The sequence below is a fragment of the Pipistrellus kuhlii genome, unplaced genomic scaffold (assembly GCF_014108245.1).
Source record: "Pipistrellus kuhlii isolate mPipKuh1 unplaced genomic scaffold, mPipKuh1.p scaffold_m20_p_6, whole genome shotgun sequence".
In the NCBI taxonomy this organism is placed as follows: domain Eukaryota; kingdom Metazoa; phylum Chordata; class Mammalia; order Chiroptera; family Vespertilionidae; genus Pipistrellus; species Pipistrellus kuhlii.
In genome coordinates this window covers 3,335,505-3,457,400 of record NW_023425562.1, presented here as the reverse complement: position 1 = coordinate 3,457,400, position 121,896 = coordinate 3,335,505, and the positions used below count along the sequence as shown (strand labels likewise).

General features: G+C 44.0%; 2 protein-coding genes across 4 annotated transcripts; both read right to left on the bottom strand.

Moving 5' to 3' along the window:
• Positions 1-7,405: 7,405 nt before the first annotated feature.
• Positions 7,406-38,980, bottom strand: DSG4 (desmoglein 4). Its single transcript, XM_036417566.2, has 16 exons — positions 38,720-38,980; positions 30,228-30,263; positions 28,244-28,375; positions 25,403-25,558; positions 24,949-25,093; positions 24,085-24,251; positions 23,677-23,811; positions 22,682-22,867; positions 19,241-19,512; positions 17,841-17,980; positions 15,309-15,536; positions 11,899-12,204; positions 10,690-10,829; positions 10,489-10,552; positions 9,432-9,631; positions 7,406-8,397 (listed from the first exon to the last, which is right to left on the bottom strand). Exons 1-16 carry the CDS (start codon positions 38,765-38,767, stop codon positions 7,627-7,629), a joined length of 3,126 nt encoding a protein of 1,041 aa, XP_036273459.1. The 5' UTR covers positions 38,768-38,980; the 3' UTR covers positions 7,406-7,626.
• Positions 38,981-48,008: 9,028 nt separating this feature from the next.
• On the bottom strand, positions 48,009-79,528 carry DSG1 (desmoglein 1). Of its 3 annotated transcripts, none has more exons than XM_045574271.1 (16): positions 79,395-79,528; positions 70,131-70,166; positions 69,718-69,849; positions 68,375-68,530; positions 66,538-66,682; positions 65,655-65,821; positions 63,840-63,974; positions 63,359-63,544; positions 60,861-61,120; positions 59,262-59,401; positions 56,553-56,873; positions 55,284-55,417; positions 54,953-55,016; positions 52,887-53,092; positions 51,287-51,964; positions 48,009-51,202 (listed from the first exon to the last, which is right to left on the bottom strand). In XM_045574271.1, the coding sequence occupies exons 1-16, from the start codon at positions 79,437-79,439 to the stop codon at positions 50,822-50,824; spliced, it is 3,186 nt and encodes a 1,061-aa protein (XP_045430227.1). In that variant the 5' UTR covers positions 79,440-79,528; the 3' UTR covers positions 48,009-50,821. The 3 variants fall into 3 exon arrangements, with proteins under 3 accessions (XP_045430227.1, XP_036273458.1, XP_045430226.1); XM_036417565.2 differs by having other exon boundaries at positions 48,009-51,273; positions 51,358-51,964; XM_045574270.1 differs by having other exon boundaries at positions 48,009-51,964; positions 79,395-79,527.
• Between the last annotated feature and the right edge of the window lie 42,368 nt (positions 79,529-121,896).

The window sequence follows — 121,896 nt, the reverse complement described above, 5'->3', positions numbered from 1 at the left end:
ACCTGAGGGAGATTACAGCAGGGAGGTGGCCTCTCCGCCCTTGTTAGCTCAGCGCGCCCTGAGTCAGTGCGGGCCCATTTCTGACGGGGAGACCCGCCAGTTTTACGGATCTGCGGCCTGCTGAGTGATTTGTGCAGCATGGTGACTTAATGCGGATCTTCAGCTCCTGTGAAGCGGGGACTGGCAGGTTCTCAGGACACCCTCTTACTGCTTAGACTCGGAGCTGATGCAACTTGTGTCATTTGGGCTGGCCAGCCTGTGTTTATAGGAAGCGCTTATGAAATTGATCTCCAGTTACTCCAAATTTCTCCACATTGAGGGCTTTCCATTCTGGGGAGCTACGTTTTTGATAATTTATCTTTTCAGAGGAAATTGTTTCTATCTTCCAGTGTTGTTGTTGTTGTTGTTGTTTTTTAAATATATTTTATTGATGTTTTACAGAGGAAGGGAGAGGGATAGAGAGTTAGAAACACCAATGAGAGAGAAACATTGATCAGCTGCCTCCTGTACACCCCCTACCTGGGATGTGACCGTAATCAAGGCACATGCCCTTGACCAGAATCGAACGCGGGACCTTTCAGTCTGCAGGCCGACACTATTTACTGAGCCAAACCGGTTTCAGCTCTCCTTGTATTTCTAACTCTTGTGCTTTCCTTATGACAGCTTAAGGTTTTCCAGGTTCAAGTCAAGCATCTCTGTCCACGAAGCAGCCTAAGCACTTCATTTTGCATCTCACCAGAAAACAGTTATATCTGGTTAAATCGCCTCTGGTTGGTCTGTCTGTTTGAACACTGCTGATTAACATTCAGATTATGCAGACGTCAAGGAAGATTCTGGTGATGGTCTTTTTAGCCTGTGAGACAAGTTCCAAAATATTTAAACTATTCATGCCGACAGTTGCAGAAATACATTACATATTAAACAGGCAATCTCCTTCATTGATAACATCCTTCGTCAAAAACAAAGCACCTAACTTTGTTTTCCTCCTGATAGATTATTTAATATCTCTTTATGTTGTCTCCTTTAGAAAGATAGGTTCTCCCATAACCTATAGATGGTAGAGGAGATAATTTTGATACCAATGATAAGAAGTGATTGAGAAGGATAATTCAGTCAGCCACTATTTGTTCCCAGGCATTTATTAAGTGTCTGAGGTGTTCCAAGCACACTTTGGGCCTAGAGATACAAAGATGAGTGAGATACGGTGGAATCTTGGATCAGGGTGTGCCCATAAGCATGGAACTGATTTAATTTACATAACTAAGTGGGCACGTGAAATTGGCAAATATTTAATGAATGCCTAAAATGGTGACCAGTTTTGGAAATTCAACTTAGTCTAAGAAGATGAGTATCAAAGGGGCGATAGGTGGATGATTCTAAGACGGAAAGGGGTGGTGGTCATACCCATCAGTGATTCTGAATCCGTCCTAGCAGCCAGGAGGCATGCTAACTGCTAGTTATGCACACAGCCCCATGAGTCTCCAGTGGCTCCAAGTTGCAGAAGTGATTATGCAGCAGTTCTTATTTTGGCCAGATTTTCCAGCTGTCAACGTGAAGGACGCTTTCTCCTTTAAGCCTTCACTGCGAGTCAGCCTGTCGTGGGGCTTAGTGGTTTCAGCCTCAGCCTTTTTCCTGTTCAGCTGCATGCTTTCCCGCCTTCGCTGAGGGCGCCGGGCAAGCCCTTTGCCAGAACACGCAATGACGGGAACACACCCCGTCTTCAGAGGAAGGACCCTCTTTCCGCTCCCTGGAAACCCTGTGCGAAGCCAGGGGGGAGGAGACGGCAGCGGGGAGGAGACGGCGGGAGGAGGCTGCAGCCCCTGACCTGAGGGTTTTCCTTTCGGAGGGAGCCTGTGCTGACCTGGAGAGAGGCAGCGGGGAGGGAGCGAGCTGGAGGCCATGGAGGGCAGGTGTCCTGCTCCCTTCGTGGCCAGAGAGCTGCTCCCTCTTTCAGGTCCTACACTTGCTTCCTCTCTGCAGAAAACAAGGCGCCCAGCTGAGAGTCTGCAGGTAGAGGCAGGAAGTAGGCTACTTAGACTGGCTGACTACCAGGATATGCCAAAGGACATCCCCCTCATTTCTTTAGGTGACCAGTTATTTCCCACGGATGCAACGTATGCAGCTGGGGAGGGTGAAAGGTGTTAAGGCTCCAGTTAGCATTCTGTAGCGTTGCTGGGTGATCTGGGCTGCAGGTTCCAGTAGCTGGGCAGCATCTGGGCCCTCTGTGCTCAGCAGCTCTGTGCTGCGTGAACAGATACCACCCAGCAGGAGGAGTAACTTGTTAGCGTGTGACACTGTTTGGGGAGTTTGCACCCCACCTTATAATTGTTGTGAAAGTGATTACTGTATAAGCCAAACGTTCCCTCCACTGTCTAGCTCCGCCATCTTCTTCGTTCAAGGGTTCAAACAAGTCATTTGTCACAGTCACTTCTCTCCTGCCCTGTGTCAGTGCGGGTGAGAGAGGACATACACTCCCTAAGTGGAGGGAGGCTGGTGGGGTGGAAACATGGGTTTGAAACTATGGAGATGGAGAGTAACAGGGAACAGGCGGGTACTTGACGTCCACAGATGGTGCAGGATTAGTCATAGTTTAATGTATTCTGGACGGTGTAAAAATATCACATTTTTTTGAAATCAAGAACAAAGATAAGTACTAAGTGCCATCTCAGGATGGGATCTGCCTTATCAAGTCAGATCATGTCGCTTTGGCTGGGAATATTTCCTCCCCCAAAATAAAGCACATATTTAAATCTAAGCATATTTCTTGGTGGGTGTTTGACCCAGTTCTGTTGACCAGCCTACAGTGGTGCCTGGGAAAAGCAGTGTGGTCTGGTAGTTAGATCTTCTCAGGCCTTTTTGGGGAAGAGACTTTTTGAACATTGAATGTTCAGATTGTTGAATGATAATTTGGTTCTTTCTTAGAAAATTATAGCCATAATTTTGGCTCTAGGATTATACTACTAGTATACATAGATCAAGGCTGAATACATTATAGACAGCAGAGCCTGTGTTGTCTTCAGAATAAAAAACAAGTTTGTTTTATGTCCATGAAAAAATAACCGGGGACAAATTAAATCTTGATAGCTGGGAGTATCTATCTAAATATTTCTCTACCATTCTGGCATCATTACAAACAAATGCAAGCTTCATAATGATGTCATAAATCTGTTGGATTCATGGGTTCAATCTCAGAGCTGGGAGGGAAACTGGAACTCCAGAAATGTAAAAAACCATTTTACATTCATGAGAATTGCACTTGGGAGGGTGAGGTGTTTTCCCTGATGGTGGGACCGTCTTGTTACTAAAGTGTCGTCATAGACAGATGCTTAAGCGCGTGCCAAGCCTGGGCGCCGCGGTTCCAGCTCCGATGGAAGGGATGTGAGGCCGCGTGGAGGTCCTCATCATAGACACCATCTCGGGGCGGGAGAGACCGTGCCCACTCCTGGGGTTATGCCAGGGAATACCTCCGCACAGGGTGCTAAATGGGAAAAGCAGGCACACACTTTTATACTCACTGGTCTCCGCTTGAAGGGGTGTGTGACGATAAGGCCTAGAGAGAGGTGTGGTGCCAGCGTGAATCTGGGTGTCTGAGCGCCGTGTGCCAGCTGCAGGTTAGCGGTGGCAGCGTCGGTGAAAGGAAAACCAGCATGATGTGGGCCGCAGTCCTCTCTGGTGAAGGGGCATGACTTCCGCTTCCTTTTCATGTTTCTAACATTTCCCACAAGTACATTACTGTGTTTCTTAAAAATTCTCACCCGAGGCTATTTTTCCATTGATTTTTAGAGTGGAAGAGAGGGGAAGAAGAGAGAAACATCGAAAATTCTTTCTGTTTCTTTGGATTCGCTGTGTTTCAAATAAGCTGAAACAGAATGTAAAGAAGTTGTTCTAGCAAATCACTTTTTATCATCTGTATTTGATATGTAGTACATGTTTATTATAACAATCATTCATACAGTAACATTCAAGAAAAAAGTAAAAAAATTATACCATATTTAGTGGCAGTAAGGGTTGGCTTTCTGGGATTTTTTCTTTCTTTCATGTAACATGTAAGTGTAATATTTAAGGTTTATTTATTTGATATTTATGGTTGTTTTGAGAAATATGTTATGGTGAAGAGTCAAGATCTTTTGTCTTACCATTGGAAACTCTAGTTTGCCCCCTGCTGTATGATATATTTATTACAGATCTTAAGCAAGAAATCAAAGAAATGGTTTTGAAAAGGAAAAAAAAAACAAAACCAAAACACCCTTCAACCAATGGCTGTTAGACAGAATTCTACTGGCCTAGCTCAGATCTTACCTTGTTCGAAAGCCTTCCTCAGTTCCCTGACTGTACTGACTATTCTTTCATTATGGTGACAGAAATTGGTGCCTCTGATACAGAACAGTATTAAACCCATTCTATAATTTACATTCTAAAATTTACATTCACTTCATTTGTTAGTTTATAGTGAGCATTTACTAATAACATAACAATTATATTATGTTCAAGTAAATGAATTATTCTGAATTTAAATCTATGAATGAACCCATTTTCCTCTATTATATATGTGATGCTAACGAAGATATTCACCTAGAACACAGCGGGGAAGTTTTTTTTTCCGAATGTGTGGTTGTGCATAGAATGCTACATGCACCAAAGAGAAAACAAAACATTTTTTTCTTATCACGTTTTATTGAGGAAACATATAAAACATCACTACATTAGTAATACATTGCATGCAGAAGCATCTAATCCAAAAAGGAGTTTTTGGAAATATTTTTTATGAAACAAGTTTATAAATACTCTGCTTCCTATAGTCTTCCTTTCCCTTTATCTGATAAAACTTTTCTAAGACAACCCATTTATCCATTTAATAATGCTATCCTTTCAAGTAAACATGCAGGGCGGGAGATATGACCCAAACTACCTTCTGTCATACTTATTTATTTGTTACATCTACTTTTCTGGCTTCTGGATTTGTTTTTAAGCTCTAACACATGTGCTTGTCACCTTTACCTCTTAGATACATCAGTCTCGTAACTGAAGCAGTGAAGGGGCAGTCTTGCTTGTTTGGGATGATGTTTTTAAAACACGCCGATTTCCGAGGCAGGAGTCACACGAGGGAAGCTGATGGTCTGTCTGGGAGTGATGGAGGTTCCTCCCCACAGAGAGGAGAGAAGATGAAATGGCTCTGGGTTTGCTCCCGAGGATTATATGGAGGGAGCATCCACCTTACATCGCTGCATATTGATAGATGGAGAGAAGAGAAAGCTCACAGAAAAATTTTCTCGCCCTTCTCACAGTGGTTTTTACCTAATTTGAAAACTTTAATCTGTCAGTAGTATTTTATTCATAATTTTTCACATCTAATACTATTTTCAGTTTTAATTCCATTATCACCTTCCATTTAATGATTTACTAACATGAATTGGTGCACGGGTGGGGTCTGACCTGATCAGGCCGGCTGTGGGGAGGGGCCGCAGGTGGTTGGCCGGTTGACCAGTTGGCCCTGCGCCTTGGTCTAACTCCTGTTCGAACTGCCGGTTGAGGGGACAATTTGCATATTAGCCTTTATAACAGAGGATTGTTTCACAATTTTTAGAATGACTGGCCTATTAGAATAAAAATTAAAAAAAATAGGCCAGATACGGCCACGGGGCTGAATGTGCACAGGTACTACATGGCAGGCTTTTGGTTGTGAGAATGGCCACGACACCATGCTCTCTGGCTATGCTGTGGACTTCATCTAACTGTAGAGTCATGAAATGCAGCAGAATCTTGGCTATGAATGACCGAAGGAAGGAATGGCTGTGATGACTGGCAATACGTGTAATTTGGAAGCGATTAGAAAACATGTAAATAACCTGGCTGTCTTAGCCATTCTACACTTTAACCTCCCAAAGCCATTTTATCTTCTTGAGAGAGACTTTTCCTCCAAGTAGAAAATAGCAAAGACCATGCAACAGGCCAAATGAGATCCTCCCGTGTCTGATGAAGTTCTAGAACTAAGGTTACAGTATTACAGAGCACACCGGCCGAGCACCCGAGCGGTGGGTTCAAGTTTGTACCATAACTGGCTGGTGGTGACACGCACTGTCTCCAGTTCTAGATTCCTTTTCTGTGAAATGAGAGCATTGGGCAAGAGTGTTTGTGAGATGCCCCAGATTTTACAATAGTTTTACTTAAAAAGGAAGAAGCACCAAAATTATTTCCTTCCAAAGGAAAGTCCCCAGAAATAAATTTATTTCATTTACATGATCTAACGAGTCATATTATAGTCACTACTACAGTTTACATATTTTACAGAACTAAATAAAACCACCTCACTGGAGTTTCTTTCTCTCAGGCCAGCTCTGAGCGCATTAACAATATGCAATCTCTACATGCGTTTCACTGCATTCCCCAGAAGAAGTAGCAGTGTGAAAGGAAAAACAGAACTGGGTAATGGTCAAATACTTAACTAATTACCTTTGGTGGGAACTCAAACATGTATCCCCAGAGTCTTATTCTAAGTCTTGATGTGAATTAGAAGCGCCGTGAGACAGAAATCATGCCTGTCTTCTCCCCCAGGTATGCACAGAGCCAAGCCCAGCTCTCAGCACAGAGAGCTTTTCAGTTGTTGACTGTACACATGTACAGAGGCGCCTGTGGACATGATCTAGTCACCAAATAAAAATTCTGTGGCTCTGGCCAATGGTACTGACTAAACCGTATTCCATATGTTCTTCTGACATCAGTAAGTGAGAGCAGGGAAAACATTCTCTGTAATGGGGAAAACTACGACTTCCCCTAAGGACTGTTTATACTGTGGTATTTTCAGTTTTGATTTTGCTATTCTAATTGCTATTTACAATTAATGATACAAATCAATAAAAGTGCAACAAAAATTAATCCATATTGATTATGTATACATGTACAAATATATAGGTGCATATCTATACATATATATTGATAGCCCATTTTCAGTGATGCATTTAGCTGGCAAACTCTTTCCCCTGTTTCCATGTTATATTAAACATGCCCTAAATATTTCATATCTTGAGAAACCATTTGGAGAGACAAATGATTTTATTTTTTTCTATTGCTAAATGCTCCATCTTCCTTTTCAGTTTCCTTTCAGAAATGTACACTTTATTCACTTTCTCAATTCAGATATTTAATAGAGATAATTCTCTAGAAACACAAATGTCTGGTGAATGCAGACAAGACTTCCAAGGACGAGGGCATCTGGGCCAGGTTGACAGGCCAGAGACCTCTGAGGTTCGCCTTTGGAGTGTGTGCTCTGTATTAGGCAGGATCAAAGGACACAGCGCATTTCTTCAAGTGTTTTTGGCGTATTATTGAAAGTCAGAAATAATTTCAAAAGGCTCATCTAACGTTCCCAGCCATATCTATCCCCCCAAAAAAGATGTGATCAAAAAATTAGAATATTTGTCAACTATTAAAATGTTAAATATAGTACATTACCCATTTTTGGTGGGCATGTTGGTGATTGCAGAGGGTAAGGAATACTGGCTCTAAAGCGCTCACTGCTGGGAGTAATGTATGTTGCTGTACCGTGTTACTCTGTGAACACTGACAGCGCTCACTGCTGGGAGTAATGTATGTTGCTGTAGTGTGTTACTCTGTGAACACTGAGGGCGCTCACTGCTGGGAGTAATGTATGTTGCTGTAGCGTGTTACTCTGTGTCGGGATGCCATTGGGGACGTGGAGCCAATGGTTCGGCTGATGTGGATATCCGGGGGACTCACCATCTGTGTCACCTGGATTTCCGGCCCTACCAAGATGCCGCCACTCACCACCGGCCCCACGCAGCCGTCAGCCATGCTGCCGCCCCTGGCGTCAGGCCCGCCGGGGCCGGCCACCACGCGCTCCGTGTAGATGAGGCTCTGGGCGCCGGCCAGCTCGGCGGGCACGCAGAGGCTCCCCTGGACGTCGTAGACGGGCGCCATCACCGTCTCCGTCACCACCACGTTGGGCGCCAGCTGCGGGTCGAACACGATGGTGGTGGGCTGCACGCACGGCTCCGTCGTCGTGTAGGTCTCGGTCACCACGATGTCCCCGTGCATGGCGGGCTCCGCCATCGCCAGCTCCGCCTGGAACTCCGCCTCCGAGAGCGCCATGCCCGAGGACTCGCTCACGAAGTAGTTGGGCCCGAGCAGAGGGAGGTCCGTGCTGATGGGGATGCAGGCCTGCTGGGAGGGAAACGGCTCGATCTCTGTGTCCAGGCAGATCTCGGCCAGCGTCCTGAACTTGGGATCCAACGCCTCCATGCAGTCTTCCTCCAGGTCGTCCACAATCCAGCTGCAGCAGCCGATGGAGCCCACGGGCGAGCCCACGCCCTCGTGGTCATAGATGAGCAGGCAGTCGTTGGCCGGCCGCCCTTCGTCTTCGTCTGCGTAGGCATGCGCTTTCTGGAAGGAGGAAACAACGGAGTCAGGAGGCATCTGGTTTAAGATTTTATGGAATGAGCCTCGGGAAGCCCTGATTCTTGGCTGTCTCGCTAAGTGACTGGCATTGTTGGGGGGGCTCACTGCGCATTAACGCTGCATGGAATTAGAATAAATGTGTATTTTCCTGTTTGAATGCTGACAAGCAATCATTTCTACATTTTACTCCGAGTATGGGTCAAAGACAAGGTGTTAACCGTTTGGGTTTGTGGTCTTTGTTTCTGAGATGGTCAAGAAATAATAAAACGCATCAAGTCACATTCAGAGTATTCTTTAAGGAGGTATTTGATCAACTTAGAATGAAAGCAAGTGTGAAGATGTGAATCTCTCTAAGTCCCAGAGACTCGTACAGAATGCCATTGGGGTGTTATGTGGTCAGAGTGAGAAGAGGTGGGGTCTCTCTGGAGTTAGGCTAACAGGCGGAGGGCACTAGGAGGTAACCTAGTGTGATCGTTAAATTATTTTGATGACAGGCCCTTTCATGGTAGGAGCCATGAAAGTGGAAGGGGTGGGTGGGAGCAGAGGCCTGCCATTCTCTCCCCCTTCCTCTCACCTCTCACCTGCCAGGGCCTTGGGTGGGCCCCGTGGAATGCTATAGGGCCTGCCCAGCGCCATCTGAATCACCTGGTATAAACTGACCCCTTCCTTGTTTTATTTACTAAAATGTTTTTTATTGGTTTTTAGATAGAGAGGAAGGGAGAGGGAAAGAGAGAAGAAACATCAATGATGAGAGAGAATAACTGGGTGCCTCCTGCACACCTCTCACAGGGATGGAGCCTGCAACCCAGGCGTGTGCCCTCCAACCCAGACATGTGCCCTGACCTGGAATGGAACCAGTGATCTCTTCTTTCCAACTACTGAGCACACCGGCCAGGCCCCCCTCTTTATTTTATAAGTAAGGATGCTGAAAGGCCCAGAGAGGGGCAATGGCATGCCCCAGGCTTCCCGGGTGCCAGGGAGGGGAGGGGGCGGGTGGGGGTGGAGATGGGAGTGGTTACCTCGGAGAAGTAGCTGTCCAGGAACGCCAGGTTCAGGCCCGTGTCCGCCTGCTCCCTCGGGGGGCCCAGTGTGGAGCTCCTCCTCCGCAGGGTGCCCCCCACCCCAGCTGCCAGGCCGGTGCCCAGCCCGGTGCCCAGCTCCACGCCCGACACACCCCCCTCCACCGTGCCGCCGGCCGCGTACGTGTTCGTGTAGATCTCTGTGGGGAGAAGGGGTTTCAGTGCTGGATTGTCGCTTTGTGTGTCCAAGGAAACCACTGCTGGGCTGTCTGCGGCCCCCCCTCTCCCCACCCCTCCCAACCAGGCAAGACGCCCTGGCATCAGCCACTGCTCCGGCTGATGACCACTGGTGCTCAGAGCAGCTGCCTGATGGCCTCACACTGCCTGCACCAGCCAGTGCCCACACCAGCCAGTGCCTGCACCAGCCAGGGCCCGCACCAGCCAGGGCTGCACCAGCCAGTGCCCACACCAGCCAGTGCCCGCACCAGCCAGTGCCCACACCAGCCAGTGTCCGCACCAGCCAGTGCCTGCACCAGCCAGGGCCCGCACCAGCCAGGGCCGCACTGGCCAGGGCCCGCAGTGCCCCTTTGGCAAGCTCCCAGCCTCCAGGGTTTGCACCCTCGCCAGGACCTCCCACAGCAAGGCAGCCGTGTGTTTGCCTGAGGAGCTCAAGGCCTGGCTCACCGGGTGCTGGGGACAGCTGGCCTCCAGGGGCGCTCATTCTCCCCAGCCTGCCTCCGACACAGGAGCCATGTCTGGGAGAGCCGGGGCTGGGGGAGAGCTGGGGCTGGGAGAGATCTGGGGGCTGGTGGGGGGAATCTGGGGCTGGGAGAGATCTGGGGGCTGGTGGGGGGAATCTGGGGCTGGGGGAGAAGGGGGGCTGGGAGAGAAAGGGGGCGGGGAGAGAAGGGGGGCTGGGAGAGATCTGGGGGCTGGGAGAGAAGGGGGAGGGGAGAGAAGGGGGGCGGGGAGAGAAGGGGGGCGGGGAGACATCTGGGGGCATGAAGTTTACTGGCTGAATAATTTTGCAAATTTTAAAATTTTGGTGTCCACTCACCGGAGGAATCCATTCGATCCTGCGTATTGGAAGCTGTTATTGGAACACATATGTTTGACACATCCTGAAAAGAAAAAAAAATATATTAAAAAAATGAATGCTTTTGTTAAATATTTAAAATGGACATCTTTCTATTTCCGTGGGCGGTGTAACTGCCCGGACCTTCTCGGTTTCCACGGAGACGCCGTGTGGAGTACTCACCCTGTCCTCAGGATGGGCCCCTTCTATCCTCCAGGACTGAATCACGCCTTCCCCGCCCTCGGGCACCGGCGCGAACCGGGTGCCCAGGCCCTGGGGCTGCCTCCGCCTGCAGCAGCAGAAGAGCAGCAGGAGCGGCGACACTGCGGGCGGAAGGAGGAGTCAGGGGAGCTGCGCCCAGGGAGTCCTGAGTGTCCATTGTGTTTAGAACAAATGTCAGAGCACCATTTCCCCCAAAGACCCAGTGTGCATGTCCACCTTTATAAATGCAAACCCACCAAATCACACAGAGCGGTGGTCGGCAAACTCATTAGCCAACAGGGCCAAATATCAACAGCACAACGACTGAAATGTCTTTGCAGAGCCGAAAACCGACTCCTGCGCATGGGCCACAGAGATTTAATCACACTGTACGTGCAGTCCCGCACGTGGTGTTTTGTGGAAGAGCCGCCCGCAAGGAGCCAAAGAACTGAATGTGGCTCTTGAGCTGAGTTTTGCCGACCACTGACCTAGACTGCAGAGCTGGAACGAAGCGGATTTAGACCATGTGTCCTGGGCCCTTCCTGGCAGATTCGGAAAGCACATCTTGGCTCTCCTCCGAGGTTCCTGAACTGGGTGGTAGCAGGTTTAGGATTTAAATCAGATGTTAGGATCCCTAGTTCCCCTAAATGCATGCACATTTACATATGTGTATTTATCCACAAATAACCATCTGTGCCTGTGTATGTATGGGTAAGCCTATCTATATGTAACTGGGTATTAACATTTGCGTAAATATGTACTAACCTCCATGGTCATGTGTGCATGTGCAGGTCCCTGGATTCGTGTATGTGCACACACACCATCCTCTGTCCAAGAAAATCCTCGACTTTTTAGGAAGTGGTTCCAAGTCACCTCCACCAGGAAGACTTGCCCACCTTCCCCTGGGACTTAGCTGCCGGTGCCTCGCCCTCCTGAAGCTCTCTCTGCACTTCCCACCCAAGGCTTACTTTATAGGGTTTGCACGTGTTCCCATCTTCATGCCCCTCACTGACTCTAGACCTTTAGTTACCCTGATTGAACACGCACTGGCCCTCACCAGTTCCTTTGTGTAGCTCCAGGTTTTCACAAAAGTTGCCACAGATACTGAAAAGAAGTGGCCAAGGGAATGCAAGCCCGGTTCCACTCTTATTGAAAGAACTGTTGTGAAGAGGGATTGAACCCAGGACTTACAGAGCAGTAGGAGGAGGCCCAGAGCTATCATGCCAATCCCCGCTGGTCCCAGGCCAACATTGGAACCCTCAATGCGGTCGCCAGGGACAAGCCCATCTATGTCGCCGGTAACGGAGCTGCCATCCCCAGTGGAGACGCCCGGAGTGGCAGAGTGCAAGCACGTCTGGCTGACGTCACAGTCGCAGGCCTCGATCCTAACTGTCTGGGGCAGCTCACACTCCCGGTTGAGGCTGTCCTTCACCAGGATCGGGATTTGGTAAGCTCCCGCTGACAGTGGCTGCCCAGCCGTCAGGAGGGCTGAGGTAGCTGAAAGGGAGAAGAGGAAAGAGGAAAGAAATTAACTCACTTGCTGGTGATCCTTCCTAATACTCAGGCCGGACTTAGGACCTGATCCCTTAGTTATCAGCTCCCTCTGCTTATTAAGAAGCAAAACAAAGAAACACAATGAATTTTTAAGACTTTTTCCTGCTGGATTGTTATTTCTACAAAGACCACCAGGCTGCTGCTGCCCACCCAGAGCAGCAGTAGATATTTGTCCAGTGAAGGAAGAGTATTGAGCTGAAAGGGAATACTGGAAGTCCTCTATTTAGGATTACACTTTACAGATATCCTCCCTAAGACAGTTGTTTATCTCTTATTCAGAATCGTCGCCCTTTCATTTAAAATTATTCCAATAACTATTATTTTTCTAATTCTTTGTGCTAGTATTGCCTATTGGTTTTCTATAGAAATTATTGATTAAATATTGGTTGGAATTTATTTACCAACCCAAGGCATTTTAAAGATGATTAAATTTATACCTAATGCATGAATAGTAATTAATCCATGACTCAATAATAATAATTACTATTGCTTATTACTTTCAGTTGGCTATATGATACTCCATCTAGCTGTACCAAAATGTTGCCCAGGCACAAAGTAAGACGTGAATAAAGCAGTGGCATAGTGGCATGTTAGGTGAAATCTTATTCTGCTCTTCTACACCAACATTGAAACAGGACTCTGGGAATATTATATCTAGTGTCATTATATATACACTAGAGAACTGGTGCATGGAATTCATACACTTGCGGGGGAGGGGTTCCTCAGCTGGCCTCCGCCCTCTCGCAGTCCAAGAGCCCTTGGGGGATGTTCCACTGATGGCTTAGGCCTGCTCCTCGGGGGGAGCAGGCTTAGGGGGGAGCAGGCCTAAGCTATCAGTACGACATCCTTAGCACTGCCGTGGAGGTGAAGAGGCACCCACCACCGCAGTTGCTTTTGCCAGCCATGAGCCCATGAGAGTGTACTGACCATCAGATGGCAGCTCCTGTGTTGAGCATCTGCCCCCTGGTGGTCAGTGCATGTCGTAGTGACCAATTGTCCTGCTGTTTGATCGATTTGCATATTAGCCTTTTATTGTATAGGATAAATATACATATTACTGGCAAATCTATGATATCATTACCAATTTCCATGTTGAACGTTCTTCTTGTATTTTTTACTCATAGTGTTTAAGATCCGAATGCGGAAAACGTGGCTAGAAATTACTGTTTAAGAATGGACTATTGGACTTGATAGGGAAAGGGGAATTCAGAGTTGTCTTGATTTTAATAGAATTGCTTTAATATGCTTAGCTCTCTTAAAGATTATAGTAGTTTTGTGGAGACAAGGGAAAAGTTTTTATGGGGAAAACATTTCTTTCTTTGGCTAAGTCCCTAGTGGGGGCATTTCCCCAGCAGTAGTTTACGGTTTCTCCTTTCTGTGGATGGAGAAGCCTGGTGGCCTCAGAAAGGGGGCGTGTTTCCTTTCACAGATGACCTCCATCCCCCTGCCCCCGCTGACCCCCACAGCCCTGTCTCCAAAGTCTTTCCTCTTTTTCCAGGTGAGTGTGAGATTAGAGAGCCAGCTTAGCCCAAACGAGGCCTTCTGAGCATTTCACTTTCTAATTGACATTTAACATTTCAGAAAAAAGAACCTAAAATATATTAAATACTATGTTGCCTGAAATTTACTCTTCATTTTAATCATTGCTTTCATTTTTATATAGCAACAACACAAACACACACACATTCTGGGATATTTATACTTTTCACACTTTGGTTGATGCATTCTTTTGTATCTAAATGCTTCACATAATTATAATTTTAATGCTGCATAGTACTACATTTTAATAAAATGTACCTCAGTTTGCCTAATTATTCATCTAATATTGCACAACTGGGTTTAAATTTTTATCCTTACAAATAAGTCTGAGCTCATAGCTCCTTATAAAAACAACTCGAGGCCTGGTACATGATTTCACACACCAGTGGGGCCCCTCGGCCTGGCCTGTGGGATCAGGCTGAAACCAGCTCTCTAACATTCCCAGAGAGGTTCTGGATTGTGTGAGGATGCAGGCTAGGGCGAGGGACTCCACTGGTGCACAATCGGGGCCAGGGAGGGGGACACAGGAGGGCTCTAGGGCATGACCAGCCCATCTCTCAGTCATGATCGGCCGGACCTCGGCAGCAAGCTAACCTACTGGTCGGAACATCTGCTGATGGTGGTCAGTGCACATCATAGCAACTGGTTGACTGTCTCCTGATGGTTAGTGCATGTCAGCGAGTGGTTGAGCAGCCTTAGCATATCATTAGCATGTTATGCTTTGATTGGTTGAATGGCCAACCAGATGACCAGGCACTTAGCATATTAAGCTTTTATTATGTAGGATTTCTTTGACCTCATACGCTTCTAAGTGAGCAGAAAATGTGTAGATGTGAATCTGTGGCATATTGAGTTTCAGAGACATTTAAGTGGCTTGCTGGAAATAATTTAGGCTTGGGAATTGTGACATCCGGCGAGTTTGTCATGGATTTGGTTTATTTCAAACTATTCAAATACTTGTGTAGTACCCCATCTATCTAAAATAATGGCTGATTTTTACATACTACTATTTGTAAATATCGATACAGTATTGACAAGACATTTTTACTTTTATTTCAGTTCAACATTTTTCCAAATAGCTTAAGTGTGCATATGAATTTGTTTCATTTAATATGAATATGGTGAGAATTATGGAAACAGAGATAGAAAATATGACATGGCCCTGGCTGGTTTGGCTCAGTAGATAGAGTGTCGGCTGCAGACCAAAGGGTCCTGGCTTTGATTCCAGTCAAGGGCACATCCCTGCGGTTTTGGAGGTATGGCATGCAGGAGGTGGCATGCAGGAGGCAGCCTATCGGTAATTCTCTCTCTCATTTTGATGTTTCTATCTTTCTCTCCCTTCCTCTCTAAAATCAATAGGAATATATTAAAAAGAAGTATGTTGTGGCTTGACTAGTTACTGGTAATTGTTTTTGCTTTTGGTCTTATAAGTACCGCGCGCTAACCGATTGCCCCACTGGAGCCCCTGCTTTTGGTCTTTAAAGTGAGCAAGTTGGCCTTCCACTTACCATTCACTGTTTTGATATCCCATAAGTTAGCTGTCCCGGGAGGCTGATCAACAACACAGAAGGAAAAGGGAGCCCCGTAGGAATGGTGGTTCACGTCTCTCGCGGATACAAGGATGGATGGAGAGGCAATGCAGATGGCGTTACGATCAGCAACAATGACTGGGCAGTAGTCATTGACATCCGGGACTTCAATGCAAATGGTTCCCGTAGCCGTTTTCCCAGAGCCATCTGGAAGGGAAGCATCGTGGGTGTTGGGGTGAATGGTGTCAGGGAGAAACCCCTCCTCACACCCCCTGGGGATCCACAGCACAGAGGAGCTGTGCGAGGGCCTCCAGAGATGGAGCATGAGGGCTCCTGCCTGCATCATCACCCGAAGCCACCTGCCTCTGTCACAACCTCCCAGCCTTGCTGTCTTCTTAGCTCTTTGGACAAGCTTCCTTCTAACTCAAGACTCCCTCTCGTCCTAGCCACTCTTCCTAAATGCTTCCACCTCCATCTTACTCTGCCAACTCCTCTGCATCTAAGATGCAAAAGGAAATGTCCTTCCTGGAGAAGGTTTGCTGCTATCGATTCCACCCTGCCCGCATGACTGAGACCCCCAGACAGCTCCGAGCCTCCATTTTAGGATGCTTACTGACTCCTGGGTTGTTGAAATAACCACAACTGAAATGAAATAACAATTTGTCAATATATTTTCTTTCCATTTTGACTGTTTAATTCCACCCATTAGATGCTATTTCTCTCGGAGAAGATGCTTCAGAAAACAAATATAAAAATACTTCATTCTCCCTCCCCACTACCATCTTTGGAATAAATTCTAGGTTAGTATATAATAGTTTATCAGAAAGGGCAAGGTGCCAGGAAATAGTAGCTGGGTTTTAGTCCATTTTTCTACTTTATGTTCTGTTACGACGAATAAAGAACATGTTGTTTTTAACATGTGAAGGGTCTTAGCTTTATCATGTGTAAACTAGAACATTATCCTCTCTTGGGTATTTTACTGGGTCATTTTTGGAGAAGTTAATAAACTTCTGTTAAAGACGGTTTCTGTGTGCCTCCGTGGAGAGCCATCCAGTTAATCAGAGGAAAACACACCGGACTGCTGTGGACACCCTACGTGGGGTTTGTGCAGTAGTTTCTTAATTCCTGCTTCGGTGTGGCCCTTCCGGCTTAGTTCTCACTGAGAGCCGTCAGATCATCCCACAGGTGGCTGTCTGTCCTGCCTGGTCCTCCGGGGCTTTCTCAGGGCCGTCGGCGGTGGGAGCCCACAGCTCAGGTACTGCTGGCAGGGCCTGCCCATGTCGTTTGCTATGTAAAGAGCTGTGCCCATCATCACTGAACAGGCTTATCTGAACCCCTTGGCGGGTGCTGTGCCAGGGCACTCACTCTGCTCATGAATAGCCTTGTGTGTCGTCTTTCGTCCATACATTTTTGATAGTGTTTTTCTCTTTATTCACTTGAAATGACTAATTCTTATCCTGGTTTTTGAAGACTTTCTCAGGCGATCAATGGACGAACATAGGGTCTGATCAGCACGCTGAGTCCATGCCGGAACGGCCTTTTAGAATACTGGTCATACATAAGGCTGTGTTGCCCCTGTAACTGTCCCAGATGTGAAAAGCGATGCAGACCGGTGTGTATGAGTTGTAACTGCTTCGGTGTTACCATGGTTTCTTTTATAATCTTCACTGCCCATTTCTCTCTCTCGTTGGTCACTATTGTAAAGCTCAGGAATAAACGTAGGGAAACCTGCAGTGTCTGTCTGTGTTCTGTTAGGAACATATCCAGGATTCTATTTCCCTCCCTTGCCGTTACTGACCTTTGTGTTGTTTTGTTATGCAGTAGCTGGTTGCCTAGGCAGTGCTCCTGAGAATCATTAACGATTGATAAACAAATGTCTGTTGCTACCCACCAAGAGGAAGTCCAATAGATGGCCCCATGTGCAAAGCAGCTCAGGGACAAGCTCATTCAGTGCTTCTGTGCTGAGGACTTCTGTTCTAGTTTGGGTCTTCTGTTTGCAATTACCTGTGCTTCTTGGTTCTTAACGTCTTACTCTGGGCAATGTGACTGACAAGCGGCACTCACCCAGGCCTCTCCCGTGGCTCAGCATCAGGGCCTGCGAGGCCCTGCCTGTGGGCACTGCCTCTCCTGCAGCTCTCCCCAGTGAACTTGGGCACATCTTGCTGCCCTTCAAGTAAACATTCCTAACACACCCTGCAGCTCCCAAACCGCCTCAAATGATAAGGCCCTAAACAGAACATGAATTTCTTTGTATGCTTTAATTTTTATGCTTTCCACTAGGCCTGATACAACTCTTTTTTAGAAGTAGGTAAAATAAATTATGACAAATGTAAATTATGGTTATAGTGTACTGAATTCAATCTTGGTCTAAGGCATTTAAACTCTATAAGTCTGGCAGACACCCCTGAATGATATATTTTATTTGAGTCAACCTACTATCAACATTAAAATAATATTCAAACTTAATGCAAACTAATAATTTTATTAAAACATTGACTATAAATTTCTTACCATCTATAGCCAGGATCTCTGCTGTGTATTTCCCATTGGTAATATATTTTGACTTCTTATCAAATTCCCTGGAAAATTGTATCTCGCCAGTCCTTGAGTCAACTTTTAACCAGCTGCCAGCATCATATCCTATGATATATCTGTTTTTAAGGAAATAAGTTCATCATTTGCTTATATGAAAGTTATTAAGTTTAATCACATCCAATGCATTAAACTTACATATGGTGTTTGCTGCTTTACAGTAATAATTGATTTGGATTATAAAATGTATCTATGTTAATGTTAATAAAATTCTAATATTGAACATATTAATGCACAGAGTTTTAAAATTTCATAATTCTTACTCCTCTACTTCTTTATATAATTGTTCATAAAATGTTAAATCTATTTCAGGTTTATTTATTAAATCATAGCAAAATCAAAGAAATATCCTTCAGTCATTTCACATGGATGTATCAGTTGTTCCTCAGTTTTAAGGTATATTGGTTTCCGAGCACTTTATTGTTGGCCTTTCAGAGGTTGTGGTATCATTTATTCCATCTGTGTGTATGGGTTTTTTGACTTGTAATTGATTCAAAGTGCTTGAACAAAGATCTTTTGTCTGAACCAGGCACAATTTTAAGTTACCATGGCCCTTATTTGACATAACTTTTCCCTCTATCCCATACTGCCAGACTTCATAATTGTTGTTGTCTGTTAATTTGTTAGCTGATTAAATAATCAAAATTGTTCCAATCAATTTATAAGTCAACAGACTGTGCACTCAAAAAATATTGGGTGTAAGAAGGGAGACAAGGAAAGGATATAAAGAATATTTGTATATTTCACTATAATTATTTCCAGACTACCTTATATAGGTCTAATTAATGTATAATATATATACCTCATGCCCCCAATTCCTACTTCTGTTTTTTCATTCTGACTCTCTACATTATTTTAGCTTCCCCTATACTACCCTTCTTTATAAGATCAAGTAGAAGGTTGAAATTAGCCCCAATGTTATAGATAACACAGGTAAAAAACACACACAAAACAAGCAGTGATTCATCTTTTATGATGTCTTATTGTTTACGATATGGCTTCGTCAGCCGGGTCTAGGGTGGGACCTCTGCCATAAAAGATCAGAGAGACTCTCAGAGTAACTGAAGGTGATTCTTTGATCTTACAACTGCTCCATGGACACAATTACTCTTACACCCAGTCGGCGCCCTCACAGCCTATAAAACACTGTTAACCTTCTAAGAACATGTCAGTGCCACATGGTGTCCTATAACAGGTGAGCAGACAAAACAAGACTCCCAAAATGTTTCAAGCCCCACACACTCAAGCACATGCCCCATGAGTCAGCAGTGGACGGAACCACGCGCTGCCTCTCGAACACTGCAAAGGGCCTGTGGTACCTGACATTCGTGGCAGGATTCCCTGTGTCCAAATCCACAGCCGTGTATGTGCCAAGGACATAATTCATTAAGGAGTCCCCTCTTACTCCTTCCTGCACACTGAAAGTCATGGAGTTTGGATTAAACGTGGGTCCTTCTCTCACGTTAATGACCTGGATTCTCACAGGGGTTGAATGCATTCGGAACCGAGAGGCAACTGAGTGGTGAAATTCAGCTTGGTTTTTGACTCCGATGCCAAGATGAATATTAGGCATTTGTTCATAATCCAGCATCTGAAATGACAGAAATGAAAAACTCTGAAGCAGCAAAGGATTATTTTGACAGAAGAAACCATGTGAGGACACAACACACCAGCACAAAGTCCAGGCGTTATGCAATTCTGATTGTGAATTGATAAAATTTTATTTATTAGGACATGAGGTGTATTTCAGACATGTTATTCTCTTTATCTTTTAGATAATGAGGTGTATAGGTCATTTAGGCCTGTGAGTTTAAATTAGACTCATCTCTGGAATTTTGAACTTCTTATATAAAAACCCTAGAATGAAAAATAATCTTTCTTTCCAAATGAGGTATTTATGACACATAAAAAAAAATTATTGTAAAATGAACGAAAGAATGTCCATAATTGATAACTATGGGTTTTTTGACTTGTAATTGAATATATAGGCCCGGTTTCCTATGTAGAATTCATATCTGAGCATTTCTGAAAGTATAATCAACAGATTAAAGGAGCAATATTAATATTATTTTGTTAAAATTCTAATTGAGTAGCAATTCCTCTGAAAGTTGAAGTGAATGTATATACACACACATATATATATTTGTATTGTGTGTTAGTATTTCAATACACATTTATCAATAAATAGCAAAAGGAAAGTAGTTATTGATAAATTTTTAATTTTTTTGTCTTCTAAAACTATAAGCTCCTTGAGAATGGAGATAGTCTCATTCACTTTTATATCCGTAGCACATAGTAATTCTCAATAAATTGGAGTTGAGCTAAAGCATTTATAATGCCCTCACACTAAGGAAAAGGTTATAGAAAGCTTAGTCAAGAGCCTGTGACTGAGAATGGCTTGAGCAAAGGTCTTTAGTAACGCCATTCCAAATGCCAAATCCCAGGGGAATTGCACATATATTATCTGAACACACAGTTCTTCTGGCTCTGAGCTAACACACATATTAAGGGGTTTCCTTCCATCTTAATTAGCCTTGTCATATTATTTTAATATTTTCAAACATATTTTCTGCTCGCTTTTAGAGACTTGGGAAGTTATGCAGGGGGAAAAAAATAGATATTTTGTCTACACAGCATCTAATACTACCTTAATCAATTTTCATGAAATTGAATCAAATAGTTTTCTTTTGCAATAAACTAAGTATGTCTTTATTTTTATTTTTTAAAATTATATTTCTTTTTGAGAGAGATAGAAGCAACAATGATGAGAGAGAATCACTGATTGGCTGCCTCCTGCATGCCCCCCACTGGGGATTGAGCCTGCAACCCAGGCCTGTGCCCTTGGCCAGAATGCAATCAGACCCTTCAGTTCACAGGCTGACTATCCACTGAGCCAATCCAATTAGGGCCTAAGTGTGTCTTTAAAATACTTTGGCTCTCATAGAAGACAATTATGTAAATCATAGATGGTCATTGAACAAATGGTTCTTTTTTGTGTTCATTAGAATGATAAGCGTAAAACGTAAAGATTTTTTCCATAATTTTGATGACCACCTTGTAAGTTTGTACACCACATGCTAATGTTTGTGTTTTGTGGTAAAGTAGTAATGTTTTAATTGTTCCAGATAATTTAAAAAAGAATAAAGACTCAATATGTAAATGATATGTCTGCATTTTAAGAGTCTAAATGGCTTTTGAATAGACTGATAAAAGTTTCACAGGAATAGAGAAAAGAGGTGACAACATTGAATGATCACCAGGCTCATACTAAGTGTGTCATGCGTCTGTCTGTATGTATGCTCATAGCTGCAAGTTCTGTCTATGTTGTTAGTAGTAATTGTATTTTGAGAAACTAATCTCTTTTATTACATCGATGTTAGTTTGAATCTTATTAGTTTGTAGTTTTGTTTCTAATTTGTACCTTTAGATTATATTGCAGCCCATTAAGTAAAAATGGAGAGTAGTTTGAGAAACGCTAATTTATAGGAAAAAGCCAAGCCCTGTAGGTTGGTATTAAGTTTCTCTGCATCTCCATTCCTGAATCTTGTTGCTTCTCTAGGTGGATGCTCTGCATGGCTCCACTGAGGTGCTCACATGCCTTGCATGTGTATTATATGTTCCCACCTGTATGCATGCTCACTTCTTTTCCCACCTGAGCAGACTGTTAGAAGGTCCTGCTTAACTTACTCCCTGTATGAAATACTTTCAGACAGATCTAGCATAAAAGCATGCCACCTCTGATCTCAGTCATTCTCTCATATTTCACCCATTTAGCAAATTGATTGTGTTTAATACGATATCTGTACTACTATTTATTATGTTTTTTTTTATAATGTACTAGAGACCCAGTGCACGAAATTTGTGCATGGGTAGGATCCCTAGGAGCTGCTGGCTGTGGGCCAGGGACTCCCTTCCCTTGGCCACCTACGCTGTTGCCAGCTGGGGTGGGGCTGGCCGGGGAGAGGGGCCATGGGCAGTTGGCCAGCTGGCCCTGCCCCTAGTTGAACTCCCAGTCAAAGGGACAATTTGCATATTAGGCTTTTATTATATAGGATTTTTATTGATTTCAAAGAATAAGTGAGAGGGAGAGAGAGATAGAAACATCAATGATAAGAGAGATTCATTGATAGGCTGGCTTCTATACACCCCCTACTAGGGATTGAACCCACAATCTGGGCATCTGCCCTGATTGAGGATTGAACCATGACCTCCTAGTTCAGTGGTTGGCAAATTCATTAGTCAACAGAGCCAAATATCAACAGTATAATGATTGAAATTTCTTTAGAGAGCCAAATTTTTTAAACTTAAGCTATATAGATAAGTACATTGTTATTAACTTAATTAGGGTACTCTTAAGCTGGCCTTTGCTAAAAACTCAAGGGGCCAAAGAGCCACATGTGGCTGGCGAGCTACAGTTTGCTGACCACTGTCCTAGTTCATAGGTTGGCACTGAGCAAGCTATGCCGGCTGGGCTATTTATTATGTTTTTATCTCCCATATTATTTTCTAATGTGAGGGTCCTTATCTTGACTTCTCAGCTAGACATTGGACACTGTGAGAACAAAACAGCCTTCTTGTTTTTCTTGGTAATAAACGATGTGTGGCTTGGCTGGCGGTCTCTGCCTGACACAGAAAGTTCACTTAGGGTTGGTCACAGAAACAGTATTCAAGGCTGTGGGTTGCTTTTTGTAGACGGATCCTGGCTCTGAAAGTGTTTTAAAACATCTTTAAAAGAAAAAGTTGTAGATCTCATACTGTACCTTGACAACTCTCAAAATGCCTTCATTGGTTCGTGGGTCTGTTTGAATCTCGAACCAATTCCCATCATTCCCGGAGAGAATTACATATTTCGCCAGCCAGTTATCTGTGCCTTCCTCATCAAGATCAATTGCTTTTAACCGCATCAGTTCCGGATTCAAACAGTTCTCCTCAATGCTTGCTGAGTACTGAGTGACATAGACCAATTTCATAATCAGTGAATTTTCAAAAGAAAAAAGTTAGTTTCAAATTGTGAATTATCATTTAAATTACTAACAACAAACTGCCAGATATTTTTACGTCATTATTAAGTGACTTATATTCCATAAGAAATCTAAAAATAAAACGATTATAAAATAATAGATGTGATTTTCATGTGCTGTATGTAAGACCAGGGGCACACTCTATTGTTTCATTCTTATTGCTTTTAGTTTTCCAAACCTACCTCCTTTTCTATAAAAGGCCAGATAATAAATATATTGGACGTTGTAGGCCTGCAATTAGTGCTGTAGCTACTCATTTTTGCTGCTGTAGCATCAGAGTAGCAACAGACAACATGTAAAGAAATAAGTACCGCTGTGATCAAATAGAAAAAACATTTTTTACCAAAAGAAGCGGCAAGCCAGATCTGGCTTTGCTGATTTTGATTTTATGCTTCTTTATGCTTAAGGACGAAATTGAGAATGTTTGGGACGGTACTAGAATTGATTCAGTAAACCATCGGGCATATAAAATCCATCAACATTGTTAAAGGATTCCCAGAATGATGTTAATAAATTTCTACACTTCTTCGAATGGAATATATGGAGGAGATTGGTCTACGGCTTTCACAGAGGAGATCATTACGGAATAGTGACTCAAAGGCAAATACCCTAAAGATGTCGAGGTTTATGTAGCAAAGTTGAGTACATCCATCCATGTGAAAGAACCAACGCTAGTGGGAACGTAAATTGATGATTGGCTTTTATGTAAAAAGATCATAAGAGGAACAGCTTACGGAGGTTTTCTCCAAGGTGGGGAAATTATCGTTGACATCTAAGACCTGGATCCTACAGGCGCACTCAGAGGACAGTCCATCTGCAGCTCCGTCTCGGTCCGAGCCCCGCACGACGAGGCTGTACATACTGTGCTCCTTGATTAAGGTGAAAAAGAATTCTAAGACTTAGGTTTTGAGTTGAATAAAACCCAACACATTCTGATGTCTTTGTTCCCCCATTCTTTTATTACTTTATATAATACTTTATATACTTTTTCTTCTATATAATTTTCATTTAAAATAATAGTTGGATTCTTTTTTCCTTCCCTCCTTTACACTGGGTAGAGGGCATGGACGTGTTATTTCATCTCCGTATTCTCAAAACTGTGTGTCCTTTATTTCTTCGCATTCATTTGCGGAAGGCTTTACCTCTCTGTCCAGGAAGCTGGACATGGTGCGGACCTCGCCGGTGTACCTGTTCAGGATGAACATTGGCGCACCTGCTGGCTCCTGAGAGATGATCTTGTAGGCGATTTTAGAGTTCAGGTGATTGTCTTCATCTGCATCGGTGGCGCTTAACTTCACCACCAGCGTGTCTGGGAAGGAAGAGGGAGCGGGAGAGTACTGGGGACTCCGTTAAAATCAGTTTGGTAAGTCAGCAGGCAAAGGAAGAAAGAACGGTCGGCCTTCCCCTGCAGGCTCTCTCTTCTAGTATCCATGACATGGACAGGGTGGGGCAAAAGTGGGTTTACATTGTTTGTATGGACAATCATACAATCTCTCTATATAAAAGCCTAAGTGACTGGTCAACTGCTTGACACATCTTCCGCTTGACTGATCAACAGGTCGCTATGACTCTCAGTGACCACCATGCTCAACGCAGGAGCTTCCCCCTGATGTTCAGTGCACTCCCACAGGGGGAGCCACTCAGCTGACTGGGACGAGTGGGTCCGGGATGAGGGGGGACAGCTCCTCCACAGATCCCCACAGGTTACACCGAGGGACCCCACTGGTGCACGAATCCATGCACTGGGCCTCTAGTAACTATTAACTAATAATATAAGAATAAACTGTGTTCCACGTACTCACACCTATGAACCTACTTTTGCCCTACCTTGTCTTACTATAACTTTACTAACAAAAATCACAGTGGTTTGCTTCTATAAAACCCTTTACAGTTTATGAAGTCCTCGCACTCCTTAAATGCTTTAAGCTACTTGTACTTCGATCTCCTGAAGCTTTTGTCCAAGAGGAAGGGAAGTCATGGTGCAGAGAGGAGGCTGGCCTACTCACTGGCATCGCTGTTCTCCTCGATGCTGCCCGTGTACATGTTCTGTGTGAAGACCGGAGGGTTGTCATTGATGTCCATCACTTTGACTCTGAGCTCCAGGGGCCTCTCTAAGTCTTCACCCCGCGCATTCAGAGCCCGGCAGTAGATCTGTGAAAAGTTGGAAAAAGACTGTCTTTCTCCACCGAAGGAGATTAAGTTACGTGCTTAAAAATATCTAAATAATTTTCTCAGTCAACTGAGCTTGTTTTTACAGTCTAGTAATTTCAATACAGTCAAAACATCTGATCACATGCTTGTGCGGCACTTGAGGGAATTTTGAGCCATAATCTATTTTCATCCTCTTCCTAGCTCCTCAAGCCCTGTGTTCAGAGGTAGGTGTTAGTCCGGGGGAAAGTATTTTTTGAAGGTATTATATTGTATAATATGTCTCAATGAGAGCACACTGCCGCGACTTACCAGGAAGAGGGGCGTGATCTCTCTGTCCACCACGGAGGTGATGTTGATCTCCCCCGTGTGCGGGTTGATGGCGAACACCCCGTACGGCGGCCGGTCAATGCCCACCCCGGAGATGCGGTACGTGATCTTCTGGCTCACTTCGCAGTCCGAGCGGATCTGTGAGAAAGTGGCGGGGACTCAGGGCGGGCTGTGAGGTTCACCGGGTGGTGGGAAGGGAAGGGAAAGGCTCTGGAGCCAGATGGGGCTCATATTGAAACCCGGCACCATGACATAGGCCCGGTGACCGTGGCAAATGCACCAATTTTGTCAAGTCCTGGCTCCTAATGGGCGAATACAACTCACAGCCTGGGCTTGTTGTGGGGATTGTATGAGGAAACATATGTACACCCACGCCGATGACTGACATAGGGCACACCCATACCTGACGTAGATCTGTTATTCACGTTATGTTGTTCACGTCTCTGTTTTGCACATAAAGTTTAGCAGAAGAACTCAGAATCTTTACTTTTTTGTAAGAAGACTGTGTTGTGTTAATATGTACCCTGCTTAGACTTGGATTTGAGATTCAATAAAAATGGTAGGTCATTTGAAAATCAGGAGAGAAGTACAGTGTTTAGAGATAATGGCAATAATTTTATAAATCAAAACCTACCATATCACTCACCTGCCAAACAGTTTATGGTACATATTCTGCTATCTAGATTGTGTTTTCATAGGTTTACATCTATGGCTCATAAATTTAAATAAATGTAGTTTAAAGTTTGAAATCTAACCTATGTACTAAAGATGAGAGCACTCAGTAAAATACTAAGACTTGTTATCCAGATACCCACAATTAAATAAAGACAGGTAGAAATGCAACTTGGATGAGCTCCACTCTAGTCCGAAGATCTTATTTATATAAACAAAAACACAGGAAATCCCTCAATTGCAAATATAAAGGAAAGAATATATAATACCAGGGGAGGGGGGTAATATAAAGCTGTAAATGTGAGTTGAACGGGAATAATAATAATTTAAAAGCTTTCCAAAACGTTGAAAAGATCCGCGAGAGAATACATCTCTTTTCTTGAGCTGAGACTATGTCTGTACTATCACTGCCGGCGCTTCCTGTGTTCGGTGGAGAGCTTTAAGGACGGAGTTCTGATAAACTACGGCCCGGGACTGCAACAGAGGCCCGAGGCCAAGAGCCCAGAAGGAGCTGGCGAAGCTGTTCATGTGGATCCCGCCCTTCCCGGCCAGCTCTGCCTCGGCGCTCCTTCCTTACTGAGAGCCGCTCTTTGAAATGCCGCTCAGGCTCTCCAGACTCCTGCATCTGGGGAGTCTGTGGGGCTGCTCAGGAGAATGCCGGGGTGTGCAGACATGTCCCAGAACAGGCAGGCGCGGAGAAGCAGACATGTGTGTGCAGACATGGCCCAGAACGGGCAGGTGAGGAGAAGCAGACATGTGTGTGCAGACATGGCCCTGTGTGCAGACATGGCCCAGAACGGGCAGGTGAGGAGAAGCAGACATGTGTGTGCAGACATGTCCCAGAACAGGCAGGCGCGGAGAAGCAGACATGTGTGTGCAGACATGGCCCAGAACGGGCAGGTGAGGAGAAGCAGACATGTGTGTTCAGACATGGCCCAGAACGGGCAGGTGAGGAGAAGCAGACATGTGTGTGCAGACATGTCCCAGAACAGGCAGGCGCGGAGAAGCAGACATGTGTGTGCAGACATGGCCCAGAACGGGCAGGTGAGGAGAAGCAGACATGTGTGTTCAGACATGGCCCAGAACGGGCAGGTGAGGAGAAGCAGACATGTGTGTGCAGACATGGCCCAGAACGGGCAGGTGAGGAGAAGCAGACATGTGTGTGCAGACATGGCCCAGAACGGGCAGGTGAGGAGAAGCAGACATGTGTGTGCAGACATGTCCCAGAAGGGGCAGGCAAGGAGAAGCAGACATATGTGTGCAGACATGTCCTAACATGGGCAGGCGTGGAGAAGCAGACATGTGTGTTCAGACATGGCCCAGAACGGGCAGGTGAGGAGAAGCAGACATGTAGTGTGCAGACATGTCCTAACATGGGCAGGTGAGGAGAAGCAGACATGTGTGTGCAGACATGTCCCTGTGTGCAGACATGGCCCAGAACGGGCAGGTGAGGAGAAGCAGACATGTGTGTGCAGACATGGCCCAGAACGGGCAGGCGCGGAGAAGCAGACATGTGTGTGCAGACATGTCCCAGAACGGGCAGGTGAGGAGAAGCAGACATGTGTGTTCAGACATGGCCCAGAACGGGCAGGTGAGGAGAAGCAGACATGTGTGTGCAGACATGGCCCAGAACGGGCAGGTGAGGAGAAGCAGACATGTGTGTGCAGACATGGCCCAGAACGGGCAGGTGAGGAGAAGCAGACATGTGTGTGCAGACATGTCCCAGAAGGGGCAGGCAAGGAGAAGCAGACATATGTGTGCAGACATGTCCTAACATGGGCAGGTGAGGAGAAGCAGACCTGTGTGTGCAGACATGTCCCTGTGTGCAGACATGTCCCAGAGCGGGCAGGTGAGGAGAAGCAGACATGTGTGTTCAGACATGGCCCAGAACGGGCAGGTGAGGAGAAGCAGACATGTGTGTGCAGACATGTCCCTGTGTGCAGACATGTCCCAGAACGGGCAGGCGAGGAGAAGCAGCAGGTGGACGGACAGAGCCGGGGGAGCTGGAGGCCAAGGTCTCTCCCAGACGTGACAGTCCGGGGGCCTCCGCGCCCCGCACCTGCTCCCTCGGTGCGGGCGGAGCAGTGAAGCTGCGGCCCTGCCCTCCATGGCCTTGGGTGGCGGGTGGCCTGTGATGGCGGCGCCACTCACCCTGGCGATGGGGTTCCGCTTGGAGTTGTCCTCTCCTTCTCGGCACGCCGCGGCGAACTTGATCCACTCGCGCTTCTGCCTCCTGACAGTCTGCCACTTGGTCGTGCCCTTTTCCACGTCCAGCTCCTTCACCTGGAGCGGAGAGCACATTGCCCAGTGTCAGGGCGGCTTTACTGAGGAAGCACATCTGGCTGGCATGGCGAGGCACGCCCCGAAGAGGCCCGGGTACTGAGTTTGAGGAACAAAGTGCTGTTACCACCTGCCCCCTCCGGGTAGAGAGAGCTTGGGCACCCTCAGCGCTACTTCTTTGTGGAATCGCCCCTCGGCTAGCATATGGGGCTGTGAAACACTTTGTGAGCTGAGTGTGGAGCTCGAAACGTTATAGCGGGTAATATGGTGTGTGTACGTAATCTTTCTTCTTTCCTCTGCCCACTGGTTAGCAGACATTGGCCCAAAGCATCCACGGACACACTTGGCTCATGCCGAAAGCCCCTTGGTATCTGGCCCCTTTCCAGAAGCATCCATGGGGGTGTCTGAGCAGATCCATCCGCCTTCCCCCACAGGCCCGTGCCGGCGAGGCTCCCCAGGCCAGAAGGTTATTATTGGCGGGGCACCCAGGACACAGCGACTGGACTAAAATACATGGCGGTATTTTATGTAAAACGCCTGGAGGCCAACAGCGTACATAAGAGTTAGGGGCTGATTGAACCCAGGATGTTTTCCAAGCTTGGACAGAGCCACATATCGAGGTCCAGCTGGCACGGACCACATCTGCCCAGTGATGTTGAGGGTCGGGCCACATTGTAAGGAGCTCTCGGTGTGGGCAGATGTGTCTGTGGCTCTGGGGGGCAGGAGCCAATGTTTCAGAAGGTAGGCACCACGGAGCCCTCGCCAGGCTTCCTGTCTCCAGAGGTTAACAGCTTGCGGCTGTGCCAGGGGAAAGCATTCCTGGGAGGCTGGGCTGGTGAGGGCACTGACTCAAAGAGAGGAAGGATGCTTCTCTTCTGCTGGCGAGGACACCACTCGGGCTGTGTACCCAAATAGACTATTGCAGGTAAGAGGAATGTCTTAACTGAAATGATGGTGACCACCATAATCCCACGGGCACCTATCTGGATTCTCAATACTGGCTGTGTCTTCATCGTCTCTGCTTGCTGTGTGTTTTTATAGTCTTAATTGCTGTCGTCGGAGGGTTTTTAAGAGTTTACTAGTGTACTATTAAAGACTTCAGAAATGTTACTACATGCGTGAACATTTTTGTGTACATGTGTACACATGCACACACACATATTTGTAACTCTTTATATACTTGTTGAGACACAGATAATTGTATGTTTTCACTAAGCTTCATTTAATTACCACTTTGTGGGGAGGAGCTGCTCCATGCGATGGAGCTTATACTTTCAGGAACCAAAGCATTTACATTTTCCTCTATTTTGATGCGACTTCCTGAAAGTGTACCACCTATTGTCCATTTTGTCAACAGAGATACAGTAATTATATCTTCTTCTATTATTTGGTATTATCAGAATGAAAATGTAACTGCTATAATAAAATATGTCCTCCCAGAGAAGACTGCTTTACTTTCCGAGCCCCCTCTATGGCCCTGAGCTCTGTTGTTTTATTTAGTTGTGATTACAGATCTTTTTGCTTTTGTATTTCGCCTCATTGATTGACCATACATTTATGCTGGTGTAATTGTCTAAAACTCCTCTTCCCATTCTAATGTGTTGCTTTGCTTCTTTTGCTTTGCCTTAAGTTGGGAAAAGGAAATAAGCTATAATATTAGTAAAGTTTGAGGAGCAGGAGGTACTATGATGCTGACCTGTCACAAACCTTGCCTGAAAGCAGGGACATTTAAAATTATGGGCTGCAAATATTGCTGTTTTCAAATATTCTGATTTTTTGATATATTATGCATTACATGATTCAGTTTTTCTTTCCATTCTAAATTGAGACGGTAGTTTTAATAATTGCACCTTACCTCAACAATAAATTCACTGTTTACTTCCAGCACCACCTGTTATAGAAGACACAACATTAGCATAAATTTGCATAGTTTAAAGGAAGTCGAGTCCTGAAATTATTGACAATATTTTCTGATTGATTAATTCATTTCTTAAATACACATTTTGCTAGTGATATGGAATAACCATGGGTAATACAAAATTAATAATACAGGTTTTTCTCCACAGAGGCTTTTAAACTTTTAAGGAAGCAAACACATAACTAAGGAAAGTTAGGATATGGGCTTCCACAGAGGCGCCAAACTCACTGGATAGTTCGAGTGGAAGGAAAAGCAGAAACTCAGGTTACCCCGTGGATTTCAGGAAGGCCTCAGGGGAGAGGGGTCTGCAGGAGGAAGCTACTTTGGTAAGAGAAATTGATGGGGGGAACTTTTTCAGCCGGAATAAAACATGAACACAGGTGTAAGGGAGCTAAGCTTCTGAGAATGTCCCAGGAATGGGAAGTAATATTATTGGCTGGAAAGAAGAGGAAATAGTGAGGAGACATGGGAGACAGGCTAGGAATGTCAGTTTGAAGGCAGATCATGAAGTGCTTTATGTACCAAACCAGGGAATAAAATACGGGGATTGACAATAGCACCGTTTTAAAAACACATTGTTGATATGAAGGGAGGGTGACGAGGGAAAAGTACTTGAAGTCAAGACACTTAAGGATGAGCAGTCGCTGGGTGAGACACAGTTAGGACATGAACATGGGAAAGGAGAGAAGATGGAGACTTTTCCAAGGAACCAATAGGACCTGTAGATTGTGGGTATAAGGGGAGGACGTAACTTAAGTTGGCTTATTGGGATAATGGGGGCACTTTTAATAATAACAGGGAGTTCAACAGGAGAGGGTCACTGCAGGGAGATGTTGCCGAGGTTTCCATTAATTAATTAATTAGTTGATTTTATTGCTTCTAAAATTTGGGATAGACATAAAAGATGAAGAAGTGAAAATTTATCTAAACAAGAGTGCTATTTAAAGTTGCAGGAGGTGAGGATATTCCATTAAAAAGTTTAAGAAGATCAATAAAGTAGGCAGAGAATAGACTCTTATATAGGAAATGCTTATAATTGATCAGGGGACAGAAGAAATAAGTCTAAGCAGAGAATAGAGAGGGGGAGGGACCAGGTTTGTGGGAGCAGAGCAGACTTTGTCCACATGAAAAGCTCAAAAGTGGCAGTGGCGGTGGCCGTGGTGGCTGTGGTGGTGGCTGTGGTGGAGGGTTGTAAGCAAGCTGAATTCCGAAGGAAGAGATGCAGATGGAGAAGAGGTGGCCGGGAAGAGGCGGGGTGAGTGGCATGCAGGGATAAGAAGTTGGCTGGAGAGGAACCATTTCATGGTTCATGTCTCAGAGCAAGGTCAAGGAGACTGGGAACTGAGACGTCCTGGGAGTTTACGCAGGCAATCAGTGCCAAGTTTTGCAAGTGGCATCAGTCAGTTTGCAGGAGACAAGGAACACGTTGTTGAGAAAGTGGAAATAGCAACCACACATAACATTTTCAAGTTAGGAGTTAAAGGACGTGAGAGATCTGATGCAATTTGAGGAGTTAATTAAATCAAGACCTTTTTTTTTTTAGGTTGGGGAACCATGAGGAAATACACAGTCCCCAGGGGGAGGAAAGGGGTTCACGGAGGAAGAATGGTAGGTGGAGATGAGAGAAAGGGAGGGGCAGCAGAGGCAGAAATGAAGAAGTTACAAGTGCAATCTAAGAGAGACGAGGAGTGGTTAATCACAAGTGCATGGAAGCGGTGTGACCACACGAGCAGGCAGTGCATTGTGGGGCTGTGCGCCTGAGCCCTGTGTGGTTTTGTTAACCAGCGTCATCCCAACAAACGCAATACGAAGGAGACAATAAAGTGCAAGGAGCCGAAACCAGTGTGGCTCAGCGGTAGAGCATCGGTCTGTGGACTGAAAGGTCCCGGGTTCGATTCCGGTCAGGGGCATGTACGTTGGTTGCGGGCACATCCCCGGTGGGGGGTGTGCAGGAGGTGGCTGGTTTGTGTTTATCTCTCATCCATGTTTCTGGCTCTCTATCTCTCTCCCTTCCTTTCTGTAAAAAATCAATAAAATATATTTTATATATAAAAAAAATAAAGTGCAAAGAAGAGCCCTGATATGAAGAAGACAATCTCTGCCTCTGAAAGAGAAGGCCGGAAGGACACCACGAAGAGGAAGCGGTTGTGAGGTGGAAGAGCAGGATAATTCGTTACACAGCTTTGCAGAATTGGAGTGAGCAGGGCCTCTGTTTGGCAGATGTGATCTGTACCTATCCCCTCCCCTCTCTCTGAATCAGGTTCTGATCTCAGGAGGGGTGAAATGTGGAAGTACTAGGTCCATAAAGAGGAAGGAAGCGACAGAAGAGTTTCCCCTGTGCATCAGAGCATGCGCACAGCACATCCTGACATGGCAGGTACTAGCCAGTCACTGTGAAAGCTTGGTACCGGCCTCAGCACTCTGGGGGGGGAAGGGGGGGGGGAGAAGAGAGAGCGAATGGAGGGGGTGGGAATGGAGGGATGGATGGAAAGGTGCAGGGGAATATAGTCCACAATAGTGTGATAACTGCCCGGTGACAGACGGTTACTAGACTCGGTGTGGTGAGCACATCACCAGTGATATAAATGCTAAATCACTGAGTTGCACAATGAAATGAATCTAATATTGTATGCCAGCTACACTTCAACATAAGTAATAATTAAATGTTCCCGCCTTGAAGGAAAAAAAGAAGAAGAAAGGAATTAACCACATCAAGCAGATTAGTGCTCAGCTGGAGAGAATGAAGGAAGTGCGCTGAGTTCCTCCGACCTTCTCCTGTCTCCCCCCAGAACCCGTGGGAACGGCGGGTAGCAGCATCCACCGCCCCGGTTCCCGCCGTCCTGCCCGGTGCCGCCGTGTCTTCTCAGGCGGGGTGTGTGTGTGTGTGTGTGTGTGTGCAGTGCCAGGGTGTGCCCACGGACAGCTGAGGTGCCTGAGGGAGCCAGTGTGGTCCATCCTGGCATTTCCCTGCCGACGGGGGTGCCAGCAGCCCGGCCCTCCACACCGGCCCCCTCCTGCAGGCCTCACTGAGAAACCCTGCCAGGAGGCTCCGCTTCCCAGGAAACGTCTGGGGATGGGTGTTGTGGGTGAAACTTGGGGACACCGCCTTCTGAAGCTGCCCCCGTAGCTGCGCGAACACCGTCAAACTGCAGGACGCGACGGGTTCCTGGTGAGCAGACAGGCCCGCCTTTCGGAGCCCCTTTCAGCGCTGTGCCGCCTGCCCTCCGAGGGCGGCTCGGCCTGGCCCGCCGGACACAGCACAGCACACGGCTGGCCGTCACCGTGGGGACGGGCGGAGGCAGAGGCTGTGCAGGCGAGGAGAGACGCCCAGCCCCGTGGCCTGCGGGGAGAGGCTCTCCCCCCTCCTTCCCCGGAGCTGTCTCACACGGAGCTGCACTCACTGCAGGAACTGCAATAGGACCTTCCTGGCCAAAGAAAGTGCCCACAGAGCCAACGGGCATGCGTCTGTGCTCATCCCAGAACGTGATGGAGACTGGGCCGGAGCACCTGCCCGGAAGGAGCACCCTCTGAAAGGGGAGGAGCGCAGACAGAGGAGAAGACCCGGAGGCTGCAGAAGCTGCACGCAATTGGTGTATGTTTCTAAGTCAGATAATTTATGTCTTGAAGTGGATATACAGCCCTAAAGTATAGATTAGCGTTATTAAAAGCAATAATAATAATATTATTATTAACAATAAAGCTCTGGGACGATGGGGAGCTCTGGACAGGGGCTCCGGGTTCCGTCCGGACTGTCTGTGCCAGCTGGCTGTGGAAAGCTCTTTGTTTGTGCAGCGGGGCTGCTTCTGTGTCCTTCCGGCGGGGCACAGAGTGAGGCCTTCGCTCGCTGTGAAGCGGCTGCTCTGCGGCCGGTGAGACGGAACGCAGTGGAGACGGGTCCGCAGGCGATCGCACGGCCTGCAGGGAGCGGGAGAGCCGACCTCAGCGTCTCCATTCTGAGCCCTCATGCTCACTCGGAAGCTCACTGCCCACATTAGCACGTAGGTGGGAACACGGCGAAGTGACTTGGCAAGAAAGGCAGATTGGAGACAGCATCCATCCATCCGCTCACTGAGAAGACTGTGTGACGGCACTGTCCTTGGTGTGCGAGGTAATTCTGACCTGCGATGGTGGGTCTACATTCTGGGGAGAGTAAGAGCCGATATGCTATAGCCATCCGACTTTTGGCAAATGCTGAAGCTTTTCTGGGCCTACCTTCCTTTTTTAATTCCTCCTCCTAGAGAGATGATGGTTTTATGTGAGACATGCAGAGTCTAAGTCATTCCATGTGCGTATGGCAGGATTACCAGGTGCTACGACAGTGTTAGGAGACACACTAGTCTCTGGCCTCCCCAGTGCGCTAACGTAGCAGCTGCCCAGCAGCCTGTCTCCATCTCCGTGCCGCCTTTTTGAAGTCAGTTTCCACGGCATTTGCACACCCAGTTCCTTATTAATAAGCAGTCCTCTCCTGAATAATACTTGTAAAGTAATTGAGTAAAGCAATTACCATCCTTGTGGGGCTCCGGCAGACATGCCAAGGTCAGGCCTAATTACAGCACCTTTGTTAGTAATTGAAGGTGTAGCTGGTGGTGGCATTTCAGCCGGCGAGCCGTGTAATTTTCGGGGGAGGAGGGAGGGCAGACGTTTCCCAGGCTGGGGACACCGGAAGGTTTCACGGTCTCCCCCTTCCACCCCCCGTCCCAGGTCCCAGGGCGGCTGTCCGGAGTGAGGACTCCCACCCGGGTCCCGCCGGGGGAGGGGAGGGAGATACGCTGCAACCCACCCCCCAGGCTCCCTGCTCTGTGAGGAGTCCTCCCCGGAGGCTCAGGACTGGAACGGAGTCACAGACTCTGCTCATCAGCAGGAAGTGCTCTCAAGAGCACCCCTCAGAGAGGAGAGGGAGCTGCGCAGCGCCAGAGCAGCATTTCCACGCCACGGTTCTCGAAACTGTTATTGGCGGGACTGCCGTGAAGCCCCAGGGCTGAGGTGGTGGTGACACGGCGCATCTCTCTGGGCATGGAAAGCTGTTAGTCCGCCAGGCACTCTGCAGAGATTTGAAGGCCACACTCTTGGTCTGTCCCTTTGGTTTTAAGTATGTGTTGTCATTCCTTAGTCACAGCAGCACAGAAGCACCAGAGGGGGTTTGCTTCTGTGTGGCCTTCGGTGCGGCGAGGGCAGCCGTGAGGTCGTAACAGGCAGTCTTGGAACCGGTCATTTCATGCTACCGAAGGCGTTCTGTTCCTACAGCCCAAACCCCGCATCAGATAAGATTGTTTGTCATCAGCCTGCACTTCTAGAAACTTGCCTGAGAGTAAAATAGATAAATACAAATTTCCGTTTCCCCTGGCAGACTCACAGTGCTATAGGTGAGAACTGATCTGATAAGTGGCCAGGTTAGTTCTAAATATGTTGGTCAATTTTGATACCCATTTTCGGTGTATAGTACATAACACCTACTAGTATAGGTGCAGCCACCTATCTTCTTTACTTTCCAAGAATCAGGACATTTAATGGAAAGGCTAACACCTCATGCGGAGCATGAATGATCACCATTTGTGCACAAAACATCTGATCTGATAAACGCTACGTGGCTGTTTGTATGATCTTATCAACACTATAAAATACAGCCTCTCACAGCTATTACCTGTTCTGCCTTAAGTGACTCCTTCCTAGTTAACGTACACACTCCGGAGCTTTGCCTGAATCTTTAAGTTCTCCGTCCAAAGTTGGGAGAATATTTGCGAGTCAGTCTTGAACTTCACCGAAGGGAGCCCGTGTAGAGCCTCGGAGCTTCTGTCGGGAGGAACCTTAGCGACAGGGTGTCTGACCACACGTTCTCCAGGGGGGCACTGGGAGGCCCAAGAGCCGGTGCCCGAGCCAGGGCCGTGCAGCCCTTTGAGGAGAATCCGTGACTTCCGTCCGGAGCTCCTGAGTCTCGGTTTAGTGCTGAGGGCACTGAACCAGCCCTGTGTGTGCGACAGCCGAGGGACAGGACGGCGCCCTTGGGAAGGAGGCGCTGAAGGGCTCCTGTGATGAGTGAGATGCCTCTTGCGGCTGAGAGCTGGGGTAGCTTTTATAGGTTCCGTCAGTCAGACCCTGTTTAAAGCACTCTTTGTGGTTGAGATACAGATGACAGAGCGAGAGGCCGCCACACCCTCCTGGGGAAAGCTGCAGTGATGCCAGAGAGCCTTTGATTTAGCTAATGAAGAGGGGGCCGGGCTGGAGGTCAGGAAATGAAAGACAAGCAGGAGTGCCCCTTTCCACAGCGCCCGTAAGAGGAGATTGATCCCCCTTACACATGCTCGCACTTGTCCCCATCTTGACACATGCTGGAAATCTCTACGCCCTGACTGCAAAAGTTATTTGTTGATATCTTAAGAGATCTATTAGAAATACAAAAAAAGCTTAAGGCTACTACAATTACTATGAGATATGAAACAGAAATACTTTAACATCTGTGGAGGGAAATTAAGTATCAAAACACTAAAATTATAAAGGAAAATAAATGCATACTGCCAGAAGGAGATTCTACGAATCTGAAATATAATACTCTTTCAAGATCAAGGAAAAGAAAATTCACTCTTCAATTACGTGATATTGCCATAGGATATACCTGGGGAGAAAGGAATAGGAGGCAAAATTTAGTGCCCAGAAGTTGCCTCAAAAATCTTGATGCATACAATCAGTTTTCCTTACAGGAAACAAAAGCTTCATCCGAGGCAAAGCATGGCGGTACCCCCTGGAAGTGCTGTAAGAGGTCTATGCTAATAACTCTTCATTTCTGTGAAAGATGGCATCAGATTCTTTCTGCTTCCTTTAGTAATGCCAGGAAAGGATGATCCTTATAGCAGGGCAGTGCACTTCTATTTGTATTGTTTTAGTTTATCACTATTTTGCCTAATGGTCTTGTTTAATAATATGTCTTCCAAGTTCAGAGAATGGGATGTCCTACCACTGTTCCTTTTAAGCTTGGCTGTGCACTGCTTTTGAAGTTCATAGACATGGACTCCATAAGAATGGTACCTGCTGGACCAACTGGATGCGGTGTCTTCTCATATCCGTCTGGCTTCAGCTCTCCTCTGCTCTCTGCCCTTCAGAGCGGATGCTCAGATGTGTCCTGTATAATGCCTTCCTCACAGTAGGGTGGGAATCATTTTGCAAACTCATGTCATAGCACCACTGCCAACATTCCTGGGACACTGAGGTGCAGCAGACAGTAGGTAATTTGCCTTTATATACTTAGAAAAAAATATGCACGATTTTCTAATAATTCACTTCTCTTCTCTTTCCACTTATTTTTCTTAACTGTTATTTTAAACAAGGAATATGTTTCATTCACCCTTTTGTCTCCAGCACCTACCACAGTCCCGAACACAAAATCAGTGGTTAATGAATAGCTATTTATTAAGTAATAGGCAAAAGAGAAATACGTGGTTTACTTTAAAAATGTAAAGAAGGAAAAAGAAAACACATTCCTGTATCATGTTAAATTGTACCAAAAATTGATAAATTTATGGATGAGGTGAAAAACGCAGGAATTTCTTCCTTGCTATATATAAGAAGACACCTTGGAGATAGACAAGTGAGATTGAATTGTTGTGTCATTTGACCATCAATAGGCTTGAATCTAATCTAACCTAGTTTAATTGGTCCTTTAAATAGAATTTCCTAATTGAATTGGCAATAGTTCGGCGAGTTGGCCAACCTTCTCTTTGTTCCTCTGAGAGCTGGCAGGGCACCTGTAAGCATGTGCCCAAGGAGACAGCACCCCATGCCCTGGCACCAAGGGGCTGGAAGAAAGTAATGTACAAAACGCCACATTTACTTCAGAGAAACGGGTTATCTAACTGTTTCCTTCCTGGACTACAGAAACGCTTTAATCATCCAGAAGGGCTTCCTTGAGGGCTTGGTGTTCTCTTTTTTCCTCATTTCTGATCGGAAAAAAATTTCACATGACATAACTATCTCATAATTAGTTGCAATGTAGTTTGGACCTAGCTAACGTTCTCCCACCTTGAAGGAAACACACAGGGAAACAACTGTTTAAAAGAAATGGGCTGGATTCACTTCGCTTCCCTTCAAATTTAGAACCCATTTGCACCAGGGCTTTTGACAGTCATCTGTTAGGAAAATATACGTAATAAAATAGGAACATGACTTGGTTTCTGATGATAAATTTCAGATTTGTTCTAGCCTTTCATCTGAATTAGAGGATGTCCCTGGTTCTGCTTAAGGCCAATGCAGCCAGATTCTCGCCCTGCTTCTCTATTGCAAGTAGCCCTCATGCCTGGAGAGACCTCTGGAATCGCCAGAGGCTGAAGCTCTTGGCCGGCAGGTGGATGGATGGGTGAAATCCCATGTAGGACATCCAGGGTATGGAGGAGACAAGGTGTCCGGCTGCCTTTCCCTCCCAAGCCTCACACTCCACTTACCAGGAGAAGCATCAGGAGGCGAATGTTCTTGAAGAGGAGCCAATCCATGCCTTCGGGTTGCTCTGCACACAAACCCCAGCGAGATTGGAGCTCAGTCCCAGAGCCCCGCTCCTGGATTCTGCCGCAGCCAGACGTGCCTGGAGCCGCCTCTAGGAAGGCATGGGGCTGCGTGCTCTCTCTCTGGGGCAGAGCAGTGAGGGTGTTCTAGAAGGACTCCGTCTCTCCACCCCGCTCTCCGCGGCTGGTCTGGAAGGCTGGCATTGTTTGGGCTCCGGGTAAGCACATGGACACACCTTGATTCTTATTGCAATGAAACCCTTTGTTGGACACCAAAGAAAAAATCTTACAGTGTGAAGGCAAGATTTACGGGGAAGATACCCAATGAATAATAAATTACTCACAACATGAAAAATAATTAAAATGCTAGGGCCTATCATCATGCTGAATAAAATTAGTAGGCTGCCTCTTACAGCCAACATTGTAAAAGCAAAATTACACATACTGACAGCACACACACACGGCCACTACCAAACCGGCTTCAAGGGGTGCGTCTGCGCGCAGGGCCTGGTGAAGGGCACCAGCCTGAGGGTGGTGCGGGGAGGAAGACGGGGGAGTGAAGCGCTCCCCTCTTCATTGGGACCATTCCTGCTCCCCTCCCCAAGAAGTCTCTCCCGGCCCTGCTTTCTTCATTTTAAAGTTGTTCTGAAAAAAAAAAAAGTTAAGAAAAGAGAGGCTGTCTTCATGGGTATGTTTGTTTTAGCATCTTTCCCCTGAAGGTACAGTCGGACCCATCAGATATAATATAACATTAAATTGCTTTAAGGTAACCACAGTTCTGAGTCCGCCCATTCCTTGTGGCATTGCCCCTGGTAGAAAAGTACATCCATGGCAACACTGGTTAAACCCGCCTGAATATTTATTAAGAAGAGACTGACATCAGAAACCCGAGAATTTCAGGAAAAAAGACCAGAGCAGCATCTGGATATTTCTGGAAACCATTTCCCTTTTTCACTCCTCACTTCCTCTTTGTTGTATGGGTTGAGAATAGGGTATAGTTTCCTCATGAAAAAAATATTACAGGCTCGCAGCAACCTCAATAAGCGTAAGAGGAGATGTAGTCCAATGGTCTGCCGTCATTAATATGGGTGGGTCAGAGAATTTCAAAGGGAGACTGTACCGTCTTCACTACCCCATCATGCAATCCAGAACAAGGCGGGCTCTATTTCTAGGGGTGGAATGTCTTCCAAACAGCACTTAGTGTCCTGAGAACCTCAGCTTAACATTTTTGGAGAATAGGAAAGAGTCAAGGCAATTAGAGGGCTGGCATAGTATCTTAAAATAAGGGGAAATGAATTATATGTTGAGATATTTATGAGAGAAGGAAATTATATATAAGCAATGGGAAAAAATGAATTGTTGCAAAAAGGTAGTATTTGAATATACTATCTGACCAAGCTGAATCTTGTGTATTTGGGGATATCTGCCTAATTCAAAAACATCTCTGCCGACCAGATAGGGCTTGTGCGTGGTACCATGTTTTGTTTTTTAATTGATTTTAGAGGGGAAGGGAGAGGGAGAGAGATAGAAACATCAATTGTGAGAGAATCATTAATTGGCTGTCTCCTGTACTCCTCAAGCTGGGGATTGAGCCTGCAACCTGGGCATGTGCCTTGACCGGGAATTGAACCCTGACCTCCTGGTTCATAGGTCGATGCTCAACCACTGAGCCACGCCAGCCAGGCCACGTTTTAAATATATCTCTAGGTAGTTCTCTAGATTGTCTAGAATGCTAACAAACATTCAACATTCATTGGATGGTTTAGCAACCCATCATTTCATTATATCCTAGAAGATAGGTCTTTAAACTGGAAAGCTATGCTTGAGTAAATGAAGCATTAAAAAAGTTCGTAACTGTTTTATATCCAGTTGAGCTTTCCTCATTTTTCATTTTCATGAATTTTTACCCAGAGGTTTGAATGTGACAATTGTATCCACCACAGAAGCCTTTTCTTTTACATATCAGTCAGAACAGCATGAAATTGAGATCTTGCCTCCATCAGTGGTGCCGGTGAGCTCTGGGCTTCGGGGTGTGGCGGCATTTTCCAATCGGTTCTCTGTATGTGGGAAGCACAAATGGTGCTGCTGCTTGAGATTGTTTCCAAGGCACAGGATGATGTGATGTGGTTCTCTCCTGTCCAGCCAGCCAAAGGCCTTCTTATTGGCTATCTTTGCATTGTGGCCTTTGCTTTTATTTTTCTGCCAGAGGCCCAGTGCACAAAATTCATGCACTCGTGGGGGGTGTCCCTCAGCCTGGCCCACGCCCTCTTGTAGGCCAGGAGCCATCAGTTGAACATCCTTAGAGCTGCTGTAGAGGCAGGAGAGGCTCCCACCACCACCTCTGTGCTCGCCAGCCAGCCTCCTGTGGGAGTGCACTGACCATCAGGGGGCAGCTCCTGTGTTGAGCGTCTGCTCCCTGGTGGTCAGTGCATGCCATAACAACCAGTCGTTCTGCCATTCAGTCAATTTGCATATTATCCTTTTATCATATAGGATAAATCCCTTGACTTACTTTAAAAATAAGCAAGGGCTGTAAGAATTTGCACTGGGTGGGTGAGTTGGGGGTATTCCTTGGATGACTGTGTATATTTCTATCTAGAAAGATACCACAAACAGCTATGGAGATGGTTTGGATCTTGTGGAGATTTAATGTGCAATACTGCTTAAGGTTTGAATTATAGAAACACTGGAAAATACAACGTGTCTCAAATAAAAGGCTTAAAAGATACATAATTGATATCCTCTTTCTATGTGCCACCCAGTTTATCATGACTCATGTACATACAATTCTTTTTGGTATCTGCATCTAAAGGGGAAATGACAAGTTGGCAGGGAGTCTGTAGAAGTTTCGGGAATATGAGAAGATGGTAGAGAATATATAGAAGCTTCTGTGTTTCTAGTACTACGCTCTGGGCCGTCAAGCAGATGTAAGTGTGGAGACCTTTGATTGCCCTGGGAGTCACTGCAGAGCAGAAGAGAACGGGAGAATCCAACATGGGATGCTTCAGTGGATTTGTGTCTATGAACAATAGGCCATTCAGAGCCTCAGAGGGAACTAAGGCATCTGGGAGAAGTCAGTGGCTCTAATGATGGTTTTGTTTCCATACCTTCTTCCAAGCAGGCTCAGAGACAACCTACAATAGTGTATTATACTAACAGACATTGTACAGAAAGTTGGCCATTGTTTAGTCAGCTAATGGAAATGATTTTTGTTTTATTTCAGTTAATGTTGAATTAGAATAGTTAAATTTTCCCGAGAGAATTAATGAAACAGGTCTAAATCCCTATGTGCTATTGTTTTTCACCAGGGGAAAATTATGTTCTTCATTTGCTGTAACAGATGGATATATTTCTCAAGGGTTTCCACCCTTGGTATTTGCACTATGATTGGTTGGTTTCTCTTGAAATACAAAATTTTCAGTGTACCTGAGTTGCTATTTATAGGATGAGTTTCAAAGGAAAAAAACAACAAGCAGTAGAATTAGGTATCTGATTATTTAATTCCTCCAGATTTCTCCATTTATAACCCCTAATTTCAATGGTCCCTCGAATTCAAATCTGGAGATTACCATCATGAGCAGATGCAGAGTCTGCAGTAACTGAGAAGTTGCCACTTGAAGTTCTAGCACTTCATTTATATCTACTCCTTGAGAGATTTAGTTGGATGGTCCCAAAAATAGAATCCCCAAAGGATTTCAATTTATTGTTTTAAAAATATTTTTATTTATTTCAGAGAGGAAGGGAGAAGGAGAGAGAAATAGAAACATGAATGATGAAAGAGAATCATTAATTTGCTGCCTCCTGCATGTCCCCTATTGGGGATCAAACTCGCAACCTAGGAATGTATCCTTGACCAGAATTGAATAGGGGACCCTTCAGTTCGCAGGCTGATACTATATCTACTGAGCCAAACCTGTAAGGGCAGTGTTTCAATTTAAACCCTCTTTAAGGCAAAGCTTGATCATGGTTCTGATCTTAAATAAATAGCAACTACTTCTGTTTCTCTTGTGGGGCTCCAGCCATCACATCCTGCTGATGTTTGGATATATCCCAGAGATTATTAATTCCATCTCTCCTGTGCACTTTAGAGGTAGAGCTACAGTTTATTAGTGCCGATGATAGGGAAAGTATACTGCCTCCTGCTTTATAGTCAATTAAATGCCAAGCCACTTTCTAATATTGGCTAGATATGTGAGGGCAAAATGGAAAAGAATTGATGGCTAAATGTTACCTTTTAAAAAATCACACACCTATTTTATAGGTTTACTAAATTATTGAGCTCAATAGCTGGCTCTGCAAGCAGAATTTTGTCCTATTACTTACATTTCTCTATTTGCGTTTGCTACTAAACCAGCAGCATTTCATCCGCTCCTGGGGAAGTTCCCGTCGACTTTCAGGGATGCTCTTGGCATTTCAGTATTGTTCTTGTGCCTCTGTGATGTGGTCTCATCCTGCTTCCAGCATAGTGGGACATTTCCATTTGCTACATCGTATTCATCTAAAACGTAGTAAGTGCCCTAACGCTTGTATTTTTAAAGGAATGCTATACAAGACATCTCATCCAACACGTTGCGGTGCAAATTCTTTTTTGAGAAACAAAAATGTAATCTCTACAGGCCAAATAGCATGAACATGATGTTAGGGCAAATTTTCCATCTAATTATGATGGTTTGAGACTAACGATGGGTATTACTGAAATTCCCAAGGGCAGTTAGAGGAGAGGAAATGTTAAAAATATTTATGGTTCTAGACTATGTTTGTCAGATGCAGCAGGCAGGTAGGCTCTGGAGTTGACTCAGGCAGAAAGATTCCCACTGGCATGGGCCTCGGGAGATGGACGGCAGGTAAACACAGCCTGTCTTGGCTGTGACCTAGAGCAGCTGCTGTGCAAACATGCCTGACTGTTCACCTCCAGATAATGGCGCTGAAGGTAAACAGCCTGTCTCCTCATTAAAGCCAATCTCTGTGGAGCGATAAGGGTGCCAGCGCACAGGGTTATTGAGTGGGTGTTAGAAATCCTGGAGGTTAAGTGTCAGTTCCCTGCAGAGTTCTGTTAATATCATAAGGATGCTAATTTACATCCTAAAATCATACACCTGACAGAGGTGTATTCTCTCTGTGACTTCATGTCCTCGGTGTGGGATGCCATTCAAATGAGTGCAGAAAGAATTACCTGGCTTCTATTGTAGCTTTTTTTATTTTTTATTTTATTTTTTTTATATTTTTATTGATTTCAGAGAGGAAGGGAGAGGGAGAGAGAGAAAGTAACATCAATGATGAGAACCATTGATTGACTGCTTCCTGTATGCCCCACACTGGGGATCAAGTCTGCAACCCAGGCATGCGCCCTGACTGGGATTTGAACCGTGACCTCCTAGGTTGACCCCCAACCATTGAGCCACACCAGCTGGGCTGTTTTAATTCAAGTGTAGACTTACTATATACTTGCTGCATACTTATGCCCCTGTGTCACTGATGTCTTTATTATTGACCAGGGGCCCGGTGCATGAATTCGTGCACGGCTGGGGTCCCTCTGGGTGTCCTGCAGCGATTGGCTGAAACCCGCAGTCCAACGCCACCTGCAGCTCCTGCCTGCTGCTCCCGCTCATCCCGGCCCCACTGTGCCTGCCACGGGCTCCTGCCTAATCAGTCCCGATCAGGAGAGGCGTGGGCTGCCACAGCAGCGCTTGCCAGCCAAAGCTCTGTGTCTGGCGCCCTCCCAGGGGGAGCAGCCTGTGGGACTGGTCTCTTCAGCATCCCCCAAGGGATCCCAGATTGTGAGTGGGTGCAGGCCAGGCTGAGGGACCACACCTGTGCACTATCGGGCTGGGGAGGGAGGGCTCCAGGGTGTGTCCTGCCCATCTCGCTCAGTTCCAATCGGCTGGACCTACCTGTCAGAGCATATGCCTCCTAGTGGTCAGTGTATGTCATAGCGACTAGTCGACCAGTTGGCTGTCTGCCCCCTGGTGGTCAGGGCACGTCATAGCAAATGGTTGAGCAGCCTTAGCATATCATTAGCATATTACGCTTTGATTGGTTTTACGGGTGTTCTGCCGTTCTATCTATTTGCATATTACCCTTTTATTATATAGGAGGATTTATTATGTGGGATTTATAAACATTGTTGATATGTAAGAGAAATTAATCGTTGCTATATATATGGCAACTATTTTCTTCTTAAAAATATATATTTTTGCAAGTGACTCCTGCTCTCGACGCCAGTGGCAGCAGTGCCAGTGTGACGGTCACTCAGGTGTGGCCCTGGCTACCCCGCTGGCAGTGGCAGTGCCTCTGTGGCAGAGATGCGATGTGCACAGTGCACTTAGATGCTCTGAACGGGCTGGCCCGAAGCTGTTTGGGGTGAGATTCAGGAATGAGAATGTCAAAGGCTAGGCAGTGCCTCTTGAAATATATTTCTTGGGTCAATTGCACCAAACATCATATGGTCCAGTGGGTGGGAAAAGCGGGTTCTAGACCCCAGATTTGCTGAGTCAGCATCTGGGGATGGACCCTTGAATTAGTTCATTTTTAACAAGCTTGCTGGGTAATTCTGAGACTGCGGGCTGAAGTTTAAGAACTACTGAGGCAGGAAAATTTACCCAGACCTATGGGTCCCTCAAGGAAAAAGGCAACAGGTCAATGTGGACTTTTAAAGTTATATGATCAGTTTAGCTTCTCTTCATGGAAGAGGGCGTTAGCCATTTCTGCTTCTTTAAAAACACACACCATTTTTTATTGATTTCAGAGAGGAAGAGAGAGGGAGAGATGGAAATATCAATGATGAGAGAGAATCATTGATTAACTGCTTCCTGCACGCCTCACAACCCTGGCATGTGCCCTTGATCGGAATTGAACCCAGGACCCTTCACTCCGCAGGCTGATGCTCTAACCACCGGGCAAAATCAGCTAGGGCCATTCTTGCTTCTTTTCATGTGTCACACTTTATTGATTTATAAACACTGTTCATTTGTAAGAGAAATTAATCTTGGCCATATATGTGAGAGAGAAAGAGGAAAGAGAGAGAGAGAGAGAGAGAGAGAGAGAGAGAGAGAGAGAAGTCCTCCAGCACAAATGGGGATTGTCTTTTATATGAGTAGGACACTAACTCCATTGTGAGAGGCAGTGGGGGGGTGATGGGTGTGCATACAGGTGGATGTGTAGGTTTCGCAGAGGAAGCTGAGTGGATTCGAGATTGATGACTTGTTTTCTCAGTAAACAATAGGATTAGATCACCAGCTAGGAATGAGAGGGGAAGAGGAGGTGTGAGGTGTGAGGACAAAGAAGGCATGGAATAATAATGCCGTCTAATGAGAGGGGACGCCTGTCGAAGAATCAGGATTGTAAAGCTGCAGTGGATGTTACTCTGTGATTGCGATCCTGTGTTTAAAATGAAAAGTCACCTCCGTTGAATCAGCTGTTTAGTTGTTTGTGTGCGGACAGAGCTGGAGGGTGAGAGATTCGGGACATGTAAATGGGACAGCAGGGCCAGGAGGCCACTGAGAGGTGACTGGAGTAGGCCTCCTGAGGCCTGATTCGATAAGGAGGGAAGCAGAGCTAACAGTCGGTGAGAAAGTGGTGGGAGTCCAAAAAAATCCACGGGGGTTTGGATGAAGGGGAAGAATTGCAACAGTTCCTTAATGACTTAAGCACGGGGGCTGGGAGGAGGAGGAGGAGGAGGCATCCCAGTGCTGCCATGCTGGGTTATGATAAGGAAGGGGGCGGCTGAGGGGGAGTGGGGCGGATGGGGGTCTGAGGACTAACAGCTGGGTGTCAGATGCCTCACCTGTGTGGTCACTGAGGTCTGTGAACACCCTCAGTAATTGGAGAAGTCTGTGGCCAGACTTCCCTGGGCCAGAATATGAGTCTTCAGTGAAAGTGGGGACACTATTAAGATAGAGGTCAGCAAATGGCAGAATAAAGGGAGGGGGTAAGCAGGCCCCATGCGTCTGAAAGGCTGAGGCTTTGTGCAAGTGGAGGAGATCATGGTCCAGATGTGGCTGGAGAGCGAAGAGGAGAAGTGCCCCACACAGGTGAAGGGGTCGGACCTCAAACGCAAATAAAAGGAAACGCCATTCTAAAAGCAACGAAATGCTAGTACGCACAACAATAAAAACTTAGAGCAGCAAAGAAAAAAAGGAAAAGCATAAAGATGCTAAAGTACAAGCAATGTATCACTAACGTGTTCATGTGGGGCTCATAGGCTGTGCTCTGACATGAGCAAGCAGCCTCCGGAGAGGAGCTCCCCGGGAAACATGAGCGAGAAAAGTCAATAGACAGTGAAAATAGATGTTACTGGAGTGAAACAAATTCTTCACTTATATGGGCTGAAAATAATACCTAGCTCTGATAACCTCTCATTATTCCTCTGTCCCCGCTCCCGACAATCCGGAAAAGATAATAAAAACAGTGTTAATCATTTTATTGCTGAAAACATAACCCTTTGGAACTTGCAAACCAACTTCACAGAGCCAACAAATGACCAAGCAAGGAACTGGTACCCAAATAACTCACCAACTTTTATGTTGGAACTTGAAGGAAAGTACCTTGTTTTAAGCAATTTCAAAGATTACCATTAGAGTTTTAAAGTATTTGTAAAATAGCAAAAGAAAAATCAGTTAGACTAAGTACAGCTTAATGATGAAGTGTTTAGTAATTCTAATATAACTAAGTGGACTGTAGGCAAATAATAGATTACTGTTTTAAAAGTATTTGACGGATAACAGGTTGATTCATTTATACTTTTGTGCTAACATTTAGTATACTTTTGTGGATAATCTGCAACTGGGAGGCAGGTTCTGTTTCCTGGTGCTGGTAATTAGGTGGACTGGTGTATTCCATGCAACGTGAAGTAGGTCTTAGAAATACTAAAAATTCCAAAAAGGCTGGAATTTATCAATAGAACGAGAAAACAAGGCAGTACTTTTGAAAGTTTGGGGTTTCAAATGTCTTTCCCACATAGCTATGGCCATTTTAGCCAATGGTCACACACCTTTAACCTCCTACTAAATTGGCTGACAGTTAAATGTTGATATAAATTCAGAAATGAATTGTGTACAATACATAATTAAAAACATCAAGTCAGAGTGAATATGTAACTTTCGAAGCTATATAATTAAAATTCTGTCAGAACATGACTTGAGTGAAGATTATGAAACTAAGAACTTTATACATGAATATAAAACATGTTCAGGTGAAGACGGATACATAGTCCTAAATACCGACTTTTCCCCCTTATAAATGTTTCAAGGCAAACACAGTTAGATCAAGCAACTGAAATAGAGGTTAATGATGCGTAGCAGATATATCTGGAATTCAATGTAAAATAGCTCAGGATGGTATTTTGGTTGATATTAAATAATTAAATAAATATTTATAATGCACTAATTTTTGTTCTCAAGGATTGCCTCTTTAGAAGTCAGGTACTTTGTAAACTTTAAACGCTGTTTTGAACTATATATATATATATAACATTTAAGTCATTATTTCTTCTCTTTTGTTAAGACAAATTGATCTGAGCTCCAGCTTGCGATGTGGATTTGAATGATGATTATTCCCTTATATAGTAAAGTCTACTTAGGTCTATGGGATGACCTAAGTCTATGACTCAGAAGAAAGCACCTAAAGGGAAGTCTAGAATTCTCCCCAAAAGGCAGCTCACTGAAAAAAAACATGCCTTCAAAGGACTGTTAGAATGGGAGAGGTCTTAAAAGGCAATTTAAAACATTTAGGAATAAAAAGAATATCAATGTGTAATCCTAAAAAAGAACCCCCCAAAATAAAAACAATCCAATTTGAAACATTGAAAGATTGGTGAATAATACTGCTATTTTTTTTTCTTGTATTTCCCATGGTTTTATGTAACTGATGGATCTTAATATCAATAGTTATTAAAGATGGTCACTATGGCATTTGTTAGACAACCTGAAAAACATACTTGAAGATACCAGGAGTCTCAAGAAAACACTTTTTTAATGATATGTCCTATCAAAGGAACAAGTCAACTACTTGTGATCACTCCCTTTAATTTATTAACTAATAATTGATTAATAATTATGTTTTCTTCAAACTCCTGGGTCCAGGTATACTCAAGCATATTTGAATAAATGCCCTTTGACTTTATTTCTGGAAAAACTACCCATCATTAATAGAACCCCCAAATGCAGGAAAAAATGAAATAAAGACTCGCTGTGAATGACTTTATTTACACCTCTGCGTTTGGCATGCTACAGAACATCACAATTTTACAGTCAACAGAGTTCAAATAAAACATATATTGTGGCTTTGAAAATATTGACATTATCTGCTAGAACATAGAGCAAAACAGCTATAGGTAAAATAGTTAATTCCCCAACCCCCTTTGAGAAGTGTGGGAAGTTAAGTATTCTTTGATCTGTAACACCTTGGGAAACCTGAGTAATTGGGAGTAATAATCCTTATAAGATGTTGTCATATCCAGTTTTACTTTAATTAACTCATATTGACACTGGATTTAGAAAAGAGAAGAAAGTTCCTTTACCATGCAATGGTAAATTTACTCCTGACTAACAATGCTTTGATTCTATTTACAGACTTTTAACCAGATAATACTGTATAGCAAACACACAGAAATGTACATTATTAAAATTTGAAGCTAGAAAAATATGCCATAGGATATAATTTGGAATCTATAAATTGGAGCATCTATAAACCAAGAACATATTGACGAATCAAATCAGAAATGTGAAGTTTACACTAGTGCGAAAATTCAGTTGGCAGTGGGATAGAGTAATGAAATGCGATTGCCTAGTACAATTTCGTTTGTGTTAACACAATATCATCAACTCTGTTAAAAGTTCCTAGTTGATCCCTTCAAAATAGCAGCAGAGGGTCGTTCAAAAAAGTAGTAAATTCAATTCAAACTAACAGTACAGCATTACTTGACTGAACAATTCTAACTTTCCCCAGTAAACATTTTACATGTTCTAAACACTTTTTAAGGAAGACCTTTAAAAAATTCCCCCAAAGCTTAATCATGCAGCTCAGAGGAGCTGTATAGTAGAGAGCTGACTATAAATGAATAACACTTAACTGAACACACAATCTGAAAATACAGCGCAGTTCCTGTCTGCTTCCCGGGAAGGTGACCTGCCACTAGAGAGGACACCCGTGGCACGTGTTACCTGCTTCAGCCTGGGAAGCACACGGGGCAGTTTCCCGAGTGAAGTCGGAGGTGCAGCAGGAAGGGGAGGCCTGAGTGTGAAACCCTGCACACTCACCCGGAGGTGATACGCGTCACTATGGCGTCTACACTAAACACAGACTACAAGCAGAAAAGCCTTGGCGTAAGAATTCTAGGTGCAGCCCCATCTCCAGATTCAGACTCAGACCAGATGGGTCAGTTGGCCCCAAATGGATCCCGCGCTGTTGCCACTCTCTTATGGAATTCCCTCCCAGGAAACATGCCCTGATCGGCGGTTTGCTGGACCTGGTGCAGCTATTAAGGTCGGAGCCCTTGGTGGCTTGTGGACTTGGCTAGGTTGCCAGATTCATTTTTCTTTAATGGCTGACCGTGGTCTGAATATGTGGTTGGATTTTTATTTATATTATCTGTGAAATTGACAGGGTATTTGGCACAACTTTCAAACTCTTCCCACATACGTGAACACACATTGCATGTTCAGTTCTTTTTAAATGTTGCAGGAAGTACATAGCAAGTCAAAAAACACCAAGAGATGTTCGCCAACTGCATGTGAAGGCCAGTGCTTCTACCTGGCTGAGTGGGATTTCCCCCACATGCTGGAGAGGCACTGCAGGCCACACAGGAGCAGAGAAAGTGCTGTCCCTGATTCCTCTGGGACTAACAGAAGAAAAGCGTGTACCCATGCTAAGGAGAGTTCTTGCCCAACCACCCGCGTCCATCTCTTTTCCTCCCGGTGGTTGGAGGAAACTTTGGCCCACACTGTCCTTAGCCCCTGGCTGTGCATCACAGATGCCCTTGTCAGCTTTCTGGTGGTGGGAATCGGAGCTAACTGTCAATCCCTGAGAAGGAGTGTGCTGGGACCTTGGCTACTTAGTATACTGCACGGTACTGTACTTGGTGATTCGACTTCGGGCTGTGCTCGGGGAAGTGGATCCGAGGGTCTGGCTAAAGTGATGGTCAGAGGAGCTCCGCATGTGGCCGATGGTGGCCGTCCCCGCCATGCTGCTACTCAGGCCCCCGCCTCCTCCCAGGCTGCTCAGCCCGATGCCACCACCACCCATTCCAGCTTCACTGCCAACCAGGCCACTGCCGACTGTGCCACTGCCACCAATCATCCCCGCTGGGCCACTAAATCCGGTTGCGCCAGAGCCAGAAACCACCCTCTCGGTCACAATTACATTGTGGGCATTGGAGAGCTCGGGGTGCAGACCGAAGCTGCCCATCATGCCAGAAGTTGGTCGGATTACCCTCTCTGTCACTACCACATTGGAAGACTCTCTGGGATCAGGGATGGTCAACGTGGTGGGTAGACTTGAACCTGGTGCTATTACCCTTTCTGTCACTACCACGTTGGAAGACTCTCTGGGATCAGGGATGGTGAACGTGGTGGGTAGACTTGAACCTGGTGCTATTACCCTTTCTGTCACTATGACGTTTGACCCCTCTCTTAAGTCAGGCATCTCTAGCATTCCATGCAAATCGGCACCAGAGATTGGGCCGACCACCCTCTCTGTCACCACCACGTTAGAGGCATGCCGGTTATCATGGATGTGGACAGAGGGCTTCAGAGTGCCGGAGGTGGTATAAGACTCAGTCACGGTGACATTACCATAGCCCAGAGGGTCAGGGATAGACATGGGATGCTGAACACCAGGCCCAGAGGGGTAGGCACTCTCAGAAATGACCGTAGTGGTGCCATAGTGTGGGGAGATGGGTGGGTGGCCACTAACCATGGGCTCTGTTGCCTGCTGAGGGTAAATGGGTTCAGTGCTCTCAGGCCAAGGGAGATCAAAATCTGGATATGATTCGACATTCTTCCCCAGGCTGATATCTGCCAGCTTCTTAAACTTAGGCCCCAATGTGTCCAAGCAACTGTCATCGAAGTCTTCTCCAATGAAGCTACAGCAGCCCACAGAGCCAGCGGGGGAGCCCACCCCTTCAATGTCATATATGAGCAGACAGTCATTGGACGGGCGTCCTTCGTCTTCATCGGCATACGCATATGCTTTCTAAATTTGCAGAGGAGAGAGGAAACGAGGCCATGGATACATATCTAACAACCACAGACTTATGTCTTAATTATTTCTTACAGGGCATTACCAAAGGAAAATAGGAAAAACAAAATTCTAACATCTACTAGAGGTGTTCTGAAAATCATGGAACTGCATGAAAGAATTTGCTTAGAAGTTACTTAAGCTGTAATTCCAATGATATATTTTGATTTTTAAAATTCATGTAGGTGGGCCGAAACCGGTTTGGCTCAGTGGTAGAGCGTCATTCTGTGGACTGAAAGGTCCCAGGTTTGATTCCGGTCAGGGGCATGTACATAAGTTGCAGGCACATCCCCAGTAGGGGGTGTGCAAGAGGCAGCTGGTCGATGTTTCTCTCTCATCGATGTTTCTAGCTCTCTATCTCTCTCCCTTCCTCTCTGTAAAAATCAATAAAATATATTTAAAAAAAAATTCATGTAGGTGGACTTTGTAATGGTGGACTTTGGACACAAAAGCACACACATACACACAAAATCACATGAATTATTTTGTAACCAAGGTTGGAGGAGGTACTTAAAAATGCTGAGTCTGAATACACAAAATTGTGCGTTTTCTTAGGGTTATTTATACAAGTGGGATTGGTAGGAGAGAGTGATTGGAGACCTGAGAACAGGGGTCCATCTGTGAACAAGCCTATGTGCCATGTTAAGGAGTTTAGACTTCAGGCCATAGGCAAACAGCGGGGAGCAGTGGCTGCTACTAAGTGGGGAATAGCAGCCTAGGTGAGAGGTTTAGCCGTCGTGTCAGCAGCGCCATAGACCATCACGCACAGAGGCTGGAGCCTAGCAAGGGGTGCCTGCCCAAGCCCCATGGGAACGGGGAGGCTGGGGGATAGCAGTGGGTGCCAGACGGGGAGGAGGGCACGGGGCAGAGCCCTTACCTGGCAGAAGTAGCTTTCCATAAAGTCCATGTTCAGACCTTCTCTACATTCCCTCATAGAATTTCTTCTTAATGTTCCAGAATATTCCTGACAGATCTCAGGTCCTCCTGATGATTTAACTCCATCCGCTAGTTCAAATCCTGTTATCCTTTCTTCTCCTTCCATCTCTTGCATTTCTCTGCCACCATACTCATTTGTATAAACCCCTGAAAGTGAAGGCCAAGTTAAATTTCCTTTATCTAGTGTGCTGGAGAGGAAAAATCAGTGCCTTACTTTATGTATGGTTCTTCATTTAAGTATGCATTGTGAGCAAAGGAAAAAGGAAAAAAGAAAGTGATACTTAAATACAGGAACTATAAATATATTCAGTTCAAAATAATAGTAATTAATTTGGTAACTTGGTAATTATTGTTCAGTATTTATTGGTAACTATATGTTGAACTAGAACAAGGGGCTGCGTAGTGGTTATACAAACCTATGCTTTACATATTTTTATTTAATTTTTTTTCAATTACAGTTTACATTCAATATTATTTTGTATTAATTTCTGCTGATTAGATTTACAGTGCTCCCCCAGTTATTTCCAGTACCCAACTGGCACCATACATAGTTTTTATGAGGACTTTGATTTTAAATTAACAAAAATTGGGAGGGGGGGAGGAGAATGACCAAATTCTAAAAGTTAAATGGTATAAGAACACCCCAACGTACTGTATTAGGAAGCACGGGACCCCAGAGAAGGCCCAAGAACCACGGCTTTCGGAGAGGAAGCTATGGCGACGGCGAGGGGAAAGTCTGCATTTGAATTTGCACGTGGGTGGGGTGTGAATAGAAGCCTCACATATGCTAAGTCATGGCCTGGCTGATGGATGTGCAATGAACAGGGCCGTGTTGACACTGGAGGTGTCCCATGCTTCCCTATTCTAAATGTTGTGATGCTGGGAACAGTGCGTGTGCACACGTCTGTCACTTTGGTGCTCTCACTGTGCCTTGTGGAGGTCTGTGTAAATATCTGTAGACTTAATGAGAGACTCGGTGTATGCATAAAGCCTGCTGGTTTGACAAGTCTTAGAATTGACTGGACATCAGTGAGCAGGAAGATACCAGTTTCAATTTTGAGGTGTGGGGGATGTCGGTGACGTTAACAACAATGGATGCATGAGGAGATATGGTTTTAAACACCAGCATGTCCATCCTTTTCATAAGGTCCAGTCCTACAAGTTATAAATATTCCTGTGCGTCTTACATTTTAAATAGTCAACTTGGAAAAGCCATGATTGCAAGTTTGAGAAAGGCTGAGAGAAAAATCAGAGAATCAGTGTGTATTTACCTTCAAAAGAAGGAAAGATGGCACAACTCTTCAAAGATATGAGGTTTCTAAAAGCCAGTTGTTCTTTTTATTGGTGTCACAGTTATTCGCTTCCCGTGACATCCTCATTCTCCCCGGGTTCTGCCTGGGACCGGATGTGCTGATGGCCTCACCGTATGCCAGGAGAAACCCCACCCCGTGCACACACCTCAGAGGAGAGCGCTACGAGATGTTGATAGTGTTTCAGCCACTTACTTTCAATCTGAGAAACTGGACAAATCTTTTCAGGTCAACGTTCAGGCTGATGCTGAGAATGGATGCAGTTTTTAATTTTGTCATGATGAAGCCAGCATGATTCTGAACCATTCATGAATTGTGGAGGTGGAATCTCATCTCAATAAATGAGCACAGGTCTATTTTAATAGGTTGTCTTTTCATTGTAATTAGCACTTTTGGGGTACATAGGATTTAACCCCATGCCAAAAATAGACTTGTGGTTATAATTCAGTTATTCTTTTCTACTTATAGACATCCTAATTGGGCCATTTCCCAAGTTCTCTCTGATGATTGAAGAAGATATAAGAATAACAATTACTGTGGGTTTTCCCTTTTCATTTAGTATGTGAATTAGTCATTTTAAAAGGAATAATAGAAACAACTTTAAAGACAAGTGTAATTATTGAGAAACTGAGGTATGCAAAGAGGGAACAAGATTCCTTCGGAGTCATTTGAGTTGTTAAAATAAGAGGAATGGTACCTGAAGTGTCAATGCATGGGATGCCTCCGGGCACCATCTGTGGCACAGGGATGGTGGTGATGATCTGCAAGATAAGAAACGTTTTCCCATGTGTAATGACTCTTCTCTCTCTCCTTACACATTGGGTTAGCTCTCAGATCACCTCCGATGTTCCAAAAGAACATCGCTTAGGACAGCGTTGGAAATCCATGTAAAACAGGAACTGCCTTCAGAAAGCCTTCTCTGGTTACGTTCATCTAATTGGAGGTACCTGTGCTTTTCTTCATTGCCCCCTCCCTCCCCCCGCCCGTTCCCCCGCCCCCCTTCCCCCTAGCCCAGCACTGGCACTCACCCCAGTCTCAGGCCCTGGTCCTTCCACGGCCCACGGATGGATCGCCCCTTCTGAACATTCAGGAACAGGCTCGAAGCCGGCTCCTCCCCCAGGGGCGCCTCCACAGTCACAGCAGATCAACAAGAATGGGACCACTGGGGGTGACAGGAGAGGAGTATTGGCATGTTAAAACAAAATCTTGCTTTTTGTGACTAAATTTGAATCCCTAATATAACCCCATTTGATCCTAAAATTATTATGAAGGCTATAGAAAATGACCTGTATAATGGTGAGATGCTAAAATCAATGTGAGCTTCAGTCTACTAGATTGCAACACATTTTCATTTGTTATATCAGATTCAGGTTACAAATAGTATCGTGGTATGATCACAGATTATTCTTCTCCCTGCTGTCACTCAAGAACATAGGGAACGAGAGAGAAGAGAAAGCTGGGCGGCCAGTCCATGTGTTCGGTGTTTTGTGTTCCCTCTTCCATGTCTTTATTTTTCTCCTTCCACACATGCCCACCTTTTTATTTCAACGGTAACATCTTGTTCATGCTTCAAGAGGTTATCCTCTTTGAGGCTCTTATTTGCCCTTAAATTGAAATTACTCATGCTCAAATAGAGAACATTACGCTGCCTCACTCTGCCTTTTCCGATCAATCAGAAGTTTCTAGCCCATTAATACCATAAAATGATCTTAACTAGCAATTTGGAATGAATGGGTGGATGAAGAAAAGGATGTGTAAGTTTTTTAGACAACGAGGAAAGAGGGAATGAAAAAAAAAAGGAAGAGGGCAGGTGGGCAGGGGGAATGGAGTGAGGATAGTGATGAAGGAGAGGGGAATGCTGGGCCAGCCCGGTTCCAGAGAAACAAGGCCAGACTGTGCCCTCCTCTGGGACCTGCCTGTTACTTCCCACCCCCACCTGGAGGACAGCATGTTGTCCTAATGTGCTCCCAGGAATAGGTGTTAGTGAAAAGCCCACACATAGGCTTCCCTGGCTATTTCAATCAATTGCTTCTCCTTGTCTTCTCTGCTCAAATAGCAATGGGACCTGCCTCTTATGGGGCAGCCCATCACGTTGAGATGGAACGCGCAAAAAGTTTTTATCTTCCACTGCCGAGCAATTGGATTTTTAAAAAATCTCAGAAGACCAGCACTAGATGTAGAAATATATTGGTAATTGAACACAATACACATTTAAAAAAATACTTCTTATCAAAAGATCAGAAAATGTCTCCCAGTTTTGGGCTGGGGGGGTGGGGATGGGCTGCTAAAGTACTTACATCCTAGGACCAGGAATCCCATGATGAGCAGTCCAATGCCGGCAGGACCAAAATGCACGTTGTCTGGAAACATGGGCACGCCCAGTGGTTCTTTGTTATACTCATCTGTTCCACCGCCTCCGCCGCCGCCGCCGCCGCCGCCTCCATTGATGTCTTCGGTGTTGACGTCACCAGGACCAGTGCCGAATTCACCGGTGGTAACCTCAGGACCCGGGCCAGCCCCATTGTCAGTGATATATTTTGGAGTGGTTTCAGAAGTTGGCCAGTCAGAATCTTCAAGATCAATATTAATTGTACCAGTACAAGTTCTTTGAAGATCATCTGTAACAAGGGTCAAAATGGAAGAAATCATTCATAAATTTAGTGTAATCATTGAGGGACAATATGAAACTCTTTCCTTTTCGCATCAATATTATTTTGATGTCTTTATTCCCATTCACCCAGTAACTTCCTCAGTTCTCCCTTGTTCACGACTCGTTTTTACCATCCAACTGTTAGGACTATCAGTGCTCCTGGAAAACTGTCTCGTGCAGAGAAGCACAGACAGTAAACACCACGTTGTGTCTGCATTGGCCAGTGCTGCGTTGTAAGCCCTGGGGAAGGCATTCTTAGACTACTGGTTTTGGGGGTTTTATTGCACATTTCTTATGTTAGAGCTAGATTTTTTTTTTTTTTTTTTTTTTTTTTTGTGGTGGCTTTTATTGTATTTCTTCTTCAATTATGTTTGTGCTTTTCCTTTTATGGGCTGGCAGAATGAACAGATTGGGAGCAAGTTAGTAAATCGCTTTTACAAAATTTTTTTTAGTGAGAAAGCAGCATATTCCCAAACTCACAGCCACCAAGCACTCCCAGGAGAGGGAACTGGCGCTGTTGGAGGTGGGGAAATTTTCATTTCGATAAGAAGGTGAGACCCGTTTGTTTCACAAGCAGATATTCCAGTGTGCTTTCTTCTTGTCCTTAAAAGTTTAAGTAAGCTATTATGCTCCTTGACTAAACACAGGGGTAGGGAGATTTGTGATTTGTTTCAACTTAATTGCTCTACCCTAGCTATTTATTTCATCTAGTCAACCAACCAACCAACCAACCAGCTAGTATTTCAAAACAGTAGACTAATTTTTTAGTGCATTTGATACAAAAGATAGTGCATCAGAATCCATCTGTTTTTCATCAGCAGGTGCCTGGGGCTGAACCAGAGCTGTAGTAATGACTGCAGAAGGACTCAGGGTACCACTGTGATGATGAGTATGGTTTCTATCTCATTGTGGCAGTGTGTGTATTAACACCTGTCAATACCTATTATCGATATTGCTTTTGATACTTATTTTAGATAATGCTATAAGTAACATTGATGTGCATTCAGCCTTTTATATTTAGGGATTATCCTAAGGTTATTGAAACTGGGTAAAAATCAAGGAATGATTCTGTTTGACATTGTTGTTATTATCCCAGTTACAAATATGTAAGCTCTGTTGTCAGACTTTGTCCATTGATATAACCCTAGAACCCAGTACAATGGCTGACATTTGGTTAGGATTCAATATATAGATTCTGACTAAATGAATAAAGAAGTCCCTGGAGTGCATAACAGAGACAAGTTTAAATCCAATCTATGATATCAAATTCCATGCCCTTTCATCTCAGCTATGCTGATTCTAACGTTATTGGTTTTGGTCTAATTTTTACCATTTTCATTACCTGTAATATTTACCCCCCTTTTTGATGAGAAAAGGCATGCTTTCTGTTTACCATAAGCCTAACAATGTTGTAAGCAAAGTTTCCATTTTTTCTTCATGTCCCCATTGAAGCTTGATGTTGGATGTAAAACTGGAGTAAGCTAGCAATTACTTGAGGTCATTTCAACACTGAATCATAATAAGCTTCATCTTTAAATGGAATCACATTTCTGTTTGCGATATATGTTTTAAAACTACTCTTATTTTGATTAATTGTGGAAAAACATTATAATTGGTAAAAATTCTGAATTGTTGAATGACTTTAAAGGAATGCTATTTATTATTTATTATTTTTTAAATCTGCAAAGCAAGTGGAAATAGTCAACCCATTTTTAGGATAATGGAATGAAGGAAAAAGAGGGAGAGGGAGGGAGAAAGAGCAACTGAAATAGCAAACATTGCTTAGAAGAATTAGTCTCTAAGAGCTCTCTTCCTTTAGGGATCAGCCTAAATTAATTTTGTTGATTTTGAAAAATAATATATGCATGATACCTCCAAATTGCTTACACAAAGTTGTGCATCAACTTCCCAAAGATTATATAAAGTTAAGTTAGCTTGACTTCTGGCCTAAGTATTTGAATATAATTTTACGATACATACAATTTAAAAATTGCAATTATTTACATTAATAAGAACTAACATTTATTGAAAGTTTAAGTGCTTTACATGTAGTTACTCCTTAAATCCATATTGTCATTGTTCCATTTTGCAGGAGAAAAGACTGAGGGATTAGTGGGTTAAATGACTTCTCTGAAATCTCATATCTAGTAAGTAATGGCACAAGACACCAATCCAGTCTCACTCCAGAGCTCATGGTCTTATCCACTAAATTATACTACCTTACATATCATTAAAGATTTGATTCTGTAATAGCCAGTATGATAACTTTTGTTGAAAAAAGCATTACTTCAAAATACAGTAATTAAAATTTACATATATAAATTCTAGAAGGAAAAATGTTGAATTGATCTCTTACCATCTATAGATAGAATTGTTCCTTGGTATTTTCCATTAAGCATATTATATTGTTCTCTGGTAACTTGATTTCTCAAAGTAATAATGCCCGTTTTTGAGTCAACAGAGAGCAGGTCAGCTGGATTATTTCCCATGACGTATCTGTATTTGAAAGATTATAGTATAAATTAATGTCAGCTATCTAAAAAAGCAGAGAGAGAGGGAGAGGGAGGGAGGGAGGGAGAGAGGGAGGGAGGGAGGGAGAGAGAGAGATTTTATTTATAAAACAGGTCTCTAGTTATTAGTTATAATCCCTGAACACAGTTTTCAGTTATTAGATACACTTTCTCCTTTTTTCAGGGAAGTCTCAGCTATTTGAGGACATTGGGAAACAGACAAAGCTGTCATTTTAAGCAAAAAGAATGATTGAGCAGCTCTTTCCGATGGAATGTCCCCTATGCCCACTTGGTTGGCAGAAAAATCCTTAGATGCTTGCAGTCTCATTTTCACTTGGTTTAGGTAGCATGGGAGCTATCCTGGAAGACCAAATCCTAGGACTTCCTGAGCTCATTAACAGTTCTAAGTTATTCTCTTCCCAAAGAACTACATCCTCATCAGGTTGGCCATCATCCCTCCCTATTTCCACTCCCCCTCTCCACACACACAGTGACTGAACAGGACTTCTTCTGAATTCCAAACTACGGAATCCTTTTCTGATGCTTCCGTCCTGTTTTCTGTTGTCTTCCTCTCCTCCTCTTTCCCTTCCATGTCTTTTTTCCTCTCATTACATATGATGCAAGAAATATTGGTTAGCAACTCTCTGTCTCAGATGTTTTGCTACACTCAGGGAACAGAATGTGGAGAGGACACAGGGGTGGGTGCTGGGGGAGGGATGGGAGGTGACCTGCCCTCGGGGAGCCACATCTGCGGGGTGAGCGCTGACAGTGGTGGTGGGACAGTGATGAGAGCTGTAACATTGAACTCACATAGTGTGAGAAGAATAAGGAGAAAGCACTTTAAAATCTGATTTGTGAGATCTTTCCCCTGTTGTTACTCTTGGTCATGTTTAAAACATATGTGCACATATACACAGATTTTTTATAATCAAGTAGAAATATTTGGATATACAGAGTTTTAAAAAATTATGCAGCATGATTTTTCTTTAATCTAACTCATTTTTCATGCCAAAGTTATTATTGGCCAATAATAAGTGTTTATTAAAGTGAAGAAAATAACTAAATCTAATTGGACTCAATCTGGGCAAATTTGCAATGGGAAAATTAGCCATAAAGTTCTGGGGCAGATGATCTTGGGATGTGGTAATCAGCTAATTGGTCCATAAAAGATATAAACATAGGAATGTCAAAGTTTAAAGATACAATATTTTCACATTTTGCATCTTTATACTTTTACATTTTATATGTTGCATAGGTTTTTGTTTTTTTTTAAATATTTTTGTAAGGTACACCCTTTAAGTAATAATTCAGTAGGTAGTGCTTTTTATGATTAAATGATGGCTTCAAAATAATGAAAAATATTTAAATTCATACTTAAAACTTCAAAAAAGAACATATGTACTTCATTCAATATGTGATAAAAATTGTTGGAAAATGTGTCTCACCTAACTTTTGTTGAAGGTCCGTTAGTGTCCAGGTCAGTAGCTATGAAATCTCCCAGTTTATAATTCTGACCCATTTTACTATTTACTACGAATGTCTTTGAACCTGGACGGAACACTGAGCCTTCAATTACATTTAACACAGTCACGGAGATTGCTGTTGCTGTGAGCTTATATTGAGACATAATTGATTGATGAAATTCAGCTTTATTTCTAACACCGATACTGAGTTGCAGGTTCTGCATGGCTTCATAATCCAAGGCCTAGTAAATACAGAATGAAATAGTTTTACTACAAAAAGAAAAGAATTCTAGAAGAAAAAGAGATCCTTTGATAATAGTTATAAATGCTTTTGCCTAGAAAGATGATATTAATTAAATATAAATACATAAAATGTGTTCTTACTTTACCTTTAATACAAACACATAAAATATATATAGTGGAAAAAAAATCCAATCTTGTATCCTTCATTGAAAATATTATATATGACATGAGTCCACCAAATTAAAAATTTTAAAAATAGTATAGATGGTCAAATCCTTGCATTTTGTAGTGCAAGGACAGTTTATGTTATCCTGTATCATTTTGTGTTTTTCAGAAAGTAGTTCTATTTATGGGCTAGATACATTGCAGGTTCCATCATTTGACTGGTTCTACCCACAAAGAACTATTATTATTTGAAAGAATTTTACTTCTACAAATATGAGTTCTTTTATTAAGCCAGGTACTAGAATGTAGCATACAAATAATAAAGAGAAATTTTTATTTTTTCAACATATTCTAGAATAAATTATTTCACCTTTTGGAAATAATCAAGTAGTCATTTCCACTAAAAAAAGATGGTGTTAATATCCATTACTCCTACAATCTACAAACATTGCATTATGCCAAATATATTTTCCTAATTTTCACATAAGAGTCTTTAGATGACCATGGATTCATACATTGCACTCTTACGTACATGTTTAGTCTTTGCCCTGATGTTGGCTGTACTTGCAATTTCAAGATTGGCTATAAAATCATGTATACATATACATTATACACAAACACACAGACTTATTACATATAGTATATAATCATAAAAAGAATTAACATGATGTTATGTCTGAGAGAAAAATAAGAATAATTCCCATTTTACAAATAGAGGTATGGAGGACAGATAGATTAATTTTCTAAAATAATGGAGTAGTTTAGTATAAAATAGTTTATGATTTTTCCCCCAGCATGAAATCCTGGGGAGTATAGTGACAGGATATGGACTTAGTAGCTAGAGAGATGTAGGTTTGTGTGCCAGCCATACCAATACAGTTAAGTGAAGTTGAGTAAGTTATATACTCTCTCTGGACCTCAATGTATCTATCTGCAACATGGGCATATAACTGATTGCAGGGATGCTGTGAGGAATAGACTGAAGTCTCTACCCAGGGCCTCATGAAGAGAAAGCCACAGACATGGTGATACTTTATGATGACAGGAAACAAATGCTCACACGTTCCCAGGAGGACAGACTGTAGGAGACTATTTCCGAGGACTATTCCGAAGGAAGGAAGTAGTGGAAAAAGAGTTACATTTTCCTATGAAGAATCCATATTGCACACATCACATATAGTTTATGCACCACTATTACAACTTTTTACATTGATGTTTAGAGAGATGGAGGAAGGGAGAGAGAGAAACATCGATTTGCTGTCCACTTATATATGCCCTGACCTGGGATCAAACCTGTAACCTTGGCATACTGAGAAGACACTATAACCAACTGAGCTACCTGATCAGGAGGCTATTGAACATTTTAAAAATAGACTCGGCAAGGCTTTAGCACAGGGTGAAAGTTCCACTACCAGCTCCCCAGGAGTCTGACATTTCCCCCTTTCATGTCTCAGAAGGAGTTCTACTGCAGATGATTTGGTGGTTTGTTAATGTCAGGGAAACTCTAGGGACTTGGACTAAATCTCTAGTGTATTTATATCCATAATAAACCTTGGTCAGCAGCCTCAATGAGCTGGGAACGCAATTCTACAATTATAGTTTTTTACAGTTAATTTCATAAAAACACAAGGAGGAATAAAAACATTTGATTTCTATAGTGAATATTTTTAATGTAAATAATAATCGCCATGGACACATTTTGCTTGTGAAGCCATGTTAAATCTGATTTAAAAATATTTTTAAACATCTCAAACAAAGCCCTAAGTCATAATCATATTTTGTTGTAAGCATAAAGTTAATTTTCTATTTAAAAATTCTTTCTATTCATATGATCTGCAGGGGAGAACTGTATAAATAGAGTCTCAAGTTAAAATCCAATGCCTATTTTCATGAAATTATATGAGCAATAAACCTCGCCATGTAAAAGTTCTATATCATATTCCATTTTAAAACAGTAATTTTTTTTAAATCATTTCACCCACTCGAGTTTGTGTAATCTTAACATTTAGATTTAAGATTAACATTTGGAGCAAGACCAAGAGAACAAAATATTTAGGGTAGTTACACCATACCTTAACAATCTTCAGAGTCCCCACGTTTGTTCTTTCGTTCATTTCTATGTCAAACCAATTCCCCTCGTTTCCAGAGATGAAGAAAATGACAGCCATCCAGTTAGCTGAAAACTCCTCATCCAAGTCAATGACTCTGATTTGGAGCAAATTGGAGTTCAGAGAGTTTTCTTCGATATTTAGTTCATACTGAAACGAGAAGCAAAAAGCTTCAGCGCACACTGCGAGGGAGAGAATGACGCTCCACTTACACTGGGCGTCCACAGTCACTCATGGCTTAGAGAGCAGGTCTGTGTGTGGCGTCTCTCTTTTCATTGTTCAAACATTTGGCCCCAGTGCATTACAAATGTAAGCACAGACAAAGGACATGTCTACCCCGGCTTGTCTGTGACTAAGGAGAACATAGACATCTGTAAAGAGGGTTGTCCAAACACATTTTGGCATGCGACGACCCGAGTCATTCCTTTCAGAGACGAGCACTTACCGAGGACTGCTGCAGGTATGGGATGTTGTCGTTGACATCGAGGATTTTGATGCTGCACTCACACTCTGCGGACATGCCGTCCGCCCCGCCGTCTCGGTCTGAGCCTCTTACAGCAAGGGAATATTGGCTGTATTGCTGCACACACACACGACAGACAATATCACAGTTGGCACAGACAGTCCTTATTCTGTCTCATGCAGAGTTCTTTCAAAATGTTGGCTCATGATTTACATAAATCTGTGGTGGTGATAAAGGTACCCCCGATCCTTAAAAACTCATATCTCACATGAATCAACATGAAAGACACCACGTCGAGTCCCTCAAATGCTTCTTCCGCCTCGTTGGAAAGAAGCGACATGCTTCCAAAGTCTCATTCCTTATGTTTGTGCTCAAAATTTGAAAACGTTTCTGAAGGGCAAACTGGGTCGAAACAATCAGGAGGGAAGAGTTGAAAGTTTACCAAGAACTTTGGCATGAGTCCCCTGCCTTTCATAGCCAGCCCTGATGTGCGAGAGTAAAGAGGTCCAGGTTGGCATTTCTGGGGCCCAGGTGGTGGCAGGGGAATTATGGGCGTTCTAGCTCCTTGATTCTATTCAGTGGTGCTTACGTTTTCAGAAGCTTGTGAAAGCTCTGACTCCTCCAGACACAAGCATCCTTGCTTTCTCATCAAAAACTGCAATATGATCTTAGAGGCGTCATATTATAGTTAGAGACGTCTTGAGGTCTCGCCATGGACGCCTGGTTAAGAATATCTGGAGTTTTCCCCTTTCCTGTTTAGAGCTCTCCACTGCTAAAACTCTTCAGACATGAAAGGAGTTTCATTGGGTTCTTTGAGAAAGTTCAAGAAAGAGCTAAGCAGTCAATTTCTTCTGATGGTAACTTTCTAACAAGTATAAAAAGAGAGATAGGTCACCTAGAAACTGATGGCATCTAGATAATTAAAGAGTGTAGGAATAATCTGATTTATCCTAACCCTCCCCGTCATCAAATAGGAGTTTGCCATTTTTAAATAACTGTAATTATTAAAATAAAATTAAATTGAGTATTAGAAAATAACACTTTCTCATGTATATTCTTACAGAACATGCAGGTTAGCTATATTCCATTTAAAAATAATGAAAAGTTGTTTTTTTTAAATAAGTTATGGGACCACCTGGCATGATAGAAAGAAACCATGTCATGCTGATTCTAATTTGGTAACACTCGCTAATTGTTTTCTTACTCATAAATGAAAAGATTGATCTGGAAGTTATTTAATTTCTGTCTATCATGCTGTTCCTGCGATCCATTTCCCAGAGTAACCAGAGGGTGGTCAGCAGCTGCCGCACAGGAAGAAAACAGATTTCTGTTGTCAGATGAGTTTAGGACACGCCGGGTTAAAGAAGGAGGAACGAGTTTCCTAGTCTGTGCAAGCTCGCGGGGCCTCGAGTACGTTTGCACGCACTGGCTCACCACGCCGGAGCTGGAAGAGCAAATGGCTTTTATTTCCCTAGAGATCCCACTTTCTTCATAAAATGGAGCTTTTGCCTCTACTGCTATGCATATTTTTATGTACTCAGAATGCAGTTTTCTCAGTTTAAGGCACATCCTAAGTAAGATTAAATGAAAGACAAGAATATAAAATGTATGCGAGGAATCGCCATATTTTCATTGTAAAGGCATTTTTATGTCATTACCATTATGTGAAAAGGTTATGTAACTACATTTAAAAATATAGTTTTTTTTGTTTTTGTTTTTGTTTTTCTTACTTAGGTCCTCTCGCCTTTAGAGTCAGTTCCTATGAACTAGCAACCCATCCGAAGAAAAAGAAATTACCTCTCTGTCCAGAAAGTTGTTCATTGTCCGGATTTCTCCAGTGTATCTGTTGATGATGAACATGGGTGAGTCAGACGGTTCCTGGCTGATGATCTTAAAGGCAATTTTGGAGTTCAGGTTATTGGGCTCGTCTGCATCGGTCGCATTGAGTCTCATCACCAGTGTATCTAGAGGTCAAGGAGAATGGATTGCAAATGGACAGTCTGTATGTGTTTTCTTACTGTTCATGTTTTGCAAGAAGAGGTCAGGCTAGTTGGTTCATATAATGTGCACTCTTCCATTTTTGTTTTCTACTTCTTCGACGTAGTCCTACTTTAGTTCCTTTCTTTACCTTTACGTTGAGAAAAAGATCAGCTTTGACCAAGAACCTAGATATTACTGGTAGTTAGAAAACAATGAAATGCTTTATTCTGCCTTTCCATTTCCTATCCTAGTATAATGATTTCTTTTTACGGCTTTTGTGGTGAAACAAAATGGCATTTCTCAGCTATACAGCACATCCTAGTGAAAGAAGGGGGAGAACCAGTATGGATGGAAGTGGATGGGATTGCCCTTCAGAGCAGTCTTCTTAGGGTCCTTGCCCCACCGTGTCCAGTCCTTCTGGAATGTTCCCTTAGGAATCTGCTACGGAGCCGGTATGAGCGTCACAAGAGAGAATTCCTCTCACTGCCTGTTGCCTGTGACCAACCGAAGCTGCTTTCGCAGCGGAAGGGAAACCTTGATGGAGTCTTCCCATGCCTCTCTCTTCTGCTTGCTTTTCTAGAATTACCTCTTAGATAGGTAGGGTGGTGAATGGACATAATTTAGCTTCTAGCAGACAGGCTGTTAAGAATGATCTGGAAGCCCATATATTCTCATTTACTTCAGAAAGTCGACTACTTACTTGCATTAGAATTTTCTTCTATTTGTCCTAGGAAACTAGACATAGAAAATACTGGAGGGTTGTCGTTTATATCCAGTACCCGCACTCGGAGCTCCAGGGGCCTCTCTAAATCCTGGCCCTGTGAGTTCAGAGCCCGGCAGTAGATCTAGAAGGAGAAAAAAAGGAATAATTACATGATGCAACGCATACTGAGTTTTTGCTTTGTTTGGACGCTCTACTAGGCACTGTATAGCTAAAAGAAGAATAAGACTTTATTTCCTGCTGGAGTGTAAGCACAGCAGCACTTATAATCAATAAGGGTGGCACACCTGTACTCAAAATACCACTTAAGGAAAGGTAACACGATCAGTTACAAAGGATGAGCAACAATAGTATGACATCATAGGGGGTTTAGTGACTGAGATCAGTCTTAAAAGAGGTTTTCAAGCTGGGGATTGCAGGGTGTTCCCGGCAAAGGAATTCATTAAGGGAAGAAGCAAAGGGAAGAACATGCATTGTTTGGAATTGGGAAGAGGGGCTGTGGGGGGTTGAGGCTGTGGTAAAGGAGAGTCACGTGGGGGCTTCCAAGAAATGTAGCATTCATAAGCTAGGTGGGGGCTGTATAGGTGTTTGTGCCATTGTTACTATTACCAGACATATACATTAACTAATGTGTACTATTTTACCTATTTTGGCATATTTCATTTAGAAAACCATTATGCTTTCACCAAAGCAAATAGGCTGGCATGCTGAGTTAGAGAGTTTGATGGAGAACATTGTGGGAAATAAGGCAGGAATAGAAGACTAAGGAATTAAAATAGTCTTGGGAATACAGACAAGCAATATGAGTGAAAGCAGCAAACAGATGAGTACTGGAGGTATTTTTGGATATGGATCGACAGTGTTCTAATAGAAGAGGTTACAAGATCTAGACAGGTGGCCCTTTATTTTTTATAACAGTTTTATTTATTGACTTTAGAGAGATAAAGGAAGGAAGGAAGAGAGAGAGACCTGACGGGAAGGAAACTGAGGTCCTTGGTGTTTATCAGGATGATGCCTAGCAACTAAGCTACCCAGCTAGCACCTATTTTCTCATTTTTAATTTTAAGTATTAACAAGTGTTGACCGTGATGGGAGCAACTCACAGGACAGCAGAAGAGACATGAAAAAACGAGTGGGTACCAGAAGGCTCTTGAGGAGCTAGGTAATTATGGGACAACGGGAACTCCTGAGATACATTGGAGAAAACAGAAAAGGCATCTTGCTTTCGGAACATTTCTGAGCAGGCGGAGAGAATGAATTGTAGGAGTCTGTGGTGAAGAGCCTCAGATTTTTGTAATGAAGGTGGTCATGAGGTCAGCTGCTTAAAATAGAAATGAGGTGAAGGGTGGGGAGAGTAAGTGGGTCAGCTCGAGAGGAGAGAGGAAGAGTCAGGTAAGGAGGAACTGAAGTCTTTCCAAGGCCCGATCTGTGCTCAGGGATCTTGAGCACGCATGCTCACTCAGGAAGGCTCCCTGGCACCTACAGAATCACCCCTAGGTACTGAGGGGACCAACGTTCCCAACTGAATTAAAGACAAAAAGTAGACGCTGAGCACTTTTCCTTGTAGCAAATATTGTAGAAGCCAGTGGGGCCAGATCACAGGCTAGCATTTTTCCTCAGGCGCTCATGCGAGACACCGCTCTGTCTCTCCGTCTTCCCTGGGTGTCTCTGGGGTCATAGTTGCTCATGAATTAAGAGGCAACCAAAAAATGCCTACTACTGAGACTCTTGAAATCAAATCAAGTATTATCTGAGCTCAAGATAGTCTCCGAAGAATTTAGGCCTGAACATATACACTGGCCCGGTACCCACTTACAATGAAAAACGGGGTGACTTCTCGGTCAACTATGGATGTGATGTTAATTTCACCAGTTTTCTGATTGATAATGAAGACTCCATACGGTGGTTGATCAATTCCTACTCCAGAGATGCGATATGTAACTTGCTGGTTTGCAGCACAATCTGAATGAATCTGCAGAAAGAGCACAAGTGAAATTACAGGATGGAAAAAAAAATCTGTTATGTTTCATATGTAGTAGCTGTCTTTTTCAAGAGTTATTGACCGTCCTGATATCCCAGTTATCTGGGGGGAAATTCTGGAAGTAGAGACTCATTTTCCCAGATAGTGGTATGGTTATAGTGCTAGTATTTTTTAGTGGTAACTGATAATGTAATGTAAGACATTCAATTATATTTTTACCAAATCATAAAAAAGTAAAATAACACCCTAATATGTCTAAGTCTATGCAATCATCATTCGTGAATGCATTCATTCATTTATTCATTCATTCAGCATTTACAGTTTGGTGGTATTATTTTCAGGTTCTGTGCTGGTATCGGTCTAGAGTAGAGAACTCCTTGTTCTCTTGAGGAGCTGGTCAATGTTGTCATTATATAACTGTGATCTGCCATTTCAAATGTGAAGGTTGAGGTGGACTTAAGTGGGTAACAAAAGATACCTGACTACATAGGAAAGCTCTTGATTCTGAAATTGGAGGTAGTATTAGCAGAAAAGTAAAGAGAGCACCTCAAAGAAATGGTTGGAGAAACCCAGGATTTTGTTGAAATAAAGTATTGTAGGGGGAGTGTCTCTGTGTGTATCTAAGTGGAAGTGTTATGTTTGTCTGTGGAGGGATATGCACTTGTATATGAGTGAATTGTGTTTCTGAATGTCCTTCTGTGTGTGTGTGTGTGTGTGTGTGTGTGTGTTGTGTATATAAAGACATGTAAGGGAAAGTAAAAGGATAATTTTTTTTTTGAAAAAAAGGTACATTGTGAGTGTTCATAAACAAGCCAAAAGTAGAATTTAATTCAAACAGATTGTGAGGTAGAGAGAGCACATGTTGAAATTGTTCCTGTAAATATGATGAGTGGTAACGCACTATATTTTTAAAATCCAGAGTCTGGGACAACACATGATTCTGTATTAATTTCATCAGTAAGGCGAGTCAATGTTTAACCATCTACATGAGCACCTACATTTATTAATTTATCTCTTTAATGGCTTCAACTTTCATGATCTGAATGACCATTATTCTGTCTTCTCTCATGACTTCTCAGTGAGATATGTTCTTAAACCACGCAAAGGGCAAGTTCTTTGGAAACATGAACGCCACCCATTTTGGCTGTCGAGTTGCTGCGCTGGGGGTTGGCACTCACTTTGGCGATGGGGTTCCTCTTGGAGTTGTCTTCACCTTCACGGCAGGCCGCAGCGAACTTGATCCACTCGCGCTTGTGCCTCTTGATGGAGTGCCACCTGATGGTGCCATTCTTAGCGCTGGGATCTCTGACCTTGAATGGCAGGGAAAGGAATGGTACCGTTACTTTCTACTCGGAACCCACAGTCCACTAAAGAGTCTGTGGGAGGGAGGGGTCATTGTAATGGCAGAAAGGGTGCTTCATTGGGAAGATTGGTAATGTTGATACTTCGTTAACTTGAGCATAACACTAACTTTACTTATAAAGGTGATTTTTTTTTTTGGGGGGGGGGGGTTGAGGCACAGGGATATGTTGTTACTCCCAAAGCATTTTCTTTGTTTTTAATTTGAAAAAGTAAATTTGCTATATGTTACCTGGATTCGAAATTCACTGTTAACTTCCACCAACACCTATAAAAAATAAAATAAATACAATAATTAATTTTTAACCAAATGCTTTACAGTTTATGTTATCAAATCACTAAAAAGTCAAGTCTGCGTCATTAAAATTATTTCCTCAGTCTGGATACCAGGCTTATCTCTCAGGTCTGATAATGATCTTAAGGATTCTTTTCCTTTTGGTTTTTACTTTTCAATTTTGCTCTTCTTCTTCTTCTTCTTCTTCTCCTTCTTTTTAGTTACTTTTATTTTTAACATTTAAAAAAAAAATTCTATCCTTTGCAGATACTTGCAATCATATGAGCTAGGACATTTGAAGCTATAAGCCAGTGGGATTGAGGGTTGGAAACTTGGTCAATCTTAGTCAATCTTATGCCTGAAGAGATGGAGATATTCAACAATAAGTTATGACACTAAAAGTTTTGACTACAGTGTTAGCATCTGAGTGGTCACAGGTGGAAACAGGAGAAAAGGTTTTGGGGGGAAGAAAGAATACGAAGCAGAAAGTACCCAGAGAGCTTCCGAAACATTTGCTTCCTCACAGTCCAATTCTAAATGGATGCTTTTCTGTTATTCTTGAAAATCTTAAGATGGTGAGTTTTGTACTTGGGTGAAAATCTTTCTATATACACACAGGGAATATGCTCATGAACCGGGCCTCACAACCGCTCAGGAGGGGCCTGCGTGCTGCCCCAGCCCCAGGGGCCGTGGGGAGGCTGGGCTGGGGTCCGGAGGAGACACCACAAGGAGCGCCTGCCTCCCCCCAGCGGGCACCACGCGGCTGGCACTGCGCGGCTCAGGTGGGTCCCGGGTCCCCGCGGTGCCTCCTCATGCGATTTCAGCCGCGTGCTGGGCCTCTAGTGAGACCATGCAGTTCTAAAATAGAAGCAAACCGTGCTCTCTGTGTAAAAAGTGAGCTCATGTTGGGTGTTTTACTGTTCGCCCTGGACAGCAGAGGGTGCGAACAGTAAACACCCCTTCCATGGCCGGAGAGGGTTCTGGGGAACAGCTGGGCAGGCGGCCTCATCGCCATCCTCTGCATCAGCGAGTGAGTCAGGCAGAGGCTGCAGGCCCGGCTCGGCTGGCCGGATCTTTGCGAATGGTTTGTCCAGATAAAACCGGGCAATTTAACTTACTTTTCTCTAAACACCAAAAGCATGTCTAAAAACACAAACACTTAGTTGGCCGGTTAGCTCAGTTGGTTAGAGCGTGGTGCTAGTAAAAACACAAACACTTATGTAATATACGTAATATATCAACATACTTAAGTCCTTGTAAACACTTGCCTAAAACTTAGGTGTGAATTTGAAGGCTAGTTTGCATTTATTAAGTTTTAAATTGCGCTTAGAATTAGTTAATACAGCTTGAATCTTTAGTTCATAGTTCTGCCTAAATAGGGCATTTTTAATTCTTCCTTGCACTTTTGTTAGACTTGCAAAGTGTGAAAACTGTTACTGCAAACAGGCTTTATCTGTGTTACTAATGAAATAAAATTATGGTTTGCATTAAAAAAAATACTGATACATAATAGTAATTTCAAAATATAGTAAATTACTTTTTATAGTGAATTTTAATTTCACCATTAAATTAAAAATATAATTTTATTGTTTAAATTTTTTAAAATAATCATAATTGATAATTCAAGAAACTTTATATTATGGTTAATATGAGTAATTTAAAATGATAATATTTTTATTATAGGAGTTACATACTCATGGAATATATTTAATGTTAATAATGATCATTATCACCATTGCAATTCCCTAAATGATAACTAAATACTAGACAACATGTTTAAAGAAACCCATGCATTGCATCTTCACAAGTACACATGGTCAATACTATAATAATCTTCACTTTACAGCTGAAGAAAACCAAGATTTCCATATTAATTTATGGCTAAATACAATCTAATACAATTCAGTCTAAATTTGTGCTTAGATGTGGTATTTACAATTAAGTGCAAGATAGCCTATTTCACGTAAATAAAATATAATATACTATAGATGACTGCCATTACAATTTTGATAATTAAAAAAAAAATCCTGATTTTAATCTCATATTATTCTTGTGATTAGGAATCTAATCTCATATTACATACAATAATAACAACAATAATAGTGATACTGGTGTGTGTGTGTATGTGTGTAAGAAAAGTAAATGGCCCACGTGGTTTGGAGAAGGAACTGAAATGGCACTGTAGAATCTGACTTGGGCGTGGGGATGAGCCCATGCTAACGCAGCTGTGTGCTCCTTGCTACCTTGAACTCATGAGCACTTGGTCCTCTCGTTTGTGGGTGCTGGGTGGGGGTGTGGGGCACCTTATTTGCCTGCCATTTCTTCATAGCTGCCGATTGAGTGTGCACCTGTTATCTGTCTGGCACTTCCTCCCCCATGAAGTGTTGGTGCCGCTGTTTGCTTTGGAGAGCTGGCCAGATGACTAACCTTCCGACTTGAAGAAGCTGGGTCATTATTTTTCCCACGAGATGCAGCTTAGGCAGAAGACCAAGCAGGTTTCACCGTACAGGCAGGCTCTTAATTAGATTAGTAATTAAAAACTGCTGGGTCTGCTTAAAAATATGTTGTGTGGACATAACCATATTGCCTTTTGCTCAGTCTAAAGTAATCTCTGAAACATAGTCCCTCTTTGACTTTGGAAGGCAAAATAAAGAGATAAAAAGAGCATTTGGTACAGTCAGAAAACTTTCAATGTGCTTCCTAAATTCTCATTCATAAAATGACAGGAGTTGCCTGGATTATATACAGTTATCTTTCTAATTCTAACACCAAATCCCTGTGTGCAATAGGAAAATATTCAGGTTTCTTGGTCATGGGAAATGGATGATAAAATTGTGAATTTAAAGATCACTGACAGCAATTGATGGGAGGCAGCCATTATAGGCCAGGAGCAGTTGAGTTTCTGCATCAAATCAGCTCAGAGATAAGGAGCAGCAGTGGTGGTGGGAAGAGACTGGGAAAGATCAAAGGAGAGACACTGCTTGATTGAAATCCACGGGGGTGGAGAAAAGGTGGGATGTGGGCGTGAAGGGAGGGATGAGTCTCGGGCGGGGGCAGCTGGAAACCTGGAGATCAGGAGCAAGGCAGAAGCAGGATCTGGCAGGTTAGAACAAACCCAGATGCTAGAGATATGCCCAGGGAAGATGTTCAGCTACTGAAATATGTGTCAGCACCATGAACAATAGTTCTGGCCTGATACTCAGATTTGAGAGACACCTGTTCATGTGAGATGGTTTCAATCGTGGGAGAATTTGAGATCCCTAAAGTAGAGAATACAGCAAAGCATCAGCCCGAGGCTGAGGGTGAAACCAGGGGAATTCCTATATTTACACGTCGGGGAACAATGACAATAAACAAGAAACAGCAAACGAGATAGAAAAGAAGTGGCCAACTAAATAGGAGGAAACTCTAATGCAATGCCATGGTTACCAAAGGAAGGCAGAACTGAAAGACATAGAGTGTGCACATGTGTCCGATGATGATATAAAAAAAGGTGAACAGAGTGAATCCTGAGAAAATCCTCAGGTTTTCTGTGACCTTCAGGAGAAAGCCTTCAGTTGGGTGGAACAAGCTCTCCCTGACTGACAGGATAGAGAAGAGAACATAAAGGTGCCACTCTTTTGGGAGAGATTTGGTGGTGTGAGGAAATAGAAGCAGTAGCAGAGTTAGACGGTGTCCCAGGAGATGTTTGGGGAGAGGGAGATGCGGATTTTTGAAGGCTGAGAAAGGGGAGAGGAGGATAGTGTGGGTTGCAGCAGGAAAGGTTGAGAAAGCATTGCATGGAGGTATTGTGATGGCCAGGAGGGGGTCGGCAGAAAGAAAGGACTCTAGAGACAGGCTGGGGAAGAGTGGAGAGATGGAGATTAAAAAGGAGAGGGAAATTGAAGGACATCATACTGGATGGTCCAGACCCTGTCCCTCCAGTAAGGTGAGACCATTTTTCGGGTAATTGGGGGAGTGGTTTGGGTTCTGAATTTGGGAATACATTCTGGGAAGGCTGTGAAGGAGATTTATTAGAGATGAATACAGGGCTGTCAGGCTAACTGAGCACATCTCAGCTCTCTTGCCCACTGGATATGGGCATTGGGGTAAGTCACTCAGCCATTCTGTGCCTCAGCTTCCTCATTTGTATGTGAGACTAAAGTCTTTTTTTAATCCCCAAACTCTAAGAGTGATAAAGAAGTCACTTGAAGTGAATCCTCAGTGACTCTTCCCTTCATCTCTAATTTAGAAGCCAATCCAAATACAAATAAAACAACCAAACACACACACACACACACACACACACACACACACACACACACATACCACCACCACCACCACCAATGACCACAGAATACAAAATTGATGCTAATTTTAATGATTCTCTAATTAAACCCATTTTAATACTGAATTTTACATTTCTTTGTATATAACAAAATGGCCTTGAAAGTAGTAATTTATAATTTTTTCAAGGTAAACCTCTTCCATTTCATACTTGTGAGTTGGTCTTCCAGTTACTTGGCAGTTTTTGTTAAGCATCAAGTTCTAATGTATTTAACTCTTATCGCGGCCACAACAATGAATTTGTGACTTATAACAATTTGCTTCTGTTAAAAAAAAGTCCTCTTTTGTCTTTTGTACTTGCACGAAAGCTACCGGTCAGGCGTTGACTTCTGAGTAGGTTGAATTATTTTATTTGTTCACTGGTTCATTTTGTTTGACAAATAAATATTGAATGTGTATTATGTGGATCCAAGGCTGCAATAAGACCTTATGGTAAGTAAGCCTTAGATGAAATGTAAAATAAATGTAATAACACACCTTTGAGAAAGTGCTAGGGAACCTCACCATGATCATTTCCATGTTTAATACCTAGACATGTTTTTGGAGTGTGTGAGGGAAGGGAAATAGAAACTGTCCCCAAATTCCCTTCCGATGCCTCCACGCTGTGAGATCAGACACCCCTGGTGCCCTCTGGCATGCGAGCAAAGCCAGTGAGCCAGAAGCTGCCTGCCCCGCACACAGCCAGGGAGCGTTAGGAGCAGCAGCCGCCATCGTGGGTGAGATGTGGCTTCCTGGTGGACAGGGATGAAGCACAGAGCTCTGTTCCCCCAGGCCAGTTGAGGGCAGGATCAGCAGCCCCTGGCATTTAAACCACTTGGCCCTGTCGGAGGCCACTAGAGGAACTTGCATGCCCAGCATAGTCAGCGGGGGCGGCGTGCCCAGCCTTCTGGAAGGGAGTTCCCCGTGGCCCAGCGTGGCCGTCCAGCTGCCAGCCCAGTGGCACCGGTCCCACCCAGGCAGTGCCTCCTGGACAGGGGACCATGCCCCCTGGGAATGTGCAGGGCAGAGAGCTGCCAGAGAGCAGGGGCTGGACAGCAGGCTGCTCTGCTGGACTCAGGAGCCAGTGGAATGGCCTCTCCTGGCCCTGAGGGGCCCGGCCTTCAAATCCAAGGCGGCATTGTTGGGCTTCTCTGTTGCCTAACCCAGGCATGGCGACATGTTCACTGGGTGGCAACCAAAGCCAATTAAATGGTGAGACATGTGCCCGCCCCTTTGCCTAAGGCGAAGGGAGTTCTGGTCCCGAATGTGTCCACAACCTGCAGTTGAGAGCGCTGTGTAAATGGCAATGGTCTTGTTCAATCCAGTTTGTAAATGTTACCTAAACAGGCGAGCAGAAACACCTCTTCATGTTCTAGAAAAAAGTTTATTGAAATGCTAATATCTGTAATAAGCATCGTCGTCGTAATCTGTGCTCAAGAAGGCGTAAGGACGCCCCTGTTTGCGTGTGTTCTGGCCAGTCTGAGAGTGTGCCAGCTCTCCCCTATGCTCGCACCAGGAAGCAGTTATGGGGATTGAAGGTGTCCAGGTCACACAAGCTGATGGACTATGTAATAAAGCGTATGCAAGGGTGGGCAAAAGTAGGCTTACAGTTGTGATACAAATAAACAATACAATAATGAATAAATAACAATACAAGAATAAACTGTTTCGCATACAACTGCAAACCTACTTTTGCCCACCCCTCTATTATTTTTTGTGTATTTTCTCGTGAGTTCTGAGAAATACTTAGATAAATGCCTACTTAATCCTAAATACCTTCCGCTAAGTTGAAAGAGTGGACTTAGTTTATCAGGTGGTTGCAGGGTTGTTTTTTTTAGATGAAATATTAACCATGGAAAGAGAAGAAGGTAGGCCAGAGGTCGGCAAACTCATCAGCCCACAGAGCCAAATATCCACAGCACAACAACTGAAACTTCTTTGGAGAGCCACATTTTTTAAACTTAAACTTCTAATGCCTTCTTCAAAATAGACTCGCCCAGGCTGTGGTATTTTGTGGAAGAGCCACACTCAAGGGACCAAAGAGCCACGTGGCTGGCAAGCCGCAGTTTGCCCACCACAGAGCGAGGCTAATGTGACGTGCCTGAGAAACAGGATCATTCTTGGCATAAAGAATGGCTGATTTGCGTTCGTTGCCGTAGAAGTTGGCCTTTAAAGGAAAAGACACCTTGAAAGTGCATTGATTGGAGCCGCCAAAGCTACAAGTAATGTTTAGAAATCACTGGGACTATAAACACTCTCCTGGTTCCGGTTTGCTTCCCCACAGTGACAGTGCCATACCTCATACCATGGCTACAACTGTCCTAAGAGACTTCTTACACTGGTGCACGGGTAACATTGTTCTCTGGCCTAGAATACTCCTCCACACACTGATATTATGGAAACAGAGAGGAAAGAAAAATAAATGCAGAGCCAATAACATTTATTTGGCTCGCCATGCTATAACAGGTGTAAGCTCTTGTCTGTCCCAGAGACTGGCTACAGAATGGCGTCACCCTGTAGCAATGTTGGTCGCTGTCAGAGCAGGCTCTTCGTCGTCACTCTCCAGAGCTCACCGCTAACTCACAAGGCCTGTCCCTTCGGTGCACTGAGCAGACGGCACAGCATGCTGGCAAACATGGCTGTCAGCTCTCACGTGGACTCGCATTAAAGACACCACAGTCCCCATGTCTTAGGCCTTTCAGAACGTCCAACTGGGCTCCCTTCGCAGGCTCTCACTTATCAACGTGGAAGACTTTACAGAATTTCTTTCCTTCCTTCCTTCCTTCCTTCCTTCCTTCCTTCCTTCCTTCCTTCCTTCCTTCCTTCCTTCCTTCCTTCCTTCCTTCCTCTCTCCCTCCCTCCCTTCCCCCTGCTCTTTTCTTCCTCTGCCTCCCTCCCTCCTTCCCTCCCTCCCTCCTACTTCCTTTACTCCCTCCCTCTTTCCTTTCCTCCTCCCTCCCCCCTCCCACCTCCCTCCTCCTTCCTCCCTTCCTTCTTCCTTTTGTAAGAGCAAACATTCACAGCGAGGCCAGCAGACAGGTGATGGAAGCATTGACTATGGTGGTGGTTAATTTTCAGAAAAAGAGTATTTCAAAGCAAACACAGACGGCATAACTCCAAAGGACATTTATCTGAACTATCTGGTGAAACCAGTAGCAAAAATGAATCGTAATTTTTGCAAACCTCAGAAAGCGAAGCGTTTTATAAAAGTGTTATAATAATGTAAAAGTGAAGCATTTTAATTCACCATAGAATAAGTACTTTGAAACATAATTTTTATAAGGCATATGAGAAACTTCGTTGATTCGAAAGTAAAATATGGCAAAAACCAAACAGATAAATGAATAAACAAATAATCCACACAAAAGAAAACTATCAAGACTCAACAAATAAAATACAAACGACCAGAAGCCTCTCCAGGGAGAGAAGGGTCAGTAAGTACACATTTGGATAAAATGATACATGACCCTGCAGAATGACTAATTGGAAAGGGACTGTTTAAAGAAACTTTATAGGATGTAATTAATTAAAAATAATCATAAAATAATGAAATAACATATCTCACAGATTCAATGAAAGCTATTCAATGAGTAAACCTTGAATCAACTGTATCATAGGACTTAATAGACCAAATTCCTATGAAATGAAAAATAAAGTATTTTATCATTTCACAATGTACAAATGCTCCTCTGTTCAAATGACATACTGCGTAACGCTCAGCAATCCCTGACACGTCCCACGCTGTGACACCACCTGACCCTAAAGATCCATTCAAACATCAATGGAAGAGAGCTCATGCTTAAAGGGCAACTTGACATAAAATCATAGAAAAAAAAATGGCAGCTTGTACTAATGCTCCCAGCTTACTGATGCTCACTTACAGTGAAACCCACCGATGGTGACAGACCTTAATTAATAAACTGAGCTCAAACTAACCAGCATACTTTGAACCAAAGATCTAACTTGTTATTATGAAACCCAGCAATCCAGTTTGAAAATTAAGCAAGTAGAGACAAATATGAACCACAGCACCACACGCATCCTGCCAAATTGGATCGTGATGTAAGCGGCACTTGCTCTTACTGTTAGACTGCAATTCAGAAATGCTGGACTTCGGTGAAATTGAGGCAGCACATTAGCGTTCTGCTGAGGGTTGTCTTTAACGAGAGAAAACTAATAACGTGTAAGTTCATTCCATTTGTCTGGTCATCAATGTACAGCTTGTGTATCATAGTCATTAGTGATTTTCCATGAGCAAGAGCTAGTATGGTAGTAATTATACTTATTTCTTAATTATAGCCCTACCGTCCCCTACTATGTCATTTCTAAATCTCCCATAATGTCATTTTTTAAGTAAAAATTTATTTTTTAATAAATTCAGAGTGAAGCAGTGTGGGGTCTTGATATTAGAGATACGGATGCCAGCCACGTTCACAGCCGATGAGGCTAACTGGATAGTGAGGCCAGTCACAGACAGCTATGATCTGAATGTATTCGGATCCCATTTTTATGTTCAAAATATTTTAGTGAATCTACCGGCAAAGATGCCAAAAGAACGAAGAAAATGTTCACGTTAGAAACCGGGGCAGGCCTGCGCTGTGGCTGTGAGAGGGAATCTGAGCAGCACAGGGCCCTGAGGGAGCGGGGGACTCCCCCAGCCGGTGTTTCTCAGAGCGACAGCAGAGGCTGCATGGCAGAGGTGACAGATGATGATTGACACTGTCGCCTTACTGTGCTCTCCAGGCTTCAATTAAAGAGAGAAACACTGTTTGAAAATCTGGCCCATAAAGTCACCTTGTCATTAACACGCTTTTGACCGGTCTAGGCTAGAAATAACGCCGACTGGCACTTTCCGAAAAGTGCGCACCGGTCCGCAGCGTGAACCATCGCGCAGGGTTTGGGGCAGAAGCCACTCACCAGAAGGGTGACCAGCGCCACCGCGGTCCCGAGGTGCCAGCCCATCGCCGCTCTTACATCCAGGCCGGAGCCTGCCGGTTCTTCTCTCTCCGCCTCCTTCCTCCCGCTGGCCTGGCTGGGGTAAATCACTGCTCAGTAGGTGTTCTTACATGCAGGCTGTGAGGTGTCTGTGCCTTTGCTGGGAGAAGGGCCGCAGGTACGTATAACCAGTCTGGATCCCCACCCTAAAACTTGGGCTGGTCTCTCTAAAATGCTTGACAAGATCATCATCGCTCGCAGGGAGAAGCTGCGGGACACACCCTCCTCCCAGCTGCTCAGGGAGGACAGGGATGGCTCGCTCCTCCCTGCAGGGTGTCTGTCTGAGGCTGGCACTGAGCAGGCAGAGGCAGGAGGGATTACACATTGGCAGGGGCTTCCACCCTTAGTTCTACCCACAGGCTGCGGACTCCCTCCCTCCCGCACCAGAAAGGCGGTGTGCTCTGGATGTAAGCGCCCATTCCTCAGAGGAACCGTGTGGCCCCTGCTCCTGGCCAGACCCACAGGCGCAGCAGATAACCTTGAACTTCCCCTTCCCGTGGATGCTGGGGATAGTCAGTCACTTTCAAAGTTCTCTGTGGGGCAAACAGTGTGCCCACGTGGAGAGTGAGAGTTACTGAAAGCATTAGTTCCCACAAGCACAACCGTGATACTTACAATTACCAGGTCCTCTGCCTGCAAGCGGCCAGCCTACGTCCAGGGCAGCCTCTGCTTTTTCTCTGAATGACTATCTTCTCTCCCCAACACGTTTTCTCTCTTTCAAGTGTTGCCTTTTTCAAGCGGGGTAAAAAACAGTAAACTCTCAGGGTCAGAGGAAGATAAAGCAATAAACCCTCTCATTAAAGTTGTGTTGGTAACTTTTTAAGTGAGGATCAGTGCCTGACCTGCCAGTGGGAGCGCAGAAAGCTGCTCATCAGGTGAGGTGGGTGAGAAGTCAGCGCGGTTCCCAAGCTCAGAGCCAAGGACCGGGGGAGCGAGCCAACTAGAACATGGGGAGCGCACCGCAGAGCAGCTGCCCACACATGCAAACGGGGACCCAGCAGCCTGCTGTTTGTGGAAATAAATAGCAACCCTCACAAGGCAGCGCTTGACAGCATTTCTGGGAGATGCACTCTGCACCCCGCAATGTCCAGGATGCATATTGTGAGCAGCAGGAGGCGATGCGATTTGAGGAGGCAGTTTGGGACAGAAGAGTGATTGGACTGGATAAAAGTTGGTGATGATCAGAGGATGCTAGAAACGTTCTCGAAAGGAGGGCTAGTCGAGCTTCTACAGAACACGGTCATTCCACTCAAGGCTATAAAGTTTCAATTATAGAAGATAAATAAATCCCAACAGAAATGGCTGCTGCCACGGAGCGAGCAGAAGGCTTTCCAGGCTATAATTGTAGAAGATAAATAAATTGTAGAAGATAAATAAAGCCAGATACCAGGGCCTCCACTTGGGTCACCATGGCCTGCAAACCATCACAGGCCCCTTGCCCAGGCTGCCCCATGCCCCAAGGGCAAACCAGCTGGCCCCCACCCATGCACCAGGCCTCTATCCTATCTAATAAAAGAGTAATATGCAGATTGACCATCACTCCAACACACAAATTGGCTGCCCCTATGTGGTCAAAGATCCTGCCTCCATGTGGACACAAGATGGCCACCACAAGTTGACCAGTAGGGGAGGGGAGTTGGGAGGGACCAGGCTTGCAAGGGCAGTTAGGGGTGACCAGGCCTGAAGGGAAGGGCAGTTAGGGGTGACTAGACCTGCAGGGGGGGACAGTTAGGGGCAAACAGACTGGGCAGGGGATCAGTTAGGCATCAATCAGGCTGGCAGGGGAGTGGTTAGGGGCAATCAGGAAGATAGGCAGGCGAGCAGTTGGGAGTCAGCAGTCCTGGATTGTGAGAGGGATGTCCAACTGCCCGGTGGGATGGGGCCTAAACGGGCAGTTGGACATCCCTCGAGGGGTCCCAGATTGGAGAGGGTGCAGGTTGGACTGAGAGACACCTTTCCTCCCCCCCTGCCCCCCACCTCCCCATACACGAATTTCATGTGCCGGGCCTCCTCTCAGGAGGGGTCTGCAGGGGCTGCTGGGATAAGTAATAAAATAAAAGGAAATAGGCCAGATTTCCTATTAGTTGAGAAAGACAGAAGGTGACTGTCAAGATATAAAAAAAATTAAAAAAGAAAAAAGAAAGTGTGTGTCCAATAATGACCTGTCCTAGCAAATATTAGCGGGAAGATTGTATGCCCAGGAACAGACAGCAATTAGGGGTGACTGGGCTGGCAGGAGAGGGCAGTTGGGGATGACCAGGCTGCAGGAGAGGACAGTTGGGGATGACCAGGCTGCAGGAGAGGACAGGGGTGACCAGGCCTGGAGGGGAGGGAAGTTGGGGGCGACCAGGCTGGTTGGGGAGGGCAGTTAGGGGTGACCAGACTGGCATGGAAGGGCAGTAAGGGACAATCAGGCCGGCAGGGGAGCAGTAAGGCATTGATCAGACTGTCAGGAGAGTGGTTAGGGGTGATCAGGCTGGCAGGCAGAAGCAGTTAGGGGCAATCAGGAAGACAGGCAGGCAGGCAAACGTTTGGGAGCCAGCAGTCCTGGATTGTGAGAGGGAAGTCTGACTGCCCTCGAGGGGTCCCAGATTGGAGAGGGTGTAGGCTGGGCTGAAGGACACCTGCCTTCTCCCTTCCCCTCCCCATGCACAAATTTTGTGCACCCGGCCTCTAGTTAACAATTATAAAATCTAAATGACAATATATGGTTTTCTCTTTTTTTATATTTGAAAAAATTCATAATAAAAATAAGAATAATGGAATAAAGTACTGGTTGGCAAATTATAGCCATAGGCTAACTCTGGCTCATGGCCTGTTTTTTTGTTGTGTGAATGTTTTTTTAACACAACCATGCTCATTTGTTACTGTGTTATCATGGGGGTGTCCCAGGGCCACAGCAGAACTAAGACGTCATGCCAGAGAGCATGTGGCCTGCACAGCTGAAAATAATGACTTCTCTGACCCTGAACACAAGTTTGCTGACCCCTGGACTGGATGAATAGATTATAACTTGTCATACAAAATATGACTCATTTATAAATTAATCTAGTTTAGGAGAACTGTTAAGATTAACCAAAAGAGTGTGAATAGAAATCATGATGACTGAAAGTAACCACTAAAACTGAAAGCAGCTAATCACTGAGGAAAAGATACATTTTCATAACCAAATTGTACTTTTAGCTTTGCATTTTCAGAGAGACTTTGTTTAATTGACTAGGATAAGCTGCAGCCTAACTCTTCTTCCTTTCACACCAGATTCCAAGAAAACCTTCATTTCTTTCTCTCCAGTCCTTTCTCAGAAGAAGAGTTCAACCATGTCTCCTTTTGGAGTAGTTTTCTCTACATCGAAAGAACATTCCTGAGTGGGAAAAATCTCAAAAGGGTTTGAGGACATTGGAGTCTATCTTAATACTCAATTATTTTATGATAATATACAAGTAATGAGAAAGATGAACTTATTATTGTCTGTTCTTTTAAAAAATTATTCCAATTGAATATCCCTTGCATGTTCATGACTGTGATTGATGCTGTGGAACAATCAAAATACTGTTGAACTCTGCCCTTAATGATATCACGCTGTAGCTGCAAACACTCTGAGAAGGAAGTAACACTGTTCCCTGGGGAAGGCTCCCTGGTGTGTTTGCAAGCACAAGTTCTTCCTTTTACTTATAACAAACGATCATCAGCTCAGTTCTACACGTTTTTTCTCTGGCCTACTGTATGCCTGGCTCTGTGCTAGGGAATGGTGATAAAGATGCATGCGCCATGGTGGAGTGGCTGCAGGTTCGCTGAATGAGACAGGCAGGCTTTCCCCAGCTTGCTAGATGGAGGCATGCAGAGGGCTCTGGGCCCGCAGCCAGCTGTTGGTGACGTCAGATGGATCTCATGTGGCAAATCTGTGAATAAGGTCATTTTGGTCGGTGTCATTTCCTGAATGTTGATGAGATGCTGTAGGAACTTAACTCTTGTTCGTATCCATCAGCCTACGGTAAACTTGACTTTATGACACGTCATCTCACTTCAAGTCACAGGACCTCTCCATGATGCTAAGTGAGAACTTACTGCGCGGTTAAAAGTTACATGAGGGAACTGATTTCCAAATGCTGGGTTTCTCCTTTCCTTTGTTGCTGCCCGAAATGGACTCGTGTTGTCCTTTCACATTTAAACCTTTTTTTTTGTCTCAACTTGGCCTTCCCGTCTCGGTTTCTGCCGCGGTAGCTCTTCTCCTGCTCCTCCTCCCGTGGCGCTGCGGGGCCACATCCTGAGTGACCCCTCACGCTCCCCTCTGGATTTGTTCGTGTTCATTGTCCAGAAGGGTATTTTGGAAACATTGCTTTCCTTACATCACACCTCTTCTCCGGTAAACCATAGTAAGTCCTTATTTCCTTGCAGGTCAAAATATCCTCACCTGGCGACTCCTCCTGTGATTTGCCATAGCTGGTGGAAGCAAACCACAATCACACCCACCGTCCTAAGGTTTTCCGCCATTTCCTTTCATTTCTGAAGAGCCTGATTTTGATGATGAAAATACCAGTATGCTTTAGGGTAAGGTATTGATTGATAGAGTATTTTTTCTTTAAGGGTTGTGCATGCAGTCGATGAGCAGATAAAATGTTTCCTGCATCATTTTCAGAAGCTGTTGTTGACAGCGGTTTTAAAAATTCAATTCCACCCTATTAGGGAGTGTGCTATAATAGTTGAAGGAGAGAGAAAAATCGGTAACAGAAGTTTCTCTTTACAAAGACTATACTCATGATTGGATCTCAGAGAGGTAATGAGTCTTTTCTCTGTTACAAGGCTTACTGAGGCATGGCTACAGGAAAGGCCTCTGTGTTTGATGGTCCTGCTAAAGGAAAGCCATATCCACATTGAGGACACCGGAGAAGCCTTCATGGAAGAGGTGGATATTGACATTTTCAGGATGACTACATTCTCAACAAGTGAGAATGTAGATGGAAAAGAAGGCAGAAAGCAATATGCAAATTAAGGCCAGAAAGGAGTCAGATGGGACTTAAGTGTCCGGTTTGAGAGACATGGCGGTGCCCAGGAGTTAGCACACGTGGGGGAGGACAGTGGATGCACTATTGAGGAAAGAGGATGACGGTCTATGGCAGGCAGTGACCACTGTGGGCTGTAGAGCAAGGTGCTGGCCTAGTCAACATCGTGTTTGAAGAATTTGTCCTGGAACCTTTGTGGTGAATGGATAGAGAACAGACAATAGGGGGAGATGAATTTGGAGACCAATTGAAATTGTCTCTAGGAATATAAGGTGGTTTAAGGTTAGAAAATTCAATATAATATTTAACCAATATAATAACTAAAATAAAAAAAATTTCAGTGGGTGTTTTTTAAAAGCTTTATATAATTTATCATCTATTTTTAAATGAAAGAATAAAATATTAGGGATGAAATGGTCACTAACTAGATTGAAGTGATGCATCGTAGCCCGGGCCTGTGTGTCTGAACTGGTTGAATGTTGTCCCATTCCCGGTCAGGGCATATGCCCAGGTTGAGGGCTCGGTCCCCTGATGGCTGCAGGGGGCTGATGGATGTTTCTCTTTCTCGCTCTCCCTTCCCCTTCCTCTCTCTCTCTAAAAACAAACAAACAAAATCACACAAAAAACAAAACCACACAGTGATGTGTCATTAATACTGTTGTGTTTAACCCAGTTGTGAACAGCCGGAATGGAGCAAAGGCGAGGCCAGATGTCGGAGGCATGTACTTGCGGCAGCTTCGCCAGGAAGCTAAGGCCTCCCCCTCCCCAGGGAACCACAGCCTCTTCCCTGCAGATCGCTGGGGGAGGGAGTGGACAGAGAGAAGAACAGACTCGTGCCCAGTTCAGGTGAGGTGGCTGCAGGTACTTGTCTGTCAATCACAAATGGGAGCAGGTCAGTGGCCAGAGGAGGTGTCCACGCCCAGTGCTAGGAGATTTGAAATGTTTAATCACCTGAGCAAAGGAGCTTGTTCCCTTGTGCTTGGGTGCTCCTGGGCGCTTGTTGCGGGGTGCTCTGCTGCCTTCACCCACATGACTCACAGCAGGTGCACCCACAGGTGGACGATGGACTGCACCCAGCCCGATGCCGCCCCTGATCCTGTTCCACCGGGGGAGGAAACTCAGGGTGCTGGCTCTGCTTCTGACCCCCTGGTCACCCAGCTGCACGCCTTCCAGGACTGGATTAAGGGGAAGGGGCTTTGGAACAAAGGATGTGATTCCACACAAATAAAAATCACTCATCCTCCCGTGCAAGTCTCAGAAAATGCTTTTTCTCGAGATATTGTAAGGACTCCACCCCAAACACTCAGTGGGGAGAGGGTACCCCTCAGCCACCAATAACAATACGAAAATCTGCCATTATGCTTAGTGGGAAATGGTAAATATTTTTATTAAAATCAAGAAAAAGATCCCACTATTATATTGCTTAATATTTTCTAGAAGTATAAGCAAACATAAATATTGGAAGATATTTAAAATTATGAGTATCAGCCAAAACAGGTTTGGCTCAGTGGATAGAATGTCGGTCTGTGGACTGAAAGGTCCCAGGTTCGATTCCGGTCAAGGGCATGTACATTGGTTGCGGGCACATCCCCGGTAGGGGGTGTGCAGGAGGCAGCTGGTTGATGATTCTCTTTCATCGATGTTTCTAACTATTTATCCCTCTCCCTTCCTCTCTGTGAAAAATCAATAAAATATATATATTTAAAAAAATTATAAGTATCACAGATCATAAATTTTTCTACATGAGAATTTCAAAAGAGCCAATTTAAAAATATAGCAAATGACATAAAAAGTTATTAATGTGGCTGAGTATCTAATTAATAAAAATATTCAGTAATTATTAGGGGGTATAGTGAAAGAAATATAAGAAAATAGTTTACAGTAGTAACTTTTAATGTAGACTACTTCATAATGCAGCAGAGAAGAAAGGTGTAGAACCTACAAGATGAAAACTTTTAAGCTTTCCCAAGGGACATAAAGAAGACATAAATAAAAATATGTATCTTAACTTTGTACAGAAAGATATGATACGATAAAGAACCCTCCCTCAATTATTTTTTGAAACTTGACAAAATAATTTTATATTCCTAAGGAATAACAAATAATCAAGACTAGAAATTAAAATTATAGTACATGAAAAAATACAATAATGAGTGAAATAAAACCTGACAAGGTTTAAACTGAATGCTATAGTAATAAACACAATAATGATTTAAAGGATCAGTGAAATAGGTTAAGGATTCATGTATGATTAAGAAAAGATCTCTAGTGTGAAATATCAGTGGATTTTCAGATCACTGAGAAAAATGTACGTAATTCAAAAGATGATGCTGAGCAAGTGGCTAGCCATTTAGAACAAGTTAACATACTCCTTATACCAGTAGGAAATCAGAGGGAGAAAAGATTTAAATGTAAAGGAAGCTTGTCATAGAAGAAAAGAGATGAGTGAAAATTTAAATATCTTGAAATTGAGAATGTCTACCTCAATCCAGAACCTATAAAGGATTGATGATTTTTAGAAGAATGACAATCAAAACATGTACATGAACAAGCATATCCAAAGGAGGGGAAATAAAAATAAAAATGTATATACTAGGAAGTTCTTCACATTATTGTTGTGAGAGTGAAAAAAATGCTAATAAAGCAAATGTCTATCAGAGCAAAATTTGTTAAATAGATTAAGGTATATTTGTGTAGTGAAATAAAAAAATGAGACCGATCCTAAATACCCATATGGAAAACAGAACAAGGTACAGTGATTTAAAGCTTAGATGTAGAGCAGTGTGCACACACTCTTGTATAAAAAATTATTTTGTGTACACACATTTTTATATATGCGTAGACATTTTCTGAAATTGTTTACAAAAACCTGTTTATTGGGAAAGAAATGGCATGCTTAATTTTGTATTCTTCTCATTGATTTCTCTATTTTACCATTAGCAGGCCTGTATTATGTAACAGAAGTAAAACTATACTAAACTTCATCATTGACCTTTGAGAAAGGAGTTATGTGAAGTGTCCATCTGAAGGTAGGTAGGGGGACGTCATTAGAGTTACATGCGTGACAGCTGTCTGTGGGAGGTGACAATGAAGCTGCCCAGAGCAGGCCATCCCTGAAGAGGGCAGGACATGGAGATACCCGGAGGGACAACGTGAACGTTTACACCTGTTTGGTCAAGGGGGAGAAGAGTGAGCAGGACACACAGACAGAAAATGCCCTTCCACGAAGCGGCAGAACCAGTTCGGGCCAATGTGGTGTAAACGAAGGAAGGATGCTGAGATGCAAAGCTCCCGGACAGGCCTGAAGACGGGAGGAAGCAGGAGCACAGGCATTGTCCTGCTTTCTCCCATTGCCCAGCGCGCTCACTCCCACCCTCCTGTCTCTCTGCGCATGTTCTCCTCCAGCACCCACTCCACGTGGGCGTGGTCCCGCACCCGCATGCCGCTTTCGTGTCCCTGTTGGAATGTAAATGTTGGAAGTGGGACAGGTCCCCGGGGCTGAGGGTGTGTCCAGAGAAACTGCAGTTTTATGAGAGTGTGAGCTGTACCCTGGATGTTATGTTCAAGCTTCTTGAGAAGTTAAAAACGCCTTAAAATTGGGAAGTATCTCCCTTCCCTGTGCTTCCTGCCATTGCTTGGGACCCCATGCGCCCGATACATGTTTTAAGTGGAATTGAAGTAAAGGCTCATTTCCCAGACATTCTGCCACCTTAGCTCTCACAGCATGTTTCTAGTCTCCATGAAACTCTCTTTCATCGCAACTTTTGAAACATAATTAGTATTCGTTGCATTCATTCATTCATCTCTTGATCTCACACGGTGATCCCCACCCCCCTATTTTATTTAACAATAAGGATTTCAAGAATAAATCTGTGGTTGCCATCCGTGAGCATGCCTATCTTCTGGCAATTCTAACCGAGTTATAACAAGAAACCTGGCAACGTGTTTTCTCGACTTGTTTCTGGTCCTTGAGAGGGCTTCCCAGCTCAAGCAACTGCAGACATCATCACAATCCCTGATACAATCAGCGAGGTGCCGTGAAACGCTGATGACTAAGCCCTGGAAACGCACAGCCAAGCAGTCGAGCTTGTATGTTATGAGTCACAGAAGTGTGGCCTCAGAGCCGGTGAGAAGAACACCCAGGAAATCTGCATCCACTCCGAGGTATTGATTAAGAAGTGAGTCTGAGAGAAACGCCCAGTTCTATCAGGAACCTTGTGTCAGTATTCTATCATCAACTTTTATTTCAGACTAATCTTATCAAGGAGCAACCTCAGGAACTTAATAAAAGTACATTCTGAGTGATTAAATTTGATGATGATAAATACTTTGCGCAATTAAAAAACAATGGAAAACTATTCAGAAACGAAGTGTTCTGAAATGTCAATTTTTAGGCCTTAGTTACCTTTACCAAAGCCACATTTTTATTAGCGTATGTAGGCCAGAAAACCGTATTATTAGTAAATGCCCAAAGTGGATTGGATGTAATACAGTTTGAGAACCTCTGCCATAGAAATTTAGCTAATTTATCCCTAAATCGTCTTGTGCCAGTTTCGCAACTGCTCTAAATGAGTAGAGACACTGAGCCTGAGAGCATTGTTATTTATTTAAACCATTACTGCCAGTTTCTGGCATTTAGAGCATATTCAGCAACCTGAATATTTCTGTAATTACTAGACATTGCTTGGCCTAGAGCAGTGGTTCTCAACCTTTTTAATGCTGCGGCCCTTTAGTACAGCTCCTCATGTTGTGGTGACCCCCAACCATAACATTATTTTCATTGCTACTTTATAACTGTAATTTTGATACTGTTATGAATCATAATGTAAATATCTGTTTGTGTTTTTTTACGATGGTCTTAGACGACCCTGCTAGCGATTCTCAACCCGAGGGTCACCTAAGACCATCAGAAAACACAGATATTTACATTATAATTCTGCTTTGTGGTCTTGGTTGAATCAATCGTTATTAACGAGCTTCCGTTTTCTCACTTGAAAAATGGAGAAAATGGTATCTGTTTAATAAGCAAGGGCTTATGGGAATTAAATAAAGGCATGGAAGTCACAGTGAGCTTGTGGCTATTCAGTTGTTTAACAGAAGCGAAATGAAGCCCTCGAAGAGAAGTGCGAGAGAGACCCGGGAGGCAGCCCGTGAGTGGCCTCGGAGCCAGCAGGAGTCATTGGAGCTGGAGATAAGAGTTGTCCAAGTCTGGTTTTCACTTGATTAGAGTCACCTCAGGAATTCCTCGCTCTCTCCTCGAGCAATCTCAGCTCAGGCTCGCTCGCTAAGGATCCTGAAGACGGCAGGGACAGTGCTCTGAAAAGGTGAGAGCTTGGAGAGGGCACAGGTGGTGCTGACCTCCTGGCCAGCAGGAAGGGGTGCGGGCTCTGTGGGGGCGGCCAGCAGTGGGGGGAGTTCCAGCCACTGGCATGGATGCCTCAGTACACATGACTGCGCACACCTTGGTCTGGGGTTGGAGATGTGAGGATCAATGCGGTAGGCATGCTGGTAACGAACACCGTGTTTCTTAAATATGCAGGGAAAATGAATTAAGATGTTATGTGAGTTAAATGTCAGAACTTCTCTAAGAGAAATCTGTAAGAGAAATCTGTACAGAATTCTCTAGGAGAAAACACCAATCTGCTTTAAAGAGTGAGAAGAATCTTCATAGGAAAGTGAGCGTTCGGGATGGACCTCGGTGGGCCGCGGGGACGCCTGTGGATGGAGAAGATGCAGGGAGGCAGTGCACTGCCCTCGAGGGAACAGGTTGTGACAAAGTCACAAGGAGCCCACGTGTGGGGAGTGGAAAGAGGCAGGTGACGGGTCTCGGGGTGGTGTTCCTGGTTGCCGCCCCTGCCTTATTGCTCCGGGAACAGACAGGTGGCCTTCCTTTCCTGCCCAGGCCTCACAGGGATGCTGTGTGGAGACTATGGTCTCTTCCCGCCCCCATTCCTGTATCAGGACACGCCTCGCAGGTGGCCTGCAGCCATCGCTGGCTCGCTCCCAGCGGCCCACGTCAGACTCACTTCCTGAGGAGGCCAAGTGCTCCTTCCTGCTGCTTGTTCAGCAGGTGGTCCATGTTACTCGGCTGCCAGGCGTCTTAGGGTGCCTGTACAGGCTGCTTCTCCGCAGCACTCGTGGAGAAGGAAGCTCCGGGTGGGAAAGTTTTATTTGTAAAACCAGAATCCAAAACCACTCTCTGAAATGCTAGGTATTCCTCTCCAAACATTTGTTTGTTTAACAATTTATTATTGTGGCTCATCTGTTGCGTATCTTCTTGCCAGAGGATCTAGGCCGGTGTGTGTGTGTGTGTGTGTGTGTGTGTGTGTGTGTGTGTTGGTGCATATGTATGTGTTTGGTGCGGGTGTCTTTGCTGTAAGTTCCTCACAATATACTGAACATTGTCCTTCTCCCATCACCTTTTGTCTGTCCTCAGGACATACGGGTTTGGGGAAAGTCCCATTGGCTAGATATCCCCTGATGAAATCACATGACTCTCCCTATTATTCTAGAAATTTAGGCTTTTGGGCATAGGATGAGACTTTGCCCACACACCTGCTTAGGCATGGAGGATTGCCAGGACTCTTAATGAAAAGCAGTTTGACCTTTCACAGCTACTTCCTCTTTAAAGAGAGCATTTCCCAGAAGCCTCTTTGTTACGAGGCAGGTGGTCAAATTGGGCCACACTTACAGCATCATCTGATCCAAATGTCAGTGGGAAGTTCTCCTGGTTCTCCAATGCCCCCTCCTCCACCCACACTCAACTCCCAACGAACACTCACTTGTTATAAGAATGCCCATCAACTAGTGAAACAAAAAAATTCCATCAGTGGAGTAATTTAAAAAGTGATGAGTCGCTTTATAGAAACATGGTAGTTACTGAAATTCAATAATTTATTCATTCAGTAAATGTGGATTAAGTTCTTCTATGTGTCAGGTGCTATGCTAGGCAGTAGAGATCTAAGATATCCACAAGGAGGTTGTAATTCAGAGAGTGTGATGCTTTTGTAGAGAAAGTGACAGTATCACATTATTTTTCCTTTAAGTCAGTGGAGCCCAACCTATAAGCTAGGAACGTATTACAAGGAGCCTGTCATAGCTTACATTATCTGTCAGTATCTGTGGACTAAACAGCTGATGGACCCAAAAGTACCTGCTCTCCATTTGCTATTTAAAAATATATTTTATTGATTTTTCACAGAGAGGAAGAGAGAGAGATAGAGAGCTAGAAACAACAATGAGAGAATCATTGATCAGTTGCCTCCTGCACATCCCCCACTGGGACCTTTCAGTCTGCAGGCCGATGCTCCATCCACTGAGCCAAACCAGTTTCGGCTTCATTTGTTATTTAGAGTAAACAAGTAGTAGAACCTCCAAAAACTTATTCAAATTTTCAAATTTTTATAAAATATTTCAAATATTTATAAAAAGTCTCCTATTTGTGAAACACACTAAAATTAATTCATTTTCACTTTAGTCATTGTGCATTGAGTATTTTCTTGACAGATATTAATTAGCAGTATTACAATTCAATGAAGCTTTTATATAAATGCAAAATATATAAATTTTTAAAAGGGAAATCTTATACTTCTAGAAAAAACATTTTTATTGATACAGACAGGAAGGGAGAGAGACAGAAACACCAGTGATGAGAGAGAATCATTGCTCAGTTGCCTCCTGCATGCCCCACACCAGGGATTGAGTATTCAACTAGGGAATGCGCCCTGACCTGGAAACCAACTCTGACCTCCTGGTTCATAGGTTGACGCTCAACCATTGAGCAGCAGGAGCTGGGCAGAATCTTGTACTTAAAAAATAGAAAACCCTTGAGAACCATTCAGGCGTCTTCAAACTACGGCCCGCGGGCCACATGCGGCCCGCAGAGTCTGATCCGGCCCGCCAGGTTTTTTGGGCAGTGAGCACAGCCGAGGTGTTACAGTAGGAATTAGTAGTTCATATAGTCTGGCCCTCCAGCTCTCTGAGGGACCGTGATCTGGCCCCCACTTTAAAAAGTTTGAGGACCCCTGAAACTGTTATAATGAATTAGCCTAGGATAGTTATTTTAAAACAAATAATGAGTTACTCATTAATGTTGCTTTTTTTTCAGCCAGAGGAAATTTTTAAAGAGTTTTTCAGAATTTAATATTATTATTTAATTTATTCCACTAGTATTTATTGATGGCTTAAAACTAGATGCACTGCCTAACATAGAATATTGCATAAAACCTGACAAATATTGGTAAGATTAATCATTTAACAAGATAGATGGATAAATCAATTTCTCTGCAGCGAACCTCCATTTCTCATGAATTTTTACATAAAGTTATTAATGTTTTGAATAAAAGTTAATAATAGTGTCTTCAAGTATGAATGAAGGAAAAATGGGTTACAGTAACACTCTTTAATTACAAAAATAGGGAAGAAACTTAGATTTCCTATTGTTTGCTACTTGACCCAATGCTTGAATTACCCTCTGGTATCATGTGTGTGATGCAATTGTTAAAAACTTTTAAATTTCCAAACTTCAAAATTAATAAATGCATTGAAATAGTTCCTAAGAGTATTGCTTTATATTCCCAACTAGTAATAGAATATAAGTACTGAAAATGAAAACCAAATATAAAATAAGAGATTATGGTAGTGTGATTATCTGCCATTCGTATTTTACTGCAGCACAGGTAGCAGACCAAGAGATTTTGAAATGTAACGAAAGTACTTGTAAACTTTCTTAATTCTGATATTTAAAGTATATTTAAATGAAACATCTAAATTTTAAGCATATGTTATAAAATTAATCATTCACCTTCTTTTGAGACTTATTTAAAATATTTTTATTGATTTTTAGAGAGAGAAGAAAGAACTGGGAGAGAGAGGAAGATTGATGTGAGCATGAAATGTCAACTGGCTGCCTCCTGCACACCCCCTACCAGGGGACGAGCTCGTAATTTGGGCATGTGCCTGGACTACTGGTATGGGACGACACCCAACCAACTGAGCCACATCAGCCTTAAAAATATATCTTTTTAAGGATATATTCATTTATTTAATTGCCCTTGAATTTCAGGAAGTTGTAGCTCTTAAAACTAAAGATTATCAGTGCTTGCTGGAAGATAAGTGGGTGCTTCAGTGGCCTGGGTTGTGTCTAGAACTAGCCACTGTTTGGCTACCATGAACCAATGCTTAGTGGTGACGTACCCATCTTCTCAACCTAACTGCTTGAATACTAAGCTAAGCGCCCGTTACTTACTCGGGGCAAATAGCACCTCAACGTGGCATTTGCAGAATCTAGTCAGGCAGACACCTTCCGGAACTCTATCGAGTGATAAGTTGTGATGTTGATACTAAAGTTCCCTGGACTCCACCTGAGAGCAGCAGTGGGTCAAAGGATGACGAATAGTCACCCAATTCTCTCAGTGGGGTCAGGATTTAATTTAGACGGTAAGCCCTTGATTTAAAAATGATTTTGAAATTGGAGGCACCCCTAGAAGCTGAATGGACTTTCTTTTACTGCTTAACTACCCACATTCCCTTCAAGATCCTTCCCTGATTTTTTCCGTGACATCAAGGTCACCTCACACTCAGCCTGTGGTACGTGCACCTGGTGAATGGGAATCGAACTTGTGGGACTCCGTCAGGAGGGACTTCCCCGCTGTCCCAAGTCTGCTGCTGTCTCATTATCACCCCACCACCTGCCACACTTGCTTTATACCGATATTACTATTATTTTGCTAAATTAATAGGTCTAGTAAATGTATGTTCTCAGCAAGAACTTGTTAGACTCGTTCTATTTTTTCTGAGTAGGTAGGTGTGACTCAGAAAAACTTCACAACGTCTGTGATTTCTCTGTAGCAGCTTAAATTACTCAACAGAACTTTAATTTTGAAGACCAAGCATTTCAAATGCTTCAAGCACATGGAAAGATACGATAGGCTTTTTTTTTTTTTCCTATTTAAAAATTGGTGACATTGGCTGAGTTTTTCTTGGCAATATTCAATGCAAGTCGTCTTTGATTTTGTAAAGCCTTCCGATCTTGAGTAAGGTTATCACAGGCCTGGGTCTCAGCGCTCCCTTCCACCAAGAGGGATGCTCTGGTCGGTGATAGGAGACTCCTTTTCCTTCTAACGGCTTGTGATTCTAGGAAATAGATGCTTTTGTACTAAGTACGTGTTATAAATTAAGGAGAAAGGGTACTTGGGGATTGTGTTAAGTACAGCTGCAGGGTTAGTTCTTCTCTTAATGTCTAATTCCTGGATGGTTTTCTATGGTAAATTTTTCCACCCTATGTAATTGCAAGTTGTCATTTATGATACCCCGAGCTTACCATGTGGTGTGTAGTCAATAAAGCAGAACAGTCGCATGCCAGGGTTGGGAAGGATCATGGTGATTGTCTAGTGCTTCCTCTCCACAAGAAACCCAGGGCCCGAGCTGGCTGAGGACCTAGCCAAGGTCAGCGTGGGTCTTCTTAGTCTCTCAACATGAGATTTCATCAATGTAACCATTCTCATTTTAAAAATTATTAAGAAAAAATACCATTCAGATATAAGATTGAAGTCACTGCAGCCTAACACAGCGATTTTCAACCTTTCCTATGATGTGGAGCACACATTAACTCATTACTGAAATTCTGTGGCACGCCAAAAAAGATGTTTTTTTGCTCACCTGACAAAACAAGCAGGTCTGGTTGTGATTTGTTCGCACAGACAGCTGTTGTTAGGTAGCCGTTGTCATTGTGCTATTGGGCACTCTCAGGGAAAGGAGGTCAGGGCCCTGATTGAATCGTCAGGTACTGCGTGCTTTACCTGCCTCTTGCAGCACAGCGGCTGAAAATCGCCTACCTAACATGACAGTCAGGCTGGTAGGTGAAGATATTATCCAGTGGACAGAAAGGAGTTATATTATCTTCACAATCACAGAAAAAATGGAAACTTCAGCCAATAATTGAAATATACGACGCAAATATTGCTTATTGCTTTTCTAAGTGAAAGAAGATGTCTTTGTTGAGATTTCTTTGGTGGCGGTGCTTCTGATTTCTGATGCATGGGGTTTTAAGGTTCCTGCATATGGGCACATGATTAAGATTTTGTAGAGGTGTGATTTTTTCGTTGTTATTCAATAGACAGTGATGGCATTCACATACATATTTTCCCCTTTTCTTTAAATGACTACTAGAATGGTACACTAGTAAATTACTAATAATAGGAATATGTACTATTAAATTACTTTTTATTCCATTCATACCAATCTGTCCTGAGATCTAGGAATGTAATTTATTGAGTGTTTATATTTAACTAGAAATATTATACTAATTCTTAACATCAATTTATTGCATTTAGAAAGCCACTTACAAATTGGGAAAAATGTGTCTGTCAAATGTATTCACTGTGAATTGCATCTTGCAGGTATAAGATTATAAAGTAAGTGGATGCAACCAGAATCACATGGATAATAATAACCTATGAAAACACTTAAGTTACACTTAAATAAAAGAATACCGCGTTTTGTGAACACCATGCTATGCAGTAATATAGTTATATGTGTCTAACCGCGGGACAGAGCCATAGTCCCGTAAACGTCAGCCTGGGTTCAGGCCCTGGCTTGGCCATTGCCTATCCCTGTGCCCCTGGGAGATTAGTTTGCCTCATGGTAAGATAGGGCTAACGCCATCGCCTGCCTCACCATCTTAAGGGAATTACCTGACTTAATATTTGGGCCAGCTCAGGGCAAGTGCTGAAGAAGCATTAGCTGATCTCACTGGGACACAGAAGAAAGAACACACACGTACAGTATATATTTCCAGTTTTTCTTAAATGTGTGGTTGAATTCACTGGAGTCAATACTGTGCAGGATTTAGTTGGTGTGTTCTGTCCTTTCCTCTGGGTATCATATTAGTTTATATTTTCTGCAGCTTGTATGTGTGTGCACTAGGTCAGGGTAAAAAATCTACTTCTTGTGATGGTGAGGGGGGGAGAGATAAAAAGATGACAGGGGCTGTCCCTCAAGCCGGCTCCTCCTCAGCTGAAAGTGTCTCCTCACACACCCCCCCCCCCACCCCCCTTCCCAGCGAACAATGAGCAGTAGAACTGGCTCTGGGCTGGGAGGGAGGGAGATGATGGTGTAAGTGGCTTGGGAGCCAGGTGGTGCTGATGCCTCCAGGTGCAGGCAGGGCGGGACAGAGGGTGGGTGGTGGTGGGTGGGGAGGCCTGGCGGTGGAGCTGGAGGTGGAGGAGCTTGGGGCAGGCAGTGACTTGTGCTCAGCCTCTGGGCTGGGCTGTGTGGGGTGGAGAGGCTCCCTGAGATTAGGCAGGTTGGTCCCTGGAGGGAGGGATTGGTCCCTGGAGGGAGGGATGCCAAGAGCAGGGAGGCAAGCCTGTCAGGCTCCACACTTGCTGGCAGGAGGTGCCACCCACTGGGGAGGCCAGCACTGCTGCCAGCTGGGCGGGGGGAGAGGGACTGAGGGGCAGGGTGGGGTGATAGAAGTGGGGGAGGAGACAAGAAAAGGTTGGAGCGGTTGAATAAGAATCGGGACACCTAGACTCCTCTGACTCACGGTGATGCGGTAGGCCGGGCTCCGGAGCCAGTTAAGAGCTGATGGGACAGTGGCGCTCCCAGGGCTGCTGCTCTCAGGCGTGCACCCGGTGGGTGGCGCAGGGGTGAGGAGGCGCCAGGTCAGCCTCTGCCTCTGCTGCTGACGAGGAGCTTTGTCTGGTTGTGAAGTTCACGGTGAGCAGGAAGCATGTGGTTTTCTGGGAGACCCGCTTGGGGAATCACACCCCAGTTTCCAAAGCCCCTTCCACAGAGAAGACGGGGAGCTGGGGGTCAGTAGAGCTGGAAGCACAGCCGTTGTCCAGTGCTTCCTTCCCTGTGGCAGCCGCTCCAGTCTGGGGCAGGCTAGTCACAGTCCACCGGCCACTGGGTGTGGGGCCCACACAGCAGGCAAATGCGGGGAGCAGAGCGAGAGAGCCCTCCAGTCAGGAGCCAAGCGCAGCAGGCCAAGAGAAACCAAGAGCCCAAGAGCCCACGAGGGAGAATTCCTTTGTTTAGGAATGTCCCCAATTTCATGTCCTTGCAGCGGCCACACCCACGCTGGTCAGTGACTGCTCCCAGGTGTGACTGACAGCCAAGCACCTCCAAGCACCTGCAGTATTTCGCCTTTCCTTACTCCTCTCCTGTTTTAAGGAGGTTAATTACTGCAATGTCACTCAGGCCACTTACCCCATTAGATCAGTCATTTAAAGGTGTGAACTAGTTTGATGGGATTCAAATGTGTTCTGTAGGTCAGTAAATATCACACATGTATGGGCTATGATGAGGAGTGTGCGAGATGGCCGGCAAAGACAGTGCTCTCGATGCAAACAACCTCAGGTCCCCACGTAACAGAGTTAGTGACAAGAGTGACAGAGAGGATTTTAATCCTTAGTAACCAGGGAGCTGCCATACAGTCCCAATATGCATGCTTCCATTCCAAAAGGTGTCATTTCTGTAAACTAATGGAAAAAATGAAGATTATTACTAGCTAGAAGAGTATAATTCTTTTTTCCATTTCATTTTTTAAAATATATTTTTATTGATTTGAGAGAGAGAGGGAGAGAGAGTGGGAGAGAGAGAGAGAGAAATATCATTGATGAGAGAGAATCATCAATGGGCTGCCTCCTGCATGCACCCCCACTGGGGATCCAACCCGAAACCCAGCCATGTGCCCTTAACTGGAGTTGAACCCAGGATCCTTCAGTCTGCAGGCTGACACTCTAGCTACTGAGCCAAACCAGCTGGGCTCCACTTCATTTTTTAAATTAAATTTGTTGGGGTGACCTTGGTTAATAAAATTATATAGGTTTCAAGCATACAAGTATATAATACATCATTTGCATATTGTATTGTATATTTAGCACTCAAAGTCAAATCTCGGTCCATCATCAGATGTTTGGCCTCCTTCAGCCTTTACTGCACTCCTTTAGCCTTTTCCCACCCCTTCCCTCTGGAATTTCCCGTACTGTTTCTGTGACTTCGAGTTCCTGATTTTTGTCTTGCTTGCTCATTTTTTGTTTTCAGTTTTATAGCCACACCAGAGGCCCGATGCACAAAGTTTGTGCAAGAGCAGGCCTTCCTTCTTCGGCTGCCAGCACCCGCTTCCCTCTGGCACCGGGACCTGGGCTTCCCTCCCCAGTGGGGGGCGTGCAGAAGGCAGCCGATTGTTTCTCTCTCACCATTGATGTTTTTCTCTCTCTCTCCCCCTCTCCCTTCCTCTTTGAAGTCAGTAAAAACATGTTTACAAAATGGAAGCTCCTGCAGGAAAGGGCTGTGGCCTCTCCCAGGGTAACTCACTGCATGCTCAGAGCTGGAAGGCACTCACACAGGGGAGTTCATGCTGTGTCCCCACCTTGTGGAAGCGCACACTGTGCCGCTGGCTTGTATGAAAGCCTTCATCAGTGCCTGCTTTCTTAAAAAATATATATATTTTATTGATTTTCTACAGAGAGGAGGAGGGAGAGATGGAGAGCTAGAAACGTCGATGAGAGAGAAACATCAACCAGCTGCCTCTTGCACACCCCCTACCGGATATGTGCCCACAACCAAGGTGCATGCCCTTGACCGGAATCGAACCTGGGACCCTTCAGTCCACAGACCGATGCTCTATCCATTGAGCCAAACCAGTTTCGGCAGTACCTGCTTTTGCTAAGCCATGAAATCCCAAGAAGACCTCTGCTTAAAAAGAAATAAATAAAAGACGAGAATCACATGGAGTGCATGTTTTGCAGCGGCGTCACAGAAGCGGTGGGCCCCGGAGCAGCGAGCAGCCCACCCAGCGCCTCTCGGGAGCCGCAGCATCTCCACATGGAGCACCATTGTCTGCGGCCCGTGTGTGTGTGTGTGTGTGTGTGTGTGTGTGTGTGTGTGTGTACCTGCGCTTCCTTCCCGTTCTCTGTGCGTCCGAGGTCCAGCAGAGCCGAGAGCGCCACGGGTGTTAGGCTGAGGGTAAGGTTGGGTGTAGTTAGGCTGAGGGTAAGGTTGGGTGTAGTTAGGCTGAGGGTAAGGTTGGGTGTAATGGGGCATTTGGATCACAGGAACAAATGACACTGTGCTGTGTTGATTTTGGGGTCAGAGGACACTCAAAAGATGTCCATATAACTTAATGGCAGTTGCCTTTTTGTTTATGCCATTTGGGCTGTGCCCGGTTTCACAGGGACCCTGTGCCTGGGGGTACTGGAGAAGCCATACATGGAAAATGCTCTGATTGTGTCCTGGACTCAGTGTGACACTGGGGAAAGGAAAGAAAAGAGCAGAGATAGGTGGGCACTCAGGCGCTGAGAATGTGGTCATGGAGCACCACTTACAGAGTCTTGAATTGGGGGTATTAGATTTATGAATCTCTTTAAAATATTTTATTATGAAAGGACATTAAACTGGAGAAGAAAAGAGAACGTGGCTCAGGAAAATGGAAAGACTTACCTGCTGTTCAAAATGCTCCCGAAGTTCATTCGTGAGCAGGGCGTGGGCGGGAGACCTGGCCACAAGCAAGCCTGCACTATCGATCCTGTACAAAGCAAAGCAGAAACCTACCCGGGTGATTGAGATCTGGGCGGAGCCGAAAGAAGGCTAAAGAGACTGGTTTTCTTAGCCAGCTGGGGTTATAAACGTGGGGAATTCCAAAAAATAAGGGTCAGGCACATTCTTTTACTTTTCCAAAATTAGTTGGCAAATTCATAACTATGTCACGTTGCATATTTATGCGCCTCTTCCAAGCTGTGAAAGGGCACCAAATGTCATGGCTGTTGGACGTTTCTATGTCTTGTCTTGCATCAGAATAACCTCATCCCGAGAGACATTCATTTTCTGCATCAAAAATCAATCTTAGGACCTTGTCAAGACAGATGTTCTCAGATCTCTGTCTTATTCCTACATCCACGCCCGGTGCCAGCTTCCTGTAGGGTTTCTGACAGCGGCATTCGTCTCAAACCCTGCCCCTGGACTCCTGCTGTGGTGACCTGTGTGGCAAAGGCCTGCCCATGTGGTCACCACCGCCATTTCAGGAAGCGCCCCAGCCCCTCCGAGGAGCCTGTTGCCAGCCTCCACTCGGACCCACGCCCGCGATGCCTGGTTCTCCTCCCCATGGCCTGGGAGACCGGGGAGCTGGCCGGGGTGGGCGTGGGGAGGACAGGGAAGCTGAAACCTCCCGCACCTGCTCGTTCTTCTCTGAAACCCCCCACACCGTCTGCTAAATGGCCAGCTCAGCTCGTGGGCATTTTCCTCTTTACGTAACCAGTCTGTGCTGCTCCCCGAAGGCAAACCGATCCCTGGTGAAGAGACCATGGGCCAGGCCCTCTGGAGGGCGCCGGCTCTTCCCGCAGGCCCAGCGGGCAGCACTGGTCCAGGCCTGCTCTATGCAGTGGCGAGGGACCAGCGGGAAGCTCTGTGCCATGGGCGGCCAGATTTTTTTAAAAAACAGGGCACTGTTGTTTGCCTTCAGGAAAGGAAGTGCTAACTCAGCCACATGCTCATCTAAACAGCATAAAAGATGGTAACCTCAAAAGAAAGCGTTATTTTGGAAGGCTATAGATGAAAGATAAAATAATTGGGCTGAGGAAGAATTGCAAATTTGCTTTTTTATTGTTTAAAGTATTACAAATAGTAGTTCATATGTCTCCTTCCCCCCCCCCCCCCCCAATTGACCTTTCTCCAGCCTCTTCTACCCCTACCCTCCCTCTGGAACATGCCCTCCCCCCCCCCCCCCCCCCCAGTGTTTTGTGTCCATTGGTCATGCTTATATGCATGCATACAAGTCCTTCAGTTGATCTCTTACCTCCCTCTCTCCCCCCTGACAACCCTCCCCAACTTCCCTGTGTAGTTTGACAGTCTGTTCAATGCGTCTCTGCTTCTGTATATATTTTTGTTCATCAGTTTATAATGTTTTTTTATTATTCATAAATGAGTAAAATCATGTAGTATTTTTCTTTCATTGACTGGCTTATTTCACTTAGCATAATGCTCTCCAGATCCATCCATGCTATTGCAAATGGTAAGGATTTCTTTTTTACTGTAGTGTAGTATTCCATTGTGTAGATGTGCCATAGTTTTCTAATCCACTCATCTGCTGATGGGCACTTAGGCTGTTTCCAAATCTTAGCTATTGTAAGTTGTGCTCGCTATGAACATAGGGGTGCATATGTCCTTTCTGATTGGTGTTCCTGTTTTCTTGGGATATAGTCCTAGAAGTGGGATTACGGGAGTTCCATTTTTAGTTTTCTGAGGAAATGCCATACTGTCCTCCACAGTGGCTGCACCAGTCTGCATTCCCACCAGCAGTGCATGAGGATTCCCTTTTCTCTGCATCCTTGCCAGCACTTGTCGTTTGTTGGTTTGTTGATGGTAGCCATTCTGTCAGGTGTGAGGTGGTCATTGTCATTTTGATTTGCATCTCTCAGATGATCAGTGACTTTGAGCATGTTTTCATATGTCTCTTGGCATTCTGAGTGTCCTCTTTCGAAAATTGTCTAGTTAGGTCCTTTGCCCATTTTTTGATTGGATTTCTTATCTTCCTTTTGTTAAGTTGAAAGAATTTCCTGTAAATGTTGGAGATTAAACCCTTATTGGAGATAACATTGGCAAAATATGTTCTCCCATGCAGTGGGCTTTCTTGTTGTTTTGCTGATGGTTACAAATTTGCTTTTTATGAAAACTCTCATTCAGGAAAAAAACAACACATGTCAATTGGGATTTTACAAACTTGGTAATAAAGATTGTAAATTTCAGAATGGGATTTCTTAATAAAAAGTAACAGCAAGATCTCGTATTCTGTGTGAATACTACTTCGTTGGCTTAATCTGCATACATATCTTGTTGGCTTAATCTATTAATACACACATATCTCATTGAAAAGAACCATGCTGAGCGAAAGCGAAAACTGCTTACCCAGTGACGCTGCTCAGGGCGGAGTTCCTCCCTGACTCTGTTGGGCTGGGTGGAGAGGTGACCTCCCAGGCGGGAGTGGAGAGCAGCCACATGAACACCCATGTGAATGTGAAACAATTAGGAGAGAGTCACTCTGAATCAGCTGGCCTCAGGAACAATTGGGGATTTATTAATCTGTCCTGATTGAAATCACTTAAAATATGGATTAGGGCAGTGCTCGACAAACTCATTAGTCAACAGAGCCAAATACCAACAGTACAACAATTGAAATTTCTTTGGAGAGTCAAATTTTTAAAACTTAAACTTCTTTTAATGCTACTTCTTCAAAATAGACTCGCTCAGGCTGTGGTATTTTGTGGAAGAGACACACTCAAGGGGCCAAAGAGCCACATGTGGCTTGAGAGCCGCAGTTTGCCGACCACTGGATTAGGGAGTAAGCAAGTGAGCAGGGAGGAGACAACATCAGAGACAACTCAGTGTTTAAGGGTTCTGAGGTGATAAGGATGGATAGACAAAAATGAATATGAACAAGAAATATTATCGGTAGGCACTATCGTAACTTTTCTTACTAATCATTGTTTTTAAGTGAGGGATTATTTGTATTATTATTTCTAATGAATTTGGGCTTGTGAAAGCAAAGACAAAATTTTCAAATATTAGATGTTCTCAGCACTTAAATTTTACGTTTTTTAGTAAAGAGACTTGTTTCAGTTTTTCACTTAGACTGTGCACATCAAGGTAACCACATGACATAGTTTTCTTTCAGAAATCAAAAATAACTTGCATTTGAAAACAATTTTCTTTGCCACCTTTTATATTATAGTTAAGGGTTTTACTGGAAACATTAAATTATGTACTATTCTGTTTAAAAATACAATATTTGCTTGATAGCTGGGACCAACAGAAATTGTTATAAACAGTTGCCTACAAAGTGCATGGGATATTTGTTTTCAACATTATGAATCAGAGGTCAAATTCTACTCATTGAGCTCTTTGGTACAACTACAGGTAGTTTTGGGAGGGAGAAAAGGCACAACTAAACCATCGCTTTTTAATTCACCAATGCAGTTAGTGAGGAGTGTTCCCAAGTCACAATTCTTTAAAGCCTTAGAGTACTCTTCTAACTAATAACATCAAAGGCCAATGCTGAAAAGTTGATCTAGTTATTGTGTAATTCAAAGAGCAATTTTTCCTATAATAACAATTGCTTGCTTTGATCCTGAAAATGTGCTGTATAGAAAACAAAACCTCATGGGATTTTGTCTTCTTGAGAAAAGTTCGACTGGCTCAATATTCATATTCAGAATTTTGTATCTGTTCACACTATCTGGAGCAGAGCAATAGTTAGACTTTCAGAATGTGTTTATGGTGCTATAGAATCATCGCCAGCAGAAAAGACACAGTGTTCCGTACTCTGAGTGTACGGGGCAGATAAGAAGCAGTGGCTTTTAAAGTCCCGATTGGAGGCTCCTGAGCCATTGGAAGTCAGTATTGACTCGAGATAAGGAGACCCGTGTTCTTGTGCTGAACACATGACACATCACCGGAATCATCGGAGTTTCATTTTTCTCCTGGTGACTATGGAGAGAGTCACCAGCCAACACCCACTTCTCTAACAGGGATGTTTTGTTTACAATAGTCATAACTGAGGAGGATTTTGAACTTGGAATATAGTGCAAATGCAAAATCTTTAAGTTAAATTAACATTCTGGAATTTAACATATCAGAATTTTTAACCTTAATATTTAGATATAATCTGGCTAGTTTTTCCCTTCAATTTTCCAGGAACTACCAAATGAGTAGAGTAAAGTTCATCTTTTATTGGAAAGAAAACATTATATTAAAGGCATAGACCTTTTAAAGGCATAGAACCAATATATATTGGTTCTAGGGCTTAACACACTTTAGACTTAAAATATGTACAGATTATGTACAAATTATGCCTCAGTAAACTTAAAAAATATATGGATCCCTTAGACTGGCAGACAGCAGGTTAGAAATAACATAAATATTGACATTCAGTTCTCAATAAAACAAACAAAATGGCTCTGAAACATATAAAAGGAATTTTGTCTCACTGAATTCATGTAACTCATTATATAACTTTGTTGTTAATTAAAAATTTTAAATATAGCATACATAGAGTAAAATTAAACATGACTTCATGCATCATTAATGGAACAGCCCCACTAACTGCCATTCAGATCAAGAGACGAAGACATTTCCACGTGCCTTCTCCAAACCAGACCCTTCAACTGGACAGAAGCTTTTCTGCTTTTGGATATTACATAAGTAAAATAGAAGAATATGCATTCTTTTGTGTCTAGCTTATTTCACTTATCATATTTGTTAGACTTACCTGGGTAGTAAACAATATAGGAATAAACTTTCCAAATTCATAAACCCTCAATCTCAACAACTGGATCATGACAAATTTATCTGACCGGTATCTATGCATATGTTAGTGATGATTTTGAAAAGGTATTTAATCTGCATTGTAATCACAAAATCTGAAAACATATCTATAGAAAACATATTCAATATTCAGTGGTTCCTACATAGAGGGGACTATTATGGAGCCATTTGAAAGAATGAGCCCATTCTTTTAAGAGGCACATTTAAAGTTATACATGTCTGCATACAGGTAAATTATCTCTGGAATAGTAAAATAGTTTGTTGTTTCTAGTTAAGGAAGATGGGTGGTGAGGAAGCTGTATTTTTCTTTTGTTAAATTTAAATCATTTTTTATTTTTAATTACAGTTGACATACAATATTTATTATATTAGTTTCAAGTGTACACCCCAGTGAATAGACATTATGTAACTTACTAAGTGATCATCCTGATAAATCTCTTACCCATTTGATGCTACACATAGTTATGAGGATGTTTTTTTTTGCTGTATTCCCAGGACTATTCTGGAAAAACCATGCTGTACTTCTTAATCCTTTCACCTTTTCACCCATCCCCCCATCAAACCCCTTCCATCTGGCAACTGTCAAAACATTCTCTTTATCTGCAAGACTGTTCTGTTCTGCTTGTTCATTTATTTATTTTTTAAAGATGCAATTGCTGATAGATATATATTTATTGCCATTATAGTGTTCATCTTTTTTATCTTTTTTATTTTTTCTTAAAGAAGGCCCTTTAACATGTCATGCCATCCTGGCTTGGAGGTGATGAACTCCTTTAGCTTTTTCCTGTCTGTGAAGCTCTGTATCTGTCCTTAGATTCTAAACAATCGCTTTGCTGGGGAGAGTCATCTTATCCATAGGCAGGTCCTTGATCTTCATCCCTTTGAATAGTTCTGGCCGCTGCCTCTGGCCTGCACAGTTTCTGTTGGGACATTGGCTGACGGTCCTATGGGCACTCCCTTGTTGGAGGGCAGCAGTTTTCCAGCGGGCGTTCCAGGGCACACGGTGGGCTCAGCCGTGTTTAAAGCATGCCGTTCCTGCCCATTCACTCAGGGCTCTGGCGTCTTGCCCTTGGGTTGTTGAATAAAACAATGGCAGCCGCACAGCAGCAGCCATCTGCTGCGAATGAGTCAAAATGACGCCTGCTTTTTGTGCAGTGTACAGAAGCTCTATTGGGTGTCTCGTCACAGAACCTTAGTAATTAGCTGTGTGTGTGTCCTGAGATGAAAGGGTTGGAAATTGCTGCTCTAATGGAAAAGCTGCCACTGAATGGAGGCCCTGGAGGCCACACCTCGGGTGTGACCAGCCTGACCCTCCCCGTGGGCCCAGGAGGGGAGGGAGGTTCCTCAGTGAGCCTGCCTGCCTCTCCGGTCCTTGTTCACATTGGCCAAGTGCTGTCTGTGCACCTTTATTTGTCAGGAGCATCAGGAAACAAGTCAGTGTGTCCCCAGAGCAGAGAGGCTGGCATTTCCCATTTAACTAACACAATCATCAATTCCTGCTGCGAACTTGGTGTGTTATTGAGAGACGTTAGCTGAGCACAGACATTAGCGTGATGCTGTCTGCAGGGCCTTATTGCACATCCCATGGATTATAGTGTCACAATGCGATTCGTGTCCTGTCTGCTGTCCGTGACAATTGGATGATGTATTTGTTGTTCTTTCATGCTGGATGTGAATGTGTTCCGCGCCTCGTGATCTAGAGCAAGGCGGACTCTGCACAACGTCACTGATACTCCCTTTGTCTCCGGTGGGAAACCTTCTCCCCGAGCAGAGGTCTGACCAGCCTTCTCTCATCCATGGCAGAGTTGTGCTGCTTCTTCCTCTATGTTACTTTGCAAAAAATGTTTCCTCCCTACTACTTCCATCAACAAGAATTTTTTATTTGGCCTGTAGAACATTCTCATATTCATTCTCTCTCTCTCTCTCTCTCTCTCTCTCTCTCTCTCTCTCTCTCTCTCTCTTTTCTCTCTCTTTTTCTCTTCTCTCTCTCTTTTTCTCATCTCTCTCTCTTTTTTTTTTTCTGGTTTGTGTTCTTTAATTTTCCTCCAAAGCTACTGTTAATTACTTATTTGAATGCTTTCATTGTTTCTTCTATCTCAACTTTCATTTCTCTCTTACTTCTTTCAAGTTTCCCATACTACACTTATGCCTATTTTCTCCTTCTTATACTTCTGTCTTTAAAAAAAATTTTATTTTATTTTATTTTATTTTTTATTTTATTTTTTTTAATTGAATTCAGAGAGGAAAGAAGAGGGAATAGAGAGAGATAGAAACACCAATGATGAGAGAGAATCATTGATTGGCTGCCTCTTGCACGCTCACTATCTGGGAATGGAGCCCACAACCCGGCAAGTGTCCTCGACTGGAATTGAACCTGGGACCCTTCAGTTGGCAGGCTGATGCTCTCTCCACTGATTGAAACCAGCTAGGGTCTTATACTTTGGTCTTGTATTATATAATTCACGCTTAAGTGAACCCATTTCTATTTAAAACTAACTTTTTCTTAAAACTCCTCTTCCTCAAGTCCTACTGAGCAAAGTATAGGAGGTCTGTCTTGCAACGATACCTGTATTGATATAACTATATTTGTGAGCACAGACTCTACTTTAAGTGGGAAACTTCTGGAAATCACAGCATCATGATGATGACGTTTGCATTGTTTTGCACTTAATCGTGGTTTGTACTGTTACTGGCCATTGAATCAGAAAATGGAATACTAATTCATAAAAGCAAGCAGCTTGCTGCCAGAGGCAAGGACAGACTTGCTTAGGATGCTGCCACCTTCAGGAATTTCAGCTCATGTTCCTCTGTGCCTGTGATTTGGGGAATGCATGTTTAAGGGGCATTAAAAATTCTCTTTTCTTAAGTGATGATTGACCCACTAACAGAGAGTTGAATAGTACTGTTCTTATTGAAAAATTATGTTTTGGAAAGCATTTCAAATGGGATAGGTTACTCCAGTAAAGAAAAGAATATCATTTTATTTAAAAGACATGATGTGAATTTTATGTATTTTTAGTAGTATCCCTGACTTAGCAAAATACATACATCACTACCAGAACTGTCTAAACAAATCATGACTAAGTATAATAACTAAATAACTCAATAATATTTATGCTTGAAAGGCATGGAATGATAAAGCAATTTCCTTATACTTTCTTATAACTATAATTATGTGGTTATTAATATAGATATACTTCATTAATTCCACATGATGTACTGAAGAATATTTGTTTTTATTTTTAAAATCAGTCTTCACTCAATATTGAGTTTCAGTGTTATTGATTACTTTGAAGTTTGGTCATCGTCATAGCTCATTATAAATGTGAAGCTGCCAGAGCCAAGGAGTTACAGAATTCTTTGATTGACAATAAACCCCTCAAGTTTCCTTCATTCTCATCATGCCCTGAAAACTAAAATCACAAATTACAAATAAAAGCACTTCTTTAATCATGTTTGTATATAAAATAACATGTATATTATATTTCTGTGAAGGTTACATTCTTCTAAAACACACATGCCCATAATGAGAAATTAGCTTATTAGATTATTTTTATTAGAAGGTACAAATGTTAATTTTAACCACTAAAAAATTACACAGTGATAGGTAAGGCTAGTAATTTCTTTGCCACCCACCTCTGAACTTCCTCTACTACTCTTACAAATACTTACAGTGCCTCCTATACAATGGTATTTAGAAACATGTACTTACACATAGATACACGCATATAAACATGCACTCATGCACATATACATTTTATTTTGGTTTTGTACAAAAATGTGATCATAATCTATACACATATTACTTAAATTTTGATTTTATCACTTAACAACATATCAATGACACCTGCTCCTATTAAAAACTGCATAATATTTCATATACAGAAGTACTCTTCTTTATTCAGTCATTCCTGTTTTTTTTTTAATTTTTAAATCATACAATAAAATTGATTTTGGGTATGCACAGTTTATGGATTTTGAGGTTACAGATTTGGGTGTGTACAGTTTATGGATTTTGAGGTTACAGATTTGGGTGTGTACAATTTGTGGATTTTGAGGTTGCAGGACAATTTTATCACCCTCAGTGCTCCCTCATGCTGCCCTTTTATACTCACTTACATCCTCCATCCCTCACTTCTAGAAACCACTGAGCTGGTCTCCATACTTACAGGTCAGTGTTTCTGAGAATGTCACGTCCATGCAACCATATAACATGTAGCGCTGGAGGCTGGCTTCTCCCAGTCAGCCTTTGAACTCATCTGAAATGTAGGATGTAGCAATAGTTTTTTCCTTTTCATTTCATTAATAATTTGTTCCTTTGGTATGGATGTACCCAAGTTTATTTACCCATTCAGAAGTTAATGGAGTTTTGGGTTATGAATACAGATGCTATAAACATCCAGATATAGTTTACTTTGTGTGAGGGAAGATAATTTTTTATTTCTATACTAGAGCCCTGGTGCATGAAATTCATTGGTGGGGGGTAGGGAGGGAATGGTTCCTCAGGCCGGCCTGCACCCTCGCACAATTTGGGGCTTCTCAGGGAATGTACGATTGCTGGTTTAGACCCAATCCCTAAATCTGGTATGCTGGCTCCTAACTGCTTGCCTGCCTGATCGCCCCTAGCCCCTCTGCCTGCCTTCCTTATTGACCCTAACTGCATGCCTTCCTGCCTAATCGCCCCTAATCACTTCTGCCTCAGCCCCTACTGCCACAGCTTCATCCGGAAGGACGTCTAGAATGACATTGGGAAGGTCATTCGGCTGTCCAGTCTAATTAGCATATTTCGCTTTTATTATTATAGGTAGTTAATACCCTATAATAACTAACTGCAGGGTCAAATGGTATGACTAAATTTGAAGAAGCATCCAGATTTTTCCAGAGAAGCGGTGCCATTTTTGCATTCTCTATTTACTCCTGCACTCAGTCAGTGATCAAAAAGGAAATGGAGAACACTGACTTAAAGACAGGAAAACAGCAAAAGGGGGTCAGACATGGGAATGAGCTCTGGGTGTGAATCTTGGTTTCTTTCCTTACTTGTTTAAGCCTTGACCTCTCAGCTATAAAACAGGGAAAATAATAGCAGTTTCACTTTGTGTGGAGATTAAATGAGATAAGGAATGTGAAGTCTAATACTGTGTCTAGCACATGGAAATTGCAGAACAAATGTGTCTACAAGTATCTTCTACATTCATTCCCTTAGTTGTAGAAAATCGAATTATCTAGCAGCCTTGTTTTGTACATAGTCTACAACCAACCTTTAAACTTGACTTAACTTGATTCCATTTATTCAATGCTTGCCTTATTTTATTTGACCAGTTATCCTTAGTGAGTGTTAATGCTTTCTAAAGACACAGAACAGTGCGTACATGCACACGCGAACACACACACACACACACACACACACACACACACAAGTTGCAGAGGTAGGTGTTTTGTTAAGACAATTTCAATGTTTCCATTTAATTCTTTATTCATAAGAGAATCTTCTTTTTTATAAGCAGAGAATGGGAACACAGTTCCATTCCTAGTTGATCACACTCTATAAAATACTTTGCAACTTGATTTTTAAAAATTATCTTCACATAAAAATAAGGATATATGTATGTAGCAAAATGATGAGCATATGAACTTAAAGTAATTTCTTTTAAACAGTGTCTTGATTGTTTACTAGGTGTAAAGATATTTTAGGTCTTTTTCAAAATATTCATCTTGTTTGCTTAAGGGTTATCTTTGTGTGTTCCTGGGTCTATATTTGTTTAAGAATATGTGTATTCCAGCAAATAATTTCTTTCTAAATCAACCATAAGGTTATGCAAAAGGTATAATCAGATACAATGATTTTTATATAGTGACGTTATAGCCCTTGGCACATTAAATTCCTTAGTGGTTAGAGATATGTTTTTCCTGATACCTTTAGAGCTTTATACACATAATTATGCCACCTGTGAAGAAAGGTCATTTTTATCTCCTTTCGCCAATCTGCAGGCCTAATGTCAAAACCATTGTATTGATCAAAAGAAGCCAGACACCAAAGCGCATAGACTTTATAATTTTATTTGTCAGATGCATGTAGAACACAGGCAAAACTAATTTATGGTTATAGAAATCAGAAAAGCCGTTGCCTCTGGGACAGGGAGGGTTAGTGATCGGAAAGGGCATGGAGGCATTTTCTAGAATCACAGACAGGTTCCACTGCTTGGTCTGGATGTTGGCTACATGTTGGGTGTAGACATATGTCAGAATCAGTGAGCTGTTCAGCTAGGAGTTGTGCATCCTCCCCTATGTAAACTGCCCTTCAACACAAAACCACATGCCCGTTTTGGTAGTGGCTGAAGTCAGAGCCTTCCACACAATTGTATTTGGCTCAGGACTCTGTCCTTGACTGACTGGGAATAACAATCTGAAATCCAAGCTATGAAACTCCCTGCAGGCTGTCCCAGTCAAAGATTTTCATCAGGAATTTGGATAAAGACCCAGGAACCAGCCAGAGCAGGAGTGATGATCACCCCCACTGGCCTAGCCGGGGCTGGGCCCTTGTAACTTTAAACCGTGTCCAACATAAAGGAGATAATGAGACTGAAAGAGGCAATTAACCCTTTGAAATTTTAGAACTCATTATATTGAGGTACCCAGTACATGTACACACACACACACACACACACACACACACAGTTACTTCTTTTTGCTAACATGTAAATAGGTTATTTACTATAAAAGTATAAGGTGTTATGCAGGTGGTTGCTATATCCATTTGTAAGTAAGCTAGGATGGAAACAGTCTATGTCACATGTATTTAAAATAGAAAACATGTGTATGCAGTTGAATAAAATGGACACATTCTTTTCCCAGGCAAAGGTAAGCATGTCAAACCAGTAAAACGGGGGATTACTTTAGTTGAACATTAAGTTGGATGTAAGGGACCATTAGCCGCTGATAAGGTAGGAATGTGGCCTGGTTTTCCCAGAAAAGCGATTTGCTTTGTAAACAGCGGCTGTGATGAGGCCTGGAAAACAGGCCTGGGCTAAACACAATGCCAGGCACCATTTGCTTCTAGCATCTCCTATTTCTGTTTTATTTATGTACACGTTTCCAAAAGTGCTGGTTTAAGGCGAATTAGACAGATTGTCTGTTAAAGTGTGAAGAAGGGGTTTTAAAGTTCGTGTGCAATCGTTTATTAGCTACATATACACAAACTAAGAAGAACCACAAATGACCCCACAGATACACCATGGTGGGTGTAGGGGGCAGAGGAACATGACCTCCCTCCCTCCAGGCCTTAGGCACTTCATCCATCCCTTCCACAGGTCGTTCTCAATTGTCTCAGAGATTCTTATTGAAACCCAAGAGCCTCTAAACCCTAGGAAATGCACAGATGCAAGAAATGCCCCTTCTTGTCCAGGGACTCTCTTGAAGGTTATGGGCCACTGTAGGTCTCCTGGGCCTCAGCCTCTGCAGAGCACATTGAACTGGGGGCTGAGGGGCAGGAGTCGGGCGGGGCAGGAATCTTTGGAACCTTTGGGATAGGGAGGAGATACGGGCTTGCTGTGTCCTGTCAAGAATTTGGGACTTCTGGGGTTCAGGAAATATGCTCAAAACATGTCTGAGTGCCAAGGTGTATACTGGAGGATATATGGGGAGAATCCTTATTTATTCTAAAAACTCCCAGAACGTTAGGGGTATGGTTCAGAGGACCCAGTAACCAGACCAGAGAAAAGAGTTAAATGTAGGTGTCTCAGCTTCTGGCCCCTACTCATTAAAAAAAAAAAAAAAATCAATATGCTTTAGAATGTCAAAGAATATAGCCGAGTATTTATGAGAAAATTTAGCAATCTCATGCCCAACCCCTACCCATCGCTGGTTCTGGCTTACCAGAAGCAACCCACTTTCAATTCTGCTTCTTCTGGGACTTCTTTCCGATTTTTAAATGTACTTTTCAATTAAAAAATTGAGAGCTAATCTACTTCCTTCCAGGGAAGAAAGACTACCATTTAGTTGTTTTTAAAACCAACAAATGGGATTTTACATTTGTCACACAGACATTTCTCTTTCAATTCAGCAATCCCATAATTCTTGGTAAATGTTATTCTGATGTTCACACAGAGCCACATTGCATACTATGCTCACATCTTCATTTATGTAATTTCCGTCTCCCTTAGAGTTAGTTAGCAGTTGTCTTGTTGCTTAGATTTCTATGAATTCTTCATTAAGTCTTCCCCAATACGTCCACAGACCTCTAACTCTTAGGTAATCTTCCACTCAGGCTTTATATTTGTTTATTTGTTAGTTTGGTTGACTTCGTCTTTGTTTTGTCTCTCAGCTCCAAGATAGTCAGGCTGTTCTTACCAGATTAGTTTTAGGACACCCCATCTCTCTCCTTCAGATTCTCTGTTCCCTTTTTCTGTGTTGAATCTTTTGTTGCCGAGACATTGACTTCTGCTTATTTGATTTATTCCTTTGCTTTGAGAGAGCAGCTCCCGAGAAAGAGTGCATTGGATGTAATGTTTTTGAGACTTGACATATATGAAAATGTTTTTGTTTTATTTTCACCTTTAATTGTATAACTAGATATAGAATTATAAATTAGAATTTTATTTCCATTTGAATTTTAAACATATTGTAACATTATCTTCTGGCTTCTAAGACTAAGGTTGGAAATTTTGTAATTTAATGAGGTTCTGTTCAAAATGTTGTTACTTAATGAAATTCTGATAAAAGAATACATATTTGGTGTTCAGTCTGTAATATTTAACCTTCTTTATTATGCCACATTGATTTCTGGTTCATAAATTTTTTCTGTCTGCTCAAGCATTCTTATTTACTTTTAAAGGACAAGAGGCAAAGCTTCCAGTGAGGTATAACATGAATTATAATTTTTTGAAAATGAAAACAAGTTTTGATAGAGGAGTCTTAGTACAGTTGAAAAAAAAATAGGTCAAGAGTTCTGGGAAATAGCCCTGATTGGTTTGGCTCAGTGGATAGAGCATCGGCCTGCAGGCTGAAGGGTCCTGGGTTCGATTTCAGTCAAGGGCACAAGCCTTGGTTGCAAACTCAATCCCCAGCCCTGGCTGATTGGGAGGCAACCAATCAATGTGTCCCTCTCATATCAGTAATAAAAGCCTAATATGCTAAGTGTCCAGTCCACTGTTCAACCAATCAAAGCATAATATGTTAATGATATGATAAGGCCACTCAACTGCTCTCTATGACATGCATGAACTACCAGGGGGCAGATGTTCTGACCAGTAGGCTACCTTGTTGCTGGGGTCTGGCTGATCGGGACTGAGTGAAACGAGCTGGACACACCCTGCAACCATCCCACAGTCCCTCCCCATCTGGACAACCTCCAGTATCCCTCCCCAGCCCCAATCATGCACCGATGGGATCCTTGGGCCTGATATGTGCCCTCTCGCAATCCAGAACCCCTTGGGGCATGTTGGAGAGCTCATTTCGGCCCAATTCTGCAGGCCAGGCCGAGTGACCCCACTGGTGCACAAATCTGTGCACTGGGCTGCTAGTATATATATAATGAGAGAGAAAAGAGAAATAAAAATAATTCAAAAATTCCAAACTAATTTAATTTAGATGCTTATATTCTTATTTACATCAAAATATTTACTTTCTTGCCACTCTGTATTACAATAGCAGTGACAGAGTTTCTGGACAAATTAATAATAAGGGTGATTTATAGTTCTTAAGTTATATCTCTGTCTTGCTATTCCACTGCCTTTCTTGGGCTCTGATGTTAGCCTGGGGCATAAGGAGGGCTGGGAAGAAGGCAACAGCACCCCCTGTGTCTGGAGGTCACTAACTCCAGAAGCCTTAGCTGGGAAAGGGGAGGCTTGTCTGTGGGTCAGTATGAAGTGACCCTCCAATTTACTTTAATAAACTCTTCTCCTTGACATTTTGACTTCTAATTATGACTTAAAGGTAAGTTCACGGGCACTGCCCCACTTCTGAAGGCAGGTCCAGATTATAGCCAATGAACACATTTTAAAGCAGTGGTGGGAGAGGAGACCCAAAACCAGGGCTATATTTTGATTGAATCACAAAACAAACAAACAAAGCCTTTTCTCCCTTTTCCTGTACACGGTCCTTGAACTCACTTTAAGGGGATGAACTAAAATCATCTATAATAATAATAATAAAAGGGTAATATGCTAATTAGACCAGATGTCATTCTGGACATCCTTCCGGACGAAGCCAGGGCTGGAGCAAGGCCTGGGTCCCAGGTGCCAGAGAAAAGCTGCTGCCGGCAGCCGGGGAAAGGAAAGCCTACTCTTGCATGGATTTCATGCACTGGGCCGGCCTCTAGTTAGATTAATAAGGAATCATCTTTAAGAAAAGTTATTCAGTCTCCCCCACTGGATAGTGTTGTTTGAAATTTGTGTTTCACACATTTTCTAAATTCATAAGCCAACTGTTTAAGAAGGTGTCCCTGGGCATAAGTAGGTGTAACACCCTTCCTGTGTGAGTGCGGCCTACCACGGTCAGGTGGAATCTGAGGACGCGCCTCGCTAAAGTGACGTTACAGGAAATGGGATGGAAGAATGTGTGTCACGACCACTAACAGAAGGTGATGTTACTTGGACGTAAACACATTTATGCTTGAAGAAAAGCAGGACTGCACAAGATTGCTTTTATCTAGGCTAGGGGTGTCGAACTCAATCAGAGAAGGGGCCAAAATCTAAAATCCAGCCTAAATCGCGGGCCGAATGGTTTACTGAACAGTCATAAACTGTCATTGTGATGGAAACGCAGCTGAGTGCAGTGATGACAGCGCGGTGCGGGCCACATTGCAAGGCCTGGCGGGACGGATTTGGCCCGCGGGCCTTGTGTTTGACACATGTGATCTAGGCGGTAGGAACAAAGAACAAGGAGTTTTCCTGCTCTTCATATCCCACAGCTAGTATATCGGCAGGTCTTATTGGTGTTAACTCTTCCTCAGGCCTGTCCATCCCCAGCTCACGCTGCCATGGCTTAACCCCCGGACTATAGTAACAGTGGTTGACACCTGCATACTCCCTCTACCCCAGGCCATTGTGAGAAGGAGCATTTAACTTAAAATAGGAGTGGAGCACCCTGGCTGGTGTGGCTCAGTGGGTTGGAGCAATGCTTTGAGCGCTGAAAGGTCATAGGTTTGATTCCTAGTCAGGGCACATGCCTAGGTTGCAGGATCAATCCCAGGTCGCTCAGGGTGCATGCAGAGGCAACCAATCATCTCTCTCTCTCTCTCTCTCTCTCTCTCTCTCTCTCTGCCAGGCAGAAGCCTTCCTGTGAGCATTCAGCTTTCCTGTCGGCTTTGGGCCAATAAGCACCACTCTTTTCACTCTTGCTACCTTTGCCTCTGGCACCTGTGGTCAGGACATCTTCACTTCCGGTCTTCACTTCCCGTCCTCACTTCCTGCCTTCTAGTCAAAGGTGAAGCAGCTGGCAGACTAATGGTTTCCTGAGGCGCAGCTCTCGGCAGAATTTCCCCATCTGAGCCAGCTTTTGGGGAGGGGGTACTGTGCTCCTCCTGCTGCCTCAGGTCCTCCTGACCAAACTAACGCATCTTCCAGCTTCCATTTTGTCCCCTCGGTGCTCTGAGCTGCATTCTCCCAAACTTGTCCTGGGCCCTGGGCACCACTGCGCGACCTGAACTTAGGGTACGTGGTTGTGGCCAACAGATGGATAGCGCCCACTGGCCTTGAGGTAATCGGTGAGCGGGGCCAGAGAACTGGCTTCTAAAATACCCCCCAGTGTGGAGGGGAGACTCAGTGCCCGTTGGTGCCATGTTCTCCGGATCGGCAAACAGCGACAGGTCTGAATCTGTTTCCCTCCCTCCCCAGGCTGCCACGCTGTTGGAATTAGCTAATGGTTTATAATAGGAAAGGAGCAACAGGGAGGCCTGCAGAACACTGGGGAGAGGGGACTGGACAAAGGAAAGACAGATGCACGCCCAGAAAAGTTGAGGTGACAGGGAAGGTGTTTACTGTCGGGCACACCTGGGAACAAAGGTGTTTGGCCAGCACAGGAGTGACCACTGCAAGGCCTGGAAGACGTGGGACATATAACCCCCTGGTCAAAGAGGCGCTCTCTCTCTCTCTCTCTCTCTCTCTCTCTCTCTCTCGGATCCTCTTGGCTCTCTTGGGGCTTGCGTGACTCTGGGCTTGCCAGGCTCACTTGCCGCTGCTTCCCTGCCTTCAGCCACATGGCCCAGGGCCATATGGACCCCACACCATGGACTGAAGGACCGTAACTAGCCTGATGCGGACTGGTCCTGGCTCCAACAAGGGAAGGAAACCGGACACAGGCTTGCTTCTACTCTACTGAAACCCCAGCTCCCTTCCCTGCGGAAGGCAGGGAAGACATGACCAAGCAAGGCCGAGGGGCCGGGCACAGAAGGTCACCAGGTAGACAGCCCTCGGTGCCTAGCAAAGGACTGGTGTAGGGTAGGACCTTGCCCCCGGGATGACCTTTCCTCCCCTAGCACATCCCTGGTCATGCAGCCTGGACCAGCCCCCTCTGCCCACCCCTTTTCTCCCTAGGATAACATAGGGGCCTCAGTGGTATTTCAGCTCCAGGCCCGAAACGCAGCAAAACCAGACAAGTGAGCCCTGGCTGACCTCAGGACCAGCTGCATTGGACAATGACCCTTGCCCTGGCCCTGACCTCTTCCCTCCCCTCCCCCTGGAGACCACAACCCCGAAAGGACACAGCTGGAAGCTGCTGAGGATTCTATTGCCATCCTCCCCGGGGCCTCCCCTAAAATCCCCACCTTAAAGCCCTTCGGACAGACCCAGTGTGCCGCCCTCCAGGAGCAGGCCTTGCCCTTCTCCCTCCCCTTCCCTTCCCTCCCTCCCCAGGTTGCCACCTTCCCCCTCCGCCTCCCCAGCTCCTCGCCCTTCCTCCGCCCTGTAACTTGTCTCCTAAGCCCACATCTCCCACGAATCACCTCTTCCGCCTCGGTGATTTTATAAATAAACGTCCTCTTAGAGTTCGGGTCTTGGCTCTGGATTCTTTTCCAGCCAGAACTCAAAGTTCCGAGGGTGCTGAACCCGGGTTCTGCCTGAGCCCACGGGTCTGACACCTGGCGCCCTTCACCCTGCCCCCAACACGGGGATTGGACTGAGGGAAATGGGACTTTAGAAACACAGGGGTCTCATCCCACCCAATGAGACCCCATTCTCCTGGGTGAGCCGCCAAGCAGTCCTGTCTCCGGACGTCCTGAGACGTCACCCCAGCAGCAGCCATGGGAGAAGGGACCCCCCACCTTCTCCGATAACACAAGGAGACACTTAACATGTCTTCATATGCGAGTACTCACCCGAAGTACAATTAAACTAAAATAGTGAGAAGGAGCTAGCAGAGTTGCACACGCACAGGTTCTGAAGCCTGAAAGGCATTCGGGAATTATTTTTAAATGAAAAGAAAAAAGAAATTTGAAATAAAAAGCAGAATTTAAACATACAGGGAAAATGTTAGGTAGGCATGCACATAAAATAAGCTGAGCCGAACGTTCGCCAAGGCCAAGGAGCCCCTCTCTGGTTTTTGTTCAGATTCCGCTGCTGTCCCCGTTAGAGTGGAAGAACATGGACACATTGGCCATCAGGCGTGGGCCCAGCAGCCTCTGCCCAGAAAAGGCTCTCACTGTGTCCTCTGGGGGACGGAGCCCCAGGCCGCCTGCTCGATAGCCCGCGTCCTCTTCCAGCACAGGCCCCAAAGGAAGCCACTTTCAGTAAACCCCACCAAGAACGAATGAATTCCTTCCTGTCCATCCTAATTGCGGGCGCAGCCTCTCCCAGCCCTGGAGTTATAAGCCAATCAGTCTGGAATTTCCTAAGCAACACCAGTCCAGCCATTGCCAGAGGAGCCTCCGACCGGCCTTCCCCACTCCAGCCCACTCTGCCTCCCACAGTCCTGTCTCTCCTGCTGGTCACCGGCCTGCCCCGCCCAGTTTCCGCCTATCAGCCTCCCATCACACCCTGCTCCCAGGACCTCTCTGTTCACTAGGTACACGCACAGGGCCTGTGCTGCCCACTCATGAATCACTCTGTAAGCCAATTCGATCGTTAAAATGTACTAGGTTAGATGTTCATTATCACTAGCTTAAAAAAACAATCACCTTGCAATATAAAAACAGAGAAGAAAAGTATTTGATTTAAAACTTTTAAACTATAATTATTATGCTGTAGGCTGTATACTTAATGTTTACCTTTTTAAAAAAATATATTTTATTGATTTTTTACAGAGAGGGAGAGAGATAGAGAGTTAGAAACATCGATGAGAGAGAATCATCGATCAGCTGCCTCTTGCATACCCCTTACTGGGGATGTGCCCGCAACCAAGGTACATGCCCCTGACCGGAATCGAACCTGGGACCTTTCACTCCGCAGACTGATGCTCTATCCACTGAGCCAAACTGATTTCGGCTAATGTTTACCTTTAATTATTTTTTTAAATATCCTTTTACCTTATGCAAATCACACAGCTGAGGGGAGAGTTACCATGACAACCATTAAACTCTTCTCTGCCTAGAGAACAAAATGGACCTCACATCTGGCCATGGCACAACCACAGCTGGTTCCATTTCTTCCTTTTACTTCCCTGTCTTCTTCACAATTTCTGTCAGAGCGTCTGTCTTTCTTATTTGATGTTAATTAAAATAATGCTTGTTTTTCAAGTGCTTTATTGCAACTTTTTAGGAACTTTTATCGAATAAGGATAAAAGACTAAGCCCATTGTTTTATTTCATCTATTTATTATTCTCTTAACAGATTTCTCTTCAAGAAACACTTGCTTTAGGTGAGTTCCTAATTTGAGCTTTATTCAACCCCTTAGCAATTAGCCCAGGGTTCATTTCCCTCTAAACAGGTCTTTTTTGGGTTTGCGGTTCCAGCATTCTGGTCACAGGTCAGGCTGGGACAGTGCTGAGCGGGCCGGGCAGGGGGGCGGCAGAGGGGCTGGGCAGAGGGGCTGGCCAGGGAGTGTCTGACATGGGCAGGGCAGGTGTCACCGTAGATAAACCGCAGTGCATCTGAGATTCAGCAGTTCTCCTTCAGGTTAAAAAGCTGCATCGCAAAAGACAAGTTCAGCCGTGACAGTGAGAGCAATGAGAGACTTGTGTGACAAATTAAATGCACCTTGGAAATTCGTGTGAGAAATTAAATGCATCTCGGCAATAGCACCATCTTTGTTGCTAAAGCTGGACTGTGAGATCAGAGCATTACCCAGAATGCTCCACTTTTCTGGAACTATTTTCCTTCAAATATTACTGCCTCCCTGCCCTCGCCGTTCTGTGCTGCCGGGAACCGTGGCTCCTGGGTCTCCATCGTTCTCAGGCCCGCCTGCGCTTCAGCCAGGAGCCCCGCGAGGGCTGGCGAACACCCGGGGCTCAGGGATCACCGTCTGTCTTGACCAGCGTGGGCTTCGTGGGGGAGGGTAGTCTGAGGACTCCCTGTCCAGTGCTGCCCTACAGCTCATATCTCCAAACCAGGGTGCTGACTCCGAGGAAGCTATTATTAGTTGCGTCCTTTGTGGTGACTGATAAACGTCCCACGTGCACGATGCAGCCAGTGGCAGGAGCTGCCCCAGCTCCCAACTATGCAGCCCTTTGGTCAGATGGAGCATTTTACATGCCAGTCAGTTCTTGCTTAGCCCCCTCAGAGTCTCTCTGAGTTGGAGAGCATCCCCCTGGTACGGAGACTTAGCCAGCCCCTCACCTTCACGTTCCACTCCAGCGCACAGTCCTCCCTTTGTGTTACCCTCCCCTTCCCCCACGGGTATCTGTACTCTAAGGACAAGCAAAACATGGAGGGGAGAGAGGAAAAGGCTTTTGTGATATATGACAAATTAAATTCTTATTTAATTTGAGAGGAGGGAGGGAGAGAGAGAGAGAGGGGGACATTGATCTGTTATGCTTTCGCTGGTGGCTTCTTTTTTGTGCCCTGACTAGAGATCAAATGCATAACCTTGACATAGTTTGGCGATGCTCTATCCCAGTGGTCGGCAAACTCATTAGCCAACAGAGCCAAATATCAACAGTACAACGATTGAAATTTCTTTTGAGAGCCACATTTTTTAAACTTAAACTTCTTCTAAATAAACTTGCCCAGGCCATGGTAGTTAGTGGAAGAGCTACACTCAAGGGGCCAAAGAGCCGCAGTTTGCTGACCATAGCTCTAACCAGTTGAGCTACGCAGCCAGGGTGATAAATGATCAATTGAAAGCACTCCTGGTGTGACAATACACTCACCATACCTTGTACATGGATTCTTGGAGGGCCAGCTTGTACCCTGAAAACACCCGCTGTGCGTGGTCAGTCTCCCGGGTGTGGGGACAGTACAGCTAGGGGGCTGCTGGCTCTCCCCTCGGGGCAGTGAGATCTGGGCTGTTTCTCCCTGTGGCTGAGGTTGGCGCCCTGCTCTTAGCCCTGAGAGCAGCGCTGTCTGGCTGTCTGGGATTTCCCCTGTGCTCCTCACCGAGGCAGGCGTCAGTGTTAAAAATAGCAAGTGATCCCATCTGCTGTTTATGGCTGGGCTATTGTGCCAAGATTCAATAAGGAAGTCTTCCCGCTAACCACAAGGGCCAGGGTGCAGGTTCCCGCCCCTCTGCCGTCTCAGGCCTCGTCTAGTTCCCAGGGTGCTGGGCTCGCCTGGAAGCTAAAGCAGTTGTCGGGACCAGGGAGTTTCAATACTTTGGGCTTACCAAAAGAACTCAAGGGAGTGTGATCAGTGTTTTAGAAGTCCACTCAGGCCATAGGCTTAAGAGCGAAGGACAGTACGGAAATCAGGAAATCTTATGTGTGGCTTTCAGAATGAGTTGCAGTCTCACAGGTAGAGCCAACTGAAACACATTTAAATACATGTAAATATATGTAAATCATTGTCATCTGACCCCAGCAGACACCAGGACTATGAAGACAGGGCAGGTTTTAGGGCTCTGGTCCTATGTTTCTATGTTCACTAAAATCTCCTGTGAGTCATTCCAACCTGAGTTTATACAGTGCCTATGGGTGATGGTGATAGTCAAGGCCTCCTTTCTAGAAAGTCTGTTAGTTCTATTTGAAGAAAAAGAAAGAAAAACAAATAGACAGCTTAGGCCAATGGTCGGCAAACTGT

Coding starts and splice junctions, on each gene's coding strand:
- DSG4 (XM_036417566.2), bottom strand. CDS start 38,767: ATGGATTGGCTCCTCTTCAAGAACATTCGCCTCCTGATGCTTCTCCTG. Junction 19,513..22,681: donor GCATTTTGAGAGTTGTCAAG/GTACAGTATGAG, acceptor CTGTCATTTCAG/ATGCTGGATTATGAACAAAT. Junction 10,553..10,689: donor GGGCCCATCCTGAGGACAGG/GTGAGTACTCCA, acceptor TTTTCTTTTCAG/GATGTGTCAAACATATGTGT.
- DSG1 (XM_045574270.1), bottom strand. CDS start 79,439: ATGGGCTGGCACCTCGGGACCGCGGTGGCGCTGGTCACCCTTCTG. Junction 65,822..66,537: donor AGAAGAAAATTCTAATGCAA/GTAAGTAGTCGA, acceptor CTTGACCTCTAG/ATACACTGGTGATGAGACTC. Junction 63,545..63,839: donor CATACCTGCAGCAGTCCTCG/GTAAGTGCTCGT, acceptor TTCTCGTTTCAG/TATGAACTAAATATCGAAGA.